Source organism: Pimephales promelas, chromosome 20 (genome assembly GCF_988280905.1).
Source record: "Pimephales promelas chromosome 20, fPimPro1.hap1.1, whole genome shotgun sequence".
NCBI lineage: Eukaryota > Metazoa > Chordata > Actinopteri > Cypriniformes > Leuciscidae > Pimephales > Pimephales promelas.
In genome coordinates, this window is record NC_142788.1 from 28,974,624 (window position 1) to 29,093,469 (window position 118,846).

The following is a 118,846-nucleotide window of genomic DNA, read 5'->3' on the forward strand; positions in this document are numbered from 1 at the left end:
GGGTCTCTAGAAGCCAGAACAACAGACAAGACAAGAGGTCAAGTGGTTTAAAGAGAAGTAAATATCACACCACATTACATTAGTGCATAACCTAAAGCATCTGATAATGCTAATCAAGTGTGTTTTAAACCAATGGACGCATGAGCAAATGATGAGAGAATGTGAATTTTTTGGGATGATCTATTCTGTTGCCATACTGTAAATGTATTCAGCGTTCTGCAATATCAAGCTCATCAATGCAGTGTGGTGCGAGCGTTTTGATCGTGTTGTAGGTTCGACTTACAGCGTAAGATGGATTTTGTGATTAGGTATGAGTGAAGCGTTTGGTAGGTGCTTGTGATTCTCCAATCAGAGCTAATCAGCGCAGTTTCACATGAGGGTGGAGGAAGAGGAGCTTTCTTCTCTTCCTCGTGATCTTCACGGTGACACTGCGCAATAAACAGTCACGGTTGTGTGAAGCTGCTTATCTCTGATGAAAATTGCTCCGTACTCTCAGCTCACTATACACTGCTTTAAGTCAGGTATGACCTCAGACGGAGCACATTGTGTGTGTGCACGTGTGTTTTTCTCTTTCTGTGGATGCTTTTTCTCCATGTCCTTTTTTCCTCTTACTGTTATTTGAAAGGCTGTGTGTGAGTGTGTAACATCCCTCAGTGAACTGAATTAATTTCATTCATTCGAAAGGAATCACTTGCGCCTCAGCCTACCCAGTGCTCTCGGAACAATCTGAGGACAAGGACCCAAGGTCTAACTGAGACCAAGGAGCAGAATTTTTTAATAAATTTATTTTGGTACAAAATGTCATTTTATACCAATAAATATATTAAAAAATTCTGTGCTCTGGTCCTGCTCCTTGGTCTCAGTTAGACATTGGGTCCTTGTTCTCTAATTTCATTCATTCTTTATGGGGCTTTTCAGGCCATGTTCCTCAAGTGTTCTGGTTAGGGTTTGTTCTAAAAATATTCTTAAATCAAGATGCATTTAATTGAAAAAATCATTAAAATGAAGTGAGTTTGGCTTAATGTCCAAATTCCCTGAAATCGCTGGTGTTTTTGACGTCACAAACCAATCAGATCAACGTGTGATCGCCAACGAGTGGATCTCTGAGCAGAGTGAGTGCTTGCTAATTAGCATATTCATAGAACAACGTATACTAAATGAGGTAAGGCTGCTGAGTTACATTCAAGCTATTTTAAGACGAGAAGATTTTTTTTTATTATGTCATTTTGGTGATCAAAGAGTTTTAAGGGATACAATTATTGACTACATGGGACTTTAAAACAAGAAGTTCATAAATAATTCATAGGGAAAACAATGCGTTACTTAACGTAATCCCAGGTTCATTGATAACAGAGTGAGGTCTTCCCTATTAAACATTGCATACATTGTAAAATCTTGCTACTTACAAAGCACTAAATGGTTAAGGCTCCCCAGTACTCCACTTTTTTTTTGGAAATAGGCTCATTTCACCACTCCCCCAGAGTTAAACGGTTGGGTTTTACCATTTTCGAATCTATCTATCTATCTATCTATCTATCTATCTATCTATCTATCTATCTATCTATCTATCTATCTATCTATCTATCTGTCTGTCTGTCTGTCTGTCTGTCTGTCTGTCTGTCTGTCTGTCTGTCTGTCTGTCTGTCTGTCTATCTATCTATCTATCTATCTATCTATCTATCTATCTATCTATCTATCTATCTATCTATCTATCTATCTATCTATCTATCTATCGCTGGGTTGTTTTATCCCAAATTTCGGTGAAATATGGACAACCCCAAATGTTGGGTTAAAAATGTCATAAAAATTTTTAACCCAACTTCAACTTTCACTTTGAACTGTACATTTTTTAACCCAACATTTGGGTTTGTCCATATTTGACCCAAATTTGGGTTCAAACAACCCAGGATTTTTTAGACGGTCTGTCTGTCTAAAAGCTATTGTGTTCCTGCCTTGCAAGCGCTGCTATTTCTCTTATGAAATGCAAATCTGGTTGTGTTTTGATGTCTCCATCTGTGCTGGCTAAAAGGGAGGTCATTTGCTGTGCAGTGTAAACAGTCAGACGGAGAGCTGGATTTCTCTCTCATGTAATGTTTCAGTTTAATTCTGCGAGTCCTCAGGTGAGCTCATCACTAAAGCAGACTCAAGTTCAGCGCCACCGCCCCATATTTCCGTTAGACACCCTTTATATCGTTCATTTCACGATGGCCCAGAGGCCTCTAAAAATAACATTAATGGCTGATGGGGATTAAGTCTTTGGGAACAAGCTGTAGTGGCGATATTTAGCCCTGAAGTCTTAACGAACTCATCTGTTTGGTGTGGCAGGACAGAAAGTAAAGACTCATCCGTAACGGTCCACGTGAGCTTAAAACATATTCAGGTTCCTTTTATGTTCAAGTGCACTACTTCAATATCTTGTTGCTTGACTATTAAAAAAAGACAACAAAATCTATGATATTTGAAGTAAAGAAAAATTAGATTCTAAACATCCAAGTCTGACGTCATTATGTCACGATCAGAGCTGTTATTTTTATCCATTATGATTAATCGTTAACAATTTGTTGAAATGCTAGTGACGATATTCAAACTTATACTCTTTCATGGCCAACTTACAATGTTTACATTTCAAAGCCCTTTCATTTCACAGAGAATAAAAGAGTGTTACTGTTGTATAATTAGTAAAACATTAACCTTGATTGCAAGAGACGACTGGCTTCAACACAAAACATCAAATATACATTATTTATATATGCACTACAACATTTATATTTCAGCATCAAAGTCAAGTAAAAAGGGCGCAATTGAATTAAAATATGTTCGTCTCTTCAATAAATGCACATTCATTTTTAATAATTCATAATATATAATATGCATGATTGTAAGATAGGAATATGTAAGAAAATATGCATATTTGTCATGAAAATAACGTCACAAATCAATAAACCTTTTTTTTTTTAAAGAAAATTAAGGTTTACATAACTGGCAAAGCTTTTCAAATAAACAAAACTAAGACATTTCTAAGAAGTCTTTGTTTTTTAAAAATCTTTTAAGGAACTAATGCTGTTCCATTCATTTTCTATTCAGTGCCGGAGCTCAGTTTGAGGAAACTAATAACAAAAGCGAGCGAGCGCATTCCTCTTCCTCTCACGAGCGATCTGCTATGTTCACATTTATCAATCCTGCTCCACCATCAATCCCGCTCTCCTTTTTTATTGCTGTTGTATTGTACAGCCTGTCGCCGCTCTGGCCGCTATTGCTCTCAAGGTTATGTGTGATGTAAATTTCAGATTCATCACAGCAGCTGTCAGAAATGATGAGGGATCTCCTAAACTTTATTTAAGATTTCCTGTCTAAACGAGGCCAGCAGGGCTGACAGTTTGGATTCTCTCTGTACTGTAACAATTATGTGTTTGGTTACTGTATTTGTTTACTTTTAACCCATATTACTCATCATCAAGTGTCTAAAGGAACAGAAACTTCCCTAGACAACAAGCAATCTGATAACAAGCACTCAGGACACCCTTGTCGCAGCTACATAGTCAACACACCCTGGTGACCACTCAGAATATCCTATATTAGATTGGATTACGTTTTTAGATTAGAAACCTTTATTAATTCCCTTGAGAGAAACTTGCAAACAGCATAATCAAGCCATGCAATAATTATAGTTTCATTAAAAAAAAAAAAAAAAAAAAAAAAAAATCACTGCGGCAGGAATAAAAGACCTTATAAATCACTCAGAAGAAAACAGAAGCATCACTAATTTCTCACTAAAGTGACTTTTAAGTCCACTAAAAATGCTATATAGTGTATGACTTACACAAGTACAAATCCTAGCAACCCCTGACAGCCACTTAAAATATCCAAGCAGCAACTAGTACATAGCAACGTCCTGGCATCCTCTCAGACCACCCTAGTTCAATACACAGTGAACATCTTAACAACCAAATAGCCACTCAGAATATCCTAGCAACCCCCTGGCAGCCACTTAAAATATCTTATAGCAACTACTTAGCAATGCCCTGGCAACCACCCACAACACCATAGGAACCACCTTTTAATGCCCTAGCAACCACTCCCTGGCATCCACTCAGAACACCCAAGCAACTACACAGTCAATATCTTAACAACCAAACAGCAACACCCTGGTAACAACTCAGAATACCCTAGCAACCCCCTGGCAGCCACATATAGCAACTACATAGCAAAGCCATGGCAACCACCCACAACACCATAGCAACCACCTTTAATGATCTAGAAACTCTCCCTGGCATCCTCTCAGAACACCCAAACAACTACTTAGTCAACATCTTAACAACCAAACAGCAACACCCTGGTAACCACTCAGAATATCCTAGCAACCTCATAGCAACCCCCTGGCAGCCACTTAAAATATCTTATAGCAACTACTTAGCAACGCCCTGGCAACCACCCACAACACCATAGGAACCACCTTTTAATGCCCTAGCAACCACATAGGAACTCCCTGGCACCCACTCAGAACACCCAAGCAACTACACAGTCAATATCTAAACAACCAAACAGCAACACCCTGGTAACAACTCAGAATACCTTAGCAACCCCCTGGCAGCCACATAGAATATCCTATAGCAACTACATAGCAAAGCCATGGCAACCACCCACAACACCATAGCAACCACCTTTAATGATCTAGAAACTCTCCCTGGCATCCTCTCAGAACACCCAAACAACTACTTAGTCAACATCTTAACAACCAAACAGCAACACCCTGGTAACCACTCAGAATATCCTAGCAACCTTATCGCAACCCCCTGGCAGCCACTTAGGATATCATATAGCAATTACATACTCAACAAAATAGCAACAATGTGGCAATCACTCAGAATGTGCTTACAACCTCATAGCAATGCCCTGGCAACTAGTCAGAATATCCTAGCAACCTCATAGCAACACCGATGCTACCACTTAGATATAGCAATTGTGTTTGCATGTTTATTGTTTAACTGTGTTATAAGAAATGGTTTTGGTTTTGATGTGGAAAGGTCACACACACACACACACACACACTCTGCATTGTGTTTTGTGTTTTTCCGCTGGTTATTTGCTGGCCTAAAGAAGACTCCCATCCCATCCTTGTTGATTTTTTCCCTTTCGGGTGAAATGAAATTGACCTCACGCAGTAACACAACCACTCAGTCTTCAATCAACTTTTGCTGCCCTCCTCTTCACTCCATTCAATCCCGCTTCATCTGTATGAGGGGAATTCTGCAGCAATCTTTCACCTTAAGCAAAGATCCGCTCTCTATTTCACGGAGCGCAGTGATGACTTCTGCCACAGTCACAGAGTCGCCATCCAATGCTCCTGAATACATAACACGAGGGAAAAAAGTCTTTTCGGATTTGTAAAAATGCAAGTGATCTCTAAGAGAGAGGTTAATTTACTGTTCACAGCCCATCTTACTGTAATCTGACACATTTCAAAGTGGCACTGGATATTAAATGATAAAAAATGTAGGGTGGGACATGACAGTATCCAGGGTCAGGATAAATGTGTGTGAAGGCAGCCTTCGTTTTTTTGTATGGAGAAAAATCCCGGAATTAAAAAAAAAAAAAAAAATCTTTTTTTTAAACTGACAGAAAACAAGTCGCTACTGGGCTTGTCTGAGTTAATTATGAAATTTAAGATAAAAATACTGTTTTCAGAGGTGAAAGTGTGGATTTTATTTTTTGTTTTGCCTTAAATTAATCACTAACACTAAACTCTCAGTAATGTAAGCCACTAAACTAGTAAAAGTATGGGAAAAAAGTGGGGAAAAGGGCGTTTTAAACCTTATTTTGGGGCAAAATCATCAAACTTTTTCAGCGATTTTTATCAATTTTTACAGCTGTTTCTATGCATGCAGTTTTTTTTGTCCCGGTGACCAGTGAAAGTGCAGTTCTGACTCTCTTCTCATTAATTTAGATAGGAGCCTGGTCTTTTTAGTCCGAAATAGCTGCCCGGAGGCGTTGCCAAGATGGCGGCCGAGTGGCACGACTTGCCTAAAAGGACTTTGCTTTAGTCTACTAGTACTGTCTAGTACTTTTTTTCAAGTAACCTGATACATATTACTCATAACTTACGTTACTCGTAACCTCAAAACTGTTATTGTTGCATTATTTATTGCAATGTGGAGCATGTATTTGCTTTCCTTTATTTATTTACTCACTCTAACGTCGTTCATGTGTAACGTATCTTGCATAAAAAGTGAATCATATTAGACGCTCTTGTCGATAATCAACAGTAGAAACAAAGCCAGGCTCAATTCAGATCATTGAAGGTGAAACACCCAATTAATAAGATATATGGCAAAGAAAGTAATAGTGTAAAAATGAGCAGTCGACAGTGACCCGCCTCACTAAGTATGGAAATTGAAAGCTGTAAATTGAGAGCCGTTTTCATCAGCACCTCCTCTGAGTTTGGCAGGAGGTCCTGACAAACCCCTTGAGATTACAGTGGGACAGAAAGTGAACCTCATCTTTTTCATTTCCAGGATATGTATCTTATGGGACACGGCTATAAATCCTAAAGTTTTAATGCTGGATTAGTCTTGGATACTGAGGGAGTGGAGTTTGGAAGGGTAGACGGCTATAAGGATTAACTCATTAGCAGTTTGTTTTTATAGCATTATGAATCATGGGATTGAAGGCAGTGATAAGCTTAAGGGAAGCAGACAATATAATCAGAAATAATGTCAAACTCACCCTCACACGTTCTCACGACTGTGTTTGGGGGATGCAACCTGTCAAGAACATCTCATATTTCATTCTAAAATCAAAGAAAGAAAGAAAGAAACACTCTTAGGAGAAAAGGTTCTATCAGTGCTATGTATTTGGAACCCCTAAAAGGTTCTATACACTCTTAAAAAAAGGGTTCCTCTGGGTTCTATATAGAACCCTGGGGTTCCATACTTGGCCAATAGAACCTTTTACCAAAAAAAAAAAATGGTTCTATATAGAACAATTTTGGAGTTCCACATATGAAGCGGGGGATGGAACCATTTCTTCTAAGAGTGAAAGAAAGAAAGAAAGAAATATGTATTTTCATGGGAATTAAGCACATTGAAATGCTCTGAAAAAGCTCTCCTTCTCATTACCGCATAAATAAATGAACACACTATATTGTTTAAATTGTATATTTGTAAAGTATATTTGTAAGTTGTTGTATTTTTATTCACATAACTTTCGACCAATGGATTTCCATGACTTCGCTGTGGTTTTTTTTCTTATTATACATATTATAGGCATGTTTCGTTCCATGTAATCCAGCTATAATAGAGTTCCTGGCAGGATTTTGCGCGATCTCGTCAATTCAGAAAAACAGAACAAAACATTTTTTTCCATGAAAAATTAACTCGTTAATTTAAAAAAAACAGAGCAAAAACTTTTTTTCTCATGAAAAATTAACTCGTTAATTCAGAAAAACAGAGCAAAAACTTTTTTTCTCATGAAAAATTAACTCGTTAATTCAGAAAAACAGAGCAAAAACTTTTTTCTCATGAAAAATTAACTCGTTAATTCAGAAAAACAGAGCAAAAACTTTTTTTCTCATGAAAAATTATCTAGTAATTCTGAGATAATTAACTTGTTAATTCAGAAAAACAGAGCAGATTTTTTTTTCTTCAAGTGAATGCAATACGCCTCCGTAATATATCAAGAAATATTTAATCTAGAAAAAAATATATTTAGGAACTATTTTAATTAAATATTTTATAACTTTTCTATTATAAAATTCCTTAAATTTCCCAGGTTTTGCTAAATATATATTCATAATTCAAATATAGTAATAAGAATCGACATGAAAAGAACCTAAAAAGGACTAAATGTTCTTTGTATAAATTTTGTTATATTTGTATAAATTTAAACTTTTATGCATGAAATTCAGTGGGGTGGTCATTACTCTTACTTCTGTTAATTATAAACGTCATCTGAACTCTTATAAGCTCAGTTTAATATCCTAATGAAACACGCCCGTGATAGAGTTTCTTTAACTCAATAAATCTGTGAAAGCAGAGCTGATTAGCAAGACATCACCGTGTCTTTAGGTCAAAGATAGAAGACACACAGATTTAAACACACACCCTGTGAGTCACTGCCTCTGTATGAGTGCAGGAGTGGTTATCATTATCCTTTTCACTAATGAGCAGATACTAGAGCCTCATCTCTACATTGTAAAGAAGCACATCAAATCAGACAGCCTCATTTTAAGAGATTAATTTGAAAACGGGAGAGGGGTCTTACGTCACAATGTTATGCAACCAAAAGGCATTTAAACTTATCCTGCTAAAATTACCTCACCGCAAGAAACATCCACTGCCGATTAATGGGGTCTTATTCTGATGGACGGTGCTTTCTATGGCTTCTACCTGATTCAAATTGAAGATGATGACGCACACAGTCATTTTGAACAGTCAACTATTTCTGGAATTTAAAATAATACGTAAAAAATGAGTAAAATGTTAATTCAAAATTGTCTGAAAACACATTTTTGTACCTGATTCATCAGAGCGAGTTATTCTAACTATGAGTTATGAAGGTTTCTCTACATAATTGTTTTTCCAACTTTAAACCAATTCAAATTTTTTGCATATACCACAAATTTCTAATGCAATAATCCTGCATATTTTCTTCTATTCTACTTGGAAATATGTCTCACAACAAAAGTAAAATGACTTGTTGATTTTATGAGACTTGCTCAGATACCCAATAATAATTAATGGGGATCAAATCCACAGATTTATGATTAGTGTTTTTCAGCTTTAACCGCTTTACCACAACACACAAGAACTAAAAATCAAAGGTCAAGTAGTAATTGCAATACAATCTAAGGGTCCACTAAGTCCGACTTCTGGCCCAGATTTACAGTATAGGCTAACATGTGAGATGTTTAATTCATGTATTTGCACTTAGATTCAAAGAAGGTCAAAAGTCCTAAAATATGATGCATTATAAAACACTATTACACTGTGAACTGATGTCAGTCGATCCCAATGCCAAAGGCGTAGTGTTTACATTAACTCTTTCCCCAGGCAGCATTTGTTTTTGTAGTGTGTTTGAAAATGTAATGGCCCCCAGAATATTTTGTTGTATGAATATCTGAACATGTATATCAAAAGAAAAACAGTAACATTTTGAACTAAACGATGGAAAAAAAATCACATAACTTAAAAAGACTACAAAGTGCATAAGCTATGCTTTTATTGCTTGTTTCTGCTTCGTTTTTGCCCAAGTATTCATCGGGAGATTCTGTACTCTTTCAGAGGTTGCATAATAGCGCCCCCTACTGCATAACAGTGAAAAATAAAATTTTTTGCTGATAATTTACTCACCCCCACGTCATCCAAGATGTCCACGTCTTTCTTTCTTAAGTCGAAAATAAATTAAGGTTTTTGATGCAAACATTCCAGGATTTTTCTCCATATAATGGACTTCATTGGGTGCCAAACGGTTCGTTTGCTCAGGATTGTAGAGGTAGAAGACACGAGCAAAGTATAGTGAACGAACGTAGAGATATTTAAATTCAAATATCGATTCAATTACAGTTGTATCGATCTGATACCAATACCAGTGTTGGCATCGATAGTATCGATATTTAGATCGATCCGCCCACCCCTATTAAAAGTGCAGTAAGAGATTTCTGGAAAATGCCGTTGATATTTGAAATATATCACACCCCTATATTGATGCCTGCCACCCGAGGGTATAATGGCATTAATAAGAGAAATAAATTTGTGTTACTTTGATAAATCTGGTTGAATGTCTAATTGTTATCTAGCTCCTCTAATCCTTTAACGGCAAAGTCGTCCCTTCCATCTCAAAAAACAAACAAAGCTGGTATCAATTGTGTGTCTAATATGTGAAAGATGAGTATTTGAGGCTTTTCAGATATATTTCAGTATCACTATGAATCGAAAAATCTACGATATTGTTCCTGCATTGTTATTGTTGCATCCCGTTCAAAATCCACACCAACGCACGATAACGTTCTGTTTATTATATGTGCACTTTAAATGCTCAAGCTCTTCAAAACAAGATGGATTCTGATTGGCTGTCAATGCTGTGGGGAAAAAAAAGTGATTCCAATAATACTGTTCCTCTGTGTTGTTATTGTTAGTTAGCTGTGGTTTGGACTTTCCTATTCTCATAAAATTAGAATGATTAGCCAATTAAAACTTCATATAGTTATCATCATTGGTGTGGACGGTAACTTTTGAGGTGACGTGACCCATCAACACTGTGTTGCCATGGAAACAGGTGGCCACTAGTATACGAACGAGTGGACAGGTGGTTTAGGTCACCTCCTGTTTTCACCTGTAGTGACATATCTTCTCTCCTCTTTGGAAAAACAACCCAGGACTGAAAGAAGAGTCTGCTGGCCCCTTGACTCACTCGGTGGTCCTGCTGTCTCTGAGTGCGGCTCTTGACATGCTTCAGCTCATTCCACATTGTTGGCTGGAAGATTGTTCATTAGGAGCCCATCTGTTGCTGAAGGGAAGTCCGCCACACATTTCTTTCACATGTTTTAGTTGGCTTCTCTAATCCCTTCTGTCATTCGCTCCCTCGGTAAGAGAAAGAGAGAAAACGCCATCACAGCTCTGATGGCGGGAGAGTCCGGCCAGACGCCTAGGAGGTAATTTTCCCTGGTTCTACAGGTCTCAGACTCCCACTGGTCATTATTAGCACACACACACACACACACACACACACACACGTTTGCTATATTTGTGGGGACCCTCCATTATGCATAATGATTTTTATACTGCACAAACTGTATATTCTGTCACCTAACCCTACCCCTAAACATACCCGGCCATCACACACAAATTTTCCAAAAAATATAATTTAGTATGTTGGCTGGTCCCCACAATGTAGGTGATCTCAGGTTTGATCCACACAATGTAATATAAACCTGTACACACACACTTAAAATTTCTCCACCATGCATGAACCCTCCATATCTAAATACGTAAAACATAATCAATTATGTACTGCATATTGTGTTTGGTAATACTTAAAAATTATTATTTATTTTTTTTTTTTAGCATAAGAAGTCTCTTATGCTAAGAAAGGCTGCATTTATTTGATCAAACATGCAGTAAAAACGAATATTGTGAAATGTTATTATTAAAGGAGTCGTTCACTTTTCAAAAAACTTTTCCTGATAATTAATGTCATCCAAGATGTCCATGTCTTTCTTTCTTCGGTCAAAAAGAAATTAAGGTTTTTGATGAAAACATTCCAGGATTTTTCTCCATATAATGGACTTCAATGGGGTCCAAACGGTTCAAGGTCCAAAAGACACTTTCAGTACAAACTGCAAACTGTTCAAAGGGCTTTAAACGATTCCGGACGATGAATAAGGGTCTTATCAAGCAAAACGATCGCTCATTTAATAAATAAATAACAAAGTTTATGTTTTATAAGCTCAAATGGTCGCCTTTCTCTGTTCTGTGATGCACGTTTGTGACTCTCCTGTTCAAACGAACCTTTTTCCGAGTCAATTTGTTCGTTTCGTTCGTTGAATGAACCAAATGACTCGAGTTCATGACTCGATGAACGAGTTTGAACAGGAGAGTCACAAACGTGGCCAAGAAACATTTATTATTAGTATCTCAATGATAAAAACATATTTTTGTGGAAACCGTGATACTTTTCTTTCTGGATTCTTTGATGAAACGAAAGTTCAAAAGAACAGAATTTGTTTGAAATTAGAATCTTTTGAAACATTCTAAACGTCTCACTCGTTTCTTCTGATGAATTTAATGTATCCTTGCATGCAGAATAAAAAAGAATAATCTTTTGAATGGTATGTATATACCATGAAACTGCATTTTCAGAAAATCATTACATTTTTATTCTGACAGGATTCAGCAGACCGAATAGCTGCACGGCTAGTGTTATTTTCACCTGCGAGTCAATAGTCGCTCTGAAGTATTTGATGTATTTATGCACGCTATGAATATTTTTATAAAAGGAAAGAGAGATGTGATGTTGGATATTTCGTCAGAGAGTAAACATTTACCTTTGATATGAGAGGCAGTGAGGTGCAGACGGAGCTCAGCTTGGTATCGGCCCCGTGTGAAAAGCATCTAACCAGGACGTTCAATCAATCAGACAAACGCTGTGTTCTCCAGAGAAAGATGCTGGATAAAAGAAATGGGGTGATAAATAATATTTGTTTGTGAAAAACAGAATGCCTTTAAAAAAAAGAAACATTTGATAGTTATTTCAGCCATGTGTGGCAAACTTCTACACATTTGAAGCACTTGAAACTAGTTTTACAACGCAACCAAAATAGAGTTTGTCTTGTGCATGTAGTCATGAAATTGCTTAATGTTTATAAAATTACTAGATGTTTATCTTTAGGATTTTTTTTGCTAAATGTACCTAGCTATTTGCTACACTCTTAAAAATAAAGAACATTTAACATCCATATGATTTTTACATTGCACAAAAGTTCTTTAGTTCCCTTTCAGTCGCTCACATTCGACGTCACGTCTCCCGTTCCCTCCTTCAGGGAACGAGGGTTACAATAGTAACCGAGACCATTTTTCCTCAAATGCTTTCACTGAAAAGTTCTTTGGGCAACCAACAATGTTAAGTTATTATAAGTCAAGCATGTATAGGCTCAAAATACATACATTAATAAAAAAAAAATTTAGTTAGCAAACAAAACAAAACAAAAGCTAAAAGTACACTAAATACGAAACACGCACTCTTTTCTCCTCCAGTATTTAAAAAAAAAACAAATTAAAAGGTAGCGAAGTCATGCAAATTCGTCCGAGTGAATTTTTATTTGCCTAAACCCTTGTGACAGGTAGGTTTAGAGGCGGGGTCAGGGGTAGGTCATTCATATGAATTTGGTAACTCGTAAAATATGTACGAATTAGCAAAAATCGTACAAATTTGCCGGGGCGTAGAATATAATAGGGACGCTAGGAACGTGTCCCTACCAATATCCAGTGACACTGATATATCCCTATAGCAATAATTTCTATCAAAACTTAAAATATATTTATATATCGATGTCCCCGTCCCCACCAATTTCAAAAACAAACCTGTCAAAATCAAACATGCGGTCGTATGAATTCGTACGAATTAGCCACCTCGTAAAATTCGTATGAATTGCCGTGAGATTACATATTTTCAGCTCTGGTCCATAAACTGCCAAATTAACGGCACAGACAATCCCTCTCGTCCCCCTTTGAGTTGTAAGGCTTGTTACCACGGCAGAAATGTATTTTTCCGAATTCTGACACATGACATGGGACTCATAGCGCGAGACGACGACAAAAAAAACACACACAAAAACAAAAAACGGCAAAATGTGCCGTAACAGCCAAAGATATCCATGTAGTGCACATACATACATTCACATGGGGGAACGTGATTTCACCAAGTAGTTCCTGGACATGAACATTATTCTAATCAACCAATCAGATTTGAGGGGTGGGTTTACAGTCAATATCAAGTTCAGGGTTAAAACAAGGGTTAGGAGCTTATAAGCCATTCGTATTCACCTATCATTTCCCTCTGATTTTAGGGATCATGGTGCGTTCATGTGCTATGGTAATTATGGTAAATACCAAAAAGCCGACGTGGAAAATGCACATGAACACCCCCTCATGTGGTATTTTCCACTGGGTAACAAGTTGCCGAGATAACCTTTGACCTTTTCAAAATGGCGGAGAGCAACGCGAGAGTCGTGAATGGTAAAAATATATACTATTCATGATCTAGAAAATACACACAGCATATTATATATTTACCGTTTGAGTTTTGATAAATCATTTTCTTGCTGTCGCAGATGACTTAAGCAATCTAAAATAGTTTTAGCTAAATAACAGGTCTGGATCTCCATCTTTTTACCACATTACGACAACAAAAGCACTTGAACGCAACACTCTGGTAAATACCAGTTCACAAGTGGAAAATATCCTATTTTCCATAGCACGTGAACGCAGCATAATTTATGGGTAGGGTTAGGTTTAGGGGTAGGGATAGAGTTAGGACTATGTTTTTGAAAAGAAATGTAATTGGAAAAAATCACAGCGTTAGCATGATAGAAGTCATGCATCCTATGTGAACGGATTCTAGAAATTGCAAATGGCACAGCCATTATACCCAACATTTACATTTAATTGCATACAGTCAAATTCTTGATTACTATTAATATACTGTAGATATCTATACTTTTATTTATTTACACTACACTAGGAAAATTCATGAGAGCTCACTTGAGAGCGTAGGTTTCAATAATAACATTACATCTTGTCTCCATTAATGAAACCTAAAGTCCTGATTTAAAAACCCTTCAGTGAAAGCATTAAACAGTGCATTTTCACTCCATAAGGGCTACTGAAAGTGCTGCCATGCATATTAATTGGTTATTAATTAGCCCTGGCTCTCTCGTCTCTAATGTGTTTATGAAGTGCCGGGAGACGCAGGGTCCTCCTGCGCTCATTTAGTGCTCACTTAGGCTGCATTTACACGTCAGGTCTTGATGTCCAATTCCGATTCGTTGAATATATCTGATATTCTTGACAACCAGCTTACGTCTGCTTTTAAAAGTGACCCCTATCCGATATCTGCATTTACACTTGGCGAAACAACCTAAATGTAGAGGTACTGACCTGGAAAAGCTTATGCCGAAAAGGAAGCAAAAATGTGACAGATGAAATGATAATACAAGCTTTGGCTTTCCTCAACATCTTTAAAGGTCAGCAAAACCTTGAGTTCAGAATTCGTCCTCCATTGAGCATTGGAAAAAGAGTCATGTGATCACGGTTGGTTTCCACATGAGTTGACATTCGACACCGTAGCTTTTTCAATGATGAATATCCGATCTGTGCACATACACGGCAGATGCAAATGCACATATCCGATAAATATTAGATTTATTTCCACATATGAATGAGGAACCTGATCTGAAACAAATCTGAAAAAAAGTAATGTAGATTCGGTCTAAGTGTACGGTTGGGTTTTAATTGAAGCGGTAATTGCAACAACTTTGTTGTACGCTGTTAAAAAAAATGCTGGATAGTTGTCGGTCAAGCTGTCAGACCAGCTATTCGTTAGCAAAACAAATAAAACAAACAGGTAATCCTGGACGGTACACGGAACAAACAAACAACAACTGAAGCACAGAGGTTTAAATACCCAGGCAAACAAGCTAAACAAGATAACAAGGGGGCGGGGCTAATTAGAAACACCTGGAGACACTAATAAACAAGAAAAACTACAAAGGACTACAAAACATGACACAGAACAGGAAATAACAAAAATATTGTAATTTTCCATATTAAAAAAGGTAAACAAACTCAAACTAAATATGCACTAAATACGAACACAAATTATGGAAGTGATTAATAAGGCCATGAGATAAATATATATATATATATATATAATTCTTATAATTTTTTTGCCCTGTATGTTTCGCTCATTTTTATAATTTTCCTTGGATCTGTTTCAAAATCGAGTAAGATGCCTACCTAGACTTAGACTTTAAGGCATCATAAGCACTGCTGATGTAAAGTCTGTTCCAAAACGTCAACATCATTTGCTGCCTTTTTCTCATTTTGAACCATTTCAAAGGCGGAAACGCATGTAAACACATCCTTTATAAATAATGCAGTGAAAATACATTCAAGATAGCCGATTAAAATGTAGACTACAAAAACTTACATTTCATTCAACACAAAAAAGCATTGATAAAAACTATCTATTTTACCCATTATTTTGTGTGATATCAGACTATCGCCATTAAGTTAGCATCATGCTAACATCAAACAATGATGCCTTTGAACGCAACTGATTTGCTTGCTATTTTGGGACAGAGCTCAAGAATGTGATTTATTATGTGAAGATGAGAATGGCTTATTATTGGTAGTTTTCTTTCATTCTTCTACGGATTTGATTCTTCTAAGTTTATGGAAACCTTCCAGGAAATAAATTGGAAGAGAAAATCCTTCACATACTACCAGAGTGCCGGTCGACAGTTGAGACGCAAAGCATCAGTGCGTGAGAGAGACTGCAGTGATGCTGCAGAACCGTGGATCCGTCCCAGCCTGCATGACTCAGAGCCGCGTGTCTCGCTGACGTGAGGGGGAATCCAAACAGCATGGAGATCTGATGGAGGCCGTTTCTCTTCAGACGCGATGACAATCTGCTGCACACCGAGATAGAAAGAGAGTATGCATAACACAGAATAGTTTATCCAAAAATGACAATATGTGCTGCAGGGATGACATATTTTTATATGCCAAACCACGAAAATGAGTTTCGTTTTTTACTACAAAAGGTTTTCATGCTTGACTGTTGAAAAATCTCATTATTTTACACATATTTTACATAATTCAAGCTCCTCTCTTCCCAGTCTATCTAAAACTCTTACAAAAGCAAGACACATTGACACTGTGATGTTAGCTAGCTAGCAGGCTAGTAAAGCTAAACCTTTGTTTACATCATAGCAAAAACATAAAACATATAATTGTAACGGTCAATAGGAAACACAACAACAAAAATAAAACGCACTTATAGGTTGTGATCCATAAACAACTGATTGCACCGACAAAATGGGAATTGCGGCGTGTTTCAGGACGAGCTTTTGTGCGTATAGCCGACATTGTACTCTAATAGGTATCTGCACACTCTAAAATGTGCAGCACACAGATGAAATAAAACATTTTAACCACGGTTTTCTAAGTTCATCCACCTTAGGAGGGCCAAACAAAGTGGTTTTGTAACTGGGGTGGAAAAAAAAACGCATCTTTTTAATTAAATGAAAAAACTGCTTCTTCTTTAGCGCAGCTCGACCATAGCCTGGTCCCACCAGACTCTTGTGCAATAGTCTGGAATTGCTCCATTGACAAGCGTTAACTTCTTTGACTCTGTTGAAGTCTAAAACTATTTGATCTGCTCAGAGTCAATCAGGGGTGAGTTTCCCAAAAGCATGGTTAGCCAACTATAATCGCAAGTTATCGGCACAGTTCAACGAGTCGGTGTTTCCCGAAACAATCGTTCCAACGTACATTCGCAAACAGCATCGCAAAGTTGTGTGGTTTAAACGACAGCTCTCGACCTGTGGTTAGAAGTATCGTTTCTATATTGCAGCACATTTGGACGTAATAAATCCTTATCTTGAGCAAAATAAGCAAGCTGACATTCAGTACAACCGGTGCCTTTTATTTAGAATACATACAAATGGAATTTACGTTTTTTAGTTTGTCCGAAGATTTAAAGCGCCGTGTTTGAAGAGTGTTACGAAAGAACGAGACAAATATTGAGTCGGTTAATAAAGCAAAATAACTGAGAATTAATAGTCCTCAGATGACATGTCTGTAATTTAAATTTTAAAAATCTAGCGTTAATTGGATCTCAAACAGTTTCATTAAAGTAGATATTACTCCACCACGTGCGAAACCAACGTGGTTGAACGACACTTTGCGACAGTGGGTTTCGGTAAACAGTCGCGACTAGCTAGTTGATTTCTCCAACGATGCATCGTACTATGGCAGTGAAGCAGCGAACTACATAGTTGTATAGGAAACTCACCCTTGGATCAGACATAACCAATCACTAACGTTTGGTCATGACGTATGACGACTCAAACTAGCGCACAACATCAACGTCATTGTTCTCAGCCACTCCCTCTGTTTGACCGGGCCAATCAGCTGATTTTCATTTTCAAAAATGAAACTAATTTTCATTTTTGGCCCAGCAAAATGAAAATTGAGCGGAAGTTCATTGGAGGGTGGAGACAGGTCTCGTCCCAAATTTTCCTGATTCTGTGGGCGGAGATTATTTAAATGAGTGAGATTGTGGCCCTGTTTACGCAAAGGGAAAATGCAGATATTTCCCTACGGTTTGGCCTGTCATTTACATGAAAACCCTTGTTTTTATCACAGAAAACGATTATTTCTAAAAACTCCGGCCAAAGAGGAGATTTCTGAAAACGCCGGTTATGTGTTGTCGTGTCAACTGGGAGAAAAGGCGTTTTAGGTTCTTTCTTGTCGATTCTGAGGATTCTGATTGGCTTGCATGGCTTTATCCTTCTCCCTACACTGCCGCCCATAGGTTTGGCATAGATATGATGGCGCTTGACGGCGTATTTATGCGGGTGTGTGCACGATGTTATTATTGAAAACGGAGGCGGGGGAAATACCCGTTTCTCTAAATACCCGGCTTTGTGTTGTGTAAACTTGGCCTGTGACTTCACAAGATCCGGAAGAAGTAGTAGCCCCAACGAGCCGTTTGGTGTAGTTCTTGAAAAGCGTTTTCTGTTAAAGCGAATATCTCCCTTTGGAGTGGACTTTGACCTTTGTGACCTTGTAGATATCCTTTTTATGCTCAAACAGCAACATTAACACTAACTAAAGTTGAAAAAGCATAAGAGGACCCCTTTAAATAAAGAGTTGTCGAATGTCATAACCTACATACACTTTTTTGCTTCTTGTATTTAGGCTTCAAAATTAATGAAAGTTGTGTTCATTTGTGAATATATTCATGATGAACTAAATGTGTAGGAATCCTAAACTTCTGTTGGTCACAGACACAGAGCTCATTTTCTGCAACAATACAAACGCCAATGGAAAAACCCAATTGGGGTTTTGTCAAGGGAACCAGAGCGACGAAACACGTCATCACTGCAGCACTCTATCATCTTTTACTCTTCCTCATGTCTCTTTTTCACACAAAACAAATGGCTTTCGGAAGAGTTGGAAAACAGAGCACACAAATATGCAGTTTTATAATACTTAATAATATGTTTGACCGTGACCTTATGAGGCTCATGGTTTGACTCTTACCTCAAGTCAGTCCCCTTGAGAAGTGAAACCCAACACATCCAGGCCTGACGGGAGACTCGTGCACGTCCCAGCTGCTCCGATAAGGCTTCACCAGTCCCGTCATGAATAGCAGATTCATCAGTTTTACGAGACGTTTCACGCCCAGCGGGTTTCAGAGATTTAAACTGCACTACATAAACCCGAGGACAAAGATTTACAGGAAAGTGAGATGAGTCACGATTACGGTGAATGAGGGGACTGTAATAGGTGCAGGCATTGCTGTCTGCTTTGATTTGTAACATAGTGATCACAGAGGAATTTCGAGGTGAAAACCTCTTTCGTGCACATACGCACATCCACACACTCTCACAGGAAATTAGAGTCAGAACGCTGACTCACATTAAGGATCGAGCACTGGTCACAGTTACTAGACACATCTTCTGTTAAAGACTTTCTTAAAAGCATGCATACATGCAATATTGATTTTTTTTTAAAGATTTATTTTAGCTTTTGTTTTGATAATAAAGCTGGAGAGAACACGGGAAGCACAATGGGGTTGAGATCTGTAAAAGACCAAGAACTGGGATTCAAACTTAGGCCGTCGGAAGCGCAACCTGTTCACATCCGGACGAATTTGGCGCACAATATTCGCCGTCGTTTAACGCCTCGTGACTAAACATGTGAGAAGTAGATGGGGTTTACTTCTAACATGCGAGAAGACGGGAAGCAAAATGGGGTTGAGATCTGTAAAAGACCAAGAACTGGGATTCAATCTCAGGCCGCCGGAAACGCAACCGCAACCACGCCAAATGTTGGAGCGCTAAAAGGCCTGTTCACACAGGGACAAATTTTGCGCAAGATATTCGCCGTCATTTAATGCCTCGTGACAAAACGTGAGAAGTAAATGGGGTTTACTTCTAACATATGAGAAAAACGGGAAGCAAAATGGGGTTGAGATCTGTAAAAGACAAAGAACTGGGATTCAAACTCAGGCCGCCGGAAACGCAACCGCGCCAAATGTTGGAGCGCTAAAAGGCCTGTTCACAACGGGACAAATTTCACGCAAGATATTCACTGTCATTTAACACCTCGTAACTAAACATGTGAGAAGTAAATGAGGTTGACTTTTAACATATGAGAAGACGGGAAGCAAAATGGGGTTGAGATCTGTAAAAGACCAGAAAATAGGATTCAAACTTAGGCCGCCGGAAACACAACCGCGCCAAATGTTGGAGCGCTATAAGGCCTGTTCACACCAGGACAAATTTTGCGCACAAAATTCGCCGTCATTTAACGCCTCCTGACTAAACAAGTGTGCTTTTTACACGCGTAAAAGTGTCTTTTTTTTTTTAAACGCCTCGGGTTCGTTTTGTTGGTTTGACGCGCCGCGTCAAAAACTATCCGACCAGTGAGATTGGCGCTTTTGCTCACGTGTCTGGAGCTTTTGAAGTTATAGTAAAACACAGCTTGGGGGCGCTCAATCACAAAACGGTCTTGCCGAGCACACATGCGTAATGGCGAAGAGGATTTACACCAAGTAGCGTCTACACTGCCGGGAAGAAATAAGACGAAGAAGATTCAAGGCAAGATGAATGTTGGATTGCTGGTCTCGTTGGTGTCGTAACAAAATAGGACTATTTCTGTCGGCTCATCGTCAGAGAAAAATCGCTTGGGTGTGAACACACACAAAAAAAAAAACGTCGAAAAACGCTGGGGAATAACGCACGCCGATATTCGTCCCGGTGTGTACGGCCCTTTAGGCTGTTGTACAACAATATTTTACAGAAACAGTTCAGCCAAAAAGGAAAGTTATATCATAATTTATTTATCATGTCATTCCAAAACTGTATGATCTTCCTCTGTGGAAGTCAGGATATGTTTACGCTAAACGTTGACGCCCCTTTTTCCATTTAATGAATGGAGTTGGATTTTGATGAACTTTGCACTTTTTTTGGTCATTTTGGAGCCTGATATTCTCCTTCAGGGTTACTGTATTGTTTCATTATACAGAAAAGAGACAGGCTAAATATATAATGTTGTGTTACATGGAAGAAAAGAAAAGGCATACAGGTTTGAATGACATGATCTTAAATAATTGAACATTTTGTCATCATTTTCTCACCAATGATGACAAAAAAAGGTTCAGTTATTTGATATGAACAAACATGACTATATTATTTTGTTTTCTGAATGTCTCAGTCTCCCTCATTCCTTGTCTTTTTCTCTGGTTTTCTCTCAGACGGGCTCAAGCCGTGTGACCTTTTCTGTGGAAGTCACAGCTGATAGACATGTCACTGTGATCAATACCTCGGTAATGCATTTCCCACGGTTCTCTCTCTCCGAAGGCTCTTTGTTTCTGTTTCCATCTGCAGAGATTTCCTGCCCGCTCCGACACAACTCTAATAATGAAGCATTTCATCTGTAGTCGCCTTAAATATTGCAGTAACTCCACGTGTTCATGTGAGAGGACGGCTGACATGGTCACTCAAGGCTGATTTGTGAAAGCACATAGATACTGAAAATGGAGAAGAAATGGAAATTATTAAATGGTAATACACATTTATTGTGGATTAAATTAAAATTATACAATTAAATTCAATTTTTTTTAAAGAAAAAAAAGAACAACAGAGCACATAAAATGTATTATGAGGAAAATGACAACAATGTTATTTCCTAAAATATATTTAAAATATTTATTTTATATTTAAATTAAAATATATTAAATATTTTATAAAATATATTAAATATAAAATATATTATATTTTATATTTAAAATATTTAATATTTTTTAAATATTTTATTTTAATAAAATATTTAAATATATTAAAATTATATTAAATTTAAATTAAAAAATATAAACACTCCGAGAGTTGTCTTGACAGAAATCTTTTAATGAAATTCTGTATTAAATGAAACAGCCTGTGATAGGACACACACAACATAGGCTTTACCTGTCAGGGTGCTGTTAACTACACATATATTAATTAATGTCTGTCAAAACAGATTGTTACCTGTGTTTACAAAGCCGGTTATTCCCATAAGATTTTTGCAGATAGAAACTGCTGAACCGAAGCTGATAAAATCAGCACAACAAACAGAAGTTGGTCCTCAGTTTCTGACACAGCAGATTTCAGCTAAGCTGCTTGATGTAAATTGCTTATCAACCGTCACATGAACGATTCCTGTTTCAATCTTATCATAAATCACAGACAAAGCAACAGTTGGTTCATATGAAGAATATCTTCAGTTTTTGACAGAGATATGGTTGTTGACTCATCTAGCAACTCTCAAAACCCCAAATTGCATGTTTTATTGAGGGGAAATGTGCTATTTTTTTCACCACAGAATGTAAAAATAAAACTATTCTTGACATATTTAAATACAATCAGAAGAACATTATGAACGTGTGTTCAAGGTCAGCATAAGTTGAGTTCGTTACGGTTAGATAAATACATTTTTCAAAATCGATCAGCTACGAAATATATCACTGATTGTGAATATAATCCTTAAAAAATTCAGAGTCATTGAGGGTCGCCATTCAGCCCGTCAATCACAGGCATGTCAAACACACGCAGCTCTGTGTGAAATAATCAGGTGTGTGAGAGCGTGACGGCCAAACACCCGCCACATACGCGAGACGGGAAATAATAGCATAAGAATGAAGATTAACAATCTTTGATTTAGCCGTTCCCCATCCACCCACCTCGAGAAAACTTTAATCAAGAAAGGTTAAAGAATATTAAAGTTGTGCAGCAGTAAATTAGCAGGAGGAAATTGAATCAACCGCATGGATTTTAATACGGAGAGATGAGGAGCGAAAGAGCTCACAGGGATTCATTTCAGTCACGACAATTTACTGAGAAAAAGAAATATTGGACGAAATCTCTCTCTGCAGCATCTGCCTAAAAGCAGATCTCGCCTCCCCTTCATGGACAGGATTCATTAGGTCATTTCACGACCTTCCATATCGCAGCTTCTGCGCTGATAAAGAGCAACTCGGAACAAATAGGATTTTTTTTATTTATTTTTTGGTGGCATGCGGTCCCCTGATGAAACACATTTGTTTCACCCTGTCTCTATCTGTTCCTCCAGAGATGGATTGAAGGAGAGAGAGAGAGAGAGAGGGATATTCTAGGTGTTACCCCCGTGTCACAGGGAAAGTGCTCATTCTGGGAAATTTAATTATCGCCACCAACAGTCTGAGGATCCGCAGCCGCATGAACTGTGTGTGTGTGTGTGTCACGAACATCCGCTAATGCAACACTCCTCGTCCGCCCCCTCCCGCAGTCCGTGGCCTACTTCCATCAAAAACGTGTGTGGTTTACATGGCATACACTGATTGATTTGATAAGTGCATAATCATTTTAGCAAACATCTGCAAAAGCATTTGCCACGGTCTGAAGATGTAAGCGGTGTTAAATATTGTGTTTTCTCGTGATCGATATCTATCTGATTGTGAAAAGACCAGGGGCCAGATTTACAAACAGCTTATGCCAGTGCAAAGAGTTTCCCTCTCAGATGCAAAAGTTTTTGTATTTAAATGAATCATGTAAGGTGACACGATCACACGATTTTAGCCCGATTTTGGCACGATCCGTTTGACGTAGGGTGTCGTGGGGATTCGTAAACGACAACGCGCGTCGGGACGCAAGATTCGATCGCATCATCTCGTATAGTGTGCCATAGTGGGCGACAACCTATGTTGCATCTGCGATGCTTCACGACATCACGACAAAAAGACTAGCATGTTTATTTTTTTTAACGGTCGTCCACGACGGTTCCGTCACATGTATGAGGTTGACCAATAGGAGCACAGAGGTTTTTTCGTACGCAACTTTCAAAAATGGCGAAACGAAAGAGAGACGATGGTGCTAACGTTAAAACTAAAAGTAAAAATGTGTAAGAAAACAATATTTTACCTCAAGTTCTCTTTGAAGGATTGACAGCCCATACTGTCCTCTTCGAGCAATCTAGGAACGTGTCCATTGTCGGGTTTTCCTTTTTTTTTACTTTTTTCTGAACACAGGACAGCCAATACAACACCGCTTCATCCATTGTTTGTTTACGTTCGTTTCCGGAAGTCACTCGCTACTAGTTTCGCCTTCTCGATGACGGCACACAATGAGCAACGTGCAGTCTGACATGTTTCTTGTCCACGACACGACAAGATTTTAGGAGTCAAAATTGCGTAATCTGACACAGTGACTATCGTAACAGACAAAAAAAATCATGTAATCTGAACCAGGCATAAGGCCCCGTTTACACTGCATGGTTCAAGTGACTCAAATCTGATTTTTTCCTCTCATCTGGCACAGATCGGATATGACCGGTGAACGTATAATAGAGCCCGACCGATAAAGGATTTTGAAAGCCGACACCGATACAAATATTTGTTGGTTTTAAAATCCGATATATCGGCCGATATTTTGTTTATTTTTTATTTTTTTATTTCAGAAACGATAATAAGAGATGATACGTGTCATTGCTATAACTGTCACGCGCTATTAAAGAAATACTTCAGTCACATTGTCAAAAGTTAAAAGGACAGTCAGTCAACTACACTGTAACAACGTAACGTAACTATTACTAGCTAATTCCGCTTCACTCTCGGGTTATTTAACAGCAGCAAAACTGGACATGATAGTCAGAATAGTCAACGACTGTGAAGAGTGCCCTCTGGTGGACAAACTCTACAACTCCAACACTCATGACATGGTTCAAGCGAGTTTCGTCCGTTTTTATTTTATTTTTGAAATATTCATTTATCGGCCATTATAACTGCCGATACCGATAGTTTGGAAAATGCTTAATATCGGCTGATAATATCGGTCTGGCTCTAACGTGTAAGCAGGAAAAAAAGGGCATGGCTTCCGATTTTCTCAGATCAGATTCAGGCCTCACTCATATGTGGTAATTAAATCGGATATGAATCGGATACGTGCATTTGCGTGTGCCATGTAAGCAGACAAATCGGATATTCCCCAGTAAATGCGAGTCGTACGTCATTAACAAAGTGACATCACCAACTGAGATCACATGACATAGGCGTGATGGTGGATGAAGGATACACTCAGTGGAGCAATGTGGAGGTGTCGCGTCTTTTGAGTGTTTGGGGCGAAGAGTGATGGCACAAATGCAGGGTTTTGTACAAAAATAAATCCGTGTTAAGACATTTCACGGGATATGGGGAGGCACGGTTTTAGGCACAGTGCAAACAGAGGCTCTCCTCTTTTTCTCCGCCACATGAGACCAATGCTTTTCTGACTTTTTGGATGACTTAACACTGCATAATTTTATTTGCATCGGCATCTATTGTATTTCGTGCTGGTTTACTCCCTTTTCTGGGTCAGAACGTCTACATTTGGTAGTTTCATGTATAGTGTAAGCGGGTCATCAAAAAAATCGGATATAGTCAGAAAATCGGATTTGGGCATCAAGACCAGCAGTGTAAATGCAGCCTAAGGTTTGCGCTAGTCAAGTTACTGGTATTGGCGCCATTATTTACCTCCCAAATAAAAGCATGTCTTAAACTAGACTCTAAATTGCATGGCTTTTGATAGATTGTGTTGGTCATTATGTAAATGACCCGGCTGTGTCTGTTTTCTTTAATATGTGCGTCGTTATCAGCAATCACATGCAGAACTTTACACTCCCATCAGCGCTTTAATGACATAAAAATCTGGCCCCAGGTGTAAATGCCCTCCGAAATTCTTTAAACATAAACATCAGATCACTATCCCAATTCTGGGACTCATAGCAAATCTGGCCCTTCAAACCAAACTTTAACAACCTCTGCACAACTCGAGACGCCGTTCCCACATATAGGCCACACTTGAGCAGGCCTGCGCTACCGTGATCCCCACGGACGAAGCGGAGACCACTATTATTAATTAATTGTCAGGCGAAGTAATGAGCTCTGAATGAGAAATCCTTGCCAAGCTTGTGAAGACATGTGAAATATGTGCTGGCTGAAGTAAAGTGACTGTCAGCAATACTGCAGGGACGACCTCTCTACACGCTCTCACAAACGCCTTCTCTTTAACCTGGGACAATTTGTTTCAGGTACAGCGGCAATTTATCTATGTCTGACTGACGGTGTGGACGGACAGTGCTTGTGTATGTGCGTACCATGTTGTATGGTCAGCCTTAAAAACATAGGAGACATAGAGTGTGAAATATACAATATAGCGTCTCTATAGTTTCTCTCATGTTTTCATTATAAACTATTAAAAATGTATATAATAAACATAATAAATCTTTGTATGACCACACTCGTACAAATTCGTATGAATTATTGTAAAATATGTATGAAAAAAGTGTGAAATGTCTTGAGATCAGACATAAAACAATAGTGGGTTTAACATCAAAATGTATTATCTGATGTTAAAAAGTATGTTTTTATAGTGTAACCTTCTCCTCCGTGGTCAGTTTAAGGATAACTCATGCAATTTTATAGTATTTATTTGAAAGAATTAAAACAGATTCATGTCTATCCTTGTATTATTCAGCTGGATGAGATTGATATGGGATTTTGAAAGTAATTAAAAGTAATTAAATACTTTTTAAAGAGAGTAATTAGTACAGTAATCTAATTACTATTAGTAACTAGTAATTAATGACTTTTTTTAGAGTAACTTACCCAACACTGTCGGTTGTATAGATGAGAACAAAGGTGGACGGGATGAGTAATCAAACAAACTAAGAAACTGGTTCAAATACAGGCACTGGAAAAACAGAAACAAAACACATAAGTACATGTAAGGGCTTATACTGTATAATATCAAGAAAAATGTAAATTTATGTAATAACTTCTAGTTAGTTCAACATTTTCATGAATCCAGTCTTTCGTATAATGTAGTGTCCTTGTGTCCATCCTCCTGCGTCTCACAGCCAAAGCCTTGTGGCATCGAACAACATAATTACAAATCAGGTCTCTCTAAGCCAGTGCCAGCGAAATGACACACGCTGATAAAGATGACACAATGATGGGCCACCGGCTGACAGATAGTATAAGCTCATGAATATTCATGACTTTAGGGTCAGACACCTCACAGTAATGTCAGGCTTCTTTCTGAAATGAGAGACACAAGCACACACACACACAAATTAACACAAATCTCTCGTGAGAGATCAGGAGAGAGGACGCACAAATTGAGATGGTGAGAACGCGTTAAATTCCGTGTCCTCATTCAGCGTTTCGATTGGTTGTTGTGTAATTCGACGGCTGAGTTATAATGACCCTCGTTATCGGTCCATCAGGCGTGCGCTTCCAAAAGGAAGCAATGATTACACGTACACAAACATGGCTGAATGAAATGGCTTTCGCTCCTCAATCACAACTGCTTGATGATATTACATCAATACATATGCAGGGAATCCAGTCAATGCATTTAAATCGCATGCAATTTTATTTTACACACACACACTCTTTATAACACTACTCCTGCTGAATGGAAAGAGATATTCCTGTTATTAAAGCAGCTCTGGAAAATACAAATTCTGTCATACTCGTTCAAACCCCTTTCTGTGAAAGAGAAATAAAGCATTTTGTGCAGAATATTTTGAAACATGATAATCTTCAGTCACCAATGAACACAAGTTGAAACCTAAATTAAAAGGGTCATGAACTGGCTTTTTAAATTTTATTATATTGTTGTCTGAGGTCAAATTATGACGTTCGCTTGTTTTTTACATTCAAAAACATGAAAATGAGTAAGTAATAGGCTATTTTATACCCTAGTTTTGAGTCTAGCTGAAAAACGCTGGGTTTTTATGGGCGTCTCGCACTGAAGACTTGGAGGTAAACGCCCACTGCTGTGAGTGGAGAACAGTTTCGCATATTATAATGAGTTTCAACTCACCCGTCGATGCACTTGGGGGAAGTTGTTTTGAAAAGGTCCAATGTTGTAAAATGGCAACCGGAATGATTCGCCCATACATGTTCGACCCAGAGTCCAGAGAATTCCTGTCGGATCCAATATAGACGGCACAGCACTGTTCTTTACTCTTAATCGGTCTGCAAATCCAGTCTTGTTTACAAAACAATCCTCAGTGAAATGAAGCGAACAGACGGCCAATGTTACCTCATCAGCTGGAACGCCAACTTTGGGTCAAATATGGACTAACCCAGCCGTTGGGTTAAATTTTTACATTACATTTTTAACCCAACATTTCGGGTTTGTCCATATTTGACCCAAAATTGGGTTAAAACAACCCAGCATTTTTAGAGTGTACTGTATTGGAATCCAGAGGAAGCTTATGCAGCGACTGTCTTCTTCCACAACCAGGCGCTGCACAATATTCTGTATTGCTCGGTAGCTCAATCCGGTTTGTCATCACGAGGTAGGCATCTATGTTATTTAGCTATGCGTGTAATGTGCGAATCAGTGGGCGGGGCTAAAGTGGCCGTGTTGAAGGCGTTGATCTTCTGCGGGGGTGGGGTTTTATCCTCTTTGACGTCATAGTTCCCCACTTTGAAAAACGAGTCGTTTTCAGAGGCTGGTGTCAATAAAAGCTTTTATTGGACTAACAAGGACGTTTTCAGTTCTGAAACTTACAGGATATTCTTATAATATGATGACCTCTTAGATGTCAAAAGCTCAAGGAAAATTTGATTTCTCAGTTCATCACCCCTTAATTTAGGCATTTAACCAAAAACCCATTAAAAAAAACCCACTGACTACAGGTACAGGAAGATGAGTGCTAAAATCCATTGCGAATCCATGGCTGCATTTCAAAGTCTTACCGTAACACTGGATTTCAATTACAACAAACCACAAATCTCTAGTGATCCAAGTACTTTGGGATTGACAGTGAATATCCAGCTTAAATATAACAGAATTATGGCACATAAAAAAAAACAAGAGCCGTCTGACTGACTTTAAGGGAGTCGACCATTTAAAAAAAAAGAAAAAAAAGGCAACAAAATCCTTTACAGTTTTACATGGAAGCAAAAAAAAAATTTATATAAAAAATACCTACACTTCAGAGAAAGAATCTTCATTCCTGGCCTAAACAATTTCCTTATAGCAGAACCAGTTCTCACGTGAACATATTTGTGCACTGCAAAAAACATATTTTTAATTATTTAGTTTGACATGATTTACAGTAAATTGTGTGTGTGCGTGAAGGTTTGACTATACGTGTGAGGGCCAAATATCCTCACTTTAAATATTATGACAACTGACTAGTGAGGACATTTTACTAGTCCTCTCAGTTAAAAAGGGTAATAACTCGTCCAGCCTGTGTTTTTCTTTAAATCTAGTGTTTTGCTCATGTTTCTGTGATGGTAGGTTTAGGTTTAGGGGTCGGGTTAGGCCATAGGAAATATTATTAACCTGATATAAAATCAGTGGAAGTGTATGCAATGTCCTGTAGTGAAACAAACGTGTGTGTGTTGAATACAAATGAGGGGCCTGATCATTTGCGTGGTGCAGATAAAGCGCTCAGTGACTGTGGCATTTAAGCAGGTCAAGAGCACCGACCTCAGCTGCCGAGAGGAGACGAGAGGAGAGCGCAAACACACACACATGCTCACAATCTCTTGCACTGCTTCTGTTTCCAACAAATAGATGGTCTGCACACACAAACTCACACACACTCTGTCATCTTGATTTATTGAGCATGTTCAGTGTCATGAGTCTCTGTATCCCCTTTTAAGATGTTCCCTCTCTGTCTCGTTCATCACTATATTAGCATATATATTTCCCAGATTCGGACTTGGAAATAAAAGTACCAAAGGGTTATACAGTCTGACGCCTCTGGGAAAACTTCAAATATTGTATTAATATAAATCTCACGACGATGGTCCACATGCAAATGATACGGGTCACTTTCTATTAGGTGAACAAACTAACGTTTCAGAGGTCAGCCTTCATCCGTGTGTCGTAAATCAATGTACCCGCACTTTCTTGTATCAATCAACAATAATATCAAACCAAAATCAACAATAATATCTATATTTTAAAACAATCCACACACACAATCACAATATCATTTACAAGTAATTTTTCAACCACTGTAAACCTTTCAAAGCAAACTAAAGTCTTTCACAAATGACAGAATTTATTGTTAATATTATTTGCATGTTCAGCCACATGAAATAAAGTCTCAACATGAAACACCATTTTATTTACTGTCATATATAATTAAATTAGTATTATAACTTAGATAGGAATGCAATATATACAGAAATTTTAATAAAATAGAAAATTATACATTTTTGTAAAAAATTAGTGTAAAAAATATTTTCATGATTTGTAATCACAACATTTTTTCTTTTTTCAAATCATAAATATTAAAATAACATAATATTTTGAGTTTCTGATGATTAAATCAATCTTCTTCATTGTATTAACTCAATTTTTCCATTTCAATGAACTTAAAATTAAGGCAATCGGGTTACTTCATTTTTAATTAAACCAACAATATATTTTTACAGTATATATATATATATATATATATATATATATATATATATATATGAAGATTTCAGATGCAAAAGCCTCTAAGTGCCATTTGAAATTTTCTTCTAGAATGATCATTTTTATCAAGCTTGTATATTTAAGTTCAGTGATTTCACTTAAATGGCAATGATAATTACCTATTAATTGTTATTTAAGTGAAATTACTGAACTTAAATATACAAGTTTGATAAAAATCATCATTAAAGAAGAAATTTCAAATGGCATTTAGAGGCTTTTGCATCTGAACTCTTCATATATATATACACACACACACACACATCACATTATACTATACATAATTATTATTAAAATATATGTTTCACATATTATTCTTGTTGTTATTATATACTTATTGTGTTATATAATTAGTATAATATTATAATACAATTTTAACGTGTATATCTCCAGTTTTGCAGTCAAAATGTCGACAGTAAATTTGGTTCCAAAAGGTGTTTCGTGTTGAGTCTGAGACCTTATTTCATGTGTCTGAACATATAAAGCATCATGAGAAGTTTTTAATCAGGGTCTCTGTCTTCCACTCAGACTCAGTTTATAAACCTATCCGTGTTCATCATCTCGCTTACAGTATGAACAGGAGACACTACACACTCCACACACTGCAGAACTCCCCCAGTGAGAGACGTTTGAGCTACATCTGGTGGTCTCGCCTCATTGGCTTGATAGAATACTAATAAAAGCCATATGACAACAGCATACCAAGTATGCAATTAATATTCTAAAATATTCTACCTCTCCATGTGGCGGAGACCTGTTGGAGTCGCGTTGCACACCGGGCTGGCAGCTCTGTCTGTGTGGCAGTGAAATGATGTCCTTATTAACCTTTATTACAGCAGACGCACATCCACACACAAATTTACTCAATGCTGTAATGCAAACAAGACCAAACTACTCTGAATTGATTTTTAGGAATTATACACGACATCCAAATTTTACTGTGTGCAAAATCTATTCATAGTTTCAGTTATGTGACAGAGCCCTGGAGGGCAACGTATTTATAGAGCTGTCAATCTCAAGCCACGGATATTTAGATCAACTATCAAAGGAAGAAACACAAAGATGTGTGAACAAACACTTGCACTGCGATCCAGCCACACAAAACAGAAGGATATCCGAAAACATTTCACATGCCCTAATGTACTCGATATACACCCTACCATCTAAAATCTTTGAGTTATGAATAATTACCAGTATAAATGTGTCCTGTAAGATCATTATCATTTTTTAAGCTCAATGAGTGCAGACGCTTCATGCCTAGAGTTGACCTAGATATGAGCCTAATAAACTACGTGGATGGCTTTCATTTGCATAACCTTCTATTTTCCATAAAATGCATCTGCATATGTACATGTTTGTCATTTTCATGTCATTAAAGGGGCACTAAGGACGTTTTTGTTTGTTTTGCCAGTCGATTAGGCTGGACTAAATATCGCTCGGGATTTTATTGGAAAACAGGACAAAAATACTGAGGAAGAATTTTTATTTTTTGCAATAAAGGTAATGGTTTCAATTCTCAATTGAAAAAAAGTATAGCTTGAATGCAATGCAAGTCGCTTTGGATAAAAATGTCCGGTGAAAATATTTAAATGGGCTATATGTAAGGATTTTCATGTATTATTTGCTTTTTTATTAATGTGAGCAGGCATTTACTCATCTCACGTGCACTTTCAGTATTCCTCAAAATGAATAAAAACAATTTGAAATAATTATAAGTATACATTATACAGTTCTTCTCACTTTATTAACCAATGTCTTTGCTGCTGAACTGAGGATCTAATTCAAGCATACGAACACCTAATTTTTATTTTCCTTAAAAATGTTGGGCTGCATCCGAAATCACATACTTCCCTACTAGTAGTCAAAAAACATAATACAAAAGAAGTATGTCCGAATTCATAGTATAAAGGTGAGATTCTGAAGTGTGCAAGATGGACACGTGAGGCCGCGGGAGAGTACATCCGGATTACATCCCTACACACATTCATACAGAACGTTATTTTATTAGCTTTCTTGAAGTAATTACTTATTACTTCAAGTATGAGTATGAGATTTTGGACGTAGCCCTGGACTTTTTCTGTTCTTGTGTGATCCAGAATGGCAGCACAACTGAAAGGTTTGTTTGTTTGTCTGCACAATTTGCATTTCCTTCACTCTGAGGCTCATTCATTTCACTTTCAATGTGAAAGGGCCTTCTCTTAACATTTTCCAAACATATTACTTTTAATGTTGTTGTTGTTGTTAAAAAACAAGCAAGCAAGCAAGCCCAGCCCAGGTAAGAAAAAGTAACGCAAAACTAATATAATGCAATGGATGGCTTCGGGGTGTCCGTCAAAGTACTTGTAACTTTTACAAACTTATTTTTACTTCTGCGAAGATATAAGAACAAACATAATAGTATATCGATACATTGAATCACGCAGAAAGTCGCTGGCTGCAGTTCACTTAACGGCCACCGGTGTCTCTAATAACAAGGGTTTCAGAAACCTACATATAGCCCCTTTAATACTTGATATTTAATGATTGATATTGATACTACTAAATCCTAGAGCATGAGCAAAATCAAGTGGTATTTGAATGAACAAACACCACGAATAAAAAATCATATTGTGAAGTTTATAAATCAGAAGTTAGCCTGCTGAACAGAAACACTAAGCACATTTAGTCGTCACATAAAAGGATAAAAAAAAATTCAATTTCATTTTATGCCTTTTCAGTGCCGTTTGAATGGCTCCTTCAGGTTCTCTTCAGGTAGATCCAGAGGGAAAAGGCACATGGCGTTCCCAGCAAACCCTTAAGCATTTCGGCTCTGAACTTCCATTATCCGTCCCTGTCCCCTGGGTAAGCTAAAGCACTATTGCAGAGAGAAACCATCAATACTTCAGACCAAACAGGCTTTGTCCGAGTTTGAAGAACAGCTGGCATCCGTCATCCCCGGCCCACATTACGGATCTAAAGTATTGTTGGATTGAAATAATTTGGCATAATTGAGATATAACAGAGAGGCTATTTGCATTTGTTAGCATTTAAGGAAACGCATGAGCACCTGGGATAAATCCAGCGCCGACCCCTTTTAGTAGTGGGTTAAACCGGGCTTTTCCCAATGTGCAATGAGCATGACAGACCGTCAATCTCTCTGTCAGTAAAGCTTCCTTATCAATGGCGGATTCACACACTGCCATAATATGACATTGAGGTGGGAAGGCAATCATCCGTGAGCTGCGGCTCTTTGAAAATCCAACATTTACTCAATTTCAAGGAAATAAAAGGCTTTCATTCAGCTCAATATCAAACTTAATATCTACCTTTGAATTGCGGTTAATATAGTCTAATATAGTTCACATTCATATATTCATAACTATTTTAAATCGAAACAATTTTGTATTCTTTGTATAATATTTGTATTTTGTACAACTCCAGCCTTCAGTGTCACATGATCCTTCAGAAATCATTCTAATATGATGATTTGCTGCTCAAGAAACATTTCTGATTATCATCAATGTTGAAAACAGTCATATTTTTGTGGAAACCGTACTAAAACACAATCTGCAGACAGTGCCAATGCTTCAAAACATCACGATCGTGATGGGAATGATCGTCAGAGGCATGTCAGTTACCGATTTATGATGAAAGACAATTGATATTGATCATAAAAGAATGTTGGCAGTACACATTTTGAGTAATATTGCCAGAAAACACCAATTTAGCTGATTATTAATGTGGAGACTACATTTCCCATCATTCTCTGTGACACCAAGAATGACAAAATACATCAATTACTCAACTAATGCACATCCTTTGCTCTTCATGATGTTAGATTAGAGCTAAAATGTTTCCTGCATGCCTTGAGAAGTACATAATCGAGTAAAAGCATGCAAAAATCATTTGAACACACATCATGGTGTAATTATGATTTCTAGAGGGCTGGAAAGAAGCATTAGTCAATCAGTCAGTCTAAGTGGATGGAAGATTTAGCTTGCGTATTATTATTTATGTATTGGTTCAAGTAAAAGATACGGTCTTATGACTTTCAACATGGTGAAGATAAAGCATAAAGTGACCCTTTGTCTTTTTTTGTCCTGTGTTTTTTCTGTCTTTCTAGGTCAGCTGCATCTGTAGCACTCATGTGAACCGACGTGTGAGTGCTCTCCTATATTATTTATCACTATTTCAAGAACAACTAAAATATCTCTCCAATATCGTAAAATGTTCAGAAGCATGAAGACAACATTAAAACAGCATCCGCATGTGTATGTGTGCAACGATTCAAATCAAAACTATTGAAAAAAATGCCATTTAGAGACAGAGTAAACACTACGAACATAATTAGCAAACCAAGTAAAGTCAGTTTTGATTTCATGCCTTAAAACACATCCCTGATAATGTCAGAATATTTGTTATTAGGACTAAGATATGTGCATTTACTTAAGGAGTGACACTGATAAAGCTGTACGAACCGGCACACATGTAGGTCAGGTGACCTTCAGAAAGATGGAAAGGTATTGCTTCATCGCCTCATGAGGTCCCGCACTGAACCCCGGTCCTGCTATTTCTCACCCAAACGCCAGGCTCTGAATGGATGAACGGCGCCGTTTGTGAAGGTAAGACCAAATGCTCCTTGAGTGATTATGTCACAGCGGACCTGCTCCAGATCTTTCCAGAAACAATCCTCTATTGCATGACAAAAAAAAAAAAACAACTCATGTCCAGACAATTTCAGGTCATTTTCAAATCAGGTCAGCATGATTTTGTTTTTCTGTGAAGACTTACCGGGAGGGCTGAAATCTCAAACTGAAAGCAGAGAAAAGTTTTCCTAGGTGACTAAGTAATGAATGAAATGAGTCATCATTGACTCATCCTTGTGTCGTTCCAACCCATTTGACTTTCTTTCTTCTGTGGAATAAAAGAGAAGTTTAGAAGAATGTTCACGCAGCTCTTTTCCATATAGTGACTTGATTTCATGACGAAAAAACACCATTAAAGCATCATAAGAGTACGGCACTATTAAAGGGTAATTCCACCAGTGGAGACATGAGTATGTATTGAAAGCAGAGGTGGGGACAAGTCACACATGGTCAAGTCCAAGCAAGTCTCAAGTCTTAACCATCAAGTCTCGAGTCAAGTCTCAAGTCGCAGTTCAGATAAATCAAGCAAGTCAAGTCAAGTCAAGTGTTCACCCTAAGCAAGTCAAGTCAAGTCCTGATAAGTTTCAAGTAAAGTCAAGTCACACAACTAAAATAAATAGAGGTAAATTTTTTCGATACATATTTATTTTTGCACAGAAAAGATGAACTTTTATACATATATTATGTATCTTATTTAATATACATTTGCTATATTAATCATATGCATATCTGTGCTACATTAATATCTGAAAATAAAATAAAATTGTGTTGTTTACACAAAACGTTCAGAGTCTATAGATGTATCGATTCTAAGATGTATAATCCAATCTGTCTAATTCAAATTAATTGAAACGGTCTAAAATGTATGAAATCTAAAATGTAATATCTTATATCTTATATAAATGTAAAATATAAAATCTAAAATGTATGAAATGTATGAGAATATAAAATGCATTTTTTTTTTTAATTTAGTAGTTTTTCTTATCATAGCCAACAAATGTCTTCGGAAACTCCTTTTCCTCGATTTACTGAAACCTATATGTAAAACGCATTTGCAGCTGCACAGCCGTGTATATCTATGCTGCATATACAGACATCCCAACTTACAAGAATTCATTTCAGGGAGGTATATCTCAATGAATGTAATGTTAGGGAGGGGGGGGTATAAAATATGTTAATAAATATAAAATATGTTAATATGTTATATTAACATATTTAAAATATGTTTAAAATAGCCTAAATATAAAATAAAAATGGTAATATGTTATATTAACATATTTTATGTTTAATATTACATATTAAATAATATTATGTATATTATATATTAAATTTACATAAATATTAACAAATGATTGTTTTAATTATGGAATTCTCCATAATTAACTCCTAAACTTCAGTAGAGAACAATTCTTTGTAAGGAAGGAGGGGTTTCTTTATTGTACATTTATTTGCATGTAGTATGTAGCATATGGTTTGCGTTGCTTTAAATTGGTCAGTGCAGCGTTGACTATTGAGTGTCGCTAGGAAACACGTCCGCGCTGCGCTGACGAATCGGCTGCGCGGCTCGGATCATTGAACCGTGCAGATGACATGTCTGCGCGGCACGAGCTCTGTAAAGCCCCGCTGTCTCGTCCCACTTTTGGTTTGTTTGGCTTCCCATATCTCTGCCGTGCACACGCCGCACGCTATGTAAGTTATACGCGCAGTATCTCGCTCTAGATTCCGGGAGATTTTAACTCATTTGCGGGCATCAGGGAGACGCTATCAATATGCGTGAGACTCCCAGTCCCGGAACTTCCGTTTGGCGCGGTTTGAATTGAGCAGCGTTAAAGGCACAGGTGCCGATATAGTGATGCTGATGTCACAATATATATATATTTTAATTAACTGTATTGCTGTTTGTTTATTATATGTTCAAGTCATTGTCGAGTCTTCCACTTCAAGTCAAGTCAAGTCTCAAGTAACTTGTTCTCAAGTCAAAGTCAAGTCAAGTCATTTTTGTACTTTAATCAAGCAAGTCACAAGTCCTGAAAATTGTGACTCGAGTCAGACTCGAGTCAAGTCATGTGACTCGAGTCCCCCACCTCTGATTGAAAGTGGGTCATATGTAGTCGAATAGTACGATACATTTCTAATTTGGGTCCTTCTTGACCGATAAAAGGCAGAAAATGACTTTTTAGTGCTTGTGTATTATAGACAACAATCCCCATAATGCATTGCAATAATCAGCAGGCCACTCCCACTACTCCAGCCATCAATGCAGACTAGAGTTGAGCTCCACTCTACGTGACCGCCTGGTAATCATTTCGTCCAATGAAATCAGATAATGCGCGCTAATATAATATGACGACGTAAGAGCGTCAAGGCGGCGCCCGCGCCATGAGCCAATGGATTGGCGTGATTCAATATGGGCTTCAGTTTTGTCTTCGGCATCGTCATTAATCCCCTTTCTATCAGACGTTTCGGGAGTCTCCCACATATTGATAACGGCTCCCTGATGCCCCAGACTGATCTCATGAAGTAGCGCGTGTATGACACGCCAATTCATATTTCCATTTTTGCCGTGCTATCAACACGCATAATCGCTTTCAGCGTGTTTATGAACACCGTTGACTTGACGTTATTACTGTATATATAAATAGGGCTGGGTATTGAGACAAATTTCACAATTCGATTTGATTTCGATTCCCAAGCTTGCAATTCAATACGATTCAATATCGATTATTTTGGATATCAGTTACAATAAATGGCAATTTTTCTCAAGGAAATCAAATCTCTTAACGAATGCTGTAAACTATGGGAGTCTAGTTGTAGCTTATAGGCTTCATTAGCCTAATATGAAGGTAATAATTAACTGTTTTGTAGCTATACAAACACTTAAATTACACTTTTATTTATTTTTATAATAAGAAGATTATATGAAATCTAAACATTTAAATGGTGGCTGTCATAAAAACTTGCCAGATTTATTCAAATATGCATTCAATATTGAGGAACACTAACGAGTGTGGACTGACGAGTTTATGTGGGTTTTCTGAGGTAAATATGACGATACATTGATTACAAGCTGTTTAACTGACGTCTTTTCACGGTTGAAACACTGATTGAGCGAATCAATGTGACATGATACGGATTTCGATAAGTTGTACTCTATCTTTTAACACACTTTCAGACGCTCATTCATGTTTATTTCATGCTGTAACTGGTATTATTAAGCCGGAAGAGAGATCAGCGCTGCTGCTTCTCTGGAGCTGAGCCAGAGCGATCTCACGCCACAGCGCCAAAACGCTATTTATGTTTTTGAATTTCTAAAGAAAATGGATGTAATTTGAAAATTGCGACTTTGTTTCATATCAATAGTAACAAAGGACAAAGATTATTGCGATTTTTTGGATGCGCGCAGCCGCGATACAATGTCCCATTCATTCAAATGAAACAGGATGACTAATCGATTCTTGAGATTTAAGAAATCGATATCGGTTTGTAAAAATGAGAATTGATTAATATTGAGAAATCGATATTTATTACCCAGCCATATATATAAATATATGACTTACCTCAACCCCGTCCCTAAACCTACCCGTCACTGGGGTTAATGGCATTTATGACTGTTCCCTTACCATCCTAGGAAGAAAAAAAAAATCGCTTCCCAGATGTAGATCTACATTTTGCTTCGTTTCGCTCGGACATTTGACGGCGTGTACAGACACGCGGAATCACTTGAACATTAATGGCGTAGACATACGCGGATACCTCAAAATGCATAGAGATAACACGCCACTTGACTCGAAAGTGGCGTGTATGTTTACGCAAAAGTCATGATGTCATGTTGGCAAATTAGTTAAAATCTCTTGTAATCAAGAGCGCGCATGCAAGACAGATCAGACTGTGCTCCAATAAACCGTAGTTTAGGAATGAACTGTTCTTAGGAAACAACTGCATGAAATGTATTTGAAAACAACACAATAAACAATTGAAACAACATATGACGGAAGCGATGACCAAGTATTCGTTAATGGGTGAACTGTCCCTTTAAAGGCCCATTGGAAAACTTTCAGCTCCAGACTGGCAGCTTCCCCAAAACTCCCGCAGACCTTGAGACCATGAAGGATGTGTGGACGAGGGAGGTGCTGACGTTCATGGAGGACATTAATAAGGCTGGAGTGATGAATGGAGAGACTCCTGCACATTTAGACTGATGGAGCTCCAGATCAATGCTCCTCCACAGCAGATACACCATCGGCCCAGCCGGATAACCCCATTGTTTAAATGGAGTGACGCGTAATTTACGCTGTGGTAAAGGTTAACGACGAGAGAATCACCAAATTATCAATTCATCTCCAAGCACATTTATTGTCTCACCTGTGTTCTCTCTTTCTTTACATCCTTGCCACCTCTCTCTCTCTCTCTCTCCGGCTGTGTTTGGCTTCAGAGTTGTGTTTTTTCCAGGTGGCGTAATTTGTCGGCTTTATCTTGTTGGAGGGATTGAGCTGGCTTTGGGGAGCATGCTTAGATACCGGCTACATCCATTATCTGTCAGAGGATAACCTGATTCAGAGCGGCTGCTGCCAGACAGACAGAGAGAGAGAGAGAGAGAGAGAGAAACAGAGAGACGGGCCTTGTTCTGTGTTTAATTTTCAAGCTGATCAATTAGAGGCCGACTTGCAGTTTGCCGCAACACATCTCTTTTCACAAGAGTGGCAAAAACAAGATTATGACTGGAAAAAGCAGCTGCACTGGATTCAATAACACTGATAGAGACTATTGGAAACACATGCCCTCACAATCATTCATTATCCGCGTGTAATAATGAGCAAAGCTCATTTAGCTATTCTACACTCTTAGAAGAAATGGTTCTATTTAGAACCAGAAATGGTTCCATCTCCCGCTTCATATATGGAACTCCAAAATGGTTCTATATAGAACCATTTTTTTTTTGGTAAAAGGTTCTATTGGCCAAGTATGGAACCCCAGGGTTCTATATAGAACCCAGAGGAACCCTTTTTTTAAGAGTGTATAGAACATTTTAGGGGTTCCAAATACGTAGCGCTAATAGAACCTTTTAAGGTTCTATATAGAACCTTTTCTTCTAAGAGTGTAAAATACACAATAAAGTAAAAAACACTGGGTTCACTAGATACAGTGCATCACACAATGGCAATACTTTAAAGGGATAGTTCACTTTGAAATTAATTTTTGATATATTTTATCTTACCTGAAGGGTATCCCAGATGTAGGTGTCTTTGTTTCCACAGTAGTTTCAATTTTGATATTTTTAGGTCAAACCATTCTTGTTTGTCAGTCATATAATGGAGGTCTATGGTCACCACCTCAAAGAGAATACACAGAGAAGTTCAGATTAAACATGATTTAATGACTATTAAAGCAATAAAGTACTTAATGTCACTAGACAACAATTAAAAACCATTTATCCTGAATATAAAATAATACAATTAAATATAGAAGTGTTATTTGACGAAATAAAATAATAAGCAAATAATGCAGCGTTTCCATTCCTCGATTCAAAAAGAGTCATTTACAGCCATTGTATTTCCATCTTAGTTGGAAGATCGTGTTTCGAGACTTGATCGTGTCTCCTGACTGATTTTAGGTGCGTTAAATGTTAGGAGTTTGTTTGATTGACCTCAAACAAGACTTCTCACAAAAATAAACTCCACAAATGAGGGTGTAGTCTGAATAATGAGCGCTGGTCGTCTTTCGAGCTAAACAAACACAGACGGCGTATGTAAGACTATACGACAGCAGAGCAGCTTGTGTCTGGTTTTGAAATGAGAAGACATGAAATCTTGATATGAGATTACAGCACAGGAAAGTGTCAAACAGAGACAAATCCCGTCCTCGCTAACGCTCAGCCAACCTTATCAGTGCGCCGTTAAACATTTCATTAGATTTCAGCCGGATATAAACACAGTAACCATGAAGTTTTATCGTTTTTACATTTGTTAGGCCTACAAACATGAATAGAAGTAGCCTAATATTGATAATGAGAGGGTAAAAAACTCCTTAAACAAAACGTCCTGAGATACGTTTCACCCGTGAGCTTCATGGTTTTCATTCATCTTCATTTCAGCCCGCCCGCAAGATAGCAAACACACTCACGTGATTCGTCATGAACTGAGACGCCTTTCAGTAAAACACACTGAATCCTGTCGTGCTGGGAAGATTGTCTGATTCATATTCTCTGTGTTTCAATGATTTTTAGGTCCCTACCGCATTGTACAAAGACAAACATGTTGCTGTTTGAGCATGAAAAAGGCCTCCAAAGTCCCTCCAGAGTGAGTTCTTCTCTATATCAGTGTCAGTGTTTCTGAACGCCCTGAAACGCCTCCGTTTTAGTCTCGAGTTTCTTCCAGGAACGAATATTCCTCATTTAAATAATTTATACGCAGAATAAAGGGGCGTGGCCTGGTTGAGTTAGTTAGTAGTGTGTTGAAACTGGCAGTTATGGTAAGGGGTGGGGCATTTCGCAAACACACTCGAAGCGCTTGACCAATCACAACACACCGGTCCAGCCGACCAATCAGAGCACAGTGTGCTTTTCAGAAGGAGGGGCTTCATAGGTATCTATCAACTCGTCTTAGTGAAGGGAATAACATAGTTTAATATGAAAAAACGGTGGAGTATCCCTTTAACCAACGTGGTTGAACAACCAATTTGAGACTATACAGTTTCAGGAAACAGTCGTGACAATAGTTGATTTCTTCAATGATGCATCGTACTAAAATCATTGTACGGGAAACACACACCAGTGTTATTGACAGACTGGAAGAGAGGAGCTGCAACAAAGGAGAATATGGGGGAAAATAATGTATTTTTGAACATTATAGAATGAAAGCCTATTCTAGACCCCAAAAACACAATCAAGACTTTGTAAAAGGGCATATAGTGTGAGGGTTTGAAAGGTAATAGGATGTTGTCGGATGAAATAAAAAGGATGAAAGTGGTGATTCATCACCTTGTCAGACTCCAGCACCTTCCTCTTATACAACACTCTCTTACACACTCTTCTCACGCTGCTTCTGTCATGACCTCCATCAACCTCATCTCACACTCAGATGCACATGTTCAAACACTCATCCTTATCATTAATTTGTCATTTATTTGACACTTTTATCTACAGTGGCTTACAGTGACACAAAGAAAGTCCTTAAGGAGGAGTAACATTTAGCAGAAGCTCTTTTCCAAAGCGACAAAAACAGCAACTAATTCAAGATCTGCATGGCATGTGTTCAAATCAAGTCAATTCAAGACCAAGACTAGTTTAGATCAAGTTTTACCAGATCATGTCAACAGTTTTATTTTTAGTTAGTTTTATAAACCCTTTTGCAGGACAATGTAGGATAAAATAAAATATGAAATAATATATTTATAATATTTAGTTATTAATATAGTTTTGTATATGTTGCAGGTTGGTTTTATAAACCCTGTTGCATGACAATAATAATAAAATCAAATAAAAAATAGATTTTACATGATATCATATATTTATTGTATTATTTATTTATTAAGATAGTTGGCTGTGTTGCACGTTCGTTTTATAAACCCAATTGCATGGCAATACAATAAAATAAATTAGATTTTATATGAAATGATATGTTTATTGTATTATTATTATTTATTTATTAATATATGCTGTGTTGCAGTTTAGTTTTATAAACCCTGATGCATGACAGTAAAATAAAATAAAATAGATTTTATATGAAATAATATGTTATTGTATTATTATTTATTTAATAATATATTTTCTTGGAGGTTTGTTTTATGAACCCTGTCGCATGAAATAAAATAAAAAATATACTGTATATTTTTTTTATTAAAAACCAATCGATATTAAATAAATATCGATGTTGCGGTTGGTTGTATAAACTTTGTTGCAATAAAATAAAAAATAAATGAGATTTTATAATATAAATAAATTATACGAAATAGTATAGTTTTGCAAATGCATTATTATAGGAATAAAATAGGGATCTTGTAGCTCTCCAAACACATTTTCACAGATGTGACAGAGATTGCACAAGAGGCTGCTTTGTATCTAAACAATACCATAGAATTACAACCAAAATATTATACAATAACACGAGTTGTGTCCATTAGGAGTTTCAAAGTTTCAAGACATTTTTTTGTTTTTGTTTTGTTTTTTGCAAATTCAGTTTGAATTGAGCATGCAATTTAGAGAATTAGTATCTGCTTAAAAAGTAATATGTATTTTCTGAATGCCTGTGTAAATCTCACACAACAATGGTGTGTTTTACACAATGAGCAATAGTGAAACATCTCTTTCACTTCCATAATATAGTCCAAAATTCTATTTGGAATCCTTTTGGATTTTTTTTCCCACAATATAAGAACCAATCCAGACCCAGACAGCAACATAGGGTCGACCAAGATCCGGCCCACATCTGGTATGCGTTCACTCTAAAAATGCTGGGTTGTTTTAACCCAACTTTGGGTCAAATATGGACAAACCCAAATGTTGGGTTAAACATGAAATTAAAAAATTTAACCCAACGGCTGGGTTTGTCCATATTTGACCCAAAGTTGAGTTAAAACAACCCAGCATTTTTTTAGTGTTGAATCCATACCAGATGTGACCCGGATCTGGGCCGACACTATGTTGCTGTCTGGGGAAGTACTGTTCATTTAGAGCATTCAGAATACAGCAAGCAAGGCTCTGATAAAGATTGTTCACTAGAAAAATTCAGTTTATCCAGTTGGATTTGATTAATTCTATAGAGGACTTGTTATTCGAACCCATCTCGATTCTAAATTATGACAGAATTCCAATCGGAATCTTTACACATTCATTTAGGATCTTAACCGTAGATGAAAGATCTGAATCAGAGCCTCACGAACCTTCATCCATTCAGCTGGCATCTCAGATCTCCGACCACACCCTCACAAACTTTCTCTCTTTCATCTTTCTCGCCATCTTTGCCTGCCTCTGAAGTCGGAGTGATCTGTGCGTGTTCGGGCTGTGCTTTAATGCTCCTTTGAGGTTTCAGGGCTGTGCAATCTTCCTCGTGGAGGGAGTCCGAGTCTCCGCCGGCTGGATTTCATTTTGATCATTAAGATCAGAATTAGCCGTCTGACTTTCACACTTCAACCGTGTTAAGCTGTTTAGAAAGGCAGAAACACTGGGATGTGCCGCGACTACAGAATCAGCCACTTCCCAAACCATTAAGAGCCACTTTCACGCCTTAATTTACACAAATCAAACAAATTAGGGGACTGCAGCGCTTATTAGACTTGTGTTCTTCATCCGCCACGTGACGGCCTTTCGTTTGAAAGTTCAGAACCACATTCTGTGCTCAAGTTTCAGTCCACGATTAACCGGGTTGATGTCCTCCATATGATTAACCCACTTCCTGTCAGTATCTCTCCGGCTTGTCAACAATAGAGATCACATTAAAACACAGATTCTAGAAGTAACGTTAGCTTTACTGCCATCAAATAAACTACAACACACAAGTTATTTATCCTGATAGATAAAACAATTACATCCTGATAGAATGGATTTGATCCAGAATGGCTGGAAGACTTCATGTATAGCCTACTATGGAACTGAAAAACAATAAAATCCTAAAGTGTGAGCTATGTGCTGTTAATAACTAATATCATCTCGCCCTGAATGGTACTGTCAGACTCAGTGCTCACTCGGGGAAGGAGACGTTCACTTCCTGTGATCGTTCGCCGCCTAGAGGTGGTAGTTCACATCACTGGCCTTGGCATCCAAACAACTGAATCAGAAATGCCTATTGATATGTGATATACAATATATATATATATATATATATATATATATATATATATATATATATAGAGAGAGAGAGAGAGAGAGAGAGAGAGAGAGAGAGAGAGAGAATAATAAAATAATAATAATGAATTATATAATAATAATAAAATAAATAATAATGAAGAAACTATTGTTATAATATTCATATTTTCCATAAGCTATAAATTTTAATATAATAAATGTTTACTACTTATAATACAAGTTTATTACATATATATATATATATATATATATATATATATATATATATATATATATATATATATATATAAGTATATACAAGTATATATAATATATATATATATATATATATATATATATATATAAGTATATATATATATATATATATATATATATATATATACATGAATCAGAATCACCATATATAAATTTCACATATCTATAGGCATTTCTGATTCTGATTCTGATTCATTCATATATATATATGTATATATTTTATATTGGCAGACTATTTAATAGTAATACACTTGTATTATAAGTAGTACACATTTATTATATAAAAATTTACAGCTTATGGAAAAGATGAATATAAAAATAGTTTTATTGTTACTTCATTATTATTTATTATATTCTTCCTCACAGCACAAATGGTGCACGACAAACAAGCAAAAAATAAATAAATAAATAAAACAAAATTAAATGTAGCCTACAGCTAACATATACAATATATATATATATATATATATATATATATATACATATATATATAAACAATATAAAGAATATATATAAAAAACGTTTAATATTTTTTGTTGTGTACAGCACAAATGGTGCAGGACAAATGAAATAAAAACAATTAAAAATCTGTTTATTAACTCTTCACTGCACAAATGGTGCAGGATTAAACGAACAAATAAACAAATAAATAGTAAAATAAAAATAAATGAAGTAAACTTAAACTAACAATGTCATTCAGATAACCATAAGACCCTTTTTATGCGATTAAACCCCATTGACCTTATCATTGTGTAGTCGGGCAGAATGCCTCTCGTTCTGAGGCTGGCTGTAATAAATCACTCTTATCTGTGTCTGTGTGTGTGTGTGTGTGCTGGAAGCGATCAGGAGCCATGACACTGAGATTACCTCTGGAGTCACAGAACCCTGGAGAGAACAGGCTGTGCTCCTAACCGCACCTGTGCTTGTATCTTAGACACTTACAGCTCAAGACGACCTAAAACACACCAAAAGCGGATAGCAGGTAAGTAAATGTTTTCCTTTACCATTCAAGCACAAACAAGACTGACAACATTGGAGTATTTGATAGATTCATAATTTTTAAAGCCGCTGACACACTGCCTGAGGAAAGTGACAGCAGTTCTGAGGTTTGATTTCTTGCATTTTTAAGTGTGCTGTGTCTCATTGTCTTCGACCAAAAGGTAAATTTGTTCTTTATTCTTTAAACTATTTCACCAAATAATTAAAAAGTATAAAATAATATACATTTTTATACAACGCAGTCTCATCCCAAAAAGTCATACAACTGACGTTTTGGCACGTCTTTTGACCATACGTCACTATTCACCTTTTTAGGGCCCCCTTAAACGTCGGTAGATGAGGTTATGGGATCCTAACTCTACCCCATACCTAAACCTAACCCTAAACCTAACCCGTCACCTAACTGACGTTAAAGGTAAAGCGTCAGTTGTATGACGGCCCGGGATCGCCATCTACCGGCGTTTAAGGGGGCCCTAAAAAGGCGGATATTGACGTATGGTCAAAAGACGTGCCAAGACGTCAGTTATATGACTTCTTGGGATGAGACTGTGTTACTCATTCATCCTATTGTCGATGTACCATCTCAATGGGTTTTGGTAATACATTATAAAGGTTAAAAAGTTACAAAGTGTGGCTTTAATGTTCACTGTTACTGAGGAAAAAAATGAAGAGACTATACTCCCTTTAGACTTTTATTTGTAGTAAAAGCATTTCACTATATAAATCAGATAAAACTACATGTGTATACATTTATTAAAAGTATAATGCATTATGTATTATGCTATGTAAAAAAACTGCTTAAATGTTTAAAACTTTTTGCCACAATGAAACTAAAAATTGACCATTCTTGTTTATGGAATATTTCTTGTGTGATGATGTCAGTCTGAAATATTTCGGGTTTCGGGTCACTCTTCGGTATCTCTGCTGCTGCAGATGATGTTGAAGGTCTGAGGAAGGCGAACAAAACCAATGATCCCATCCATGTCCAGAGGCTGTGCATCTGGTGGCCAGGAGAAACGAATCCTCTGTAGGAGAGACGTGATGAACAGGAAGAGCTCCGTCCTCGCCAGCGTCTCGCCGAGACAGACCCTCGGACCTGATCAACCAGCACAGAAATATTCAGGATTCATGTATTTGAGTTGCATATAGAATTTCCACCCATTTAGATTACAGAGTTTTAAAATAAACAAACCAGTACATTTAATGGGATGCATGCATGCTAATCATTCATAAATGAAACGACGATGATTTCTAAACTCAGAAAATCAGTTTATTTGTATGTGATTTTATTTAAAGCTACACTGTGTAACTCTTTTAGTTTATTCTTAGCTAAAACACTTAGTTCTTTCAAAAAATATGTGGGCTCATTAATGTATATTTACTTGGTTCAAGTAATAAAGTATTCTCGTGAGTGTATAATATGCCATTGAAAACACATACGGGTAAGGGTTTCTAATGTCGGCCGCCATGTTGCCCCTCCATCTTGAAAGTACATTAGCCAAAGAGGGACATACCCGTTAATTCAAGCTTCGCCTTTCGCGTTTACGTTTGAGTCAAAAATCATGGACGAGGTCGAACTGGAAGTTAATCTTGGACTACATTGGCCACCGTAGGAGTTAAAACGAAATCGGAATTGAGAGGAACAGAAACTAATATTCACTGGATGGTCATATACCTTTTCACCACTAGATGGGGGTAAAAATCACACAGTGTAGCTTTAAATAAAAAATAACAGTTAAAAAGTTTGCATAGCCGTGGAACAACCAATATTCAGTTGTGTGAGACAAACTGGATTATTGATGATAAATATATGAACCATTGTGCATTTAAAACACATTCAGTTTAGAACACATTACTATCACAGAAATCATACCCGTTTCATTTTCGTATGACTGACAAATAGGCTTCACATTGCGTTTATAAGTTTGCTTTGTTAAAACGGTGTAATCCACATGGATGGATATTTTATATGAAATTCAAACATTCAATAATCTTCAATTTACGCCTAGATATTCCTATTTGTGTGTAATATATGAGTCCAGTAACCTTTGTGTTTAATAATATCAGAAATAACTGACTCACCCAGTGAGAACGGGATGAAACACTCCGGCTTGCTGAAATGTCCGTTCTCATCCAGGAAATTCTCTGGGTTAAAGGAGTCGGGATGCTTCCAGTGCTCCTTATGGCTGAAAATTGCTGTTAAATTTGTTAGGATCATAGTTCCCTGTATGAGGAAAGTTAGAGCAAATTTAAGGGTTAATGGTCTTACATTATAATATCACTTGTATATTTATAAAATATTAATTTAATTGATTATACAAGTACATCACATAACTTTATTTAATCTTAATATAATATCTTCTCTAGTTTCTTCATCCTTACAGTAAAAGAATTACTAGAATTTTCTATTTATGACTGGGAAATCAGGTTTTTACAAAATTACAAAATTAAAAAATGAAACGAATCTAAAAAAGAATCTATTTAGCGTATTTTTAAATATTTTTAAGTGTCACTAAAAATAATATCACAATTCGAATGCATGAAAACAAATCTTAATGGCCCTTTAAAAAAATTGTTCTTACGACAATTTTATTATTTAGATTTTTGTCGGGTTTCATGCCAACACAAAGTTGGCTCACTGCATATATGTATACAGTAAATATCAGATGTGATTTATGAAGAATTGGTTATTAATAACTCTGAATGTAAGGCTGTGAAAATCCTTAAGGCCTAATGTACGTAATGTTGTTTGTCAACGATTAATTCTGGCTCAAAAAAGATCTGACAGTCAATATGAACGATTCAAACATATTGCCAATAAAAAGCAGGGAGGATGTCTATATTTTCAGTGCATAATTACTTAGATAACTTAATCGATCAAGGCTCCGTTCTTTACCTGAGGAATGTCGTATCCTCGTAGTTTTGTGGGCTGAATCGTTTCATGAGTCACCCCCATTGGTACAATGTTGGCATGTCGCTGAATCTCGTGAGCGGTGGCATAGGTGTACGGTAGTTTGTCACGGTCATCCATGCTGGGCAAGCGGTCGTAACCCAACACCCGAACAATCTCCTCGTGACATCGCTCTGTGAGAGATAAAAAGGTAATTGCAATTCCTGGCGCTTTAAGTTTAGTAGGAGTTAAAGATTTGCGGTTTGTTTCTTAGCAAACCCAAAGGCTGTTGGTGTTGAAAATGGTGAAAAGGCCAATAATAGACAGACAGTGCATCTAAATAAATCGCTCATTACACTAAATGGTTCTGAATGGGCTATATGCACGCATAAATTCCGCATTTGACGCAAGGATGCTCGTCCATTTCCGGTTGTGGAGATTAAAGCGGAGGAAAACGGGATTATGGCAGAGTCTTCAAAATTTACTGTCCTCCCGTCTTTGAAGCAAAACGTACATACGTTTAGATGTAATTTTATATATAGTTGTTTATTTTATATAATTTTAAAAAGAAGCATAAGCACAACGAGGGGTTTGTTTTATCCGTTTTTGTGACTAACGTTTCTTTAGTATGGACGGAGTATAAAATTCAATATAAATTCTCGGTATTGCATTGGAGTCTACGATCGGCGGAAGTTATCGAGCATCCTTACACCTGCACCGGAAATGCAAAGCAAACTGTTTCTAGGCCTGGTGTGGGACTTGATTATAACCTGCCCTCCACACCAAGATTCCTGTCGTACACTGCTAATGTTTAGCTCTAGTACCTTGTACATCTGGGTTCTGAATCAAGTAGATGAGCCCCCATCTGATGGTGGTCGCTGTGGTGTCGGTTCCAGCCAGGAACAAATCAGCTGTCGTCATTATCAGGTTCTCCTCATGAAACGTGGAGTTTTCCTTGGACTTTTGCTGCTCCAAGTAAAACAAAAATATCAGTTTACCACAGCTAGAAAGGGTCTAGATTTACATATATGCATTTCAGTTCAGTAGCTAACTGTGATCTCACTTTCTCGATCTCCAGCAGGTAGGCATCAATGAAGTCTCGCGGGCTGTCTGGATTCAGAGTTTCTCGGTGTTCTTTAACGTGTTCCTGGATGAAAGCCACTAACTCATTGGCATTCTGCTTGAACTTCTGGTGTGGCCCAGGGAAATGCTTGATGATGGGCACTAAATGGAAAAACTAAGAAAGACAAAAGATGATGGGTGCCTTATGTTTCAAATATTTTTCCCATTTGAGACTTTCTTTCAGTGCACTTTATTCACTTCATACAAAAATTATTATCATCAAGTAAACATTTTTTCAATATTAAGTCTATATTTTAACTTGATGTTAAAAGTTGAGGAACATATGGAAGTTTCATCCATCGCTTCCATAACTTGGACTTCATCCATTACAGAGTAATTTCTAGTTTATAAAATATTTTATGGCAAAGTATAACTAAGTATAGTTTGAAATAAAAATGCAATTAATAAATAAAATATATTGAGCCTAATTTTATGTAATATAATATGTACTGTAGCTACTGTAGCTTTTTTGACTCATCAAAAAGTTCATTAAAAGAGATAGAAAAACCAATCCATATATATTGAGTGGCTGAGAAGTCCCATTTTTCTGAAGAGACACGATCGCTTTATATGATGAACAGATTTTATTTTTGCTTTTATTCACATCTAAAAATTCATCAACACACACATCAGTTGTGTATGCTCACTTGACGTGCAAGAACCAATGAGGTTAATTCTCACACTTCAAGAAGGTTCCATTAAGCTTCTTTTATGTTCATGCATATAATATGATGTATCATATAAAGTGATTTAAAAATGTTGACTAAACTGCTCAATTCATATGGATTACGTTCTTTTTAAGAACTTTTTGAAGCGTCAAATTGGTATTATTGCGTATTACTATACTTACGGACAGAACTGGCTCAGATTTTATTAAAGAAATCTCAATTTGTGTTCTAATGATGAACGAAAGTCTTACGGGTCTGGAACAACATGAGGGTGTGTAAATAATGACCGAATTTCCATTTTTAGGTGAACTAACCCTTTAATCAATAAATTAATAAAATGAAAATAATAATTATTAATTTCTGCCGAAAAACTAAGAATGTGATGATCATACCTGTGCTAGAGCTGACCCTGCAAGAATGAATTGTTCATTCAGGATCTTCAGAAGGCGTGAGAAGCGTTTGTCGTCATAATCGAAGCGATCTCCAAACACGACGGAACAGATAATGTTGGAAACTGCATTCTGTAATGCATGCTGGGGGTTCATCGGCTTGCCTACAAATAAACATGCATCAGTATGAGTGGAAAAAGAAAGTGTTTTTATATCAAATTATTTTAAATAGAAATTTGAATTTAACTCTTTACCCGCCATTGACGGAATATTTCGGCTTTCTGTGTTTTCACTGTTATACGGTAGGGGGCGCTATAATAATACTGAATCTCCTGATCAAAACACAGGCAAAAAAGAAGCAGAACAAGCGATTGCATATGTTAGCAGATGTGTTTGTAAAATAACGCAATCAACATTAAACAGTATATAAATCAAAACTGCCCAGGACGGGAGACTGTGAAGCTTTGGGGGTGTTGATGAACTCGATCTACTCCATCTGTGTTTTGATCATCGTTCTGAATCTGATTCGGACGTAATCTTTGACAAAACCGGAATTTTCTAAATTGTTTTACTTACTTAGCATACAAACGTTGATTAAAAAAAGAATGCATTGAGCTAGAATAAAATGTTTTAAAATATTTTTTGTTTGTCTAAAAGCAGAGGCTCTGTCCTTTCTTTTGATATATCGCATGTTTATAGTGCATGGCGAGGAAAGAGTTCAATTTTGAAAGCATTTCTAAAAAATTATCTAAATATCCATGACATTTAAATACAAAAATGTTAATGTCACTACAAGAAATGTTTAAGAAAGAATCATTTGGATGATTTTTGACAAAGATGACTGGAATGAGTTCTAATAAAGGTCATACCTTCTGCTTTGAGCATTTCAGAAATCAGATAGCGGCTTTCCTCTATGACACGATCTTCTACTGATTTCTTCCCCAGGCCAAAATTCCTGAGCGTGTGAAGAGCAAACCTTCTCTGCTGCCTCCAGGAGTGACCAAACGTGACCATTATTATACCTGAGAAAAACAGAGAACTAATCCAATCTAGTTTTAATCTCAAATGTGATCTATTGCTAAATTGGTAGTCTCATTTTTGAAGCAAAGTGACTTGAGATCAACCATACGTCATAAAAAAAAAGGTTCTTTATTGGCGTCTATGATTCAATGAAGGATATCGTATGTCTAATGAACCTTTTTATTGCAAAAAAATATTCTATAATTCTATAAATCAAAAATATTTTTCAAATCTTCCTTATGCTGTGGGAAATATAAATATATATATATATATATACACACACACACACATACACTCACCGGCCACTTTATTAGGTACACCTGTCCAACTGCTTGTTAACACTTAATTTCTAAGCAGCCAATCACATGGCGGCAACTCAGTGCATTTAGGCATGTAGACATGGTCAAGACAATCTCCTGCAGTTCAAACCGAGCATCAGTATGGGGAAGAAAGGTGATTTGAGTGACTTTGAACGTGGCATGATTGTTGGTGCCAGAAGGGCTGGTCTGAGTATTTCAGAAACTGCTAATCTACTGGGATTTTCACGCACAACCATCTCTAGGGTTTACAGAGAATGGTCCGAAAAAGAAAAAACATCCAGTGAGCGGCAGTTCTGTGGGCGGAAATGCCTTGTTGATGCCAGAGGTCAGAGGAGAATGGCCAGACTGGTTCGAGCTGATAGAAGGGCAACAGTGACTCAAATAACCACCCGTTACAACCAAGGTGGGCAGAAGAGCATCTCTGAACGCACAGTACGTCGAACTTTGAGGCAGATGGGCTACAGCAGCAGAAGACCACACCGGGTGCCACTCCTTTCAGCTAAGAACAGGAAACTGAGGCTACAATTTGCACAAGCTCATCGAAATTGGACAATAGAAGATTGGAAAAACGTTGCCTGGTCTGATGAGTCTCGATTTCTGCTGCGACATTCGGATGGTAGGGTCAGAATTTGGCGTCTACAACATGAAAGCATGGATCCATCCTGCCTTGTATCAACGGTTCAGGCTGGTGGTGGTGGTGTCATGGTGTGGGGAATATTTTCTTGGCACTCTTTGGGCCCCTTGGTACCAATTGAGCATCGTTGCAACGCCACAGCCTACCTGAGTATTGTTGCTGACCATGTCCATCCCTTTATGACCACAATGTACCCAACTTCTGATGGCTACTTTCAGCAGGATAATGCGCCATGTCATAAAGCTGGAATCATCTCAGACTGGTTTCTTGAACATGACAATGAGTTCGCTGTACTCAAATGGCCTCCACAGTCACCAGATCTCAATCCAATAGAGCATCTTTGGGATGTGGTGGAACGGGAGATTCGCATATTGGATGTGCAGCCGACAAATCTGCGGCAACTGTGTGATGCCATCATGTCAATATGGACCAAACTCCCTGAGGAATGCTTCCAGCACCTTGTTGAATCTATGCCACGAAGAATTGAGGCAGTTCTGAAGGCAAAAGGGGGTCCAACCCGTTACTAGCATGGGGTACCTAATAAAGTGGCCGGTGAGTGTACATGCATTTTAAGAACTATTCACTAAGGTTCTTAAGGGAACCCCAATTTAGATTTCCAATACAATAATATTTTATATTGAGAAAGTTTAGAAATGATGAGACCAGGAAATCTCTGCAAACGGTAGGGGTTCCCAACGGGATATTCCTGATGGTCCTGTCTCAGTATGAGAAGGCCTGTCCTGTTATCTTGTCTCACCGGGTGAAAACTCCAGCTGAGCAAGTTTGAACACCTGCTATTTTAATTACCGAGACCCTTTGTCTTGGAGTTCTTGTCTCAGTGCGATATGTCCTGCACAGTCCTGTTCTCGGGTCTCATTTCAGAGGGTCTCCACCTATATGTCATCCCTCCCCCTTGAAATGTATATAAAACACAATGTATTTTGCCTTTAGTTAGACTTGGCTAAGATTTTTGGACGAAGCAGACTACAGTGATGGAACAGCAATAAAGAAGAAGAAAAAGGTTTAACACTGTGAAACAAACCCCCCTTTTGGGACCTATATTATTAAGAGTAACTCTAAAATTTAGAAGGAAATGGAACAAAATCCACATTTTAAGCATCATAATACCATTTTACTCACCAAATCCATTAGTTAACCATTCTATAAGAGGCATAGCCGGTCTTCCAGAAAAAGCTTCCTGAACCAGGGCTTCCTTCGTGACCTGGACTGTGTTGAGGATTATCATTGGTGTCCTCCCAAGATACACAGTGGACATTTCTCCATACTGAGACAACTAATCGAAGAACATTCACAAATGCATTTAAACTTAGAAAATGTTTCTGAACATATGTTTTGTATATTAAACATCTAATTTCAAAATAGGTAAGAGGTCAATGATAAGCCCACAGAAAGAAAACAGCAAAGACTCACAGATCTTATGTACTTCATTGGATTCTTCAGAAAATATGGTAAGGTACCCACAAACGGCAGAGGTCTGGGACCAGGAGGAGTTCGACCTCTGTAGGAATTAATCCTGACGGTCTCGAACAGAACCAGAAAGATCAAGCCCAGAAACAGAGCCAGGCCTACAGAGGCCAGGTCTAACTTCATCAGAGTCGCCCACATGATTGCTTTCAAGACAAACACAAGAGCAGCGGACGACTGCGGGCTTTATAAACAGAGCCAAAGAGGGTGGAGACAGTGAGAGAGTTTAACAAGCTGTTAACCCTTTCAGCAGTTAGTATTACTGATTTAGGTAATACTAAATAAAGGGCAGGCATAATAAGCTTTAGTTTCCACCTGCACCTGGTCATCTATAGTATTTATGTTTCGAATGATTTGATGATTTGATTGATTGATTGAATGATCTGTAAATGACCAAACCGAAGAAATGAAATGAAAATGATTTGATGAATACAGCTATGAAACCTGGGTCAAACAAAACAAACAGAAATGATTTGCCTATAACACAGCCCTGCTGCATCTTGAAAAGTAGCCAAATTTGGGAAATGATCTAATATTAACTCATTTGATTATGCCGAGTTCATAAATATCACAACTAGTTTTTATTCTCAATTTCACAGCACTGGAAGAAATCATGTCAAAACTTAAGAGAATTCTGTTCTTGTGGGTGGTCTCATAACCATTGGGCGTCGCCCCCAAAACCAGATGCAAACCATTGGGTTACAGGAATATGCCCAACACAATTCCAAAATATTTGGAAACAGACCGTTTCTTACCTGGCTCAGAGGAAGAGATGAATCATGTTTTTGTAGTAGTTATTCATGATGATTAAGGGAAAATACAATACGTCTCCACCTTATGGGAGGATGTCAAAAGCAAGAATGCTAAGAAATGCATCAAGTTGTGAGAAAGTGACATGCTAGAGAAACAGGCACTCTTTTTGGAATCAGTTTCCCAAAATTAGTAAGAAACAATTATTGGGTTTCTATGAACATTCAAACAGAAGGTTTAGACTTTGCAGACACCTATGAGAGAAGGAAAACACTCCCGTTTCCACTTCATTCCCAGAGAAAACACTTTAAAGTTCACAGTGGTTTCCAAGTGTTTGCCACACTAACTGGATGACTAGCCTACAGTAAATGATTGACTAGGCCTACCATGATGTCTAATCACAAAAGATTATTGTTCCTCATTAATGACATGCGCCTGCAAAAGATGTAAAGAAACAGTACAACTTGGACAAAGGTGAAGCAAAGTTCAGTCAAAATGATTAAATGAACAACACAACTAAGCATTACACATTTGACGGTACCTTGGTATTGCAAATTATAATAAATAGTGTGTATTTTAAAATACCCTACATTTAACGAACATCTGATGCAACCTCATGCAATAAGTCATAGCATGATGTTCAATAAACGAGTATAGTCTATAGAACATGAATTGGGCTATTTTTCTTCCACTTTGGAAGTAGATGGTCACTGCTCAAAATAAAAGGCATTAATCAGCAAGTGTGCTTTTATATTTACTTATTTAAATTCACCTCAGAGGTAGAAGTTAAAGTAAGCCTATCTAAAATATGTAGTGGAAAAAGGTCAATGAGAAGTGAGCTTGCTTTGATCATCATGAAAACTGTTGTTGCTTCTCACAAGCCTGATATCTCTCATGTAGAGCATCGCATCGTCGAATTCAGATTATTATTTTTTGCCATTCGTTTCCGTGTTGATAAAAGGCGGCGTCTGCCTGCAAAATGAGGAAGCCCGTAATATAAGTGCTCTTCTTTCTGGGGAAACGAAGTAGAAAACGAAAGTATAAGGTTTGGTTCGCGAATCATTTTTAGTAGAGGTTCTTTGTAGTGAATCAATTAAACCACAAATCACACGGAAGCGTAAATGCAGGTATAGCCTTCAAAGAGTGTAAATGTGTGATAACAAAAAATAGACTAGCATGGATTTACCATAAACATGCCACACACTTTGCTTTTTGTTGTGTGATATCAACAAACCGAGAATTATACCAATGAAATGGTGGAAAATCGCTGGGATATGTCAAAAGAATCGCTGAATCATTTTAACAGATTCACTATAGTTTCGTTTCGGTACAGTAAAATGATTCGTATCCAAATGAGTCATGTGTTAGTTTCGATAGGCTACGTTTAAATGTCAGGTGTGGTGTTTAACTTCCTTCAAAGTAGGCTGATATATTTCGTTTTTATTTTACTGATTGATTCACTGCAGACGCGACACCAAACGGGTCAGTGTCTATTACTTCACATTTCATAAAAGAAGATTGGTCACTCACATCGCAGTCGTTAAAGATGTCACAGAACGGTACCGGAGGTTCGGGTCACACGACACTGTACAGTTCAGTGCTCGCTAAAGGAGCACCACCATCATCCGATACAAGTGAGTTAATGACAGCTCATTTACTGATACTTTATTCCAAAGAGAAGTTAACTCGACAGTTTAGCTAACTTACACAGTAAGTCTGTGAGGGTAGTTTATGAATCAAAATAGTTCCATGGTTACCTTTTTGTAAGAGGACATTCAATCTAACGTTACATGTAGACTGAAATATCCCCTTACAAAAAGGTAACCATCTTTACTTTAATATCCCAGACCAACAACTTTTAAATACAAAATTGCAATTATGCTGTTGTTGTGCATGTTGTAGGCTACTGTACAATTATTGTGGGACAATAGTAACCAGATTTCTTTCTCTATATAATATGACCTATCCATCCACCCATCAATCAGAACCAAGCACTGACCTGATGAAGCTGAAGAAAGCACTTCGGGATCTGATGGTCCAATATCCTTCAGGCATCACTTTGAGTAAAGCGCGCAGGTCCTGCCCGCTCCTCCTGGACTCAAAGGTTCTGAACGACTACGCTTCTGTCCGCCAGCTCTTGAAATCTATGCCTGATGTGGTCAAACTACAGGGATTAGGTGTCCAAACATTCCTTATCCCCGCAGACAATAAACTACAGCTCAGGATGACAAGTCAATAGACTCTGGAGGGGTAGCCAGTGTTTATGGATAGTTATCCCTCATTACTCGACCGTCAAAAAACAAGATGACCAGAAGACCAAAGCAGCCGCTTAATGGGAACATTTTCATTCACTAAACTGTGACCTCTCCAGTCTAGCCTGGATGACCAGACAATAGCAGTAATAAGGATACTTGGATTTTTTTAAAATCTTTTTTTACTTTTGACCAGATGAAGAATTGTACTCTAAAATATATAATAGAAATCGTCGCTGTTTACATCTTTGAAGAACACAAAAGCACTTAATTATTGAATGTGGTCACACACAACTCAGGAAATATCTGCTAAACTCGTGGTTTGTTCTCCTCAGTCTTAGCGTATGAGATTTATATGATTGATTATAACTTTATATAGTGATATTTATACATTTGAATTCCTCAAATGTTTTAGAAGAAATGTTCAAAAATTTATTTTTCAATAAGATTTATTTTTAAATATACTACATTTGCATATAATACATGTATTCTCCTAAAATGACAAAATATTGTCAAAAAATCTGCATTAAATTAAAACTTTGATTTAAATCATTTGTGGTTTTACTCCACTCATATGAATTGATTTTTGGGGGCATATAGATACTGTACCATTATGATGCATGAACTCAAACAATTTCAAACATGCACACTAGGGTGTGTTACATCTCCACGTAAATAGCCATACATCTAGTTTAGACCTGTACAGGTTTGTCTGTAGTGATATAAGCTATCATATGAGAGATTACATCAGAGAAAGTGGTATTACAGTACTGCAGTCATTTATTGTGAAATTCAGGGGTTTACACTTAGTAGTAATAGTACACAGTGTTGTGCAAGTTACTTCCAAACTGTAATACATTAGGTATTACTTGTTACTGTTATTTAAAAGTAATTCATTACCTTACAATATTAATGTCCCAGAATTGTAATGCGTTACATTACTCATGTATTACTTTTCAGTTACTTTCACCAAAATAACTAAGTAGAACTTAACTTTGGGGCTGTAACGATAAGCAATATGAAACCGAAATCGCGATTCGCCATACGACTCAGATCCACGAACCTACAGAATCGCGACACACCTCTTCCAACTCCAGCGTTATTCTCCTTACCGTCCAGATCCAATGCTGCCTTATCTTTAAATTAGGCTATTAGTATTATCTGAAGTTAACATTATAAAATACGTAGACCTACACCACAAAACTAGTTGAGGATAAATTATTTAAAATTGGGGAAGTCCAGCATTATGGACATGACATTTGCAGTCAAAACTTGAAATAAAAATTCTCAGAAAATACATGTATTGAAACGTATATAGGCTACTTCCTTAAAGGACTCCAGACATTAGACAAATATCAGTCTGTTTTATTTTTAATATTAGGGAAAAGACACACATTCATGCGTGACAAAAAAAAGAAAAGAAATAGGAGGCAAAATATATTTTTTGTAATTCTGTTAATTACACTGCGCAAATCGGACGAGGAAGGGTTGGCTCTCCAGTCTCCATAGAACTTAAAATATTCATTTTATTTTAGTTTTCGTGTTCGCATTTATGAGGAAAAAACAATGTTACAGACGCGACCGCTCTGAACTGGCACTAAAAAACTGCTTTAAAACTTTCACATAGTCTGTTGCCTTTAAGAAGTAAAAGCAGACAATAAACTGTAATACAACTGTAATACAAGCCTCACTGAACATGTAAAATATTACTGAAAATTGATTAGTAATGCCTTACACTACTGCGTTACAGCAAAAAGTAATATGTTACTGTAATGTATTACTTTTGTAATGCGTTACTCACAGCACCCATAACTATTAATCTAGAATATAATTCCTTAGCTAAAACATTAACATCAAGTTTTAAAGCCGTCTAAACCAGCTCCAGAAGCTTTGGAAACTCCATGAATGCAGGAAAGGTTCCTGATGGTCAATCTTAGGAGCCTCTGCTGTGGCAGATGATGTTGTATGTCTGAGGAGAGCGGATCACACTAACAATGCCATTCATGTCTGGCTGCTGCTCACCAAGTGGCCAGGAGAAACGAATCCGCTGCAAGAGAGAAGTGACGAAGAGGAAGAGCTCCATCTTAGCTAGAGTCTCACCGAGACATACCCTCGGACCTGATAGATAGAGATAAAACACAATGGGTTTTAACCTAGTTGGCTTTGCTCTTGATCTACTGCTATCGTAGTCAGGTGACTCACCCAAGGAGAAAGGGAGGAAAGACTCTGGTTTGAAGAATTTTCCATTATTGTCTAAGAAATTCTCTGGGTTAAAAGTGTCTGGATACTTCCAGTGCTCCTTATCAGTTAAAATTGCTGTTAAATTGGTCAGTATCTCGGTGCCCTAGAAACATGATGTTTGTTAGTGGAACAATTTCAATCGAGGAAAACACCACATCCAGGCTCCATTCATTACCTTGGGAAGGTCGTATCCTCGTAGTTTTGTGGGCTGAGTTGTTTCATGAATCACGCTAGCTGGTACAATGTTGCCAAAGCGCTGAAACTCATGAACAGTGGCGTATGTGTACGGTAGTTTGTCACGGTCATCCATGCTGGGAAAGCGGTCGTAACCCAACGCCTGAACGATCTCCTCATGACATCGCTCTGTAACGTCATTAATGTTCAGGTTGACTCAATGAAACACTCTGGTGCTTTAAATCCTTACTCTGACTCAAGCAATGGTGTGTTTGGGATGGGGCCAACTGTGTACTACAATGAAAATCTGTTTAAACCTAGTTGTGTTTACATATAATGCAATATTTTTTCCAATTCAGCATTTCCATTTGGCTACCTTAAGACTCTAGAGCTTTGAAGCTAAGTAAAAATATTACAGTGCAGAACTCTTCATTGAGACAAAAAACCAACAGGGGAATCATGGCAACTGGTAAAATACACATTTGTGCATAAGACACATCGTTGCAAGATTGACAGAAATAAGACCAAGTGTCACTGGTTTTTGTGCATCTCAAAACCAATTGTGACATGCCATGTCATGTTTTGAATGAGATTCGAGAGCTGTGGAGAAGGGGATTTTCAGTGAATAATGACAAAAAATTTGGTCTGTTTCTTAACCCATTTGTGACGGAAACATTACATCTGCAACATTACATCTACCGCAGCATTACGCAACATTACATCTACCGCCGGTTACTGCGTTGCGCAACTCTGAAACTCCTGACGCAGCATTTTGTATTCGTCAAACTTTTCATGACGTGCAGCATAAAACGCATTGTCATTGGTTCAAATACACATGAGGTGGGTCTTGTCGATTGGTCTCTCATAAAATGAATTGTTCAGTGTTGGCATGTTTTAAAATATTATTTGTGATATTTTATATAATTGATTTATATTTTTTATTAAATTTATTTTTTGAGAATTTTTAGAAATTTTTTTTGTTAAGTGAGTTCCAAGGAAGCGTGTTTAAATAAAAGCTGTGATTCCTACCTTTAAAATGTATTTTATTTCATGTTTCTAAGTGCTACAGAGGCTTAGGCTACGTTCACACTGCAGGGCTTAATGCTCAATTCCGATTTTTTGAAAAAAAAAAAATCGATTTTTTTGCAAGGCCGTTCACATTTCCAATTAAATGCGACCCTTTGTGATCTCCTGTGTGAACGTGAAATGACCCAGAAGTGACCCGCATGCGCAGAAGATTAATCAACGGTCAACGACGTCACTTGTTTTTTGCGGAATAGTCCTTTTTTTCCATATGTTGCGAGCTTTTGTTTTATTATTATTATTGCCACAGCCCATATACAAACACAGACAACAATTATTTTTTCGACGGACAAAGTTTGCACATAAATGTAAGATTTTTCCGATCCTCACCGAGGCTCGTCATAAACCCTGTTTAATTGATAGTGCGCGTCCTCGGCGCTCCTTGCTTTGTCGCCGGCGGCCGCGGTGCGACACTGGTGGCTGGTGTTGCCAGATTGGGTGTTTTTTCGCTACATTTTAAAGCATGTTTATATGTGTTTTAGCCAGGTTTTCGCCTGGAAGGCTCTATAGAAATCAATCTGGCACCCTATGCAAGTCATACTGAGAGAGAGCGCACGTTCACAGACACCAGAATGAACGTGTTCACAGTAATGTTCATCAGGCAGTAATACAGTAGCCTATATGAACGCGTTCAGGCACAACACTGGGGAAGAGACACGTCTGCAGCGGCCCATAACAGTGCAGAAACGCGTTGGAGTTAGCGTGTATTGGCTAGCTACAGGTGCGTGCAATGACGTGCGGGTCGGATATATGTGACCTGGCCGTTCAGATTGAAGTCGCATTTCAAAAGATCGGATACATATCGGATTTGGACCACATACCCAAGTGGCCTGGGTCGCATTTGAAAAGATCGGATCTGTGTCGTTCAGACTGTCATGAAAAAAATCAGATAAAGGTCGCATAGGGGCAAAAAAATCGGAATTAGGTCGTTTCAGCCTGCAGTGTGAACGTAGATATTAAGGTTTTAGTAGACGTTGACAATTCTTAGTATTTTTTCAGAAAACCCTCAGGAGATAAGGACATTTATCCTAGAACAACATAGGTTTTTATAGGCGTTTTTAGCTGACGTTTTAAAAAAAAGTAAATGGGTTAAGCAAAGCAATTGACTTTGATAAAAGACAGAATTAAAATGCATGCAAACACTTTACATATCACCTTTGTATCTACATTTATGTACTTGGCAAATGCTTCTATCCAAAGCGAATTACAGAGCATGCAATATATACATTTATCGGTTCTAACATGCAATGTAAATCCTAAGCACCTTGTACATCTGGGTTTTGTGTCAAGTAGATGATCCCCCATCTGATGGTGGTCGCTGTGGTGTCGGTTCCAGCCAGGAATAAATCAGCTATTGACATAATCATGTTCTCCTCATGAAACGTGGAGTCCTCGTTGGACTTTTGCTGCTCCAAGGAAAACAGAAAGCATTTTGGTTTATGCTTGACTACGTATCTAGCAGCCTACAGTGATTTCACCGTCTAGGAAATTGTTGGTCCTGGAACAAAATTCCTATAAGTGTTAGAGATGGAATTCACCTTTGGCTAAGCCCCGCCCCCCTTAGTTACTGTTGCTACATCTGTCAAACTTCATCTGCGCTCTGCATGGCTTATGCTGTAACAGCTCTTCTGCTGAAATGTTATCAAACTTTTATAAAGCACTAAAAGCAGCAAACAAAGTGTCCGATAGAAGTAGGCAAAAGGGGCTGCGATATGCGGTCGAAAAAAAAAAAAAGTCATTTCCGCATTTCCTACGAATCGAGACGGAGGCTGTTACTAACAATATCAGGGAGCAACACATGCAAGCTGGGTAGGTCTCTATTCACTTCTATAATCGTTATTACAAAGCAAACGGACTACACGAGTATAAAGTTGTATTTATTAGCAGCATGTGCTAGCGTATCAACAACCGGTATGAGAACCGAAATCATAACCTAAAACATTATAAAACTAGTTTAACTTCACACTCACAGTAAGGTTAGAAGTAAAAAAAAGATGTGCTTGTTGATCTTTGCGGGGTTTAGCTGACTGAGGACGTCCACACAGTTTCCAAAGACGACACTTGTCAGGATTTGACTTCGGTTTTGGGAGGGGAAAAAACGGACACCCTCCTCCAACCTCTCTGGGAAACGCGTATCTGTGTTGCAAATGCCCGAGGCACAACGTTTAACCATATTTTGGATAAAACTACGACGGTAACAGCCTGCCGAGACCAAAAATAGGAGACACCTGTGTTGAAAGTCAATGGAGCGCTGTGAAAAAGTGTCGGAGTCTGTGTGGGAGCTCGTTCTTGGCTGCGCTGTGATTGGTCAATCTACATTCTAGGGCGTGGCTTAGCCAAAGGTGAATTGGGGCTTGAAGAACCTTCAAATTTAAGGGGTAGTTCGTAACATAAGAACTTGTGTTTTGTGGTGTCCTGTTATTCAGTGCAATACTTACTGAGACCACTAGAGGGGGAAGTATTAAGAGGGAGACAGGAGATAGAAGAGGGTAGAAAAAAGGGTAGAAGAAAAGTAGCACGAGGTGTGAGAGGAGAAAGAATAAAGAAACTTGTAACAGGTTCAACTGCCTGCTGTGGCCTGGCTTCGTATTGATACCCTGAACATCACAAATTGGCGAGGAGGCGTCCCACAATAGGGGATTATCACGCTGATACGTGGGACTTCCGGATTCAGTGATCTTTGTGCACTGCCACTTCTGTTGACTCACCGATCTCGCTTCTCACCAAAGTTTATTTACACGGCATCCCTGGTAAATTAGTCTGATTCACTAAAGTGCCGGCTGCAAACAAACGTCACGTGCTACCTTGTTTTATTTTAAAGTTTTAATCCAGTTCTTCCTTAAACTCAATTCAGTCGGGAATCCATGAAAATTTCCGTAGGGTTGGCGTTGTTGGTTAGATTTACAAAGTGTAACAGAGCAGTGACATATATAGCCTTCTTCTCAGCCATTGTTAAACTGCGTCGGAAGTGGACATGCAAAGTTGACAAATCCCGCCCACGAAACCCGGAAGGGTGATAATCCCCTATTGCTGCAAAGATGGCATCGTCACTTTTTCTTACCTGCGATCCCGCGATATTGATACCCTGAACATCACATGTTACTTGGCAAAATAGTAACTATCATCAAAGAGTGGATTAAACGGTTGGTCATGATGATCTCACTTTCTCAATCTCCAGCAGATAGGCATCAATGAAGTCTCGTGGACTGTCTGGATCCAGAGTTTCTCGGTGCGCTTTGACTGATTCCCTGAAGAAAGCCTTCAAGTCTTCGCCGTTCTGATAGATTTTCTGGTGTGGCCCTGGGAAATGCTTGATGATGGGAAGCAAGTTAAACACCTGGAAAAGAAAAAGACTAGAGATAACTATGCGGCATTAACAGCAGAAGTTTCGTTACAACCCGCTCCAAAACACCTGCCTAGAAGTTTCTTTCAATTCTGAAGACATTTTCTGCATCCTAAATCACATTCTCTCAGTGTAGGCACTTCTTTTGAGTAATTACTTTGTGAGCATTAATTAGGCAAGTCCTGCCACTCGGCCGCCATCTTGGCAACTCCTCCGGGCAGCGATTTCGGACTAACAAGACCAGGCTCCTATCTAAATGAATGGACAGAGATTCAGAACTGAACTTTCACTGGTCAACAGGACATAACAACGGCTTGTAGAGAAACAGTAATAATAATAATAAATAAAAAAAAATGGCTGAAAAAGTTTGATGACTTTGCCTCAAAACGAGGTTTAAAACGCCTTTTTCCCCACAGGTTGTACTTTTACTGCACATGCGCAAGGTGTTCTCTCCCTCGCTACTCGGTTTGAAACACAGTATTGCTGCGTTCAAGTCATCTCGTATAGATCATAATTACAAGTTGAACGCACTTGAACGCCACCACAATGTCGTAAATACCAGTGGGGAGCTCCGATCGGTACGAGTTGGGGGCGTGTCAGTGAGAAACGTTCATTCAACGTCTGTTGACGGTAAAATGGTAAATAGACTGCATTTATATAGCGCCTTCATAGACCTAATAGCCACCAAAGCGCTTTACATTTGCCTCACATTCACCCATTCATACACCGACGGCGGTGTCAGCCATGCAAGGCGCCATCCAGCTGGTCGGGAGCAGCTGGGGTTAGGTGTCTTGCTCATGGACACCTCGACACTTGGTCAGGTGGAACCGAGGATTGAACCACCAACCTTTCGGTTCGTAGACAACCCACATGAACCACTGAGCAACTGCCGCCCAATGGCCGTCACGGTAAATTTTAATTGAATTTCAATGTTTACTCATTGACGTTGTAAGGCTTTTTCATTTATAAAGCAAGCTCTCTGCACAAAATATGATATCCCCAGATAGCAAACTGACATTGAATCAACGTGGAAATATGACATCGAAACAATGTTGGTCTGACATAGTTTTGCTCATCGAATTGACGTTGAACCGTCAGACGCGTCATTCTTTCAAAACTAACGGAAAATCAACTTAAAATCAACGCGTTGTTTCAACGTTATGAAAACAAACCAATTTTCGATTTTCATTTAGCTTTGAAGAATGCCGCGTCTGACGTTGGTTCAACGTTAATTCGATGAGCAAAATCAACGTTGTTTCAATGTCATGAGAGAAGTCATTTCCACGTTGATTCAATGTCAGTTTGCTGTCTGGGTCATTATAATATAAAAATTAAACCTAATGATAGAGTTTACATTGGCTTCATAAGCTAAAAAAAACATAAACACCCTAACATAAAAAGAAAACACACCTGATGCGCATTCTTTGTTCTTCATTTTTTTTATTAGCAGAGTTAACAATCATTGCTGTATTTTCGTGTAATTCATTAAAAGAAGGTACACCGCCATTTTGCTCCGACGAAACTGACTTGAACGCACCTCGCGTCGTAAACACGACTTCCCACCTCGTACGTACGAGGACTTGAACGCAGCACATGTGTCCGCTACTGCACGCTCGCTCTAGATTCCGGGAGATTTTAACCGCTATTAATCTGCGGGAGACTTCCAGAACTTCCGGGAGACTTGGGATGGCTGATATTTGCACAACTAACACATATCAAATGCCGCCTTTTCAAACAGTAACGTACTCTCCGCTGTCGCAAACCTTGTCGGTGGAACCAGACGATAGGCTTAAATGTTTACCAGTTTGACTGTTAAAAGCAGACGATTGGCTGTCCAGCGGGATGGGCGGGGCATGTGCATACAACCGCCATCTTTTGTGTTACGGGTTTTTCCAATATAGTTGTATTGAGGATTGAGGAAGTGGCATGTCTCTATATAAATAGTCTCTGGCATTAATCAAGAAACAGGAGCACTAACTTTTCAGAAAGCTGAGGTCTTATTATTGCTAAAGATTAACGATGCAATGTGTCGATAACCAATGGGAATGCATAGAGTAGAACAAGATCCGGTTGGATATTAGGACAGTTAAGCAAAAAAAAAAATTAACACTTGCTCATACCTGCCCAACAATTAACCCTGAATAATTGATGTTCTCCTTCAGGATTTGCAGAAGGTAGGCGAAACGCTTGTTATCGTAGTCAAACCGATCCCCAAAGACGATGGAACAGATAATGTTGGAAACAGCATTTTCTATTGCATGTTGGGGGTCGAAAGGCTTGCCTTCAACAAAGAAAACCACGTGTTAGTTTTTGCAAGGAGTATTTAAATAGTTTAAACTAAAATCTGGTTTAATGGCATTTGACGCTAGCCTAAACACTAAGGCACTTGAAATGTTTTGGCTAAGAATTCACGTCCATGTATTTGCGTTAAGTAGCATGTTTAACGTTTGCAAAGTACGAGGTGGGCGTGACAGAATACAGCACCTCTAAACATTGAAAACATAGTCACACATTAAAATCCTCAAAAACCTTCTGATTTGAGCATTTCAGAAAGCAGATAGCTGCTTTCCTCTGTCACGCGTTCCTCCATAGACTTCTTTCCCAGGCCAAAGTCCCTGAGTGTGTGCAAAGCAAACCGTCTCTGCTGCCTCCAGGCGTGACCAAATGTGACCATTATTATGCCTGATGGAAAGAGAACAGACCTTATGAGTTATGAGGAAATACACAGACAAGTTGAACAAAGAAAACTGATACATCTACCAGCCCCAAACATCTTGACTAAGTCCACGTTGACCTCGGACTCATTGGCTGGAAGATTCCCAGGTCTAGACTAGCTCTAGACTACTTAAGTAGGGTTGGGTATCGAGAATCGAGTATCGATTGGAACCGAGACTAACTTTTAGTTTTTCCCGGAATCGTTCAAAAGTAAAAATTTCGATTCCTAGTTTCAATATTCACAGTCCGCCGAGCGGAAGAAGAAACCGCTGAACAACACCGACGAAGAAGCGTCTACCGGAAGTGTTGGCATAACCACGCGAGTCGAACATGAGTACCTTACGTCGGCGATCCAAAGTGTGGCTTCACTTTTCTAAAAATAACGAAATCTCGGCAAAATGCAAAATTTTTGACAAAAGGAGTATTTTTACCGAAGGAGTATTTCCTTCAGAAAGGCCGTTGGTTAGCAAGGTTAGCTAAACTTTTTTGACCCTGCCTCTTAAAAGAATCGGAATCGAGAATCGTTTGGAACCGGAATCGAAACAAGGAATCGGAATCAGAATCGTTCAAATTCAAACGATACCCAACCCTATACTTAAGCAGTGGTGGAGGAAGTACTGAATCTCAGTACTTAAGTAAAAGTACAAATACCCAGATAAATATTTACTTTAGTAAAAGTAGAAGTAACACAATGACCACCATACTTAAGTAAAAAGTAAAAAGTACTTTATTTTAAATGTACTTTAAGTATTAAAAGTAAAAGTACTTGCATAACAATTTATTATCTTAATGTCTATTTTCTAATGATTAATAAAACATTTAATTCTAACTCATTCAACCTAATAGCCTACTCCTATAATGATGTTTAATAATGATGGAAAAAAATGTCACCATTTCTGAAACAAGCTTGCAATTAGGCAATATACACATCATGCTTATCCTTACTATATGTTAATAACTATGTTTGGCAGTAAACGAGAAGAATTTATGGTGTAATTCTGAGCCTCTTGGCTTGCCATAATCCTAACCAAACCAAACATATATTACACACGGTGTGTTTCCTATGCATGTAAAAACAAATTTTCGCGTATGAGTTGCACGATAAACACACTGCGTGTGAGACGCATTTAGTGTGACCGGGTTGATATACTGTATCTATGGCAACCAAACAAACGTCACTGGTGAGACAAACGTGCAACGAACGGACGGTCAGATTACGTTTTGGCAGGGGAAAAAACTGATCAGAAAATGTAACGAAAATGTAACAGAAGTTGTAGAAATGTAGTGGAGTAGAAAGTATAATAATTGCTGCAAAATGTAACGAAGTAAAAGTAAAAAGTATGCACTATTTATTGTACTTAAGTAAAGTAAAGATACGTGAAAAATGTACTTAAGTAAAGTAACGAAGTATTTGTACTTCGTTACATTCCACCACTGTACTTAAGGCCCACATTTATGCAGTCTTGAGAGGTTTCAAGAATTAACTTCACTGGCTGGTATCTCCACTAGCTTCAGAAGACTATATAAACCATGCAAGAAACTTTTCATTTTCCAATTATTTCCCTTTTCCCATTTCATCAAAACTTGGATGAAGAAGCTCACAATAAATGCAACGTATTACTGACCATATCCATTACTGATCCAGTTTGGAAGTGGTACAGGTGGCCTTCCTGAAAAAGATGAAGCATTTTGGACCAGGGCTTCCTTCGTGACCTGGATTGTATTGAGGAGTATCGCTGGCTTCCTCCCGAGATACACCGTGGCCATTTCTCCATACTGAGGCATCTACTCAGAGAAGATTTAACAGCACTTCAACACAAAGACATCATCTCACTTGTGAGCGAAGTCAACATAGCTCAAGCATAAGGTGAACAAAAGTTATCTTTGCACAAAAACAAAGCCTCAAAGAAAAGACTCACTGATCTCAGAAACGCCATTGGGTTCTTCAGAAAATATGGTAAGGTACCCACAAACGGCAGAGGTCTGGGACCAGGAGGAGTTCGACCTCTGTAGGAATTAATCCTGAAGATCTCGAACAGAACCAGAAAGATCAAGCCCAGAAACAGAGCCAGGCCTACAGAGGCCAGGTCTAACTTCATCAGAGTCGCCCACATGATTGCTTTCAAGACAAACACAAGAGCAGCGGACGACTGTGGGCTTTATAAACAGAGCCAAAGAGGGTGGAGACAATGCCAGGTCATGCTTCTGAAATATATTATTCATTACTATTAATGCTACAGGGTTCTAAACAATCAAGACATGAAGAAGATTATACTTCTGCAAAACACTAATTTTCCTTTATAAACATACAAGCTACTGTAGACTTAAGGGAAGAAGTTAATTCAATGCAAAGCAGCAAAAGTTTAGTAAATAACTGACTATCTCAAAGCTGTCTACTACATGCCAGTGGAAACAAGTTCTGCCATCCTAATCTCTTCTTTGTTATTGAGTAGGCAAAAGGTCTAGAAAGGGGTGTAACGGAGACTTCATAATTATAGCAAAGGTAAAGCATGTGTTTTCAGGTCAGATTGTTGCATAGTCATGCAATGTCATTTTATACATTATGAAGCATTTAAAAAAAAAATCACTACAAAAAAAGATGTATAGAAAATAAAAGGACACAGCAGCATGTTGTTTTGCTTTTTCTTTATTTTTTTTGGTCTTTTCTCTTTTTTTTTCTGCTTTTTTGTTTGTTTTCTTGGTTTGCTAATAGGGACGATTTTGGCACTACATAATTGTCTTATTGGGTTGTTATGTTTGATTTTCCTATCTAAAGCCTTTGTCCTTATGCAAGCAAAATAGGAATACGGCTAATAAAAATAAAGTGAATACATTTTAAATCCTTATTTTACACATAAAATAAAAACACTTTTTTGGACCCCTCCAAAAATAGGGGTATTAAAATATTTGACATTTTGTATCACAAATCAATGTGATGAAACACACAGAAATAAAAGTAAATTAAAACATAAAAACTGTACAAAAATGATAAAATCCATTTTAAAAAGTTTCCAAATGATGCAAAGATAGTCTTTTTTCTATAAGGACCTTGGGCATTGGTTTACAAAGTAAAGTGTCATTTCTTCATTTCTTCTGCTGAATGTAGTTGAGATTGCCTTGCCGGCCGTGTTGAATAAGCGGGTAATGTTGATTTGCCACCACTGAACCTGCGAGAGGAGAAGAAATGTGCGGTTATGAGTGGACACTTTTCCTGATTTCTCAGTGTAAAACTATCAAGAGGAATGAATATTCAGAATTAACTTCACGTCTATGGATAACATCTGTTAAACACATCAAACAATTACAACATCACAAATAAAATAAACAGCAATGTCCTGAAAATATATCCAGGTAATAATCAAAAATAAGTCAATTAAATACTATTCTACATAAAGAGAATGAAGCCAACTTTTACCAACATTATAGTCACCATGAAATACGGTGGCCGAGAGAGCTCAATGTGTTGCAACTGAAGCAAACACATTCAAATAAAAGAAAAAAACCCAGCATGCAAAAAGAAAAAAATGAGTACAAAATAGAAAAAAAAAAAAAAACGCAAATAGCTTAATGCAAATAGACAAAACACATGCATATAGAAAACAATTGTGTAGAAAAAAAGTATGTAAATAGAAAAAACCCCGCATACAAATAGAAAAAAACTGCATGCAAATAGAAAAAAACCGCGTGCAAATCGGAAAAAAAACACGTGCAAATCGAAAAAAACGCGTGCAAATAGAAAAAAACACATACAAATAGAAAAAAATACGTGCAAATAGAAAAACATGCAAACAGAAAAAAAAAACACATACAAATAGAGAAAAAAAAATGCATGCAAATAGAAAAAAACATAAAAATAGAAAAAAACACATGCAAATAGAGAAAAAAAATGCATGCAAATAGAAAAAAAGACGTGCAAATAGAGAAAAAAAGTGTGCAAATAGAGGAAAAAAACGCATGCAAATAGAAAAACAAACATACAAATAGAAAAATAAAACATCACATTCCTGGGCAAGACACTTAACCCCTCGTTGCTCCAGAGCCTTGCGACCTCTGATATATATAGCAATTGTAAGTCGCTTTGGATAAAAGCGTCAGCTAAATAAATATAAATGTAATGTAAATTGTGCATCCCACAAATCTCCATCAACTGCAAGATGCGATCCTATCAATATGGGCCAATATTTCTAAAGAATGCTTTCAGCACCTTGTTGAATCAACGCCACGTAGAATTAAGGCAGTTCTGAAGGCGAAAGGGGGTCAAACAGTATTAGTGTGGTGTTCCTAATAATCCTTTAAGTGAGTGTACGAAGTCACAATAAGAAAGAAATAGAAGTATAATAGATTTTTTGTTGCTTTCTTGATTTTTTTGTTTTTGTTTTGTTTGCTTTCTTGGTTTAGTATAGGAAAGGTCTTTGGCACAACATAATTTACGTATTGGGTCGCTACGTTTAATTTGCCTAGCTAAAGCCAAAATGAATAAAATAAAAATAAAATATATGCCAACATGTTGACAGAAATGGAAAATTCCATGGTTACTTTGGACATATGCATCGAGTTTGAATGTTTTAGAGCATGTACCTTGTGAGATGAAGGGTTTGTTGGGCTGCTGCATGTAGGGCGGCAGACGGTAGGGCATGAAGGATGGAGACAGGGAATACGGAGCAGCACCGCCATGGTCCCAGGATCGAGAGCCCGGACTCACACCCCCAAACTGAGATGGGAAATTAGGATCTGAGACGGAGAGAGAGAACTATGAGCAAATGGCTCTGTGATACCAGAGATGAAAATCGTTGGACTGTCATTCAACCACTATGAAACCACAAGCTTCCATTGCCAGCTGTTTTATTTAAACTAGTCTTAAACTAGTAACTTGGTCTGTTTGTAAGTAATACACATCATTCATTATGCCAATAAATGTAAGGAAAACCAAGGTTTCAGAAGACTGTGGTTTCAAAAGGCTAGTTCCAGTGCTCCGTCTAACAGATGTGGAGTCACCCGTGCACCCGATACACCTGTGAGACTTACCTGAGCTCACCAACACACCCTGCTCTCAATAAACAGACAAACTCATTTCACTGATTCATCAAATCACAGCTAATAGTCATAATGGATGAGCTACACTATTTTGGAAACAATAACTTGAACAAGTCATTGCATTTTGATTCCATATTAGAAAATGATTTACAACAATTACATTTTTCACAATTTTACAAAAAGTTTCTAAACTGTACCAACTGTCCCGCTTATCAATACTTTTAGTTGTCATTTTTCCTTATGTTTATTTAGTGAAAAATTCTTATTAAAATTAACTAGATTTATTAACTTTGGAATAAAAATATGTGTTATCAGTTTTATTAGTTAAATAAATAATTCAAATCATATAATATTAATATGCAAATATGTACAGCTGTATCTTGCGAATATATGTTACAATTTAAATAATTATGTCGATTTGCATTACAGTTAAGAAAATCAGATTGTTTATTACAGAAGGGGCACTAATTAGGTGTTATGTGCTTAATTGACAAGAAAATGTCACAATTTAAAAAGGGTCCAAAAATAGGATTCATTTACTCATATAAATATAGTTTTTTGTCCTTTTGATTATGAGGATGAAATATTAAAGTCGTACATTTTGATGACAGATTAGAAAAAAAAATGATTTATTTGTTTGGAATAATTTACCATAAATAATATCATGGACAATTGCTAATACGGTAAATAGGGTCATTTTTAATTCATAAGTAATATAACTATTCAATTTCATAAAATCTTTATAGGAAAAATATGAGGAAGAATCAGGGAAAAAATTAACAGACAGCAGCTCTATCCCTGCCCTACATATGATTTAAGCCATTATTAAAATATCCATTGTAGAGTTTACAATCCCAGAATGCACTATGAATATATACTACGCATATGATTATTCTATAAGTTTTTATTTTATTTTATCTACATTTTTATTAAATGGTAATTATCTTTGAATTACCATGGTGTATGAGATAAACTTACCTTACCTATGCTGAGTGATAAAATACACCAAAGCAGTACAAATTAAAGTTAAAAATAATAGCGATTATATTCAAAATAGATTATTTATTTATTTAGATAATTATTGGAGAATCATATTGTCCGCTTAAAGCTGTTTATATCGTTAACTGATGATCTATACACAGTTATTAAACTGAACTGAATCAGCACTAAACTGACTGTCTTTTTAAAGTATTTGTCTCATATTTGATAAAGTTTGCATCATTGATTCCGCTATTTTGAAACTAGCATGTTAGTATTAGTGCTGCCGACACATACTGTGAGAAGCCCGTGTGTGTGTACCTGTCTTGTTTACAGTGCCATTTCCCACCAGTGGCCCCGGATTGAGATGGTGATTGTGCCAGGGGTGCCCCCTTTCTCTGCCCGGGCCGCCCACGCCACCAGCCACCCGTCCCGCCGACGGCTGAGCGAAGATGATGCTGGGGTCGTTCAGGTTCAAGGGTGCGGGATTCACCGGCTGCCCGTTTCCGCCGCCTCCTCGGACGGCAAACTTCAGGCCCGGAGAGGACGGGTGGCTGGAGGCCGTGGGCGCCCCGGAGCCCTGGATGAGAGGGCCGTGGATGGGCCAGGAGCCCGAGGACAGGGGCGAGTGAGCCTGCTGGGGGTGAGCGGGCAGAAGGCCCAGTGCAGAGAGCCCAGGGTGGTACTGGCCCGGGTGGGAGTGTGGGAAGTTGAAGATGGGAAGCTGGACCTGGGGAAGCTGCTGCTGCTGCTGGGGTTGGGAGGGTTTGGACAGCCCAGAGGAGGAGGAGGAGGAGGAGGAAGGCTTGCTGTTCTGGGGAGAGACCGACCCCTGGCTGTATGGAGACGGCTGAGGAGAGTATGGAGGAGTCTGGCGCGCATCAGACTGGGTGGAAACACACAGAGAAAAAGATTCAAGGGTCAGACTGCACAAAAACAAATAAATGTGCTGTTGTTGGGTGATGTTGAAAATTTGTTGTACGTTTACAATGATTTTGATACACTTTAAATACCAGGATCATGATAATAATATCAATGCGCCATTATAGTAATTCATTGTGTTTAAGTAGTGTAACAGTTTCTGAAAACTGTGCCAGGATGTTTAATGAATGCCCTTATTTCAAGAAAATTAATTACTAAAAAAAATTATTATGTTAGAATTGTATGCATCACACACACAGTGTATACAAGCACAATTCTTTTTTAGTAATTTTCACAAAATAAAATATACAATAGTAAATGTATTTTTTATTGAAAAATAATCAATTAATTATGAACTAAAGAATTATATATTACAACAAAATTGCTTTGTGAAATGTAATTTCTAAAAATAATTACATTAAGTTATTATAATTATAAATAAACGGTATAAATACAACTAAACACAAATTTAAAAAAAAATATGTTAAGTGAATTAAATTAAGTGAACTAAATTAATTACTAAAAAATATTTATTAATTATGTTAGAACTGTATCACACACACAGTGTATACAAGTACAATTCTTTTTTTAGTAATTTTCACAAAATAATATATACAATAGTAAATGTACATTTTTGTATAGAAAATATAATTAATTAAAGAATTATATATTACAACAAAACTGCTTTGTGAAATGTAATTTCTAAAGATAATTAAATTAAGTTATTATAATTATAAATAAACAGTATAAATACAACTAATACAAACTTGTTAAGTGAATTAAATTAAGTGAAGCTAAATCTACTAGGATACAATGGATGTTAAAGTAGATGAATTTATAAACCCGTCTCTTGTATTATATAATAAATTGGAAAATTATATATTTATTATATTCAGATATTTCTATTTCTATTATATTTCTATTACTCATTAAGCCCACCTCCCAGAGAATATGAACTTGTTTTGTAATGAATTAATTTGCTCATACAACCAATTTATTCAAGAGTCCTAATAGATAGATAGAATTCCTGATAGAAACTCAAGCTTCTCCTTTATCTGATTGAGCTTACAGCAGTTTTGTATTATTATAAGAGGCATGTGACCATGCGTAAGTCATCTAAGAGTCATTCTGAAATCTATGACTAATCTGTGACTCTTGTGTGTACAAGTGTGTCAAAGATCATGTACTTAAATAACCTTACTAGCGTAAACAACAGAATACCATGTTTGGATGTTGCTAAAAGTTATCTGCACTGGTAACCTATGTTCTGAAATGACTATCCATATAACTAGTACTTCAGTGAACTCTGTCAACCGATTGAACTTGAATAAACTTCATTGAGGACACTGGTCTCTCTACGTGGTGTAACTATAATTGCCCTATACAATGTTGAGGTTCAATAGACTGACGAAATAAATGAATGACAGAGAACACAATGAGAACAACTGACTATTTCTAAAAGACTATGGTTAAAGTCACCCTGTGCTGAAAATGTGGTGTAGTGTGTTTAATATTCTTTAAGACAAACCATGTGTAAATTCTACGGAGGCGTATTGCATTCACTTGAAGGAAAAAAATCTACTCTGTTTTTCTGAATTAACGAGTTAATTTTTCATGAGAAAAAAAATTGCTCTGTTTTTCTGAATTAATGAGTTAATTTTTCATGAGAAAAAATTTTTTTTGCTCTGTTTTTCTGAATTAACGAGTTAATTTTTCATGAGAAAAAATGTTTTCCTCTGTTTTTCTGAATTAATGAGTTAATTTTTCATGAGAAAAAAAAGTTTTTGCTCTCTTTTTCTGAATTAATGAGTTAATTTTTCATGAGAAAAAAAGTTTTTGCTCTGTTTTTCTGAATTAATTTTTCATGAGAAAAAAATTTGCTCTGTTTTTCTGAATTCATGAGTTCATTTTTCATGAGAAAATTTATTTTTGCTGTTTTTCTGAATTAACTCATTAATTCAGAAAAACAGCAAAAAAAAAATCCATTAAAAATTAACTCATTAATTAAGAAAAACAGAGCAAAAAAAAATTCTCATGAAAAATTAACTCATTAATTCAGAAAAACAGAGCAATTTTTTTTCTCATGAAAAAATAACTTGTTAATTCAGAAAAACAGAGCAATTTTTTTTTCTCATGAAAAATTAACTCTTTAATTCAGAAAAACAGAGTAGATTTTTTTTCTTCAAGTGAATGCAATACGCCTCCGTAAAATTCATAAGTCAACACCATTGTTGAGTATTTCTCCTTAAAACTGCAGTGAACCAAAGACAGTCTCAAAAACACAGATGTAACCAATCAGATCAACATGTGGATCTCTGAGCTGTGTGAGTGAGTGGAGGCGAGGCTAATTTGCATATTCATAGGACTGCGTATTCTAAATGAGGCGAGGGTGTAGAGATACATTCAAGATATTTTAGGGAATGAAAAAACTTTAATAATGTCATTTTGGAGATAAAAGATGAGTTAAGGGATAAAAATATTGACAAAAAAAAATTTCTCGATATGGCCCAGCCACAGCTGCCAGTAAAGGGTTTTGTTGACGGAAGGAAGTTAATCAATCAAAACTAAATTTAGCCGGACGATAACTGTATTGTACAGCTGCTGTAAAGCCAAAACGATCCGTTACTTTAATTTCCTGTTATCACTGTAAAGCTGCTTTGAAACAAACTATTTTGTTAAAAGAGCTATATAAGGTGACTTGACTTACACATTCAGAGGGCTGCCTGTTCCTCCCGACTCGCTCCTGGACTGAAGCAGCTTGAGGAATGGGGATGGACTGAGAGCTCGCCAGGGCCCGCACCATGTGAGGGACTACAAATAAACCAGGCCAATCACAGTCAAACACTTTTATATGCTGCCCCCTACAGGCCACAGATCGTATCAACACTGAGTTACAAAAACAACAAATGACAATACAACATAGAACTCAATATAAATGTCTTGGGCAAAATTATTGGATAAATAGACAAAATATTTATTCATTTTGCATATTTTTTATTATATATTATAAATATGTATTTATTTAATATATGCATTAATTATAGTGGTTAATTTATTAATAGTAAAAGGTATTGATTAATTATAAATATAATACCTATAGGTATATTTATTTACAAATATAAATTTAAAACAATATTTTTACTGTATTTTAGTGCATCGCACATATGAAATCTACTTGAAAAAACTGACAGAATAACATTTTAAAATATATATCTGTTATTTTTTTAATAAATGTATAGTGTATATAAATCTATTTTTAGTATTTTTTCACAAAGTATAAGAAAAATTATAACTGATATGGTATGTAGAATATAATATATCTGAAAATTACATTTAATTATAATAATATTGTAAATAAAATAAATAAATAAATAAATAAATTCATTTAAAAATAATTATAAAAAAAGGATAAAAATAGAAAGTATAAATTGTAAGATTAATAATTACAATTCATAATTTTATTTTTACAATTATTTTTATTTACTTATAAATATGTATTATATTTAATTCTTTTATTAAATATATTATTGAACTGTTTGGGCTTATGAAAATGCTCTAGAGAGGCTGAATAAACAAACAGAATGAATTAAATAAATAAATAAAATATGAAATAAAAGTTGAGCTGTACCTGGTCCGGGCACTCCTCTCTGACGGAGGTGTTTGTAATCGGGACAGTCTCTCCTCACGTGACCCATGTCGCCACACTGAAAACAGCGTCTCTCTCTGGGCTCTCGGTCCTCCTCCCTGATCTCCTCATCTCGCTCGTTCTCCTTTTTCTTCATTCTGACAACAAGAAAAACAAACTAAGCACTTTGCGTCCTGTGCTGCTTCAGTATTAGTGATAGTTTCTGCAGGGCACCTGCGCCTCTTTGGGCAGTCCTTCATATAGTGACCGATCTTCCCACAGATCCGACAGCAACGGTCATTAGGAGCCAATTCACCGTCTGTCAAAACCTTTGAGTCAAAGAAGTAATCCTGAAAGAGGGATGAAGAGTGTGTACAGGAGGAGAGGTATGAAATGAAGGTTAATAGCTCTCTATAGGGACTGAAGATGTGTATTAATGGACTCACGGGCTCTGTCCCACGCTGAGGGTAAAACGGGGTGCCGAACAGCTTCCTGCCGTTGATGAAGGCCTTCATGATGAAGTTGGTCACTGTGTGGAGAGAGCAAAGAGAACAAGTTGGACTTAATCAACCGTATATATTTACCAAAACTGCACAAAGCTGAGCACTGTGGAACGGGAGACTTTGGCTTACTTTTGCGTGAGACACCAGCCCCGAGATTGTGATTCAAGTCAAAGGGATCTGTCAAAAATAAATAGTTATGTTAACACAGAACATATGACATTTCACCTTACATGGGGTCATGCAACATGATTGTGTTGTTAAAATGAAATATTGTTAAAAAAAAAATCTATCTATCTATCCATCCATCCATAATTTTTCTTTGTGTATTTAATGAAAAGTAATTACAAATAATGATAAGATTACTTATAAATTAAAAATTAGAAATATATACGTGTGTATGTGTGTGTGTTGATATTCTCAATTTTTATTTCTTATTTTTTTAGAGGGAATTATTAATTATTATATATATATATATATATATATATATATATATATATTAGGGGTGGCACGGTACATGAAAAAACACCCGAACCGTTCGGTTCGCTTGTCTCGGTTCGGAGCGTCTGTGCGTCTCACGGTTCGACGCATGCGCAATGTAACCTCGTGCCCGTATGTGACGTTTGTTTTCTTTTCGCGCGACATAAGCTTGTTCGACTTGGACCGGCGCTGCACAGAGCGACCGGTGAATAACATCACACTAGAGCGGGAACGACGGCTCCGTCACTCACTTTCGCGGTATTTGATGTCATTACCGATCGCTCTGTGCAGCGCCGGTTCAAGTTAGTAAACAAGCCAGTAAAAGTGGAGTATGGAGCGCTGCAGGTCACGGCACGCGGAGAAATGGCAAGTGGGAGAGATGAGGGAGTTGGAGGATGCGCCAGCGTCCTATAAGTCTATAAGTCCGGTGTGTGGGGACATTTTTGATTTCATGTTATGGTATTTTAATATAACATTACAGTGGCACTTTATATTTAGATAAGAGCTTCAGTCAAATGTTTCCAAATCCTGCACTTTAATTTAAACTGAAAAAAAGGTACCCTCACTTTTTGGGAATAGAAGCATTGTTGATACTGTTTTTTGTGTTGAGGTTGAACTTTTCACTTTATGTTTATGGCCTTTGCTATTTCTATAGCCTAATTATAGGCAATGAGGTTTCATGTATATTGACTTATTCATAAAAGACAGTGTAGTTCCTCTTTTTTTCTTTTAAAAGATAGAATTTTTGTAAGAGCTACAAAAGTTGTCAGTTCATAAATGCAAGTTAATTTCTTTGTGATTTGTGTGATAAAAATGCACAAGTTCTTGTAGAGATAGTGATACACATTCTCCTTTTTTTTGCCAAATAAACGAAAAGCATGTCAATGTCTTCTCTCTTGCTGTGTCAAAATCTCACATAGCTTTCCTCTGAGATAGTCCCAAAATGTGCTTAAAGTCAAAGAGTCAAATTCAGTTTGTGCATGATTGCAATGCATGAATATAATTTTTTTTATACTGTATCCTAAAGTGTGGATAATTAAGCTATATATCACATGATGAAGTACATTTCTGAAGTGTTAAAGATTAAAAGAAAAAAATAACAAGAACCGTACAGAACCGAAAACCGTGACCCTAAAACCGTGATACAAACCGAACCGTCGGTTTCGTGAACCGTGCCACCCCTAATATATATATATATATATATATATATATATATTTTTTATTCATCAATTAATAAGTAAATTATAAATATGAATTATAAAACAGCATTTCATGAGAAATATTTATTATTAAATATTTATTATAAAATTTTTATTTATTATTAATTAAATTATTAATATTTGTTATTTTTTGGAGGCAATAATTAAAAATAATATATATATATATATATATATATATATATATATAAACATTTTTTAATTAATAAATTAATAAGTAAATTATAAATAATATAAATATGAATTATAAAACAGTATTTTATGAGAAATATTTTATTTATTATTTTTTGGAGGCAATAATTAAAAATAATATACACACACACATATACATACATATATGTATATGTATGTATATATGTATATGTATATATATATAATAAAAACATTTTTTAATTAATAAATTAATAATATAAAACAGTATTTTTACTGTATTTTAGTGCATAAAACATTTTACATCTACTTGGAAACTATGTATGGAATAACTATAAAATAAAATGTATTAAGTTTCCTGTTTTAGCTTTATAAAAATGGTCTTTAATTTAAAAAAAAAGTTTGAGAAAACCGGCTGTAGAAAAGCTGAATTAAATAAAGGAATGCATAAACAGAATAAATGACGGCTTGAGTATTTCAGAACAGAGTGAGAGCAAACGTAGAGTTTCAAACCTTCGATTGCGATGCATTTGGACGTCCACTGTTTCTCAAAGGTGGTGAGGCGCTTGTGCTGGCGGATGGAGATGACGTGCTCTTTAAAATCAAACTCTTCCGTGTAGAAGCGCAGCAGGCCGAGCCACAGCTCCCCGACGGACTCTTTATTCTGATGGAGCTCCGGGACCCGCCGCCGCTGGACACACAACACACACACACGTTCACTCATGCATTCGGAGAGCACTTGAAAAAGCATTATTTGTTTATATGCTCACCAGCTCATCAAGGTCATTGAAGAAGAAAGCGTTCCAGCCGTCCACCATCCTCTGAGGAACAGTGTTCCCATCGAATATCTGCAGGAGAAACACGACTCAAGCTGAACAGAACAATTCTCCTTTACAGTAAGGTTTCATTAGTTAACAACAGTACCTTAGTTAGCATTAACCAAGACTATGCAACAGCATTTATTCATCTTAGTTCATATTAATTTCAACATTATTTACTCATGCATTATTAAAATCAAAGGTTGCATTTGTTAACATTAGTGAATGCACTGTGAACTAACAATGAACAGCTGGATTTGTATTAACTAACATTAACAAATCTGAATAAATACTGCAACAACTGCATTGCTCGTTGTTAGTTCATGTACTAATGAACCTTAGTGTAAAGCATTACTGATATTTCTTAGCAACACAATCTTTTATTCACTTACAAAAAAGGCCATGTTATTATGGATTTTTGGACATTGTGTAATAATACACTCTATTTGTTCTATTTAGAACCAGAAATGGTTCCATCCCCCGCTTCATATATGGAACTCCAAAATGGTTCTATATAGAACCATTTTTTTGGGTAAAAGGTTCTATTGGCCAAGTATGGAACCCCAGGGTTCTACAGTATATAGAACCCAGAGGAACCCTTTTTTTAAGAGTGTATAGAACCTTTTAGGGGTTCCAAATACGTAGCGCTGATAGAACCTTTTAAGGTTCTATATAGAACCTTTTCTTGTAAGAGTGTAGCACTATTGCTAATGATGTTACCTCTTGTAACACAGGGATGACGGGTGGTTGTCTCTGTTGTAGGAAATACAGCACCATGAGGATGTAAGCATAGGAGGAGAGACTCCCTCTCGAGGCATCGCCAATGTCACAGCGCTGACAAACACACATTTACATATGTTTTCAGGTATGCATGTATTCGACACTATAGTACACACTAATTTCCTATGCAATGACATTTAATGAAAGAGCAGCGATATGCTACATTTCATTTAAAAATAACACCCTTTTCTAATTCTTTATTATTAAATATACATAGTTGTTTGACCTCATATTAATTGAGAAACAATACATTCGAGGCCATAAAATTCTATGTACAGTTCATAATAAATAACTTGGCGGTTTCTTTTCATTCTTTGACTTATACACTACCGTTTAAAAGTAGGGTAAAAGATGGTATGATTTTTAAAAAAGTCTCTTCTCTTCATCAAGACTGCATTTACTTGATCAAAAATATTTTTTTGAAATTTTGTGTCATTTTGTGAAATTTTATTGCAATTTAAAATAACTTTAATATTAGAAACCATTCTAATATGCCAATTTGCTGCTCAAGTAATATTTCTTATTACTATCAATGTTGAAAACAGTTGTGCTGCTTCATGTTTGTGCAAAACCTGACACTTTTTTTCGGGTTATTTAATGAATAGAAAGTTCAAAAGAACAGCATTTGGAAGAGTTTAATTAAACTACATTTTAAATAAATGTAATTGTAGAATTTTTCAGTATGTGTAGCTAGTGTTTTATACATATATACACACACACGTTATATTATTCCAAATGCAGGCATATTTATGTTATATTTCTTATTTTTATATATTTATTATATTTATGTTTATGTTACAATCTTACAGATTTGTTTTATTATCATTCCTGGGCTTCAGACTGTGTGTCTGTGTATGTTTGATTAGCCACAGTGTGCAGACGTCACACCTTTAGGTTTCATTTTTATTCAATTGATAATCAGGACTGGTATGCCTTGATGGTGAGTGACTATAAACTAGCATTGCTAGTAATTCAGAATTAATATCACATGATTGTGTAATTTCATTAGTTATTGAAATTACTTATATTTTGATATTTGTGTTTGTGTTTTCATTGCAGGTTTTCCTAACTAAGTAACTAAGTAACTAACTAACGTGCTAAATGACGTCACTAATATCCAGCTGACAGGCTAGCATATTATAGTGTATGTGTGTGCAATAAAAGCTCATAAAGTGACTTGAGTTGTATCCGCCGTACTTTTCCTGAAACCCTTCCAGCGGAGAGTTTATTGAGTTATTGCAGATAGCTTAAAACTGGACAGTAAACAATTTAATCAATACTATTATGATCAACAATATTTCTCTCTAAAGGTTGAGGCTTTTCAGGTCATGAATATAATCAAGCGCTCATGTATGTTCCTTTAATGTGATTGCCAGCTGTCTGAATGCACGTTTGAATACTTAGGGAATATTTAACTCAAATTAGATCCTTATTTATGATGACAACAGCAGCAGAGATATCTGATCTTACCTTGGCAAACACTTTCATGGTGTAGCCCAGATACTGCACACGAGGGTCTATAGCAGCATATTTGGCTAGCATCCGGGTGTTGTGCTGGGCCTGACACACAAAACATGACAAAAAAAAAATCTAATAAATAACAGCTATATTTCATATATAGACACATAACACAACATACGAGTCTCACCAGTGTGTTGTAGAGGCTGATGTCTCCCTCCAGTCCGCTCTGTCTGTGTTCAAACTTCACTATAGGCACTTTAGCAGTTGTGATAGGCAAGATATTCCTCAGACCTGAACCAAACATACACACACACACACAAATGAACCAGTCAGTGCTGAACAATCTGACTTTATTTATATTGACATACTGAGTTTTAGAATCAGTCACCTGTGTGTTTCTTCAGCACCTTGGCTAAACCCTCGATGATCTCCTTACAGTTCAGTTTCTGCAAGAGAGGCAAGAGAGCGAGAATGATTAAACATTAAGAGAAAAATCTGTAGAAAAAAAATCTGGCTTCTCCCATAAATGTCCCGCTTTTGAAGGGGCAACAGTATTCATACCTCAGCGGTGTCATGACCCTCCAGTGTCATACAGATGTCCAGGTCACTGTCACGAAAGCCGAAGCCGTTCTTAGAAGAACCAAACAGACAGAGCTGGGCCTTATCTGAACAGAAAAAAGATCAATAAGTAGGAATATTGCAATTAATATTCCTACTACTACTACAACTACATTTTTTCAGGAAGTGCACCGTTTCTCCATTGTTTCTAGGGACAGCTTAGAGAAAAGGGGATATGATGTCATTGACAGGTGATGAAATGTCACTGATTAAAATTCTGGATTTAAACATTGTTGGAAACATAATGCAAGTGGTGTCCTAAAACTCCAACAGGTGACCCAATGGTGTCCTAAAACTCCATCAGGTGACCCAATGGTGTCCTAAAACTCCAACAGGTGACCCAATGGTGTCCTAAAACTCCATCAAGTGACCCAATGGTGTCCTAAAACTCCATCAAGTGACCCAATGGTGTCCTGAAACTCCATCAAGTGACCCAATGGTGTCCTGAAACTCCATCAGGTGACCCAATGGTGTCCTGAAACTCCATCAAGTGACCCAATGGTGTCCTAAAACTCCATCAAGTGACCCAATGGTGTCCTGAAACTCCATCAAGTGACCCAATGGTGTCCTAAAACTCCATCAGGTGACCCAATGGTGTCCTGAAACTCCATCAGGTGACCCAATGGTGTCCTAAAACTCCATCAGGTGACCCAAATGGTGTCCTAAAACTCCATCAGGTGACCCAATGGTGTCCTAAAACTCCATCAGGTGACCCAATGGTGTCCTAAAACTCCATCAAGTGACCCAATGGTGTCCTAAAACTCCATCAGGTGACCCAATGGTGTCCTGAAACTCCATCAAGTGACCCAATGGTGTCCTCAAACTCCATCAAGTGACCCAATGGTGTCCTGAAACTCCATCAGGTGACCCAATGGTGTCCTAAAACTCCATCAAGTGACCCAATGGTGTCCTGAAACTCCATCAAGTGACCCAATGGTGTCCTAAAACTCCATCAAGTGACCCAATGGTGTCCTAAAACTCCATCAGGTGACCCAATGGTGTCCTAAAACTCCATCAGGTGACTCAATGGTGTCCTGAAACTCCATCAAGTGACCCAATGGCGTCCTGAAACTCCATCAAGTGACCCAATGGTGTCCTGAAACTCCATCAAGTGACCCAATGGTGTCCTGAAACTCCATCAAGTGACCCAATGGTGTCCTAAAACTCCATCAAGTGACCCAATGGTGTCCTAAAACTCCATCAGGTGACCCAATGGTGTCCTGAAACTCCATCAAGTGACCCAATGGTGTCCTAAAACTCCATCAGGTGACCCAATAGTGTCCTAAAACTCCATCAGGTGACCCAATGGTGTCCTGAAACTCCATCAAGTGACCCAATGGTGTCCTGAAACTCCATCAGGTGACCCAATGGTGTCCTAAAACTCCATCAAGTGACCCAATGGTGTCCTGAAACTCCATCAAGTGACCCAATGGTGTCCTGAAACTCCATCAAGTGACCCAATCGTGTCCTAAAACTCCATCAGGTGACCCAATGGTGTCCTGAAACTCCATCAAGTGACCCAATGGTGTCCTGAAACTCCATCAAGTGACCCAATGGTGTCCTAAAACTCCATCAGGTGACTCAATGGTGTCCTGAAACTCCATCAAGTGACCCAATGGTGTCCTAAAACTCCATCAAGTGACCCAATGGTGTCCTGAAACTCCATCAAGTGACCCAATGGTGTCCTGAAACTCCATCAAGTGACACAATGGTGTCCTGAAACTCCATCAAGTGACCCAATGGTGTCCTGAAACTCCATCAAGTGACCCAATGGTGTCCTGAAACTCCATCAAGTGACCCAATGGTGTCCTAAAACTCCATCAAGTGACCCAATGGTGTCCTAAAACTCCATCAGGTGACCCAATGGTGTCCTGAAACTCCATCTAGTGACCCAATGGTGTCCTGAAACTCCATCTAGTGACCCAATGGTGTCCTGAAACTCCATCAGGTGACCCAATGGTGTCCTGAAACTCCATCAGGTGACCCAATGGTGTCCTGAAACTCCATCAAGTGACCCAATGGTGTCCTGAAACTCCATCAGGTGACCCAATGGTGTCCTAAAACTCCATCAGGTGACTCAATGGTGTCCTGAAACTCCATCAAGTGACCCAATGGTGTCCTAAAACTCCATCAAGTGACCCAATGGTGTCCTGAAACTCCATCAAGTGACACAATGGTGTCCTGAAACTCCATCAAGTGACACAATGGTGTCCTGAAACTCCATCAAGTGACACAATGGTGTCCTGAAACTCCATCAAGTGACCCAATGGTGTCCTAAAACTCCATCAAGTGACCCAATGGTGTCCTAAAACTCCATCAGGTGACCCAATGGTGTCCTGAAACTCCATCTAGTGACCCAATGGTGTCCTGAAACTCCATCAGGTGACCCAATGGTGTCCTGAAACTCCATCAGGTGACCCAATGGTGTCCTGAAACTCCATCAAGTGACCCAATGGTGTCCTAAAACTCCATCAGGTGACCCAATGGTGTCCTGAAACTCCATCAAGTGACCCAATGGTGTCCTAAAACTCCATCAAGTGACCCAATGGTGTCCTAAAACTCCATCAGGTGACCCAATGGTGTCCTGAAACTCCATCAAGTGACCCAATGGTGTCCTAAAACTCCATCAGGTGACCCAATAGTGTCCTAAAACTCCATCAGGTGACCCAATGGTGTCCTGAAACTCCATCAAGTGACCCAATGGTGTCCTGAAACTCCATCAGGTGACCCAATGGTGTCCTAAAACTCCATCAAGTGACCCAATGGTGTCCTGAAACTCCATCAAGTGACCCAATGGTGTCCTGAAACTCCATCAAGTGACCCAATGGTGTCCTAAAACTCCATCAGGTGACCCAATGGTGTCCTGAAACTCCATCAAGTGACCCAATGGTGTCCTGAAACTCCATCAAGTGACCCAATGGTGTCCTAAAACTCCATCAGGTGACTCAATGGCGTCCTGAAACTCCATCAAGTGACCCAATGGTGTCCTAAAACTCCATCAAGTGACCCAATGGTGTCCTGAAACTCCATCAAGTGACCCAATGGTGTCCTGAAACTCCATCAAGTGACACAATGGTGTCCTGAAACTCCATCAAGTGACCCAATGGTGTCCTGAAACTCCATCAAGTGACCCAATGGTGTCCTGAAACTCCATCAAGTGACCCAATGGTGTCCTAAAACTCCATCAAGTGACCCAATGGTGTCCTGAAACTCCATCAGGTGACCCAATGGTGTCCTAAAACTCCATCAGGTGACCCAATGGTGTCCTAAAACTCCATCAGGTGACCCAATGGTGTCCTAAAACTCCATCAGGTGACCCAATGGTGTCCTAAAACTCCATCAGGTGACCCAATGGTGTCCTGAAACTCCATCAGGTGACCCAATTGTGTCCTAAAACTCCATCAGGTGACCCAATGGTGTCCTAAAACTCCATCAGGTGACCCAATGGTGTCCTAAAACTCCATCAGGTGACCCAATGGTGTCCTAAAACTCCATCAGGTGACCCAATGGTGTCCTGAAACTCCATCAGGTGACCCAATGGTGTCCTAAAACTCCATCAGGTGACCCAATGGTGTCCTAAAACTCCATCAGGTGACCCAATGGTGTTCTAAAACTCCATCAAGTGTTTTTTAATGGTTACATTACATGCAGGTAAACAAAATATATATTTCATATTTTAATTAAGAGCTTATTTTACTTTTTTTTTTAAATAATTTAATATTTTCATGATTTAATTATTTCCAGTTTGTGAAAGTCTGTTGTAAATCTAGTTATGTCCAAAACATATCAATAACATAAAACTTTGTGTTAAATTATCTTGGCATGCCAATTTGGCAATTACAAAAAAACTGGTTAACACACACTGGTGTTTCTAATACAAAGGTCGAGGTAGTGACAATAAATGTGACAAGCAGTAATCAATCTCTCAAAGTTAGTTTGTTCTTGTGAAAAGTTGTGACATGTGAAAAGGGTCAATTTTCACTTTATTTCAGTTAACAAATCTATATAACCCTATTGTGCTTTCAAATGAATATGCATTCGCACCGTTGTACTCTTTTCTAATGAAGTGCTCCAGACTGGCCAGAATCTGCTCACGCTTCTGCTGCTCTGCGAGAGACGGCGACAGCTCACCTACAAACACAAAAACATCACATTTGAACCTTCAGGATTGGTTTGAACCTTCGATATTAAAAAGACATGATGGTAAAGTATGGTGTGGCGCTCACGGTAACACAGCATGCAGAGTCCGTCCAGGATTTCTCTGAAGTGCTCGTTCATGGGCGGCAGAGGCTTCAGCTCGATCTTCTTGAAGTCTTCAGGGCAATCGTCTTTAAGGTGGCCGTCTCGCTTACAGATGCTGCACACGACCGTTGGAGGCTGGACAGAAAAAAAACACCACCACACACTTCATTTCTGGATCTCGGAAACAATGTTTTGCTTCCCTCTCTTCCCTCGTGTTTGGATTGTGCAGGTGCCACTGATCAGCAATGGTCAGATTTAGATAAGAGACGAAACTATGGATGAAGACGCAAGCAGGTCCATCCCAGGAATGTGCCGACCCGTGGCCCCACACTATTTAAATTTTCTGAATAGTCTAAAAATTTCTTAAATGTTAAATAAAGCAACATGTTAAAAAGATAAAATTGACTCGATTTTACTTTCAATTCCTTTCAAATTTTACAAGGTATTAACATTAACATTTTTCATAACTCCTCCATGTAGGACGTTTCTGTACATAAATGTAAGCACTGTGGCAGTAGTAATGCAATATTTAGAAAATGTACTCTTGATACTCAAGTACTTTTAAAAAACAAGCAGTACTTTTACTTAAGTAGACATCTGACTGTAGTACTTTTACTTGTACTTGAGTAAAATTTAGCAAGGGCTATCTGTACTTTTACTCAAGTAATAAAGCTGTGTACTCTGCCCACCTCTGAATAACATGATCACATAATTTACCATGGTAAGGTACACATGATTGCATTAAATGATTGCAAATTTAAAAGGCTGTATTCAATTTTTCTACATTTACATTGCATTTTTTTTCCAACAAATTTTTGAATATTAAAGAGCCATTTTTTTCTTCTGTGCCTACAAGCCTTTTAATATGTAGACTACCGTTCAAAGGTTTTGGGGTTAATACAATATTTATAAAATAAATTCATACTTTTATTCAGCAAGGATGCATGAAATTGATCAAATGTGACTTTTAGAAAGCTTTCTAAGAAAAGATCTCTCAAATAAATGCAGTTTTTTATTTCTATTCAAAGAATCTTGAAAAAATATATATCACTGTTTCCACAAAAAATATTAAGCAGGAAAACTGTTTCCAACATAAGATAATCAAACATGAGATAGCTGATTAACATGAGAATCTGATTAACATGAGATAATCAGAAATGTTTCTTGAGCATCAAATCATCATATTAGAGTGATTTCTGAAGGATCATGTGACTCTGAAGACTGGAGTAATGATGCTGGAAATTCAGCTTTGATCATCACAGGAATAAAATATATTTAAATATAGAAAACATATTTTAAATTGCAAAACTATCTCAAAATATTACTGCTTTTTTAGTATTTTAGATTTCTTATTAAAGAATTTTAATTACATTTAAATTATTCTTTCCAATCCCAATTTCATGTGGAATAAAGAGTTCTTAAAATTCAGACCAATTCGACAGCGATCCAGTGAAAAGAATAATAGGATCACAAATTGAAGCCGGTTGTACTCCACACAAGATCATTATCCACCTAATGTTAGCATAACTATAACTAGAAATGTATATTCACTATAGAATTCAAAACACTTCCAATCCTGGAAAACACACGATTTCCAAAATTCCCTTAAATTCCCAGTTTTCCAGAGATTTGCACCACAAATATTACTGTATCCTGTGCAATTACCTTTCCTCCCGTGAAAATCATCCTGTCAAAGATGTAGTGCATGTCTTCTGGAGCGATAATGTCCTGTTCCTCCATCTCTTGATCTTTATCCTCCTCCTCATCATCATCACTGTCCATCAGCAGGCCATTCAGGACAGGAGGAGACAAGTCTGCGGGGAGTTCCCGGGAAACGGCTTCAATCCCACCGTCCCCCACCAGAAGCTCGGTGAACCCTGCTCTCAGGCTCTCCTCTTCCTCATCATCACTGCTGTCCCCGTCCTCCTCGCCGCTCCTCTCCACGCTGTCGTGGCGTCTGGATTTCTTCCTCAGCCTGGCGTTCGCTCCGTTCCTGCTCTGAGGACAGGCGAAGTACTTGTAGGCCATGCGGAAACGCTCCTGGATGTACTCAAACACCATCTGACTGTTCAGACTGCGAGCCACGTTCCTCTTCAATGCGAACGGATCTGGAAAACACAACATCGGATCATCATTCTGCAGCTGTTGCTCATTTTAATATGCATCTTAAAGGAGAACTCCGGCACAAAACAAACCTTTAATGGTCTAATCACACATTGGTACCTAGTCGACCGTTCTCTGAGATTTGTTTTCATGATAATTGAATGTAAAGAGTTTTATCTCTAAAAACTGTTTAGCGCATAACGCTAGTATATATATATATATAATAAGTAAAAAGAAATCGCTAGTTTATACCACTAACAAGGCTCAAAATAGCCCCACACTAACACAGTAACATAATGAGGGTCTACATGCAAAACAAAGCATTGAGATCTTTGTAAGTGTATATATACATATATATACACACACACACACACACACACACACACACACACACACACACTACCAGTCAAAAGTTTTAGATCAGTAAGATTTTTTATGTTTTTAAATGAAGTCTCATCTGTTTACCAAGGCTGCTTTATTTGATGAAAAAAAAAATGACACAGTAATATTGTGAAATATTATGACAATTTAAAATGACTGTTTTCTATTTTAATATATTTTAAAATGTAATTTGAAAGCTGAATTTTCAACATCATTACTGTTGCTGATTACACATCAGTTTTCAGTGTCACATGATTTTTTTACTTATTTACTTACATGATTATTTTTTACTTTATTTATTTTTTTACTTATTATTTTTTATTTATATGCATGTATGTATGTGTATATATATATATATATATATATGTATATATATATAGTATATATACACACACACATATATACACATACATAGTCCCACGGGGATTAATAAAGCTTTAAACTAAAAAATGATCCTTCAGAAATCATTCTAATATGCTGATTTTATGCTCATAAAACATAAATTATTATTTTCAATGTTGAAAACAGTCATGTACCATTTTCCCCCCAAAATTCTATGATGAATAGAAAGTTCAAAAGAACAGCATTTATTTAAAATATAATCTTTTCTAACATTAGAAATGTCTTTACTGTAACTTTTGATCAATTTAACTCATCCTTGAAGAATAAAAGTATTTTCTAAATTTCTTTCCCCCAAAAATAAAAACTAAAATTCTTAGTGGTAGTGATTAATGTTACAAAAGCTTTCCATTGCAGATCAATTTTGTTCTTTTGAACTTTCTATTGATCAAAGAATCCTGAAATAAAAATGTAAAAAACTGTTTTCAACATGGATAATAATCATAAATGTTTCTTGAGCATCATATTATAATAATTTCTGTAGGATCATGTGACACTGAAGACTGGAGTAATGATGCTGTAAATTCAGCTTTGATCACAGGAATAAATTACACTTCACTATATATTCACATAGAAAACCGCTGTTTTAAATTGTAATAATATTTCACAATATTACTGATTTTTTTTGGGTATTTTTTATCAAATAATTGCAGCCTTGGTGAGCAGAAGAGACTTCTTTTAAAAATCTTACCAATCTAAAACTTTTGACCAGTAGTGTATGTATGTATGTATATATATATATATATATATATATATATATATATATATATATATATATACACATTTTTTTTTTTTTTAGAAAGACAAGGTAACACTCATTTTGCATGTAGCACACAGTAAAAATGACATGATTATGACATAAACTGGATATAGCGCAGCATAGGTTTAAAGTTGAAGTGAAGTTAAACTCTCTTCCTGTCCGCATTCAATTCACACAAACGACCGTCACACACAGAGTAACACGAGTTGTCTACAAATGCACACTTCAGAAAAGTGTTTGCTGAATGCTGACGGTACATGAGAAAATATCATAGTGTTTGCCATCCTATTGCCAACAACAGAAAAGCAAACTGTATAACATATTTTGGTATACTGTACATCAGCGATGGGCAAAGTCGATCCTGAAGAGTCCTGCAGAGTTTGTCCAACCCTAATCAAACACACCTGAACAAGCTAATCAATGTCTTCAGGATTACTAATGGTTATATCAGGACCAAGGTTATTATAGTTTTGCATTTTTCATTAGTTTTTATTTTTATTTCGTTTTGAATTTTTGTTTTCAAATTCAGTTTAGTTTTAATTAGTTTTAAAAGTGGGTTTACTAGTTTAGTTTAGTTTCTATTTTTTGAAAATGCTTAGTTTTAGTTTAGTTTTTATTAGTTTTAGTGTTAGTTTTAGTCTTTTTTTTGTAATTTGGGTTATTTGTCAGGGGCAAGGTTGAAAAAGGTCAGAAAAAGAATTGTGTAATAATGACTCAACAAAAACATACATTTTTAGAAATATCTATTCAACATTAAAACCAAATGTAGCCTACAATGTGAAATTCCTTTACTGTACCAACAATCTACATATTTTCTATATAAAAATCCCACAGCTTTACAATTTCGGTTACACTTTATTTCGATCACTTTAGACATTCTACTAATTATAAGTAACTTTTCAACTACATTTCAAGCAACTCTCATTAGAGTATTAGTATATTATAGTAGACTGTCAGTAGACTGTTAGATTATGGTTATTGTTAGGATTTGGGTTAGGAGAATAAGTTTACTTGTAGTAGACAAGTTACTTATAGTCAGTTGAATGTCTAAAGTGGACTATCGAAATAAAGTGTTACCGAGTAGAATAATGACATAACATTATTTAATATTTGAATCACAGCTTATAGAGTTTTGACATCGACAACCCAGCAGCATTTTACCTCAAAATTGCGACTAAGTCCGTTAACTTTTTCTAACGAAGGCTCAATCGCTTCTCGGGTCGACATTAACACACTGACAGAATTGTATTAAGAATTTATAATATTTGTACACCACCTTTTAATGTGTGATTGTGTAAATATGTTCATGATGAGATACCAACCTTTCACGAACTTGCTTTCAACATTGATCGAACCCTCGTTGGCTCGTTTTCACGGAGACGCGGTGTGTACTGCACGGAGGGGGAGGGGCTGTGTGTGTAGGTGTGTGTGCGCACGCGCGTGCATGTGAAAGAGACGGAGGGAGAGCGTTACAGGGAAATGAAATGCAGTTGAACAAATACACTGCGTGTTTTAAATAGCGTTAAAATTAACGGCATTGACAAAGACGAAAACTAAGGACATTTGCTCTTTAATTTTATTTTATTTTAGTTAGTTTTGCAAACAGACATTACAGTTTTAGTTAGTTATAGTTTTTTTGTAATGGCTCGTTTTTATTTTTATTTCAGTTAACGACAATGTTTTTTCCCATCTAGTTTTCGTTTTTTCGTTAGTTTTCGTTAACGATTATAACCTTGATCAGGACTCCAGGATCGACGTTGGCTATCCCTGCATCTCAAACATCAGTCTGCCTACCCTCGATGGCGAGTCTACGACGAGGCCAATGCTTGAGCTCTCGCGGCAGCAGCTCTCTCAGACGAATGCTGATGATGTGCTCCTCCAGAGCAAACTCCAGCGTGTAAAAGCGCAGGAGCTCCAGCCACAGCTGTCCCAAAGAACCGCTCACCGGTTCCTCCAGCGTCAAACGAGCCTACAGTCAAAAACACACTTTTCTTTTACAATCCCCAAGACAAATTTCTCAACACGTTTCCAAACTCTACAATCATGCATATTGGGAAAACGTTCACCTTGCCCCTAGTGTATTCGGTCTTCTTCTCTTTCTTCTCCGTGTGGGTTTTGGGTTCAGGTTTGGCTTTGCCGTCCGCGCGGCCCTCGCCAGCAGGAGCGGGTCTGTGCTCCCAACACACGAACGTGCCCGACTCAATCCCCGTCAGATGAAACTCATCCACGCGCTTCACATCGAAGCCCTTGATCTGAACAGAACCACACAACGAGAATATATGTCACATTTATTTAGAGTTACTTTAGTTTGGGGTTTGCTAAAAAATCAGTTCTTACCCAGTAGTGAGGAAAAGATTATACACATAAACACAGTGAATAAGTTTGGACACCCATGCTAAAGTTGCCTAAAAAGAGGAGTAAAAAATCATCTTTTGGAAATTGATATAAATGCCTTAATTAGAAAAATGAGGACACCAATTTTCTATGCGAATGAATAATGTAGCGTAAATAAATAAATGTCAATCCTTAAAATAAAGGGGGCATAAGTCAGGACACCCCTATGTTAAATTCCCATAGAGTCAGGCAGATTTTTATTTTTAAAGGCCAATTATTTATGATTTTTAATTCCAAACTTTATCAGGATGCATATTATCCTGGATCCATGAAATAACTGGCCTTTAAAAATAAAAATCTGCCTGACTCTATGGGAATTTAACATAGGGGTGTCCTGACTTATGCACCCTTTATTTTAAGGAAGAACATTTATTTATTTATGATACATTATTCATTCACAAAGAAAATTGGTGTCCTTAAAGGTTGGAGTTTTCCTCATTTTTCTAATTAAGGCATTAAGATCAATTTCCAAAAGATGATTTTTTATTCCTCTTTTTAGACAACTTTAGCATGGGTGTCCAAACTTATTCACATCACTGTATATATATATATATATATATATATAATGTGGCTGTCGATTTAACACGTTAATTTGGTGTAATTAATTATGGATGAAATATAATGACGTTATACGACAATTTTAGACATAACTTTGCCTGTTTTTGCTCAATTTCGCCAATGAATATAGTTCCAATGAAAGCAGAGCAGAAGTGTTGTGCTTCTCCACGCAACACACAGCGGTGTTCATTAGTGAATCAATCTGTGGTTTTTAATAAAACGATTCACTCATTCATAAACATGTTCACTTGCTTTGTTCCTGAACGAATCAGCCATTAGAATGAATCGGTTGAGTCGAGTGAACGACTCAATGACTCACCCATTAAGAGTCATTTTTGCCACATACTGGCTGTTTTAGTTTCTATAGGCTATTTACCAGTATCATTTCATTTGTCATTCATATTCATGCCACCTGTGAGCTACATTAAACAATCTGTATAAATATGCCTAAATGCCACTTCAGATGCTGCTTCTGAAAAAAAAAGTAATAAATGTAAGTGTAATAAATTCTATGCCGAATCAAAATATTTCTTTCTGTATTTCTCAAACACAATAATGGCTTTAAATGATCTTTTGTGGGTAATTTCTCAGCAGACATTTTATGTGGAATTCATTTGGTTAATTAATCGGCACATCGTGTAATTAATTCGATTTAAAAATATTAATCACTTGACAGCCCTGACACAAACACATATATAGAGTATTTAATAATAATATATACATTTCAGTTTTATATTATATGTGAAAGGTATGATTCTTTTTTTTTATTATTACAGAACTAATCAAAAGTATGTCCAACTCATACAAGCTACAATAACAGACTATTTATAAGGGCCGTCTGTTATTCTTTATTTTGTTCTTGGTTTCTCACCCAATGTCCTAGATAGACGGGCAGGACGGGCTTCGCTCTCTGTTGCAGGAAGAATATGACCATGAGAGACAGCGAGTAGGATGGGATTCCTCCCTCCGCCTGACAGTCGATGTGGCACAGCTACAAGAAAACACACAATCTTGTTAGTCCTTGGTGAGAAACGGCTTGAGTAATCTCGGGAAAGTGTGAGCGCGAGTCATACGTTGGCCCAGTATCGGAAGGCCAACACCAGAGGCACGAGCCTCGGCTCCAGTCTGGCCAGAGCTGCAAGGTGATTGGTGGTGAGGCACGCGACATCATTTCCTGCGCTCACTTTGCACATTAACCCACTGCAGAGACAATAAACAACTCACATCAGCGATGATTTATTATTAATAATGTCTTCAGACTGTGTATTCTTTGTGTGCAGCAACTATTTATAGCATCTCGCTTTTATTGCCCACATAAAACTGACCTCGCCACATCTCTGCAGAAGACAACAGGGACTTTGGCATGAAAATCAGACTCCACCTCGGCAAACGCCACTGGAAACAGAAGCGAAACACGAGTTACTGGAAACTCAAGTCTGGTGCATACATGAACTTGTTAGAGCTGTCAATAGTCAAGTGAGGCACATTTATGACTATATGATCTGTCAAACGTCCTTTAAATGTACTTTACTGAATTTGAGTCACACTAAATCTTTTAAACCGCCTGATCTAAAGGCTTAGACTTCTGAAATGAGTTTTGTAAACATAAAATATATAAAATATAAGCAAATAAAACTTTACTTTTATATATTTTCTGTTTTCAAAGAGTTGGACAAACTCTTTGAAAGTGTATATATATATATATATATATATATACACATTCATGTGGTGGGCTGTATATAAATACACACACACACAAATAAATATTAAAAATGTTGGACAAAATGTTGATTAAAACACACACACACACACACACACACACACACACACACACACACACACACACACACACACACACACACATATATATATACACATACATACAACACATATTCAGAAATCTACAGTACCAGTTTATAAAACCTTTAAAAAATATATATTGTTATACAATAGATTTTATTGTATAATAAATACCATTATATATATACTTCTATTTGACTCAGGACTACAGAAGACCTCATTAACATATGGAATTAATTTGATTATTTAATTGCATATATGAATTTTAACTCATTATTTTATTTTTATAATATTATTTATATAATAAATTATATTATATTGTATATATATATATATATATATATATATATATAATATATAATTTATTATATAAATAATATGTTATGTATATAATAATATATATATATATATATATATATATATATATTACACTTTTTTACACACACTGTTTTTTTAACACACACATATATAAAGAGCTTTTTTATTTTCAGGCAACAACATACTTATTCACCAGTCTATTTAAACAGTGTAAGTGTTCAACTATTCAACTACGACTACAAACCATTATAGTTTGTAGTCGTAGTTGAACGAATGGGAAACTCACCGCTGTTCTTTATGATCTCCAGCACCTGGATCAGCACATCAGGCTGAGTCATCTACACAACACAAGTGTGTTAATAAACACACAGTAAAACCCTAATGAAAGCAGTAAAATGCATCATCACATATCCACAACAGCAGCTCATGCGTTCAGACTCACAGTGGAGGGGTAAGAGATGTCGATGTTCACATCACTTGTTTTGAAGGCGAAGCGGGTGAAACAGGAGCCGTAAAGACGGAGAGAGCAAGCTGTGAAGAACAGAGGACAGAAGTCATTCTGACATCACCAAACTCACAAATACACTTTCTCGACCATTTTTACTGCGAAGTACACTAAGGTTCAAAGGTTTAGGGTCAGTAAGAGTTTTAAATGTTTTTAAAAGAATGCATTTAATTGGTCATAAATACAGTAAAAACTATAATAAAATATTGTTCTATATGAATATATTGTAAAATGTAATTTATTCCCGTGATCAAAGCTGAATTTTGTGTCCCATGAACCTTCAGAAATCACTCTAATATGATGATTTGATGCATTAACATCAATGTTGAAAATAGTTTATAAAATAAAAGATTTGACAGTCAATTTTAATCAATTAAATGCATTCTTGCTAAATAAATGTATTAATTTCTTTTAAAAAAATAAAAACTTACTAACCTCAAAGTTCTGAAATGCTTAAATTGATAATGCAACACATTTGTCAAACCAAACTTTCAATTCATCCCCTATCCATGAATACAGGTACCACAAAGCGGGCCAGTTTCTTCGTAAGTCCACTAATGGACGATAACAAAAAGAATAGATGTAAAGCAGGTCTTAAGTTCGGCAGGGAAAGCCGTGTACCTGTGAGTTGTTTACGTATAATACCCTCCATCCGCAGAACCACGGTTTGCCTCAACGCGAAGTCTTCCTCTGAGATGCCGTGCACCTCAGCCGTCTCCAGGACGGCGCAGTCTAGCGCCCTCAACTGGGCCGGAGAGGGAAGAGGAAGCGCTCGCAACTCATTCTCCTCCTGCTTTTCCTACAAAACACAAATCAGAATGAGTCAAAGTTGATAGAAAATATCCAATATAATATCTTTTCAGTGACACGCAGCGTTCTTTCTCATGTTTGCTAACAGTCTAACGGAAACTAGCACAGTGAACCCTAGCTAAGCTTAGCACAGAGCCACTGTGGATCATATAGACCACAGAAAAAAAGCTGCATCCTCTCACCTGCATGTTCTTCTTGTGACGTTTCTCTTTAATGTGCTTGTGAGCACCCTGGATGTTCTCCACGTGGACTGAACACAGTTTGCATAGATACTGGAAATTCGGGTACTCCGGAGATGGCTGTGGGAATACACAACGACAGACAGAGAAACCAATCACGAGACCTCAATTCACACATCTGACGTGCAACACAGGCTCTTAACGACTACCCGACTTGTTTCAGATTCAATTAACGGCCTGCTTTTGACCATCATTCAAGAGTAAAATCAGTCGGCGAGTGTGAATGCAAACGCTCTTACTCACATTGTTACTCTGCCCAGTTAGATCGAAGTTACAGCTCAAGTCAAATGAAACTATTATCCTTTACTAAAACTATCAGGCCCCTTTGTCCACCAAAGAACGGGAGTGGACCGTTTTTAAAACAGTAGTAGCATGACGTGTGAGTGTCTATTTCTAGCAAGCAAGCTAATTTTATTCATAAAGCACTTTTCCAAACAAATAAATGCAGTTCAAAGTGCTTTACAGGCACAAAAATGAAAAGAAAATACAGTTAAAATACAAGAAAAAAATTAAATAAATTCTAGCTGGGCATTTTTTACCAGTTGCGGAGTTGAAGAATGATCAACTTTGGGTAAAACTCAGCACTCAATGTCAATTGACCCAGTCGTCCAATCACAGTGGAGGAGGGGCGGGACAAATTCCACACCTAGTTAGTTTGTTTAATTTTTAATTATAATAATATATTTATGTTAAAATAAAGTATGAGTATGTGTTTTGTTTGATATATGTCAGGGTTTGGTCCTTCACTATTCTGCCTTGTCAAACTCTAAATAAAACTAAACCCCCACCAACCACCACATCCTGCTTGTACATCGATGACAAACGTCAACAACAAGCACATCTCTTCATCCAAAACTAGTGCCAGAGCAGGTACGTTACATTGTGTCTGCAATTTTATATTCAGAAACAAACTATTTGAGAAATCGGACACTAGTAACAAGACTGAGGAACACAGACTTTTTGGTGGACACACCATTTCTTTAACTTGAATTAAAGCTGAAAACTAATTAAAATATAAATATATTAGTTGAAAAACTAAATGAAAATCAGAAATGTTATCTTGGCATAAAACTGAAATAAGTTTAAGTTGAAGCCCTAAAAGAAATAAAAACCTATCAAAAATTAACAAAGCACATAAAATTCAACTAAAAGCCAATTAAAAATATCAATAAAACTAAAATTTGCGTGCCTGTAAAGCATATATATATATATATATATATATTAGTTGAAAAACTAAATGAAAATCAGAAATGTTACCTCGGCATTAAACTGAAATAAGTTTAAGTTGAAGCCCTAAAATTATTATCAGTAAATACATTTAAACTAAAAGTAAATCTGAAATAAAATGACCAAAGTACATTCAGTTAAACTAAAATTAACAAGAAAACCTAAAATATAAACTAAAAGCCAATTAAACATATTAATAAAAAAATATAATACTGAGTTTTACTTTACTAGTTATACCAGATGATATAAAAAGTGGCATAAAATATTTTTTTTTGATGAGCATTTTTAAAGGCACTCTATGCAAGATCTGTACCTTAATATAACAGCTTCAAAGTCGTTTTGGTGGTTAACAAAGTCATAGTAGGGCGAATCATCCTGGTAGGAAAGCTTGGGGGGGACGCCGCCGGAAAAACCAGCCATGCAAGTTTGAGAGTGGCGCCCCTGACACAGCGCGTGAGAATCACGAAATGGTTTACGGCAACGACGTCACACGCATCAACAACATCATACTGTATGAAGCTACTTTCGAAACAGGGAAAGAGAATCGGACCGTGCTAGAAACCGGACAAGAGTCCACTCGGTCGGGCTTTCACTCGTTGGCGCGAGCTTAAAAGCTGCACTGGATTGTAACTGCGATGCTGACCTGGCGATCTTGTTGATGGACTTGTAAATAAATCTCTTATTTATAAACTTGTTTGTATTTGTATACTTGTTTCTATATTGTATGTTGCTGCACTGGCTTGTAGTATGTCATTTTTTACGGTGCTGTTCATTCATCCGTTGTTGATAATAAGACCAGTTCAATAATTCTCACATGTCTATAGCTTTCGATTACCAGAGCTTTAAGCAGACTTCCTAAAAACAGTCGTTTCTCTTAGTCTTGTTGTTTTTTCCGTTATGTTTTATTGCCGAGCTTGCCACAAGAGCTAGTTTGCCAGCTGAACTCAGGTGTTGTGATGTGTATTTATCACGTATCTTTAGTCCTGTGTCTGGTTCGGATTTCTTATGACGTGTGTAAGTTACTGTTATATCAAGTTTATCTGACTAACAGTACACTTCCCGACTGTAACTTCAAATTGTGTTGATTATGAATCAATCAAATCTTGACGCTGTTGATGTTGATTCTTGCGATTACTATGAGGACATAGTCAATATCTCACATAATTATTAGGACATGTATAAGCCTAGAGGTTGTAAATAATTGAACACAATTTGCTATTATGATAAATTGTAATCATGTCTAAATCATAACGTCCAATGTTATGAAATAATGCGACGTACATTTAACTTGATTGATGTCATCTGACATTTTGTAATGTTTACATTACAATCAAAAAACATGAATGAAATTATACAGTAGTCTATACACTATAGGCTATTTACTTCTGATTTTGCAGAAATCATGTAAAAACGCTATAAGCCAGCAAACGCGATAGGCAACTTTATTATTAAAAAGCAGTCTAGCACTTGACAGTAGTTCAGTAGATATGCAGTAACAGGGGAATAACGGTTATTTACGACAGTGCAAGTACACCACAGCGGCTCTAGAGGTCACTGTTTTACAAAAAAACCAGAGAGTGCATAGTGTGCCTTTAAACAAGGTTTAAGGGCTGCCTGCAGTTTTCCATCAAAATACAAGTTTTTATTTTAGTATTTATAAAAAGAAATGTTTATTTTAATAATTCTTTTGTTGTTGTTTTTATTTCTATTTCGTAATAATAATTATATAATATTAATAATTGTTCTTATAAAGATTTCATATCCAGATAGTGTGCAGGAACATGTGTTACCTTGAGCAGCCGGTGTATGTAGTCTCTGTGCAGCCTCTCCTCCGCCTGTCTGAGTCCCAGCTGTTGGTCAGAGGTCAGGTGACCCACCTCCACGACCTCTGCTGCGACCTCCACCCTCTGTCTGCGATCTGAGATCTCCACACCTGAGATTTAAAGGAACAGACAGCAAAAACAAACCCAAGCATAACACTTTACTGCCACAGAAAGAAAAAACACAGTAAATACACCCAGAGAACACGTTTACAGCTTCGTCAGATAATAAACACTTTCCAGGGGTATAATTGCTTATTTAATTTCAGCAATTTCATGTTAATATTATTTGCCTCTATTAAATTGAAACATTTATAATATTTACTAGAGTTCAAAAGTTTGGGGTCAGTAAGTTTTTTTCTTTTGTCATATATAAATAAACTGATACATATTCAGCAAGAGTGAATTAAAGTGACTGAACTAATGGCTGCTAAATAATCATCTTTGATCACAGGAATGAATTACATTTTAGAATATATATAAAGATATATTTTGTAAAAATATTTCACAGTATTTCTGATCAAATAAATGCAGCCTCTGTGAGCAGAATCAAACCCTAATAACCCCAGTTTTTGTGGGGTCACTCCAGTATAGAGTGCCGAAGCGATGACGTCACTTTGTAGGACAACTCGTAAGCTAGCGGCGCATGGGTTCCCTCGGTCGAAAAGCAATGCATTTTCCCCATAGACTTTTGGAAAATCGCAAAAAATAAGATCAGTGTAGTGACCCTTACAAGTTTTGTCTAGCAAGATAATCTTTACAAGTTAATCCAAAATGTATACATTTTGAAGCCTATAGAAAGTTTTTAAAAAACGCAATCAGACACAATAAAGTTCAAAAAACCACAAGCAGGTTATAACGGTGTGTTCTCTGTCATAGATCAAAACGTGAAAATATTTAGAGGCTTTGTTCACCACAGACCTTATTTCAGGCGATTTAGCAAAAACCCATTCAAAAATCCCATAGGCTTTAGAGCGAGGGAACCGTACTGCTAAAATGCTAACTCACTTCCGCGTTTTGGCCTACAGAGTGACGTCGTAACTTCGGCACTCTATAGACCTTATTCAGAGCAGCGCCATGACAGGTATGAAAGTGAGGCTGTGAGGGATAGACTTACCGTGTTTCCAATGACATCCGCTGTAAAAAGCTGAATAAAGCTCCTAGATTACTTACAATTTTCCACAGCTACATTGTCGGGAGTTTTTTGTCAACTGACATTTCTTGGAAAGATATTTTTCCAGTGTTTCATGAGCAGAACAATCCGAAAACACATGAAATAACAGTACAGCCCATTGAAGAGAAGCAAGTCTATCCCTCACAGCCTCGCTTTCATTCTCATTAAAAATCAAAGATGGCACTCCCGTGAATAAGGCGTATAGATATCAGCAATAAAAACCCTAAATAATCTCAAATACATGTGGTGATGATGATGGGTGTGTATTTTCTCACCAGGTATCTTCTCTTTAGCTGTGGTGGTGGTGTTGTGTGTTGAGCCGTCCTGTGCTGTGCCGGTCAGCAGCGTTTCTCCCCCATCCTTGACCGGTCCAGTGTTTCGGACCGGCGTTTTCGGTGTCTGCTGACGGGCTTCACTGGGCAGGGGCTTCCCTCTCCCCCTCTCGCCAGAGTTAGTTCTGCCCGTCAGCCTGCGGGCTTTGCCCTTGCCCTGCTCCTGAGGGCCACCCTGGATCTCCTCTTTGCCCCTGGGGGCGCCGTCCTTGCATCGGCCGGGGACTCTCACGCTCTCCCTCTGGGGTTTGGAGGACGACGCCTTGCCCCCGCTCGAGCGGGAAGGTTTGAACACCTTCACGGGGCTTTTGGGGTCCTCCATGCCACTCCACTTCTCTCCGGACGAGACTGAACAAAAGCCCGAAGGGCTCTTGGTTGAACGTTTCTGGAACAGAATCATGATATAATCAGATTGTGGGTATTTAATAGGGGTGTATGTCACGAATCAATACAAATCACAATACGATTATTATTGCAATACTCAAAAAAACGTACTGTTGATTAAAATGCTAACTTTGATATTACATTGTGGGTTTAAATGAATAGGTTGGGGCTCGGACAATAGAGACACCAGAATAACAATATTCATGATTCTGAAGCTGAAAACACAGAATTATTTTAGATGAATAGCCTTTGCTTGCACTCTTTCACTGACTAGAAATATTTTAAATAATGTCAGCCACTTTTTACTGGTTACATCAGATATTTGGCACCCACAAATATTCCCCTATTGCATTATTATACATTATAATCAACATTTTATATAGTAGTTTCATGTAGTACTTACACTAAAACTCTGAAAACTTGAATTTTTTTCTCACACGGTAAGTTTTTACTTTGGGGGGGGACTATCCACAATTACATATTGTCAGTATCCACACGATACGTATTATATGACACAAACACACATACATATTTGGATGTACCACCTGACAAAATAGTCCAAAAAAAATCATTTAAACACTGTTCATGACTCAAAAATATGCATTACATGAATTGTGAAAATATATATATATTTTTAAAGCTGTCATGGACCCAGCTTCAAACCTCCTGTCCCGCTCGACACGTTTAACATGAAAGTATGCATTACAGAGAATACAGGCATGAAATGCAATTATATGCATGCTTTACATTCAACATTTCCCTTACAATGAGCACAACATACTAAATATTTCAGAAAGAGCAGTGTGTTTAGTTTCAATTGCATGTCACAACAGAACAATTATCTACTAATTACTTAGTACAGCACAGTAATATACATTTAGGCATGCTTTAATCCAAAGTGACTTCAGGGTTTTATCAGTTCATGCATTTCCTGGGAATCGAAACCTAAGCTCTTGCCGTTAAATAATCGACCAAGAAAGACAATATTCACCACTGATATTAGGCTACTTTCAGTTCGTCGTACTGGAGATGTAAGGTAAAGTGCAGTGCATTGTGCTTGGTTATATGCTGTATATTTTAGTGGGTCAAATGCATACAGTACATACACTATACACTGCAGAGATAATATGAGTAATATGTTAGTATGCTTTAGGATAGCATTACAGCCAGGAAGAAATGACATCATCATTACCAAGCAATTTTCTTTTCTTTTTTTTACAGTCTTATGGCTTCAATCATACATATAAGCAAATGTATATAATTATTATAACGCCTGAAGCTAAATATATAATACACACTAGCTATCAATTTAATTATTTAAAGCATTAGACGTTGTATTTAAAAAAAAAAATGTTTGTATCATGAGCACAAATATTCAATCTTTCACAAGTTTAACGACCTGTAACGTTAGGCCTGAACAATCGCAAAACTAACTTACAGTCGGACAGAAACTACAGTCATGATTAGAGTCCAAACATTAATTATGATGAGACCATATACATGTACCTGGGCTGATATTGTATCCTGTAAGTTATTGCTTGGTTCTGATCTCCTATTCCCACTGTAAAAACACTGCATGTAATAATCAAACACTAGCACTGCACCATTACATGTAGAACACATTTGCATGCAAGTAATACACACTTAGAACTGTGTATCATTCAGAAAAAGTCTAATTTTATAGTGATTCCTTAAACTTTTGTCAATGTATTTAGACTTAGCTCGCGCGCTGCGCTACAAACGCCTCGCGCACCTCTTCCTCACTTGTGTATTTACTTTTCTGTCTTACCTAGATTCACAAATGTGCGGTAGATCAGCAGTACATGCTGAGAACGATCATAAGGAGCGGGGACGGTTTGGCGTCGCGTTAAACGCCATGTATCCCGGCGCTGATGATGTTGTTGTTGTTGTTTTCGGCCCAGCTCGAGACGGTGAGCGCACGCGCCATGTTAACTCTGCTCGCGCGCTGCATTGTGGGTCGCGTCAGTGCGGTAGGCGGAGACTGGAGACCGACGCGACGCTTCGACGCGCCATATCGTCGTGGTGACGCCTACAGGCGGCGCTCTAAGGCTCAAGCAACAAAACTCTAAAACCCAACTTTTTGTTATTTCAGATAGTAACTACTTGAGTTGAAAACTAAGCCTTTATGCTATTTATGATGATCTCATACCTGTTCCATTTTTTTTTACATTTTTTTTTTATTTTACTTGTTAATATTAATTTTAATTAGGCTACACTATATTTTATTTTTATATTTGCTGTAATGTTTCATTATTTCAAATTATTATTCTTGTATAATATTGTCGTGTTTTTTATTTATTTATATGTGACTGGCATTCAATAAAAAGTAAAAAAAACTCTCAAAGAAAACCTATTTTAAGGTAAACATTTATTTATTAAGCCTACTACAGGCTGGCTTACTAGGGTTTGTTGAATCAATAGCCTACTTATACGTTTTTACAAATTATTTTATTTTATGAAAGCACATGTATTTCTCTAATAAAAATTTAATACGCTATTTAAAGTAGGCCTATATATAGTGCTATTTAAGTATTTGTAGCTATTTATTTAGCTACAAAATTACTTCTGTTTATAATATTTGTTATTATTATTTAGCATTATTTAGCTTTTATGCATATTAACACAGTAGATTCAGCCATGCCTGTTGATTATAAAAGATATTTCTCAAAACCCAAGAATGTTACACCTTATTTGCACACTTAACTATCATGCAGTTTATGTGAAAACATTTATAAAGTTTTCGTGTAGCCTAGGAATGAGGAAGCTTTGTGATTGGTTGTTCGGGGCGCGCGCGTCCGCTCTAGATGTGTTTATTTTCATTCCGTATCGGACTGTCCCGTTCACTTTTATCTGTCTTCTCTACATCAGAGCAGAGGAACCTCATCTCACTGCATTATGGGGATGTTTCTCATATCACTTACTTTGCTGACTGTATCATGTGTGGTGGAGGCCAAACAGAAAGACTTTTACACGTTTAAGGTGGTGAACAGCAGAGGGAGGTTAGTTTCTCTGGATAAATACAGAGGATCGGTGAGTCTCCACAAATGAGCCCTGATGCTGCAGACGTGAGATGCAACTAACGTGCATGTAAGAAACTAACGTGACATCACTGTGTGTGTTTTCTCCGGATGCATGCGTGCTTTAACACTGTTGTAGAATTTCCTCACTTCAAGTATTTTCTTACTAACAAACTACTAACCGGCAGACTGGAGTTGTTCTTCATTCATTCTCAGTGTCTACGTGGCAGCGTCATGCATCTCAGCTCCTCACTCCTCAGCTCACTCTCGATTACTCCTGCATTTCGGAATAACTTTCATTATTGCATTAAAAAACGCGAGATGAATATTGCATACACATTCAAACAGGACGAAATCATATTGATTGATTTTGATTGCATTCAATGTTGGCCTGTAGTTTAACATTGCAAACATTATAAAGTATTTTAAGATGAACAATTCACATGCTATAATTTATACATTAGAAAATACACATGTTGTGTTTTATTATGCATCAAATAATCGATTGCGTGGTTATAATTATGTGGTTTTAAACGGAACTGAGTTTGCACAACTAATTTCGAGTCACTAGGTGTCGATGTTGAATAACTTTGAAATCTCCTGATCATTGCTTTCCCGAATAGGCCTAATGTATAAACTACATTTACCTATTAAAGACAACCCGGATCAATGTTACTTAAGAAGAACGCTTTGAGAGAACCTTTGCCAGAACGTTATTTTGAACTTTTTATCATTATTATTGTGGTTCAGACAGCATATTTTGAGTTATGCAAACCAACGTATTATTTGAATCAACTCAAAATTTTAAGGCAGCCAGATAACTTACTTTTTTAAGTTAAACCTACAATATTTTATTACAGTCTTTCCAGTAGCTCTAACAGAGCGTGCCGATGGCGCTTGCAAGAGTTGATGACAATGTAAATGTGTACTTTGAAATGCAATGTGAGACGTTCTGGAAAATGCATAAATGTAAATCTATCATTTTACTACGCCACCACTCCTACTGTTTTTGAAAGTAAATAAATGTGTATTTACCAGCTCTTTACAGGCAATCAGCCATCATTTTAGTGTAGTTGTAGCCCGCAGATGAAATGGCTCCATTTTAACACTAAATAATGAATAAAAAATGTGAAGTGCTTTAATGACAGCAGGCTTTATAATGGAGGTGAGGTGTTTTTCAATCTACCGTATATCAAGAGCTGATAGGGCTGGTGGTCAGCAACCATGTGTAATTTGCATCTATATATATATATATACACACACACATGCATATGATAATCAGAAGACTTGGAGGTCTTCGAGAGAGAGAGAGGTAAAGCAGAGATTGACGTCAGCAGCTCTTCCCTCATCTCGCGCTCGTCCGCCGCTGCTGATTGGCTCTAATGGCTTCATTTGGCTTTTAGACCACAGTTGGTGTTCACGGTCACAAGCTTCAAAAACCTATCTATCTATCTATCTATCTATCTATCTATCTATCTATCTATCTATCTATCTATCTATCATCTGTCTGTCTGTTTTCTATCTATCTATCTATCTATCTATCTATCTATCTATCTATCTATCTATCTATCTATCTATCTATCTATCTATCTATCTATCTATCTATCTATCATCTGTCTGTTTTCTATCTATCTATCTATCTATCTATCTATCTATCTATCTATCATCTGTCTGTTTTCTATCTATCTATCTATCTATCTATCTATCTATCTATCTATCTATCATCTGTCTGTCTGTTTTCTATCTATCTATCTATCAATCTATCTATCTATCTATCTATCTATCTATCTATCTATCTATCTATCATCTGTCTGTTTTCTATCTATCTATCTATCTATCTATCTATCTATCTATCTATCTATAGTATCTGTCTATCTATAGTATCTATCTATCTATCTATCTATCATCTGTCTGTCTGTTTTCTATCTATCTATCTATCTGTCTATCTATCTATCTATCTATCTATCTATCTATCTATCTATCTATCTATCTATCTATCTATCATCTGTCTGTCTGTTTTCTATCTATCTATCTATCTATCTATCATCTGTCTGTCTGTTTTCTATCTATCTATCTATCTATCTATCTGTCTATCTATCTATCTATCTATCATCTGTCTGTCTGTTTTCTATCTATCTATCTATCTATCTATCTATCTATCTATCTATCTATCTATCTATCTATCTATCTATCTATAGTATCTATAGTATCTATCTATCTATCTATCTATCTATCTATCTATCTATCTATCTATCTATCTATCTATCTATTTATCTATCTATCTATATTTAACCCATATATATACTGTAAAACCTGAGTTAGTTCAACTCATGAGGAAACTTTGAGGAAACCGATAACTTAAATTTATAAAGTACACTGTAAACCCAAATCACTTTTAATTGTATTAAATTAGTTCGCTTTATAAGCTAATCTGCTGACGTAGTAAATGCTAACATATTAGTAACAGTATGTTATAAGCACTTACCAGTACAGAAGCACTTGCTGTATGAGCGTAATAATATAAAGGGATAATTTGCTCTCAAATCAAGCTGAATGCACCACTTGTCACCATGATGGTAACTATCCTAAAGCCAACATTAACAGAAATTCTTCTAAATTAGCATAACAAAACATTAATCACTACTAAATCTTACACAAAAAAAACAAAAAACATATTGCACTTAATTTTAGCATTTACACTCTCTTTCGAGTGCCATCGGCAAAGCATGCTGGGAAATAGATATCCCAGCCGTTTCACTTAAACTTAAGTTCGTCTAAATTAAAATAAATAATTTCGTAAAACGCAAAACAATGAAACAGTTCAGTTTACTTAAAATATATAAGTTCTGTGAACTTGAAAGAAAAAGAAAGTGCTAAATACTCATAAAAATTAATTTGACTGAACTAATTCGTTGAATTTAAGTTTGTCCTACTCAAACCAATTAATTATTTATATATATATATCTACATATATATTTCCTGACGTTGCTGATTTCCCTGTGGTGTGTTTGTAGGTGTCACTGGTGGTGAATGTGGCGAGTGAGTGTGGTTACACCGACGAGCACTACAAAGACCTCCAGCAGCTGCAGAAAGACTTCGGGCCGTTTCATTTCAACGTGCTGGCATTTCCCTGTAACCAGTTCGGCCAGCAGGAGCCAGGCAGCGACAAAGAGATCGACAGCTTCGTGCGGCGTGTCTACGGGGTTTCTTTTCCCATCTTCAGCAAGATCGCTGTGGTCGGAATAGGGGCAAATAACGCTTACAAATACCTCGTGGGTGAGTGGAACTGGTTACAGAGGGATCCAAACGTGTTTAGACCAAGCGTGCCGCACAAGCCCTCAAAAGTGAAGCCAAAACGTCTCGATCGCCCCCCTGTGACCGGTCCTAGTATAGCTCATAAATCCCGCCTCCCCATGTTATTCAACGGGACGCGAGACCAACTAAACAATTAAATTACACTTCACATATCCTTTTTCCAAAGATAGTTTCTGTCATTTACTGTAGTTTCTGTCACGTTGGTGTAATTTCAAGTGTTCGTTTTTAAAATAAGTTTGTTTTTAGTTAGTTATGTGATGATAAAAACGGTGCTGTGACATCATGATTGACAGCTGTGATTGACAGGTTCTCTGTGCGAGGTAGTCACTGAAGCACCAGCGGACTTTTTCCATAATGTTGATTATGTGGTCAGTAGTTGTATTTACCTTATTTTAACGAGGTTCTGCAATCAGCAGACAACATTGGAGAAGAACGAAGCAGACAGAGTACACTTAATGAAAGTGCGGGGCGTGTGCTTGCATTTGATTCAGCGCGAAGGAGGGCGTGGCCTTGATTTCGCGGCTTTACTTCCTGCTCGTAAGTAACACGCAAGTGCGCAGACTCAGGTCCCAAGATGTCAGCGTCATATCGAGACACTGGCGGCTACAGTTCTCTCCGATGGAGAAGAGCGGAGGGGCGTCGTCCATCTTTTTTTACAGTCTATGGTTTAGAGACGCTTGAAAATCACACTTTAAAATATCAGTCATTTCATCAGATATAAAATAGAAAATCAAGGGTTTGTTTTTGGCCTAACACAAACATAGTTCATTTTCATGCAATATAACAGCATCTTCTAATCTTCTAATTTCAGAGGCGTCAAGGAAAGAGCCGACCTGGAATTTCTGGAAGTACCTCGTCGATACTGATGGCAAAGTCGTTGACGCGTGGGGTCCTGATGTCTCCGTCAAAGAGATCCGCCCACAGATAGCGGATATGGTTCGGAAGTTGATCATCAAGAGGAAAGAAGAGCTTTAAGTCCTTTGAATCTTCCTCAGCTCTGAAAACTGTCAACACTCAGACCTCAGAAACAGATTCTTTGAAGAAACAAATGCTAATTCAGGCCTATTTAAAGTATGAAGTGTGAGATTAGCTACACCAGCGCAACCCGCTTTAAACGAACATATATCCTCTCATCCAGTTGCGAATCTTTCAGTTCTGAAACTTTGTTGCATCTGTTTGGAAAGAGAAGCACTGAGAATTAAAGTGATAAAAAAGACCACTTTTATTAATAAACCACTTTATGCTTACACGAAATGACATCATTCATGTTATGTCTAATAGAACAACACCAAAAATATAGAGCAATATGATGAACTGATTCTGGAGTTGAAAGATTTATTTTTATTTTATCTTTTTGTTCTGTGATTTTCCTGAAAGATTAAAAAAAAAAACACCATTTGACCATTTTCCTGTTATATTTTAGGTTGGTGGCTCCATTAAAAGTTGTCCTAAATTTTCAGTATTTTGTTTATTTGAAAAGAGTCTTTTTGAAGAAAATGTGTGTGGCGGTGCTTGTCCGTGTAAATTAAAACGAGTTACTAACAAGAATTCATGTTTAAATATATATAAAAAAATATTATTATTTTTAAACTATTTTTCTGAAAAAATGTAAGTGCAAAAATGTATACAAAGGTCAGTCATGAAACTCGCAGGCTGATTGGTCTTTAACTCAATCTGCTTGCAATCACATCATTCTCTAGGGCAAAGCTGATTGGTTCCTGCAGTATCAGTAGCCAATGAGCTTCTCAACCTTTAATACTTGCACTCTGAACAATGCTGGGTTGTTTTAGCCCAAATTTGGGTCAAATATGGACAAACCCAAATGTTGGGTTAAAAATTTTAATTTTAACCCAACATTTGGGTTTGTCCATATTTGACCCAAATTTGGGTTAAAATAACTCAGCATTATTTAAAGTGTAAACTCTAAAAAATGCTGGGTTGTTTTAACCCATCTTACAGTTGAAAGTGAAAGTTGGGTTAAAAATTTTTAATTACATTTTTAACCCAACATTTGGGTTTGTTTTTGACCCAAATTTAGGTTAAAACAACCCAGCATTTTTTTTAAATGTAGACAGATAAATCTATCTTTTCAGAACATTTTCTTATCCATAACCCTGCTAAACACTTTAATAAAGAAATATTTATTTTTAAATTTTCTAAAGAAAATGTGAGTGGTGGTGCTTGAACATGTCAAATTAACACCATGATGTCAGACTTGGCCTGTGCTCTCCAAGCATTTTGATCAGATCATTGAAGGAGGAAAATGTAGAATAAATGAATATCAATTTCATGAATCATAAGAATATTATTTTCCATAATTTGTCCAAAAAGGCTGCAAACTTAAAACATGAAGGTACATTAAATTCAAAATATTATGACAAGACATGTCCTTAAATTATTTTTGTGCAGCGATTTAGAGAATAATTCCCATTTCCACATTCATAGCGTTTTCTCTGCTCAGGGTTACTGCACCCATTTCAAACATTAAATTACTTAAATAACATTAAAATACGCTAAAGTGTGTATTAGAAAACTCGAGGTGAGATTTGTATTTCACATAAAAAATATTTTTAAAAAGACTAATTCATATTAAATGTTTTATTGAATGTACAAGAGAAAAACTCAAGGTCCTGGTGACGTGCCCTCTTTAGACTTGAAGTAGAATTGCTAAACACTTTTCACAGTAAACCACTTTTTAAAAATGTATTTGTTGCAGCTACTGGCTTTTATTTGATTGCTCTTTGGATATTCTAATAATCCTTCGATTTCGAAATATGTAAAAAAGTAAGTAAAAGTAAAAAGTAATACTTCTCAAACCAGCTGCATTATTTGAGGTATGATTCATGCATTACATTAGTTTGAACTCCCAAAAGGCGATGGTAATATTGATCCTTAAATTTTTGCTCAAAGCAAGATGAAACCTTTGGAGAAATCAAGGTTTATTTTTTGCATCTATAAGAGCGGAGTTTGGGAAATGATATGCCGACAGTTTTTTACCATTTCTGGGTCCCATTGACAACGCTCGTCAAGGTTTATTTAATTAATGAACCTGATTCTGCTCAACATCTTTTGTGTTCCACCGAAGAAAACATACAGGTTTCATACGAGTCAGGGTCAGATTTGGTCATTTCAAAAGATCAAGGAAAATGCTTGTAATACAGACAATTTCGTAAAGCAGTTTCTCCTGAGTTGACGTGACCTCAAAATCGGTGCATGTTGGAATTAGTAAGTGACATTTAGATTGTTTTATTTTTATAGAGTCATTTGAACTTTTTCTTGCCACCTACACCAAAGTTCATCTCTAAAGATTTTATTAATTAGAAAGAAATCTGCACCTTAAGACTTTAAACTGAATGATTTTTTTCCTTCCAAAACAAACAAAAAAAGATGCACATGACCTTTTCAACATTACATGACCGCCTGATTGGTTTGAAAATGTACGCTACGACCTTAAACAAGGTCTCACGGTCAAATCTGAATCATCAGGTCATGGTCTTAACCTCAACTATCTGTCCTTAAAGGTGCTATATGTAAGTTTCTTCTAAAATGAATGCTTTTTTGTATTGCCTGTGTGTGACGGGGTTGTATTCACACATTACAATGATCCACTTTTGTGGGGGTTTGCTATTACCTCTGAAGGCCAGTACTCCTATTTCTATGTGAAGTCTCCGGGTCGGATTTCTGTGACGTGCATGCGGGCTCCCGAGACACACTACAACACAACACACACTCCCGAGTAGGGCTGTCAATCTTCCTCTATAATACTATTCGAATTCCATTCCTTATTTTATGTAATATTCGAATAATATTCGAATATTAAATGCTTAAATTTATCCTATTATTAATATTTACGACATTACACATTCTTATGGATCGTCAATGCCACTATAGCCTGTGGTTGTTGTTACACGTTCGGCCCACTAGAGGGACATCTAACATTACTACAATAAACATTTAGGGGTTGTTTACACCTGGCCACTCCATTTACACGATTCCATTTACACCTGCTCACATAAATGTGTTTTTGCAAAACAGATATAAATCCGATCTTCAATTCCCGCGCTATATAGCTACAGATGTAATGAAGTGCACGTCACCGAAAGCAACAGATTTGAGCTGCATTTTATTAATCATCGGCTAATTTCAAAATCAGCAAAGACAGCAATAAGAGAGGGCGGCAACAGCCCTGGTAAAATCATTTCATTCCTTTACTTTTAATGAAGATGGTAGTGTTAAGCGTCTGCGACTTACTTTCACTTTGATTTGCGATAGATTGCGGCGCGTTGGCTCAGATCTGAGGTGATGTGATCGTCATATCGTGTCGGAAGTTCCGGGAGTCTCCCGCATATTGATAGCGTCTCCCTGATGGCCGCAAATTAGTTAAAATCTCCCGGAATGCGCGCATAACATACATAGCGCGCGGCGCGTGCATGGCAGAGAGGGAGTGAACGAGACCTTGCGAATGTGCCGCGCGAAAGCTAGTCCCGCGCTCTCCTATTGTTAATAAGAAAGCGATAAGGGGCCGTTTACACCTGGTCGCTTCGGAAGTATATATTTATTTTTAAATATATATATAAAAGCCATATTCGAATAGTAACTTTAGCATTCGAATAGTATTGATTTTTTAAATATTCGAATTATATTCGAATTTCAGAATTCGTTCCAACACAATGAGTGTCCGAGCACGCGCGCTCTACACTGAAAAAAATAATATGCTTTAATCAATTAAAATTGTGGCAACATATTACAAGCAATATTATTAATTAAATTGTACAAATTAGAATTAACTAAAATGTTAATTTGATTAACTATTACTCAATTCTAATTTGTTCAATTTAATAAATAATATTGCTTGTAATCTATTGCCACAATTTTATTGATTAAATAAAGCATTCATTTTTGCAGTGTAGTAAGAATTGGTCGCAATCTGAAACATCACCGATAGAGGCCACTAAAAAATACATATAGCACCTTTAATGCAGAAATGTAATGTTAGAGGAAGGAATTTTGTGTGAATATATTGTTGAGTGTGAATATATTTAGTGGTATTCATTTAAAATACAATAAAAGGTCACGTTTCTTAATAAACAATAAAAGACCACTTCATGCTTACACTTACTGACACCAAAATAATGACAAACTCCAAACCCAAACACAAAATTATGAGTGAATTCAGGGATTTTGCCATTGAGATGACTTGGAATTAGAGTCTCTATCAACCTCTATAATTCACCCCTATATATAACCACAAGCAACACCCTTGAAATTGCACTGTAATTTATGCAGGAGACGGCATTAAAATGGGTCCAACACATTCATTCATTCATGAAACACATTCCACTCAAAACCGACAACAGCGGCGAGGAGACCTCTGCATGCAGCGGTTTAACAGCGGAGCAGAAGACGATGAGGATGGAATATGTGATAAGATATCAGTCTGATTAAAGGTTAAACAACACTTCAGTATTTATGAAGCAGGAATTCTAATTTCCCTGATCAGCAAACATGACGTGCTGCTGTCTTGTTATGCACAGTCAAAATTCAAGACCTTTCTGATTTACCAACGTCATTATCAGAATACCAAGTAGCTTCTTCAGTTACTGGCACACACAACAAACAGTTTTTATTTGTCTACCATCTAAAATGTAGGGCTGTGCAAAAATTAATTGCGATTAATCGCATCCAAAATAAAAGTCTCTGTTTACTTAATATATTTGTGTGTGCTGTATGTAATTATTTTGTATAAATAAATACCTATGCATGCATGTATATATTTAAGAATTATTTGCGCTTAAATTCTGTATATATATAAAAATACATATATTATATAAATATTTTATATATGAATAACACATTTTCTTAAATATATACATGCATGTGTGTGTATTTATATATACAAAATAATTATATACAGCACACACAAATATATTATGTAAACACAGACTTTTATTTTGGATGCGATTAATCGCAATTAATTTTTGCACAGCCCTACTAAAATGACGTATTGTATTGTGCCGTGAATAACGGAATAAAACATTTTCGGAATAAAATTGCAAAAAAAAGTCTAGTCCAGTTTCATAGCCAGCACATGATATGTCATAAAGTGTCATAACCCACCACCATCTTTTACTTATTATCCATAGCACTTTCAAAGCATGGTTCTCCTTATAAAAAAGAGATCTGCTATTGTTACAAGCCGAAAAAACTTAATTTGGTACTGTTTAGATCCAATATTAGGCCTACTTCACTTTATCTGACTTTTCCATTTCAGCATTTAAAGGGTCTCTTTATAACTTGATACGTGTAAAGAACCATTTTTGTTGGTTGTGTTGTGATGTCAGTGCGGGTCTCGCAGCGGCTGAGGAAGGTTTGATAGGTTTTCTGTCATATCACAGCAAACAGTCCGACTCCACAATCCACATCCCGTAGCCAAATTATGACTGTCAGAGGATTGTGAAAACACTTCCATTTCAAAAGCACCTGCCAAACAGATCAAACACCTCTAAACAGCGTCTTCTATGAATGATTCAATAAAAAGTACAACGTCTATTCACATTTTCAGCAGTTTATTGTACTGAATTGCCATCCATCAGTGACTTCAGGTTTCGCATCTGATTATAGATTAAAAGCAAAAAAAAAAAGGTGAAAAAAAGGGATACTTCACCTCTGGAAAGATGGATGTGTATTTAAAATGGGTCATTTATGTAGAAGAAATGTGAAATTATTTTTGAATTTGGATCTTTCTAGACTGAGAAAAGCCAGAAAATGTATTTTTGGCTTATGTGGATGAAAGACAACAACTCCCAGAATGCACTTGCTTCACTGCCCTATGAGGCCACGCCTACCGGTAACAGAGCGCAGTCGTTAAACAACAAGTCTAGGCTACTAGTGAGTCTCCGTGATGAGTCTGGCCGAAAATGTGTTTCGAGATCGCCCAAAATGTCCGGGATTCGGCTTTTGCGTTCTCCAGTCGCCATTCATCATGTTTACTGTGGCGAGCGGGACGAGTGAGGGCCGCGTGATTACCGATGAGCGACACCTGTGAGACGCACCGGTCTCGTATCTCTCACGGAGGAGCGGGAATTTTCTTAGCAATGTTAAAACGCACATCAACCGATCACTTGTTTAGCGTTCATGTAAACACTACATTCAGATTCACCAATGGAATGAATTCAGTTCGATTGAAACAAAAGCTGTGCATGTAAACAATGAATGGCGACTGCAGAAAGCAAAAGCTGAATCCCGGACATCGTCCGGGAAAAAGAGGATGGTAACCCCTAAAGTTACTACTCAGCTTTCTCCACAGAACAAGAGCCTGCTAGCTTAGCTTACAAAACAAGATGGCCGACACTATGTGTTCATTCTGTGAGTGAGATCGCCCTCTATGGGCGGGTTGAGGACATGAGGGACAGACCCGAATACTGACTGTAGTCTTTTGCCTATGGACAAAAAATCCTCAGATGATGAATAGCTAATGATGATTTTTGCGTCATCGGAGGATTTTTTCAAGACAAAAAATACATAAATCTGGATATGAGGGTGGAAAGCATGGTAATTCGAAAACACTACAGGTTTTCTACTAATACAAAGCTTAATGCTAAATCCTGAAGTATCCCTTTAAAGAAGTTTAAGTTTACCGTTAAGCAAATGTACTGAACTAAAAACAAACCTAAAACTCATTATTGAAGTTACAAAGGCAATTCAGTCAAGAGCAGTGCTTTTGACAGAAGGAAAATTAGGTTGATGTCACTTTAAGACATAACACACTGATCCAATTACACATGCATTTTCTTTCTCGACTGTTCGCATTCCATAACCGACTTGCTAGGATACTCACCCAGACGGGCATGTTGACAATTTGTGTGTGAATGTCCATTCAAACGCAAGACTTAAGAAAGCTCAATATTTTGGTATAACATTTACATCTGCTGCAGGACTCAGGAGTTATACAAATATTCTGAGTGAGAGCGTGTTCAGAGGCTTTTCTCCTGCATTTCATTCCCATAATTAATTTCTCCTGGGACAAAGCATCTAAATCTACCGTATCTCAGTCCAATCACAGTTTCCACTGTCCCTAGTGTGCACTAAATAGTCTTTTAGCGTGGACTCCTGAAAAAACACAGAGCTTAAAATCTTTTTCTCACCACAAAGGATTTACAGATGCATTTCTTGAAATTTGTCAAAAGGTACAAGCACTCTTTTATCCAAAAATGAAAAATTCAGTCATGCAGAATTTAAATATCACCCAATTCAGACCTGGATGAGCAGCAAGTTTGACATCTTTGACAAAAAACATATTGTTTTTTTAATGAATGCCGTGAGGATTGAGTCTCTTTTAAGCTTCTTAGTTTCTCACAAGACTTGAAATGGACTAGTCATATGGAGAATACTCTTCTCTGGCTGGAGCATGGCAACACTGTCGACTTTTTTGCCGTTTTTCCTTTTGTCTTCGGTCGAAGAAAGAAAATCAAATTGTTTTCAAATGAGCGTTAATGATTGAAAGTAAAACGATTTTACTTTTCATCTGAATCATTCCTTTAAATAACTGTGCTCTTTCGATTTCAATAAAAGATTGTATTTTAATCTTAATTGGTGCTAAATTCGGTTCTGGCACTTCAAATTGCTGCTCTTTTTGACAAAAGAAGTGGTTGTCCTTGGAAAATGCATTTATCCACTTCCTTTCATCAGTTTGAAATGACTAAAAATAATGTTAAATCAATTAAAAATATATAAAAATAATAAAAAAGTTACAAATTAAATAAACCAAAGCAAATAAAATTTAAACATTGAGTTTGGATTATTATTTTTAATTTTTTTTTTAACCAAAAGCTATGTTTGGTTTCTCTGCAGAATTATTTTCTGCACCAAAACAATAACTATTAGGCTGACAAACTAAACTATACCATCCAGACCATTTTACTTTTTCATTTATTTATTTATGCAAGGCGATTTACTAATGAGAAATACAAGCGATTGATCCAATAAAGAGGCATTAAACACAAGAAACGCAAGTAGCAAATATTTCAGACATGTGCTATACTTTTAAAAGAAAGTTTAAATCTTTTTATAGCACAAACATATAAGAGAAAAGCCAAGCCAAAGTCTTTCTAATCCCCAAAACCTTTCTAACACCTTTTCAGAGCCGCTCAGAATTGACTGAACCCTGAGAGAATAAATCCAGCTGATCACGGCTGGTCTGTTTGGATATAAAAATATCCTTTCTGCCATCAGACCTCCTCTCAAACAATGAAAACCTTCATTTCTTTTTAGACATGGACATCTTGGATGACATGGGGGTGAGTAAATGATCAGCAAAAGTTTTTTTAAAAGCAAACTACTCCTTTAAAAGTGAAATTTAGTAGTAAAAGTAACAGAAATAGTATTTTTTTTTTTACTAAAAGTCACTTTTTACAATGCA

General features: G+C 37.0%; 5 protein-coding genes and 1 long non-coding RNA gene across 8 annotated transcripts; 2 read left to right on the top strand and 4 right to left on the bottom strand.

The window, feature by feature from the left end:
- Positions 1-11,914: 11,914 nt before the first annotated feature.
- LOC120463514 (uncharacterized) lies at positions 11,915-28,038 on the bottom strand. Its single transcript, XM_089124526.1, has 5 exons — positions 26,443-28,038; positions 21,111-21,318; positions 18,825-18,993; positions 15,996-16,186; positions 11,915-12,161 (listed from the first exon to the last, which is right to left on the bottom strand). The coding sequence occupies exons 2-5, from the start codon at positions 21,280-21,282 to the stop codon at positions 12,121-12,123; spliced, it is 573 nt and encodes a 190-aa protein (XP_088980652.1). The 5' UTR covers positions 21,283-21,318; positions 26,443-28,038; the 3' UTR covers positions 11,915-12,120.
- An 18,601-nt stretch (positions 28,039-46,639) lies between these two features.
- Positions 46,640-54,674, bottom strand: LOC120463624 (cytochrome P450 2B1). Its single transcript, XM_039652873.2, has 9 exons — positions 54,436-54,674; positions 54,145-54,298; positions 51,900-52,052; positions 51,034-51,194; positions 49,915-50,088; positions 49,676-49,817; positions 48,858-49,045; positions 48,044-48,185; positions 46,640-47,057 (listed from the first exon to the last, which is right to left on the bottom strand). Exons 1-9 carry the CDS (start codon positions 54,628-54,630, stop codon positions 46,867-46,869), a joined length of 1,500 nt encoding a protein of 499 aa, XP_039508807.2. The 5' UTR covers positions 54,631-54,674; the 3' UTR covers positions 46,640-46,866.
- Positions 54,675-56,222: 1,548 nt separating this feature from the next.
- On the top strand, positions 56,223-57,524 carry LOC148970674 (uncharacterized). The gene is made up of 2 exons (XR_016147990.1): positions 56,223-56,873; positions 57,225-57,524. It is a non-coding gene; the product is annotated as an uncharacterized LOC148970674 (long non-coding RNA).
- On the bottom strand, positions 57,428-69,184 carry LOC120463625 (cytochrome P450 2B4). Its single transcript, XM_039652874.2, has 9 exons — positions 68,967-69,184; positions 68,673-68,832; positions 66,862-67,014; positions 66,453-66,613; positions 64,153-64,326; positions 62,254-62,395; positions 59,908-60,095; positions 59,694-59,835; positions 57,428-59,609 (listed from the first exon to the last, which is right to left on the bottom strand). The coding sequence occupies exons 1-9, from the start codon at positions 69,159-69,161 to the stop codon at positions 59,425-59,427; spliced, it is 1,500 nt and encodes a 499-aa protein (XP_039508808.2). The 5' UTR covers positions 69,162-69,184; the 3' UTR covers positions 57,428-59,424.
- Positions 69,185-69,676: 492 nt separating this feature from the next.
- tut4 (terminal uridylyl transferase 4) lies at positions 69,677-105,057 on the bottom strand. 2 transcript variants are annotated; one of them, XM_039652872.2, is made up of 31 exons: positions 104,865-105,057; positions 104,582-104,636; positions 102,635-103,076; positions 101,156-101,298; positions 98,082-98,198; positions 97,711-97,888; positions 97,027-97,115; positions 96,871-96,922; positions 95,792-95,861; positions 95,540-95,666; positions 95,338-95,457; positions 93,581-93,766; positions 93,309-93,483; positions 89,537-89,979; positions 87,856-88,006; positions 87,674-87,760; positions 83,573-83,676; positions 83,400-83,457; positions 83,199-83,302; positions 83,021-83,110; positions 81,491-81,604; positions 80,723-80,800; positions 80,466-80,643; positions 78,238-78,285; positions 78,052-78,134; positions 77,840-77,955; positions 77,609-77,763; positions 76,688-76,791; positions 73,381-73,945; positions 71,626-71,778; positions 69,677-70,214 (listed from the first exon to the last, which is right to left on the bottom strand). In XM_039652872.2, exons 3-31 carry the CDS (start codon positions 103,011-103,013, stop codon positions 70,132-70,134), a joined length of 4,350 nt encoding a protein of 1,449 aa, XP_039508806.2. In that variant the 5' UTR covers positions 103,014-103,076; positions 104,582-104,636; positions 104,865-105,057; the 3' UTR covers positions 69,677-70,131. The 2 variants fall into 2 exon arrangements, with proteins under 2 accessions (XP_039508806.2, XP_039508804.2); XM_039652870.2 differs by lacking the exon at positions 104,582-104,636.
- Positions 105,058-105,947: 890 nt separating this feature from the next.
- gpx7 (glutathione peroxidase 7) lies at positions 105,948-110,822 on the top strand. 2 transcript variants are annotated; one of them, XM_089124528.1, is made up of 4 exons: positions 105,948-106,126; positions 109,128-109,389; positions 109,845-109,965; positions 110,240-110,379. In XM_089124528.1, exons 1-3 carry the CDS (start codon positions 105,992-105,994, stop codon positions 109,940-109,942), a joined length of 495 nt encoding a protein of 164 aa, XP_088980654.1. In that variant the 5' UTR covers positions 105,948-105,991; the 3' UTR covers positions 109,943-109,965; positions 110,240-110,379. The 2 variants fall into 2 exon arrangements, with proteins under 2 accessions (XP_088980654.1, XP_039508809.2); XM_039652875.2 differs by lacking the exon at positions 109,845-109,965 and having other exon boundaries at positions 110,240-110,822.
- The last annotated feature ends 8,024 nt before the right edge of the window (positions 110,823-118,846 follow it).

Coding starts and splice junctions, on each gene's coding strand:
- LOC120463514 (XM_089124526.1), bottom strand. CDS start 21,282: ATGTCAGCCGTCCTCTCACATGAACACGTGGAGTTACTGCAATATTTA. Junction 18,994..21,110: donor GTGGGAAATGCATTACCGAG/GTATTGATCACA, acceptor GGGTTTATGTAG/TGCAGTTTAAATCTCTGAAA. Junction 16,187..18,824: donor CTCAAGGGGACTGACTTGAG/GTAAGAGTCAAA, acceptor CTCGGTGTGCAG/CAGATTGTCATCGCGTCTGA.
- tut4 (XM_039652870.2), bottom strand. CDS start 103,013: ATGGAGGACCCCAAAAGCCCCGTGAAGGTGTTCAAACCTTCCCGCTCG. Junction 101,299..102,634: donor AGCTAAAGAGAAGATACCTG/GTGAGAAAATAC, acceptor TTTAAATCTCAG/GTGTGGAGATCTCAGATCGC. Junction 70,215..71,625: donor CAAACCCTTCATCTCACAAG/GTACATGCTCTA, acceptor CTCCTCTCGCAG/GTTCAGTGGTGGCAAATCAA.
- LOC120463624 (XM_039652873.2), bottom strand. CDS start 54,630: ATGTGGGCGACTCTGATGAAGTTAGACCTGGCCTCTGTAGGCCTGGCT. Junction 50,089..51,033: donor CAGGGTCAGCTCTAGCACAG/GTATGATCATCA, acceptor TGTCTTTCTTAG/TTTTTCCATTTAGTGCCCAT. Junction 48,186..48,857: donor GAGGATACGACATTCCTCAG/GTAAAGAACGGA, acceptor TTCCTCATACAG/GGAACTATGATCCTAACAAA.
- gpx7 (XM_039652875.2), top strand. CDS start 105,992: ATGGGGATGTTTCTCATATCACTTACTTTGCTGACTGTATCATGTGTG. Junction 106,127..109,127: donor TGGATAAATACAGAGGATCG/GTGAGTCTCCAC, acceptor GTGTGTTTGTAG/GTGTCACTGGTGGTGAATGT. Junction 109,390..110,239: donor CGCTTACAAATACCTCGTGG/GTGAGTGGAACT, acceptor TTCTAATTTCAG/AGGCGTCAAGGAAAGAGCCG.
- LOC120463625 (XM_039652874.2), bottom strand. CDS start 69,161: ATGTGGGCGACTCTGATGAAGTTAGACCTGGCCTCTGTAGGCCTGGCT. Junction 59,836..59,907: donor GAGGATACGACCTTCCCAAG/GTAATGAATGGA, acceptor TCATGTTTCTAG/GGCACCGAGATACTGACCAA. Junction 59,610..59,693: donor TTTCCTCCCTTTCTCCTTGG/GTGAGTCACCTG, acceptor TCTATCTATCAG/GTCCGAGGGTATGTCTCGGT.